The sequence below is a fragment of the Anomaloglossus baeobatrachus genome, chromosome 5, assembly GCF_048569485.1.
Source record: "Anomaloglossus baeobatrachus isolate aAnoBae1 chromosome 5, aAnoBae1.hap1, whole genome shotgun sequence".
NCBI lineage: Eukaryota > Metazoa > Chordata > Amphibia > Anura > Aromobatidae > Anomaloglossus > Anomaloglossus baeobatrachus.
The window spans coordinates 567,156,510-567,300,688 of NC_134357.1; the positions used below are offsets into that span (position 1 = coordinate 567,156,510).

At 46.0% G+C, this 144,179-nt stretch overlaps 5 protein-coding genes across 5 annotated transcripts in view; all 5 read right to left on the reverse strand.

The window, feature by feature from the left end:
* Positions 1 to 2,907: 2,907 nt before the first annotated feature.
* Positions 2,908 to 32,861, reverse strand: LOC142312370 (uncharacterized). The gene is made up of 4 exons (XM_075351309.1): positions 32,123 to 32,861; positions 31,942 to 32,039; positions 31,657 to 31,747; positions 2,908 to 6,478 (listed from the first exon to the last, which is right to left on the reverse strand). Exons 1-4 carry the CDS (start codon positions 32,253 to 32,255, stop codon positions 5,136 to 5,138), a joined length of 1,665 nt encoding a protein of 554 aa, XP_075207424.1. The 5' UTR covers positions 32,256 to 32,861; the 3' UTR covers positions 2,908 to 5,135.
* Positions 32,862 to 46,996: 14,135 nt separating this feature from the next.
* Positions 46,997 to 87,315, reverse strand: LOC142312401 (uncharacterized). Its single transcript, XM_075351344.1, has 4 exons — positions 87,220 to 87,315; positions 86,932 to 87,022; positions 81,200 to 82,153; positions 46,997 to 48,313 (listed from the first exon to the last, which is right to left on the reverse strand). Exons 3-4 carry the CDS (start codon positions 81,945 to 81,947, stop codon positions 47,163 to 47,165), a joined length of 1,899 nt encoding a protein of 632 aa, XP_075207459.1. The 5' UTR covers positions 81,948 to 82,153; positions 86,932 to 87,022; positions 87,220 to 87,315; the 3' UTR covers positions 46,997 to 47,162.
* On the reverse strand, positions 48,502 to 54,104 carry LOC142310580 (gastrula zinc finger protein XlCGF66.1-like). Its single transcript, XM_075348098.1, has 5 exons — positions 53,974 to 54,104; positions 53,665 to 53,844; positions 53,459 to 53,582; positions 48,623 to 48,685; positions 48,502 to 48,509 (listed from the first exon to the last, which is right to left on the reverse strand). Exons 1-5 carry the CDS (start codon positions 54,049 to 54,051, stop codon positions 48,502 to 48,504), a joined length of 453 nt encoding a protein of 150 aa, XP_075204213.1. The 5' UTR covers positions 54,052 to 54,104.
* Positions 87,316 to 87,383: 68 nt separating the features above from the next.
* On the reverse strand, positions 87,384 to 88,012 carry LOC142313044 (gastrula zinc finger protein XlCGF66.1-like). Its single transcript, XM_075352030.1, has 3 exons — positions 87,915 to 88,012; positions 87,606 to 87,785; positions 87,384 to 87,524 (listed from the first exon to the last, which is right to left on the reverse strand). Exons 1-3 carry the CDS (start codon positions 87,990 to 87,992, stop codon positions 87,384 to 87,386), a joined length of 399 nt encoding a protein of 132 aa, XP_075208145.1. The 5' UTR covers positions 87,993 to 88,012.
* Positions 88,013 to 135,188: 47,176 nt separating this feature from the next.
* LOC142312362 (uncharacterized) overlaps positions 135,189 to 144,179 on the reverse strand; it is a 10,273-nt gene continuing 1,282 nt past the window's right edge. Inside the window, exon 5 of the mRNA XM_075351298.1 lies at positions 135,189 to 137,136. Coding sequence (XP_075207413.1) covers positions 135,689 to 137,136 — 1,448 coding nt within the window. The 3' untranslated portion in view covers positions 135,189 to 135,688. The remainder of the gene's footprint in view (positions 137,137 to 144,179) is intronic.

The window sequence follows — 144,179 nt, forward strand, 5'->3', positions numbered from 1 at the left end:
GGGGTCGTATGCACGAACACCATGTGTTCGGTACGGACCCCGAACTTTACAGTTCGGGTTCGCCCATCTCTACTGAAGACTCACCTCTTCCGACAAGCCTACAACCTGCTGTAACCCTCAGTCCGATATAGCACCGCACGACCTTCTCTACCCTCACCTACTGTATTATCACCCATCCCTTGTAGACTGTGAACCCTCGCGGGCTGGGTCCTATCTCCTCTTGTACCACTCTGTGCCCTGTTTTGTGTATGGGTATTGTACTTGTCCCTACTATGTGTACCCCTTTTCACATGTAAATCGCCATGGAATAAATGACGCTATAATAATGATAAATAATAATAACACAATATACTGATCAGATCATGAAACCCCCTTGTAGCATTTTCATATGAAAATGTTTTAAAAAAAGTTGAAGGAATTATTCAGAACACCACCACCTGCAAAGCTGCACACTAGATATGCCTGCTCTGTGCTTACAAGACCTGTGATGATGTCACATATCATGTGATCAAGAGAGGAGTATATATAGCAGTACCGGCCCTGATAAACCAGCAGATCAGATGTGATCGGAGTCCTGTCACAAACATTCTGGGCAGGTCATTTCTCTACTGTATAGAAATTTGCAAGCGAGGGAACTACATCTCACATCAACCCTCGGGAGCAAGACAGGAAGTGGTAGGAGCTAGAAACTTGAGGAAAAGAGCAGGGAGAATCAGTCGTGGCAGTAAAATTATGAGAGAAGACAGACTCCACTGTTGTCTGATTGAACATTCGACATTTACCAGACAGAAAAATATCTTCTGTTTGTGTGAGGTGAAAAAAAAGAAAGACCATCCTCCATTTATCTGAGGCAGATGGAGACAGAGAATCGTCCATCTTTTACCTCAGTCTGATGGAGATAAAGAGAGAGAATCTTACATTTTCTCAGAGAAAGACTGACAACATTTTTCCATATTTTCTGAGGAAAACCAAGCTCTCTCTCAATGCAAATTTACCTGTTCAGGACCGGACTACTTTCCTTCCTTGTCGATCATTCACTTTTTCAAGCTTTATCGTACATGCGCTTTTAACAGCTCTAAAAAAAATTGTTTTTATGATACTTTTTGCTGTTTTTTTTCGCGACACGGGCTTACTTTTTAACATTTTTTAAAAATGTCTGATATTTTTGCTGATATTGGGGAAAAATGTAAAGAATAATGGCAAATGTGTTGATTTTTTATATTTTATAATTTTTACTTTTTTGTCACAAATGAACGCCAAATTTTAAGGGTAGGTTGGATCCAGCATTAAAAGGGGTTGTACAGTACTTTTACATTCATGGTCTATCTTTAGAATAGCTCATCAGTGTCTGATCGGCCACGGTCTGACATCCAGCGCCCTCGACGATCAGCTGCTCTCGGTGCCGGGGCGGCAGCAGGCAGCCAGAAATCCTCAGTTCCGGAGCTGCCCCATCAACTGATAGTGGCTAAGGCCGAGTGCTGTAACACGCCCAGCTCCAGGGCCAGGGGGTACTCGGTACCAGGCCAGACTAGTCCGGTGATGTCGCGGCAGCGTGGCCCGGTTCCGTGACCCAGGCGGTGTCTTTCAATAATAAAGATGATGGTTATGATGATGGGAGTGGTAGTTAAAAGTAAAGGTTTGTAACGCCACCTGTTGTGCTGCGGCTATGTGGGCCGCCACTGCGCTGTGTATTCCCTGGGGCAGATGACAGCGCAGACAAGGTGATCTTGCTCCCCACATGTGGAGCCGGACCCCAGGGCAACTGTTGGAGAGTCTATTTTTGGGCAACTGGTGGGCTTAAGGGTGCAGGGCCAGGAGTGTAGTCAAGGACTGCAGTTTCGTTATCTTTCACTTTACTTGGTAACCGTTGAGGAAGTTCTGGGAAACTGGTACAAGTGGTGATGATGGTGGTCCGAATAGCCTTAAAGCAGTCAGGAAAACCTCCCTGGCCAGGTGGGTGTGAGGCCTACCCACTACGCTCTTTCCTGGTTTTCAGGTCCCCCGCGGCGTTAGCTAGGCTGAGGCCCTCTCCTCTGTCACTTGTGGTAATTCTCTCACCCGTATGGCAGGCTGCGCGGGCCGTTGCAGGTACCACTTTGCTGACAGCAGCTCCCGGTCCCTAATCTGCGACTTTGCCTTCAGGTAGTCTGCGGCGCCAGGAGACTTGTAATCCTCCTGCCCTCTGGATTTAGGCTGTTTGCAAAGGAAGAATGGGCAAGAATTTCAGTCTCTCGATGTGCAAAACTGATAGACAGAAAGCCCAAGCGACTTGCAGCTGTAATCGCCGCAAAAAGTGGCGCTACAAAGTATTCACTTAAAGGGAACGAATAATATTGTTCACCCCAATTTTCAGTTTATTATTTTTTATAAAAGTTTACAATAAGCAATAAATTTCGTTCAACTTCACAATTGTGTCCCACTTGTTGTTGATTCTTCACCATAAAATTTAAAATTTTGAAGCCTGAAATGTGGGGAAAGGTTGAAAAATTCAAGGGGACCGAATACGTTCGCAAGGCACTGTATGTACTGTATACAGTATACCATTTGTACAGTACAGTATATACCAAATAGCATGTCTATCAATTTGCATTTGTGGATACAGTATTGTACTTTCTTTCTGCTAACCAGTACAGCACATTGCTTATACTGTACCTCTCACACACTAACAATTTTATTGTAAGCTAAAGTGCAGATGAAATTGTTTTATATGCTTTTTACTGTACAGTGTTTTGTATTAGTGAACTGTAATCATTTTATATGAATACAGTATTTTGCATTACTGTAATAAATATGTATAAATACAGTAAATATTTTTGGGTTGTGGAATGAATTATCTGTTTCAATTATTTCCTATGGGAAAATTCGCTTTGATATAAGAGCAACTTGGTTTAAGAGCACACTTCCGGAACCAATTATGCTCGTAATCCAAGGTTCCACTGTACTGTGTTTTGTGAAAGCACAATAATCCCTTAACTAACATTTAGTGTTCTAATTTGCAGTCCATTCAATGATTTTTTTTTTTAATCAGATCAAAAAAAGTCCGTGGTCCGTGGAGTCTCTGTTAGGAGTCTCGACACAGAAACTAGTCAGATATCCCTCCGGGAAGGACCTAGCCAAGTCATATCTTTAAACTTGTCAAAGAGTTGGATATTGACTTAAAGGGCCACTTAATATGGTGGTTATGGTGGTTTCCTAAAAAGAGCCACTCCTTGGCTAAGTGCTTCCCAGAGAAATATCTGGCTAGTTTGTGTCGAGACTCCTAACAGAGGCTCCACAGACTTTTTTGATTTGCATATTTCCCAGGGGGCAATGCACCTAGGATTTCACTGTGTTGAGCGCCTTCGTTGGCTGCCGGCAGTGTTTTCTCTGGCTGGTCTCCCCGAGATCAGTGATTGTTTTGTCTTGTTTTGTTTTTTTTAATCAGACAACTGTATAATCATTCACAAAATTTTCTAGATTTTCACAAACATGCAGAAAAAAAAACACCCCTCCACCCATCCATTTAACCCTCTCAGTAAAAGAGTAAAAAAATGTTGTTGATGACTATACATAATCCAGTTTTATTGAACATTAGCAATTAGGGGTTGGAATTTTTTATTACCTGACACACAAATCTCGATATCTAGAAAATGCAGAATATTGCACAGAAGTCTTAGGATATATCAGATTTTAACTCCTATGTGATATTTGTAAAGGTACCATTGACATGAATTTCTCACCAAATGTTGGTAACAACCCATCCAATTCACACAGGCAAATAAATCAAGCCATAGATGTCCATACATTTAGTGATGTGAAATAATGAGCAATTACATAGGGGAAAAATTACTGAACACATTTACCGAAATGTATTTAATACTTGGTACAAAAGCCTTTCTTGATGCGACACCTTCAAGATGTGTCCTGTATGGAGAAAATGGTCGCATGCATTACTCAGGTTTGATTTTGGCCCATTCTTCCACACAAACAGGCTTCACAGTGCCGTTAGCTCCTTCTATGAACTCTTTCCATAAATTTTTTTATTGAATTCAGATCAGTGACTTTCCGTCAACAGAGTGGAAGAGAAGTGTTGTGTAGACATAACGCCAACAGAAGCATTGCAGGCAGGAGTGTTCTGTGACCAGGTCGTCACAGTGTATAATAGTTAGGTAGCTAGCATCTACCTGCTGGAAAGTTCTTAGCCCCATAGCCAAAAAAACCCCTGAATCTGCCAGTTGCAATAACCAATTTATAAACATAACACAACTTCTGTGCTGCATGAAATGCTCTACACCAAGAAACAATACCCAAAGAAACTAGGATGAAACACAACTTACACAGCTTCAGATGTTCCCTGAAAACACCTATTTAGAGTAGCCTATCAACTTCACTTATCGAAGTCAATTCATATAGAGCCCCTCCACTACATCTCAGAACATAACTCTGTCAGACTCCACCGAACTCAAAACCATCATAAAAATTGGCTAGTGACTGACTCATGCAACCTTTATCTACCCCCCCACTTCTTCGAGATGGCTGGACCGTCGTTGTAAATAAGCACCTATACCTTGTCACCCCCAGCTCACCCCATTGTAGATTGTAAGCTCTTAAAAGCAGGCTTATCATTATTTTTGCTTTAAGTATTGTATTTTCTTTAACTATTACTTATGAAAGTTTGTTTGTATATAAACCTCTGAATTGTAAAGTGCTGCAGAATATGTTGACGCTATAGAAATATAGGATTATTCTATCCCAATCATTAAAAGTGCCATGTTTGTTTCTATGGCGTAAATATATTCTAGGATTTTTAGAATTCGGGTATTTATAGAATTAAATTATGTAGTAAGCCAAAGTTTTATTGGAGCTGTTCATTAAACCTTACAGCCATATTTCTTAAAATAATAATTAAAAAAAAACTCTACCCATTGGCATCTTTTAAGGTTTCAGAAGATGTGATTTGTGTGCAAAACAATTCAAAACATTCTGGACGTGATCAATGTTCTCAGTGCTTGTTAATTCTCTGACGTCTAAGAACCAATTTTTTTGCTAAAACATTTCCCACATTCTTAACAAGAAAATGGCTTCTCCCCTGTGTGATTTTTCTTATCACTGATAAAATATGATTTCTGGTTAAAGCATTTTTCTCATTCTGAACATCAAAATGACTTTACCCTTGTGTGAGTTTTCTGATGTGTAAGAAGACACGATTTCTGCTTAAAACATTTTCCACATTCCGAACACAAATATGGCTTCTCCCCTGTGTGAACTCTCTGATGTGAAACAAGACAGGATTTCTGGATAAATTTTTTTCCACATTCTGAACATGAAAATGGCTTCTCCCCCGTGTGAGTTCTCTGATGTGTAATAAGATTCCATTTCTTTTTAAAACTTTTCCCACATTCTGAACATGAAAATGGCTTTATGCCTCTGTGGCTTTTCTCGTGATTAATAAGATTTTCTTTGCGGTTAAAACACTTTCCGCATTCAGAACATGAAAATGGTTTATCTCCAGTGTGAATTATTTGATGTTTAACAAGAGATGATTTAGCGGTAAAAAGCATCCCACATTCTGAACATGAAAATGGCTTTAATCCTGTGTGAATTTGCTGATGTTGAACAAGATGTGATTTTACTCTAAAACATTTCCCACATTCCGAACATGAAAACGGCTTTGATCCTGTGTGAATCTGCTGATGTTTAACAAGATATGATTTTTCTCTAAAACATTTTCCACAATCTGAACATAAAAACGGTTTCGCTCCTGTGTGGATACTCTGATGTATAAGAAGATTTGATTTCTCTCTAAAAGATTTCCCACATTCTTTACAAGAAAATGGCTTCTCCCCTGTGTGGATTTTCTTATGTTTAACAAGTTTTGATTTCTGGTTAAAACATTTTCCACATTCGGAACATGAAAATTGGTCTACTCCGGTGTGAATATTTAGATGTTGAACAAGAGATGATTTAGCAATAAAAAGCGCCCCACATTCTGAACATGAATATGGCTTCTCCCCTGTGTGAATTCGCTGATGTCTAGCAAGATATGATTTTTCTCTAAAACATTTTACACATTCGGAACATGAAAACGGCTTTGCTCCTATGTGAATCCGCTGATGTCTAACAAGATCCGATTTTTCTCGAAAACATTTTCCACATTCCGAACATGAAAACGGCTTTGCTTCTGTGTGAGTTCTTTGATGTCTAACAAGATAAGCTTTTTCTTGAAAATACTTTCCACATTCTAGACATGAAAAGGCCTTGCTTCCTTTGTGACCGTTTTGATTTAGGAGGCCTTTTTTGTGATATTTATTTTTCTTAAGATTCTGTGATGAATCAGAAGATAAGACCTGATTAGAAGGATCCGATGAAAGATCTTTGCCATGAAGAGATAGATTTGGAATTATTGCATGTTCTTCACACGTATCTTGTGTGATACCACGATCATCTGCTTTACGATCTAAAGATATCCAATGTCTGTCTGAGCTAATAGGACGGTCATCTACAAAGAATAAAAAACATTTTTATTATTTTTGAATAATGTCAAACAAAATTTACCGTATTTTTTGTTTTATAAGACACACCGGATTATAAGAAGCACCCCAAATATAGAGATAAAAAAAAGGGGTCCGTCTTATACTCCGGTGGTGTCTTACCATAGTGGGGGTGACAGCAGTGGTGGAGCGGAGTCACAGGAAGCGGGAGGAGGGGGTGTGCTGGAGTAGGGCAATGATGGCTGCTGTGTGGCCGGCTGTGCCTGCTGCTGTGTGGCCGGCTGTGACGGCTGCTGTGTGGAGCAGGGCGATGTGGTGGGAGAGATGCTCTGTCAACAGGGCAATCTTGAAATAATGCTGCCTGGAATCGGCGCCTGCGCAGATTGAGCTCTTGGCTCAATGACAGCCCTAGTGCGCCATCTGCCCACGCGCCGACTCCTGGCAGCATTAGTTGAATATCTCACCAACAGAGCATCCCACCCGCCACAATGCCCTGCTCCCCACAATGCCCACCACAGCCCTACACAGCCTACAGAGCATCTCACCCACCGCAGCCAGCACTGCTCCGCATCACCTACAGAGCATCTCACCCACTGCAGCCAGCACAGCCCTGCACCACTGACAGAGCATCTCACCAGCCACAGTCAGCACAGCCCTGAACCGCTGACAGAGCATCTCACCCGCCGCAGTCAGCATAGCCTCACACCGATGACAGAGCATCTCCCCCGCCGCACCGCCCTGCTCCACACAGCACCCATTCTCCACCTCACGGTAAGCTACACTCGGATTTTAAGATGCACCCCTCATTTTCTTCCCAAACGTTTGGGAGGAAAAGTACGTCTTATAATCCGAAAAAAATTGTATATTGCTATTATATAACAATACTACCTAAATAGGAAAAACAGATCAGAATCTAACAATGGATTTTAAAAGTAGCATTAGAATATAATGGTAAACCTCCTGCTATTCTATTGCAATTTTTGTTTAATGAAACAAAAATCTTCAAAGATTGCATCTTTCAATAGTTTAGTACTCAGTGCAGAATTCTAAAGGGAGCATAAACAAAATTAGAATTGGATAAAAGAAAAAGCCTTTTATGAAATGTCCTTCCTTTATGATGTAATATTGGCTTTTGATTAAAAAATGGATGTCTAACATATGGTTAGGTGTCAAATTTCTTCCCTGATGGAATTATTGAATAATGCTACGATGTGACTACAGTTGTCACGCCAGGTGCAAGAAGACGCCAGGTGAGTGGCTCAAAACCGAGGGAACACCATGGTAGCAGGTCATCTCACCTGAGACTGATCCCTGTACTCCCTAAAGTATCTAGACGGATCCTTTCCCCCATGCGCCATCACGTGGTTAGGCCATCTCAGGCCTTTAAATTATCCTGACTAGTGAAGGCCAGAGAGACGCTAATCTCGTCACTGCAATAAGACAACAGGAGGTAGAAAAGACAAACAGGTGGGGAAAGACAAAAGAAATACAGATGTGGCGCCCTGGACTAGCCAGGTCATCACAGGTACTGCAACACACCCCCATCCTGAGACAGGCACATCAGCCAGACACAAAATCCTTGTTGCCTCCCTCCAGGGGCTGATGTCCACACCAGGTGGGGTGGAGCCAGGCGGTTGGCCCCACCCACTGAGGAGTACACAGTCCTGGAGGCGGGAGAAGGAAGGCAGTTGACAGTTGACAGTGGAGTGGAGGAGAGTAGAGTGAGAAGTGAGGAGTGGAGTAGTAGAGGAGAAAACTGACCGTGTCCGGGTGTGTGGCCCGGGCACTAAGAGCAAGGTTGGCAGACTGTGGTGGCCGTCTGCAGGAGAGGCGAATCAACGCGGAGCCGTAGGACCGGGGACGGGCGGTGGCCCGCCGGTACCGAACCGGGGAGCGAAGTGAAGCCAGCACACACAGGCAGGGCCTGCGGACCCCGACCAGGCTTGGAGTCGCCATTAGAGGTCAAATCCGTCAGTGACCGGAACCCCAGGGGTTTCCTAACAGCCAAGACCCGATTGAAGGCAACCGTCCGAGCAGTAGAAGGAAATACAGCTACCGCCACAGCTAAAGTGCCAAGGGCCAGAGCCTGCGGGCAAAAGGGCTCCTCCGCCACATATATACGCTGGGGAGCGGGTTACCGGTGGGAATCCATCAGGACCGAACATACACAAAAGGTGCAGGGAAAGGCAGCCACCACCAACGGTACGGGAGAAGCCACAGCAGCCGGCTGCGGGACCCGTCCATCCAGCCGTTTGGTTTACCAGAGACTTTGCGTACATTTGTGGCTGAGTGAGTACAACCGTGCCATGCGGCACAGCGCTGCGCAGTCCAGGCGACCCTGCACCTTGCCAACCCTCCCTTCCCGTCACCTCACCGGGCCCCGGGACCACCAACCCCTACCCACGGAGGGGGAGAACAACATCCCAGCTGCTCCCTGCCATCGCTCCCGGGATCCCCGTCACCAGCAGCGGTGGTGCCCAACCTCACCACGACCCATGGGTGGTGTCACGGACTAAATCCCCCAAACCAACCACCTCTTTCACTCACGGGCGAGGAGCGCCGCTCGAGCCACCGAGCAGCCGTCGCAGCAGCGCCGGACCCGAGCGTTAGCGAGCGCAGCGGCGTCCTCTCCGCCCGCGACACAGACTGACCTCTTCAAGGAAGCATAGGTATGAGCTAGAGCCAGTATAGGGAGAAGTGAGGAGCGGAGATTTGTAGCAGAATGGAGTGGCTGCAGCTGGGGTTACAACTACCCGTTAGATCACTGCAATATATAAATTAACCTTAACCACTTCATTACCGAATGGAATGAAATACACTATAACTCGGGGTAAACGTCGAGATGGTTCTAAAGTGTATCTGCAATCAACAATACATTGCCACCTTCTGATCTCAGATGCCCCCAAGATCACTTCAGGCTGTGACAAACTCTTGATAAATATACTGTGCAGGGCTGCACTGAGCACCATTACTCCTGTCCTGGTTTTGTTTGCTGGATGAGTCAGTTGTGCCAATGCCAAATTAAACTATAATTAGATATAATGGATTCCAGAGCTCTGATTCCACACATATTAATCAAGATCCTTTGTTAGAAGCTAGATTAGAAGATTAAAACTACAATATCTACAGTTAGGGTGAACACTCTTGAGCACTTCTGAGGCTTTCTACAGCCTGAAAACTCAACCTTTTGAGATTATGACCTAGTCTGCCTTACAGAACCTTGTCCTCAATGTTGAACACATGAGATCGTGTATTAACTATTAACACCACCGCATTAAGTAACATCCAATAAACTCCACATAAGGAAGAAGCAGAAAATAAACTTAAACCTTAAACAACATCATTACAAAAAAGTGTGGACCAATCTACACACAGGAAAATAAAATGATAATTTAATTATATAGCACCATCATATTTTGCACAAATTACAGTATTTTTCGGATTATAAGACGCACTTTTCATCCCAAAAATTAATGAGGAAAATGGGGGGCACGTCTTATAAGCCGAATGTAGCTTAGTGGCGAGGGGTCACATGAGGTAGGGTCGACGCTGCGGAAGATGCCGATACTGATGTTGGGCTATGGGCTGCAACGGTGAGGCATGGGCATCCAAAATGTCGGTAGTGCGGGTTTCAAATAATGGCGCCCTGAGTCGGCACGTACACAAACTGAGCTCTCGGCTGAAGATCTCATCTGCACACCTACAGTCCATTGAATAGCCTTAAGGAAAATGGCGCCCGGTAGTGGTACGTGTGCAGATGATCTCGGCTCATCATTCAGTCAATAGCGCAATCTGCACACGTACCAACTCCGAGCGCCATTTTTTTGAAACCCGTACCGGCGACCATTTCAGGGTACTTATGCTTCACAGTTCTCGCAGTGAGAATCTGGGACACCCGCCGCATCGCCTGCAGCACCGCCATACTCCAGCACCGCCCCTGTCTTCTGTGACCTCGCGCCACCACCCCAGTCCCCCCTGTAAAATACCACTGGATTATAAGATGGACCCCATATTATTTTTTTTTTACCTTTTGTTTCTCTAAATTTGGGTGCATCTTATAATCCGGTGTGTCTTATATAACGAAAAATACGGTAAGTGGGGACTTGTACATATGTTAAACACAGTACAATGTTACACAATTCAACAGATATAGGAGGTTCCTGCTTACAAAGGACCAGATTCTAAAGAAAATTTAGAAAAAGGGAACAAGGAAGGATAAAATTAGTGAAGTGAGGCTTGTTTAACCCCTTCACCCCCGGCCACTAAAACACCCTAATGACCGGGCCATTTTTTGCAATTCTGACCAGTGTCACTTTGACAGGTTATAACTCTGGAACGCTTCAACGGATCCTGGCGATTCTGAGATTGTTTTTTCGTGACATATTGTACTTCATGTCAGTGGTAAATTTAGGCCGATATTTTTTGCGTTTATTTGTGAAAATTTAGGAAATTTGGCAAAAATTTTGAAAATTTCGCAATTTTCAAACTTTGAAAATTTATGCCCATAAATCTGAGAAATATGTCACACAAAATAGTTACTAAATAACATTTCCCACTTGTCTACTTTACATCAGCGCAATTTTCGAAACAAATTTTTTTTTCGTTAGGAAGTTAGAAGGGGTCAAAGTTCATCAGCAATTTCTCATTTTTCCAACAAAATTTAGAAAATAATTTTTTTTAGGGACCACATCACATTTGAGGTGACTTTGAGAGACCGAGGTGACAGAAAATACCCAAAAGTGACCCCATTCTAAAAACTGCACCCCTCACTCTGCTCAAAACCACATCCAAAAAGTTTATTAACCCTTTAGGTGCTTCACAGGAACCAAAGCAATGTGGAAGGAAAAAATGAAAATTTTACTTTTTAACACAAAAATGTTACTTTAGCCATAAAATTTTCATTTTCACAAGGGAGAAAAGAGAAAGTGCACCCTACAATTTATTGTGCATTTTCTCCTGAGTACGCCGATACCCCATATGTGGTAAAAATCAATTGTTTGGGTGCACAGCGGAGCTCGGAAGGGAAGGAGCGCCATTTGAATTTTTGAACGCAAAATTAGCTGCACTCATTAGCGGACGCCATGTCGGGTTTGAAGACCCCCTGAGGTGCCTAAACAATGGAGCTCCCCCACAAGTGACCCCATTTTGGAAACTAGAGCCCTCAAATATTTTTTCTAGATGTTTGATGAGCACTTTGAACACCTGGGGGCTTCACAGAAGTTTATAACGTTGAGCCGTGAAAAGAAAAAAAAATTTTTTACCACAAAACGGTTGCTTCAATTAGGTAGCTTTTTTTTTCACAAGGGTAACAGGAAAAAATGCACCATAAAATGTATTGTGCATTTTCTCCTGAGTACGCAGATACATCATATGTGGTGGAAAGTAATTGTTTGGGCGCATGGCGGGGCTCAGAAGAGAAGGAGCGCCATTTGACAGCAAAATTGGTTGGAATCATTAGCGGACGCCATGTCACGTTTGGAGACCCCCTATGGTGCCTAAACAGTGGAGCTCCCCCACAAGTGACACCATTTTGGAAACTAGAGCCCTCAAATAATTTTTCTAGATGTTTGGTGAGCACTTTGAACACCTGGGGGCTTCACAGAAGTTTATAGCGTTGAGCCGTGAAAAGAAAAAATTTTTTTTTACCACAAAACGGTTGCTTAAACTAGGTAGCTTTTTTTTTCACAAGGCTATCAGGAAAAAATGCACCATAAAACGTATTGTGCATTTTCTCCTGAGTACGCAGATACCTCATATGTGGTGGAAAGTAATTGTTTGGGCGCATGGCGGGGCTCAGAAGAGAAGGAGCGCCATTTGACTTTTCAAACGCACAGACGCAGTGCACTGATCGGCCGCTGCAGGACGCACGGTCGGATGCGATAAAAAAAGAGTCGGGGATACGTAAAAAAAAAAGTCACGCCAAAAATTGACCATGGATGCAGATACGTTATGTGCATCCCTGATCAGCGCTCGGCGGGACGCACAGACGGATGCCATACAAAAATTGTCGCGAATACGGAAAAAAGTCACGCCAAAAATTGAGCAGGGATGCCGATCCGTTATCTGCATTCCTGATCAGCGCTCGGCGGGACGCACGGACGGATGCGATACAAAAAGCGTCGCGAATACGGAAAAAAGTCACGCCAAAAATTGAGCAGGGATGCCGATCCGTTATCTGCATCCCTGATCAGCGCTCGGCGGGACGCACGGTCGGACGCGATACAAAAAGCGTCGCGAATACGGAAAAAAGTCACGCCAAAAATTGAGCAGGGATGCCGATCCGTTATCTGCATCCCTGATCAGCGCTCGGCGGGACGCACGGACGGACGCGATACAAAAAGCGTCGCGAATACGGAAAAAAGTCATGCCAAAAACTGACCACGGATGCAGATCCGTTATCTGCATCCCTGATCAGCGCTTGGCGGGACGCACGGACAGATGAAGTGTAAAAATGGACAGGATACAAGAAAAAAAAAAAAAAAAAAAAAGTTATACTCACAGTACCAAGAGGATCACTGACCAGAAGAGTTGCAGAGGAACAAGAAGGCAGTGAGATAGACAGCTTTACACCAGCAGCAGGCAGGACGTTGGACAGATCAGCAGAAGGACCCAGCGATGGAGGCAGATGTGATCGGGCCAGTGAAGACCTCGGACGACCCGTGAAGGCAGGTAAGAGGACGTCGGGGGGGGCAGGGGGGGGATGGGGAGAGGGGGGGGCAGATGGGGGGGGGTTAGAGGGAGAGCAGAGGGGGCGGAGAAGCAAAGGCAGAAGGAAGGAACCTTGGAAGCAGAATAGAGATGACAGAGGAGGCAGGCAGATCGCGTGGGGAGCAGATCGGGATGCCGGGGGGCAGATCGGGGCGTAGGGGGGCAGATCGGGGCGTAGGGGGGCAGATCTGGGGGGGCACGGGCAGGGGCCTTCACGGGAGCGCGCAGGGGCCTTCACGGGAGCGCGCAGGGGCCATCGCCGGAGCGCAATACTTACCTTTGGAGCTGGCGCGGCGACAGCAGAGGCGGCGTCTGCGGCGGCAGCAGCGGTGGCGTGGTACCAAAAGTACCAGCCACTCCACGCTGCAGCCATGTTGGGGGAGGGTCCCCAGAGCAGTACAGGCCTGGGGAGGGCGGCCACCTGCAGATCAGACCGCCCCACTGCACACTGATTGGAGCGATCGTGCTATGACGCGCAATCGCTCCAATCAGTGCTGCAGGGGCTGGGGGCGGCATGTTTGAGGTCCACCTATGATATGCTGCAGCAGCTGCGGCATCTCATAGCTGGATCTCACAGGATCGCACTAATTCGGGCATTATTTTTGCCGAAATTAGTGCGATCGATGTGGTTGGCGGTTCAGATTTGAACAGCCAATCACATCGATCGTCGATAGGGGGTGGCGATGCCACCCCCCCTGGGGTCAAGCAAAGGTCCCCTGCTGTAAGAAACAGCAGGGGACATCATTTGAAAGCCGTTGCTATGGCCACGGCAATCAAATGAAGTTTAGGCAGTAAAATTACGTCCCTGGTCGTTAAGTCACGTTAAAATAGGACGTAATTTTACTGCCCGCGGTCGTGAAGGGGTTAAGGAGATGTGCTTTTACTAGGGTAGAGTATTTTAGAAAAATAGTGCAGCATGTAAAACGTTTTGAAGACAGAAGAATGTTAATCTTAGATCAGTTGCAGAATGGAGTAGCACGAGTAGGGTGATAGACGGAGATGAGGGAGAAGATGTAGGGTGGGGCTTTGTGGGTGAGAAAGATAAGTTAAGGCTATGTGCGCACTAGAAATGTGATTTTTCTCAAGAAAATTTCTTGAGAAACTTCTGGGAGTTGAAGATTACCGCACCTGCGGTAAAAAAAAACGCACCAAAACGGCGGTAAAAACGCATGCGTTTTTGCGTGGTTTTTCCGCAGGTTGGTCCCTCTGGTTTTTTATGCTGTAACTGCAATAAATAATATAGATAATAGATAATCGATAGATAGACAGACAGATAATGGATAGAGGGAAAGATGGATAGATAAATAGCTAGATAGATGAGAAAGACCTATATAATGTCCCACCCCCTGCATATTCTAAACTGGCACCCTTTAATGACTTTCATGTGGCATTAAAGGGTGCTTAGCCTTATATTTAGCCAAAAAATAAATAATTAATAAAAAAAACAAAAACCGACGTGGGGTCCCCCCTATCTTTTGTAGCCAGCTAGGGTAAAGCAGACGACTGCAGCCTGCAGACCACAGCTGGCAGCTTCACCTTGGCTGGTAATCCAAAACATAGGGCACCCCACGCTGTTATTTTACATTAAATAAATAATTGAAAACAAAAAACGTGGGGTCCCCCCCAAATTGGATCACCAGCCAAGTTAAAGCGGACAGCTGTGGTCTGGTATTCTCAAACTAGGGAGGTCCACTGTTATTGGACACTCCGCAGCCTAAAAATAGCAGGCCACAGCTGCCCCAGAAGTGGCGCATCCATTAGATGTGCCAATCCTGGTGCTTCGCCCCAACTCATCCCGTTGCCCTGGTGCGGTGGCAAACGGAGTAATATATGGGGTTGATGCCAAATGTGTAATGTCACCTGGCATCAGGCCCTGGGGTTAGTGATGTCAAGCGTCTATCAGATACCCGACATCACAAACCCAGTCAGTAAGAAATAAAACTTTTTTTGTTGTCTATTTTTTATTTGAAAAAAAACACTCCCCAACACATTTCCTCTTTCACCAATTTATTGAAAAGAACAATCAATTCCAGGTCCGGCGTAATCCAATAATGGGGTCCCACGATGATCTATACCATAGTCACTGTCCCAGTCAATGAAGATCAGAATGTTCCCCATTGCCTGGGAGAGTAATGCAGTGACCTGAGCTAACATCAATAGGTCAGCCCAGGTCACTGCATGGGATGACGAGTGCTGACTTCAGGAGGTTAGATGAGATCATTACCTGCTGTGACGATCTCCTGCACTCCTGACGTCAGCGCTGTCACTGACTTCTATGCCCGCCACGTTCTCAGCAGTATCGCGAGAGCCTGTGGCATCACTGGGACGGGCATAGAAGGCAGTAACAGCGGTGACGTCAGGAGGGCAGGCGATCATCACAGCAGGTAATGACCTCATTTAACATGACAGCAGCGCTCGTCATCCCCGTGGCTGCCAGCACTGCAGGGTGAGAAGCTGCTGATACTGCGGGCAGACACTGACACTGCAGGGCGGGCAGACACTGACACTGCAGGGCGGGCAGACACTGACACTGCAGGGCGGGCAGACACTGACACTGCAGGGCGGGCAGACACTGACACTGCAGGGCGGGCAGACACTGACACTGCAGGGCGGGCAGTCACGGGGCTAGAGCGGGACACAGACTGCATGGGCACCGACCGGAGGTCACAAGGAAGTGCTTCCGTGCGGCGTCCAGGGAGTGTGATGTGTGTGTTTACTCTGCTCCGCTTCTTCTTCCTGTCAAAATGACATCACTTCCCTGCAAAACGCAGGGTAGTGATGAACATTACCGCAGGTAAACCACGGCTATACCGAAGGTATGCCGCACATCATTTGCTACCTGCGATATACCCGTGGTATTTCGCGATTACATTACAGTGAATGGAGTGAAATACCGCAGGTACCTGCGGAAAAGAAGTGACATGCACATTTTCTCAAGAAATTCTGCAGAAAGAATTTTCTTGAGGAAAAAAAATGCAGTGTGCGCACAGCTATTTTTTTCCCAATAGGTTTTGCTGGGAAATGTCTGCAGAAAGATTACAAACATTTCTCAAGAAATTTCTGCAGCAAAACCGCGGGTTAAACCGCAGGTAAAAACAAACACAGTGTGCGCACAGGGCCTAATATTGTATTCTGTAGCGGATGGGTAACCACTGCAATGACTGGCACAAGGTGGAGGCACTGGTGTAGCGGCTGGAAAGAAATACGCCCTTGGCAGCTGTGTTTGGGATTGAATGGAAATGAGAAAGTTTGGCTAGAGGGAGAGCGATCAGTAGAGAGTTGCAGTAGTCCAGTCGAGAATGATTCTGGAGAGGTTTTTAAGATGCAGTTGAAATAATCAAGTGAGTGATTGGATATAGGGAATAAAAGAAAGTTCTGTGTCAAATATGACCCCAAGAGAGCAAGTGTGCTGCGATGGAGTTATGATTGAACCACCCGAGGAAATTGCAATACCATGTATGTTACAGGGTTGACAGCCTAGGAAGAATAGAATATAAAACCTAGGCGCAACCCAGGGTGCACCATGCTACGGATGGTACTCAGCAGCTAAAAGCCGAGAGGAAACAGCAGACAACAACAGTTGCAGGTAATTAGAAATAGACACACAATAGTCTGTTACTTCACATAGACCACACAAGTATGCATTAGAGAAATACTAAGTAAAAGAGTGGATCGACAGACCACAAGCCATGCGGTCGTATATGAAGGAGGAGGAGATACAAAAAAAAATGCAAATTCAAGCAAACTTGCCTAAACTGTGTAAAGCACGCTGGCTCAGTGCACACATCGAAACTAAAAGAAAGGGGAAACTAAAACACTAGCGACTTGCAAATGTGCGGTGTATTGTACACGTAATCTGCATACACACCGATATGTAGACACAAATTCAAGCGGACTATGTGTTTGGGATATATCGCACGCTTACCTAGCGCATGCAGCAGCACTTAGAGGCTAACATGCGACCTGCCTATATGTGGTGTACCTGTACACTTAACCAGCATGCACACTGATACCTAGGACGTGATTCAAGCGAGCTGAGACAGACAGACACACAGAATGAGGATAATAAACGACTGCGCACCGACCGGCGTCGGCAGCGTCCTTATATAACCTAAGAACCACCCCAAACAGCCTCACTTCCAGTCGGTGTGGGCATAGTCCATAGGCCAATCCAGGGATACCACGTCATCAGGACAGCTGACGTCCAATTATGGGATGCCGTGTCATCACGACATCTGACATCCAGCCACCAATCAGAAAGTGCCACATCACGCACATACTCAGGGGCCCGATTTCTAGACTTAGGTTCTGGCAGAGCACATCCAGCCGGAGCATGCTCAGTTGGAATGTCTGCCCTTGACCTCAGACTCAGGATGACTGACATGGACAGACTAGGGCTGGCCACCAAATCGGTAGGATCTCAAGAACTCTGAAATCTTTTCACCCCTGTATAGGGATATGGAATTACACAAGGTCCAGAAGATCGATGTCTATGGAAGGCTGTAATCCAGGAAAGAGTGCTCGTCAGGCACGGTCCAAACCAGGAGGCACAAAAAGAGACAAAATTGGCAGGTAGGAGTGTAGTCAGGAAATCAGGCAGAAGTCAAAACCGGAAATGGCGGTGAGCTACAAACACGGCAGGCAGGAGAGTAGTCAATGAGCAGGCAGAGGTCAAAACACAGGGATCAATACAGAACAGAACAGGAACCAGACACTAGCAGGAATACAAAACTATCTCAGGCAGTGACCAGCAGACAAGAGGGGGAATTAGATGGGTGTGGTGTCTTCCTATTGGCTGTAGCTGAATGGTGGTAACTTCAGCTGGAAGGCACATGTCACCTACAGTTAGCGAGTGGTACTGCTGGTCCCAGGGAAACCCAACTTAGGCTATGTGCGCACTAGAAAAGTGATTTTTCTCAAGAAAATTTCTTGAGAAACATCTGGGAGTTGAAGATTACCGCATCTGCGTTAAAAAAAAAAAACGGACCAGAACCGCGGGAAAAACGCATGCGGTTTTGCTACGTTTTTGCCGCTGTTTTTCCGCAGGTTGGTCCCTGCAGTTTTTTATGCTGTAACTGCAATAATATATAAAAGCATGTTGAAAAAGAAGAAAAAAAAAATAATAGATAAATGGATAGATAGATAAATGGATATAGATAGATAGATAAATGGATAGATAGATAAATGGATAGATAGCGAGATAGAAGGATAGATAGAAGGATAGATAATCAATAGATTGATCTGTCCTCTATCAATCAATAGATAGAGTCCCTGTGAGGACACTGAAGTTCTCACGGTCGGTAGTGTGTTCACATTACCGACCGTGAGAAATGACCTGTAATTACCGCTGCAGGCTCGTTACGACGCTGCATTCTGTACAGTGTCAGTCGCGCCTGGATGCAAGCGTCGTGGATTACGCCGGAGCTGTGTGTTGGGAGGGGTAAATAAAGGGGTGAAAAAGGGGGCTTTTTTGTCTTTTATTTAACCCCTTCCCGACCTTTGACGCACCGTATACATCATGGCGGGTTTCCGTTCCTGCAGCGCTGGTGACCGGGTTTACTGAAATGTCACCAGCTCTGCAGGTACATAAGGACTTGTAGTTGAGCCCAGGGGGGTGGCTTTACCCCCCCGTGGCTACGATCGCTCTGATTGGCTGTTGAAAGTGTCACTTTCACATTCAATCAGAACGATTGTAATATTTCACCAATCAAACTTGGTGAAATATTACAATCCAGCCATGGCTGATGATGCAATATCATCAGCCATTGGCTGGAGCAGGGAGAGCTCAGTGTAATGCCCCCCCCCTCCTCCCCATCTGATTGGAGGTAGCGTCCATGTGACGCTATCCCTCCAGTCAGATGTGGAGGAGCGATGTGACCGGTGGGTGCCCTCCCCCTTCAGTTTCATGCTGACCGTGGACTGCGACGCTGAAGAGGAGGGTCACCTGCTGCCGCCGCGATCTGCCGCCACCGATCACCATCCGGTAAGTTTTTCTCCCCTCTTTGCTGTCTTTCCCTTCGTTTCTGTGCTGTCTTCCCCCTTCCTTCTGTGCTGTTCCGCGCTCCCCTCTGCTGTCTTCCGTCCCACCCCGCTGTCTTCCGTTCCCCCTCCGTTGTCCGATCCCACCCCCACCCCGACCTCCGCTCCCCCCGCCGTCCGATTCTACCCCCCCCAACCCACACTGACCTCCACTGCCTTCCCCGACCTCCGCTTCCTGTGATCACTCTCCGCCGGTGTTCTGCTTCTGACACCCGGCTGGTGTGAGTGACTGCTGCTGCCAGTGATCAATCCCCCGCCCTGGTGATCACTGGGCAGCAGGGGGCTGATCACTGGGCAGCAGGGGGCTGATCACTGGGCAGCAGGGGGCTGATCACTGGGCAGCAGGGGGCTGATCACTGGGCAGCAGGGGGCTGATCACTGGGCAGCAGGGGGGGGCTGATCACTGGGCAGAAGGGGGGGGTGATCACTTGGACCCCCCTGCGCTCCTACGATCTGCGCCCCTGCGATCGCCCCACCTGTGCCCCTGCAATCTGCGCCCCTGCGATCGCCCCACCTGCGCCCCTGTGATCGCCCCTGCGAGCACCCCACCTGCGCCCCTGCGGTCTGCGCCCCTGCGATCGCCCCACCTGCGCTCCTGCGATCGCCCCACCTGTGCCCCTGCAATCTGCGCCCCTGCAATCTGCGCCCCTGCAATCGCCCCACCTGCGCCCCTGCAATCGCCCCACCTGCGCCCCTGCAATCGCCCCACCTGCGCCCCTGCAATCGCCCCACCTGCGCCCCTGCAATCGCCCCACCTGCGCCCCTGCGATTGCGTCCCATCTGCGCCCCTGCGATTGCGTCCCATCTGCGCCCCTGCGATTGCGTCCCCCTGCGCCCCGGTGATTACGCCCCTGTGATTATGCATCCCTGCGACTGCGCCCCTGTGATTATGCGTCCCCCTGCGCCCCGGTAATTACACCCCTGCGATCGCGTCCCTGTGATTGCATCCCCCTGTGATTGTGTCCCCCTGCGCCCCGGTGATTGAGCCCCAGTGATTACGGCTCCTGCATCTCCTCAGCCCTCTCCTGCAGTAGAAAGTTTCACCAAACACTTGCACATACACACGCACACTAAAATAAAGTTTAGGGTTTGGGTTTTTTTTGCACACGCGCACACAAATGTCCTGCTTGTCCCTCCGTAGCTGATAGTGAGGGAGAGGGTCCCACTTTTCTCTATTTCTCCCACTCTTCCTCATCCAGTGACACAGACTTGACGTCGCAGGACAAGAAATCGTCCGCAGGCCGGGAGGAGAAGAGCTGGAGGCCGGGAGGAGAAGAGCTGGAGGCCAGGAGGAGAAGAGCCGGAGGCCGGGAGGAGAAGAAGCCGGAGGCCGGGAGGAGAAGAAGCCGGAGGCCGGGAGGAGAAGAAGCCGGAGGCCGGGAGGAGAAGAAGCCGGAGGCCGGGAGGAGAAGAAGCCGGAGGCCGGGAGGAGAAGAAGCCGGAGGCCGGGAGGAGAAGAAGCCGGAGGCCGGGAGGAGAAGAAGCCGGAGGCCGGGAGGAGAAGAAGCCGGAGGCCGGGAGGAGAAGAAGCCGGAGGCCGGGAGGAGAAGAAGCCGGAGGCCGGGAGGAGAAGAAGCCGGAGGCCGGGAGGAGAAGAAGCCGGAGGCCGGGAGGAGAAGAAGCCGGAGGCCGGGAGGAGAAGAAGCCGAAGGCCATGGAGGAAGACCCACAGTAAAGTTTGAGTAACCCCCAACCTAGCGCTAGTGCACTAAATCACACAGACCAAACTGAAGTACATTACACCACACTAACCTGAAATACACTACGTCAGGTTGGTATGCGGTGTGGTATAGTGTACGTCAGGTTGGTGTGTGTGTTGTAGTGTACATCTGGTAGTGTGTGTGTGTGTGTGTGTGTGTGTGTGTGTGTGGTGTATACTACACCACACATACCAACCTGACGTACACTAAACCACACACACACACACACACACACACACACACACACACACACACACACATCAACCTGACCTACACTACACCACATACCAACTTGACATACACTACGTCAGGTTGGTATGTGGTGTAGTGTAGGTCAGGTTGATGTGTGTGTGGTGTAGTGTACGTCAGGTTGGTATGTGTGGTGTAGTATACACCACACACACCATCCTGACATGCACCACACACCAACCTAACATACACTAAGTCAGGTTGGTGTGTGGTGTGGGGTGTAGTGTATGTCAGGTTGATGTGTGTGTGGTAAACACCACAAACACCAACCTGATGTATACTACACTACACACACACACACACACCAACCTGACGTATACTACACTACACACACCAATTTGACATACACTACATATTCTCCATACGCCACATGGTGTCCATAAATAATTGGAGCTAATTTTCCATTCAAATTGTTAGCAGACACCATGTCACGTATGGAGAGCCCCTGTGTGCCTACACATTGGTGCTCCCCCAAAAGTGACCCCCATTTTGGAAACTAGACCTCCCAAGGAACTTATCTAGATGCATAGTGAGTACTTTGAACCTCCAGGTGTTTCACAAATTGATCCGTAAAAATGAAAAGTACTTTTTTTTTTTTTTTCACAAATTTTCTTTTAGCCTCAATTTTTTTCATTTTCACATGGGCAACAGGATAAAATGGATCCTAAAATTTGTTGGGCAATTTCTCCCGAGTACATAGATACCTCATATGTGGTCATAATCCACTGTTTGGGTGCACGACAGGGCTCGGAAGGCAAGGAGCGCCATCTGACTTTTTGAATGGAAAGTTAGCTCCAAAAGTCAAATAGCGCTCCTTGCCTTCCGAGCCTTGCCGTGCACCCAAACACTTGATTTCCACCACATATGAGGTATCTGTGTACTCAGGAGAAATTGCACAATAAATTTTATGGTGTAATTTTTCCTGATACCCTTGTGAAAAAAAGCTACCTAGTTGAAGTAACAATTTTGTGGTAAAAAAAAAAATAAAAAAAAAAAAATAAATAAATAAATATTTTCATGGCTCAACGTTATAAACTTCTGTGAAGCCCCCAGGGGTTCAAAGGGCTCACTAAACCTCTAAAAAAAAAATTGCATGATGGGTCTAGTTTCCAAAATGGGGTTACTTGTGCAGGAGTTCCATTGTTTAGGTACCTCAGGGGGTCTCCAAATGCAACATGGCGTCCCCTTACGATTCCAGACAATTTTGCGTTTGAATAGTTAAATGGCGCTTCTTGCCTTCCGAGCCCTGCCGTGCACCCAAACATTTGATTTCCACCACATATGAGGTATCTGCGTACTCAGGAGAAATTGCACAATAAATTTTATGGTGTAATTTTTCCTGATACCCTTGTGAAATGCTACATTTTATGGCTAAAGTAACATTTTTGTGTAAAAAAAGTAAATTTTCATTTTTTCCTTTCACATTGCTTTGATTCTTGTGAAGCACCTAAAGGGGCAATAAACTTCTTGGATGTGGTTTTGAGTAGCCTGAGCGGTACAGTTTTTAGAATGGGGTCACTTTTGGGTATTTTCTGTCACCTAGGCCTCGCAAAGTCGCTTCAAATGTGATATGGTCCCTAAAAAAAAGTTTTTTTGTAAATTTTGTTGGAAAAATGAGAAATTGCTGATGAACTTTGACCCCTTCTAACTTACTAACAAAAAAAAATGTTTTGAAAATTGCGCTGGTGTAAAGTAGACACGTGGGAAATTTTATTTAGTAACTATTTTGTGTGACATATTTCTCAGATTTACGGGCATAAAATTTCAAATTTTGAAAATTGCGCAATTTTCAAAAATGAACGCAAAAAATATCGGCCTAAATCTACCACTTTCATGAAGTACAATATGTCACAAAAAAAAAAATGTCAGAATCGCCAGGATCCGTTGAAGCGTTCCAGAGTTATAACCTCATAAAAGGGACACTGGTCAGAATTGCGCAAAATGGCGAGGTCAGTAAAGTCAAAATAAGCTGGGGGCTGAAGGGGTTAAAATAAAGGATTTTTCGGTGTGTGCTTATTCACTTTACTTACGAGTTAATCATGAAAGCTGCCTCATAGACGCTGCCATGATTAAGCCTGGACTTAAATGGCAGCGATCCGCTGCCATTTAACTCCTTATTGCCTGGATTGCCACCGCATCACGGCAATCTGGAAGAGCCGGGGACACTCCGGGACTACCGCATAATGGATTCGACAGTCCCGGGGCAGCTGCAGGCTGATATTCTCGGCAACGGGAGGGGGAGGGGGGCAATTAACCCTGACCCTCTCCCTCCCCAGCCTGAGAATACTGGGCCGCCGCTATGTGTTTACCTCGGCTGGACCGTAAAAATATACAGCGGAGCCCACTTTTTTTTTTTTATAAGTATGTTTGATTTCTATGTGTATTCTATATGCCTGTCTGTGTGTGAGTGCGATGTGTGTTTACTATATGTCTGTGTCTGATATATGTGTGTTTACGCTCTGCACGGCATCCTATTCCTGTCATAATGATATCACTTCCCTGCAAAATGCAGGGTAGTTATGAACATTACCGCAGGTAAACCGCGGCTATAAGGAGGGTATACCACACATCATTTGCTACCTGCGGTATACCCGCGGTATTTCTCGATTACATTACAGTGAATGGAGTGAAATACCGCAGGTACCTGCGGAAAAGAAGTGACATGCACATTTTCTCAAGAAATTCTGCAGAAAGAATGTTCGAGAAAAAAAAAAAAAAACGCAGTGTGCGCACAGCTATTTTTTTTTCCCATAAGTTTTGCTGGGAAATGTCTGCAGAAAGGTTACAAATATTTCTCAAGAAATTTCTGTAGCAAAACATGGGTAAAACCGCGGGTAAAAACGCAGTGTGCGCACAAGGCCTTAGTGGATGAGTGGAACCTGCGCCCACCAGAGCCACTGGCACAGACTCCTCTCCTATCACAGGCACAGTCCATGGCGGGAATACGGCGGTGCCTGGTGACTAAAGCAGAAGTCACAAGAGAAGACTCCGGTGAGGACGTGACATCAGTAGTCCGACTTTTGGACTTAGGCTCTGCAACCGAGCAGCCAGCAGATTGTCACGAGGGTTAACCAGACATTGAGACCGGCGCCTAGGTGATGTAACAATTGCAGGGGGCATCTCAGGCAAGGAGGCAGAAGCAACTGACGGCACCCGGAGTCTGACCCGTGAAGGCGGTCAGCTCTGGTTCATAACAGTGTATAGGTAATTTAGTAGAAGGACGAAACAAGAGAAGTTTAGGGTACCTTCACACTTAGCGATGCAGCAGCGATCCGACCAGCGATCTGACCTGGTCAGGATCGCTGCTGCATCGCTACATGGTCGCTGGTGAGCTGTCAAACAGGCAGATTTCACCAGCGACCAGTGAACAGCCCCCAGCCAGCAGCGACGTGCAAGCGACGCTGCGCTTGCACGGAGCCGCCGTCTGGAAGCTGCGGAGACTGGTAACTAAGGTAAACATCGGGTATGGTTACCCGATGTTTACATTAGTTACCAGCGCACACAGCTTAGCTGTGTGTGCAGGGAGCAGGGAGCCGCGCACACTGAGCGCTGGCTCCTTGCTCTCCTAGCTACAGTACACATCGGGTTAATTAACCCGATGTGTAATGCAGCTACATGTGCAGAGAGCCGGAGCCGGCAGCACAGGCAGCGTGAGAGCTGCGGAGGCTGGTAACTAAGGTAAATATCGGGTAACCACCTTGGTTACCCGATGTTTATCTTGGATACAGCTTACCGCAGCTGCCAGACGCCGGCTCCTGCTCCCTGCTCGCTTCATTTGTCGCTCTCTCGCTGTCACACACAGCGATCTGTGTGTCACAGCGGGAGAGCGCCTTTGAAGAAAACGAACCAGGGCTGTGTGTAACGAGCAGCGATCTCGCAGCAGGGGCCAGATCGCTGCTCAGTGTCACACACAGCGAGATCACTAATGAGGTCACTGCTGCGTCACAAAAAGCGTGACTCAGCAGCGATCTCGGCAGCGAGCTCGCTGTGTGTGAAGCACCCCTTAGTTTGGAGAGATTCAGTTTCAGATAGAGAAAGGACATAAGTTTGAGATGAGACAATCCTTGGTATTTTATTGAAGGTGGGGGTGCTTACGGGAGAACATATGTATAATTGGGTGTCATCAGCATAGATATGGTGCAGGAACACATATCTGCTTCTAGTTTGTTCAATAGGAGTAGTATACTGTATTTTTTGGATTATAAGACGCACTTTTCCTCTCAAAAAATTGGGAGAAAAACTTCAAAAGAAAACCCCTGTTAAAAATTAACTTTTAATAGATAAGTTAAAAAGGCCCAAAGAGGACACACATTTATATTAAAATTGAACGAGGTACCATAATAGGTCAGGGGCCAGTGACAGTCACACGAAAATATCAAAGATGGACTTCCTGTTCCGGCGCTGAGGATGTAGGAGGTGTGGTGAGGCGCTCCTGCACCTGCAAGAGATCATACTAAGAATCAGAGACAGATCTGTGCCCATCCGACACCACAAAGCCACAGCGGCTTGGGGATAGCTACCTCTGCAAGAGACTTCCTAAGAAAAAGCTGTGTGAGACAGATTGAGGGTCTGACAGACGCACTGGGGTAGAGGCCGGAGGATCCCCTGATCCATGACTCCTGCTGTGGAGACCGCCGCTGATATCCCTTGCTCTGGCCAGATTACAGTGAGAAAGACAGAACACAGCAGTGCTGGGCTGGAGCCTGCCATTAAGAGCTGAGGCCAGGGACAGAGACTGGATCAGGGTAGGTCAGGGTGGTCCACGCTCCCCCCCCCCCCCCCTCACCCACCTCGGGTAGCACGGATCACTGAACTGCTGGTTGAGGTCCCCGCTGGTGTCCCTCTGCCCCCCTAGACTATGCTAAGTAGTGCCCTCACCTGTGCTGAAGAGAGAGTCCTGAGTACGGCTGGAGGTCTGGAGGGCAGAGAAAGCTGCATGGTGAGCACTGACACAGGCAGGAGAGAGCTTTCTGGGCGTGAAACGTCCATTTTTTTTTTTCTTTGAAAACTCAGCTTGCCCGACTGCTGGAACCCCGGGAAGCAGAAAGTGAGACATCTAGTGGGTGAAACAATAGTGCATCTCAGACAGAGCCATCTGCAGGACACTGCCTCCCTCTAGTGGCCATCATAGAGAACTGCATCTTGGAAATTGCTGGCTACAGAAGGAGCTGACAGTAAGACTCATATACTAAGACCCTCACACTACAATGTATTGTCTCCCCTCGTTAAAAAGATGGTGCTTTTGCAACTTACAGACCTGTGTTTTATGGAGCGGTACCTCCTACGTAGTGCACAAAAAATTGACTACTTTCGCGTAAGAGACAGGGCCAGCAGCGAAGGGGAGGAAGAAGTGGCACCAAGCCCCCTGGAAGAACAAGTCCCTGTTGATATATCTCAACCGCTACACAATGCCTTTATGAGTGAATCTGCCAAACACTCTAATGACAGCAGCAAAGAAGTTGACAGGCACATGCAAACGGTAGACTTTAAAACAATGGCAACATAGGTTGCAGCTAATATCATGCCAGAGATCCAGAAACCATAGAGAAAGCTATCCAGAATGCCCTCCATAACTTTCAGGGGCAATTAAACAAACATAAAGGACAGATAGAGGAGTTGGAACAGAGAGTGTCATCCCTGGAAGAAGATAACAAGCAACTGTCCTCACAGTTAGAGGAAACGGTCGCAGAAACAAAAAGGCTTAGCGGACAAGGTTGAAGATCTCGAGAATAGGTCCAGGTGGAGCAACCTGAGAATGGTGGGGCTATCTGAAGCGGTTCCCGTAGCCGAACTTCAACGCTTATGTGGCGCCCTGGACAAGCCAGGTCGTCACAGAACAACACCAACACACCCCACACCCCGGTTAGGCACACCAAAGCCAAAACACAAAATCCTTGTTGCCTTCCGCCTTCCTCCAGGGGCTGATGTCCACACCAGGGGGTGGGCCAGGCGGTTGGCCCCACCCACAGAGGAGTTCAGAGTCCTGGAGCCGGGAAAAGGAAGAGGGAGTTGATTTTGATAGTTGAAGTGGAAGGAGGTGAAGTGGTAGTGGAGCAGACAGAAAGCGGTCCGGGTGTGTGGCCCGGACGGTACTGCAAGGTTGGCAGACGGTGGTGACTGTCTGCAGGAGAGGCCGATTGGATTGAGCCGTAAGGACTGTGGACGGGCGGTGGCCCAGCGGTACCGGACCAGTGAACAAAGAAAAGCCAGCACCATCCGGCAGGGCTTACGGACCCCGACAAGGCTAGGAGTCGCCGTTGAATTTGTCAAATCCGTTAGCGAAGGTAACCTCCTGGGTTTCCCCAGCAGTCAAGTCCCGATACAAGGCGACAGCTCAAACCGTGAAAGGGAAATACAGCCACCGCCAAGGCTACAGTTCCCAGGGCCAGAGCCTGCGGGCAAAAGGGGCTCCTTCAGCACCCATCCAAGCTGGGGAGCGGGTTACCAGTGGGAACCCATTGGAACCGTACACACTACACAGGTGCAGGGAAAGGCAGTCACCATCAACCTGCCGGGAGGAGAAACACTGCAGCCGTCTGTGGGACACGTCCATCCAGCCGTTTGTTTTACCGGAGACTGTGTATTCGTTACTGGCTGAGTGAGTACCACCGTGCCGTGCGGCACAGCGCTGCCCCCGCGACCCTGCACCTCACCAGGCCCCGTAGCCCGCCTGCCAAACATCCCTACCTCCCTCATCCGGGCCCCGGGACAACCAATCCCCCTACCCACGGAGGGGAGAAAACAACATCCAAGCTGCCCCCTGTCATCCCTCCCGGGTTCCCCGTCCAGAGCAGTGGTGGTGTCACCAATATCACCACAACCGTGGGTGGCGTCACGGACAATCAATCCCCAAAACCAATCCCCTTTTCACTCACGGGCGAGGAACGCCGCTCGAGTCCCCGGGATCCGGCCCACCGCTCGAGCCACCACCGAGCAGCAGCAGCTGGACCCGAGCAGTGGGTGAGCGCAGCGTCCCCTCCTCCGCCCGCGACACTTATGTGAAAGATCTCCCGGAGCCTCTCGGAATTAATAGAGGCTGTAGAGTCGAAAGGGCTCACAGGGTGGGTCCAGACCTGCGCTCCCATGCCCAAAAATCTGGTGATCAGACATGACCACTCCAAGTGATCATGAAATTTTTGGACTACAACGACAAGTTTGACATAATAAGGGCCTACAGAAAGAGAACCCAACCATTGATCATAAAAGGAATGAAACGTCTTCTGTTCGAGGATTATTCTGCAGATGTGGCCAAGCGAAGAAGAGCTTTCAGCAAAATATGTGTCTCTGCATCAAGCTAGGAAGAGCTTCACACTTCAGTACCCAGCATTACTAAGGATTTTCCAAAAAGATGGTGTCAATATTGTCTACAACTCGGCAAAGGATGCCGAAAGAGACATTGAAAAAATACTGCAAACGGCAAAAACTGCAGAGAGAAGAGGAGACCGAGAGGGGGACAACCGAACAATGTCACCGAAATCCCAGAGGTCAACAGGTCGTAATAGGTGAAGCAACCCAGTGATAACTTGTGAATGGTGATGTAGTAAATGGATGGACTCTTATCCGAGCTGTTTGTGAGAGGATACCAGGATAATTAATGAATTTGGGAGGAGAAGAAGTGGGGGGGTTAGTGGGGGACGGGCCAGGAATGGGTTATGTCATGTCATGTGGGGCCTGCCATGCCAGAGGATGCTTGTTCACATCATCTCTATCGCCATCTGGGGATGTATCCTGTGGTTTGGTGGGGGTTTAGACAAATTGGGAGGGGATAGTTGGGGTATACAGATGTTGTCCTGATTGATATTCCCTACGTTTCATGTGGTGCAGGTTGATTTTCTCTAATATGCTTGTGTAATCAACCACTTTCCCAATCTCAGAAAAGAATGAAGTCCATAGCACTTCTGGTGGTGTGCGCAGTTTGGAACACACCACAGTGCATTTCGAATTTAGAGTTATTGTTGCCCTAAGACAGGCATGGCGAACCTTTTACAGGCCGAGTGCCCAAACTGTAGCCCTAAACCCATTATTTTTCCCGAAGTGCCAACCAATCCTAATATGTAAATAGTTGATTTTAACCTTACCTTTGCCGTCTTCTCTTCTCCTCAGCAGGGGGCATCACGCTCATGCATGCTTACCACACATTGAAGCTAAGTCCCTGCCCTTTCCAGACACAGCAGTTGGATTGATCTTTCTGGAAAAAATTGCAGCATATTAGACAGAGATTTTAGCCTGGAATGCAATCATATTTCACCCTGTAATCCACATCTACATTTCAAAGTCTGAACATCTTGAAATCCCATAAAGACGTACGAGTTGCTCCCACCCCTTTCATTGTGTAGTTCTGTCCCCCTTCCTGGTAAACATGTCCCCCATCCTGATATCTATTTCCTACATTCTGGTATATTTGTCCACATCATGGCCCCATCCTGGTAAATGTACCCCATTCCTGGTAAATGTCCTCCACTCTGGTAAATGTACACCATCCCAGCATATTCCCCCATGCTGTTAAATGACCCCATCCTGGTAAATGTACCTCATCCAGGCACGTTCCCTTATCCTGGTAAACGTCTCCTTTCCTGGTAAATGTACTCCATCCTGGCATTTTTCCTCATCCTGGCATGTTCATGTACCCCCATCCTGGCATGTTTCCCCCCATTCTGGTAAATGTATCCCCTCCTCCTGGTAAATATATCCCCCTTCCTGCTAAATGTACCCCATCCTGGCATGTTTACCCCCATCCTTGCAGTCATGTTTACCCCCCATCCTTGCAGTCATGTTTACCCCCCCATCCTTGCAGCCATGTTTACCCCCCATCCTTGCAGCCATGTTTACCCCCCATCCTTGCAGCCATGTTTACCCCCATCCTTGCAGCCATGTTTACCCCATCTTTGCATGTTTCTCTCCCTCTTTGCACGTTTCCCCCATCCTTTCAGCCATATTTTCCCCGTGCTCTGTATGCCCCGTGCTCTCCATGTTTGCCCCGTGCTCTGTATGCCCCGTGCTCTCCATGTTTGCCCCGTGCTCTCTTTGTATATGCCCCGTGCTGGCTCTGTCCCCCACACCTTGGCACAGCCGCGCACACAGCTTAAAAATAAGAAAAACTCACCTTCTAGCCCCCACTCCTCCGCTGCTGCGTCCTCAGTCACTTCAGTTCCCGCGCAGCCACAAGACGCCGGCGCCGCCTACTGACGCTCCTCCGTCTCCTAGGCAACAGGCCTGCAGCCCAGGAGAGGAGGCGTGTCCGAGCGAGGAGAAATGTCTCCTCTGCTAAACACCACTTTGAACTGCTGGCGCGATTACACCGACAGTACAAAGTGGCTCAGTGTGGCGACAGTGCGCGTGCCAGCACAAAGGGCTCTGCATGCCCAGTCTGGCATGCGTGCCATAGGTTCGCCATCACTGCCCTAGGATATATTTCCTTGTTGTGTATTTCTTGTTCTTTTTTTTTTTAACACCTTTCTTCTTTCGGGAGTCACAGACTCCGCATGCTGTTTAACCCTTCCACAAGTATTAAGTATCTGGTAACAGGTAGTAACCAAAACTAACAGGGACCCCTATGATTGTCATTTCCTGTGACCCTAATGAGCCCTAGAAATCCCTACCTAGCAATGGAGGGTGTGACACCATAACTGTTTTGGGCGCCCCCATTCACCGTCGGGAAGCCCTAGGCCAACCCTACAGTGACCCTGTCCACACTGACACACCTATCACCAAAGGTAAGATTACTTATCTGAATTTTCATATCCAAAAAACGTCCCAACACGTTTCTCCCTAGTTTCCAGTACACCAGGGTTCATCAGGGAAAGAGGCAATTAATACTCAGGCGTCCCAAGTCCAGAGACTCCACTTTTCTGGAGTCTCTGGACTTGGGACTCTGCGCACGAGCCGGTCTGGCCACCATCATTTGAACCGGGACTGCGGACAGACTGGGACACTCACCGCACCAGCCTGCTCCACCACTCACCCGCCGCTGTCACTGACCAGCCACTGCCGCTGCCCCGACGCTGACACCAGTGCCCCGCTGCCACTGCTAACACAGCCTCTGACTCCTGTGACCCCGCTCCACCACCGCCAGTGCCCTCCTCCGGTAAGACAAAACCGGAGTATAAGACGGACCCCATTTTTTTTTTTAATCTGTAAATTTGGGGTGCATCTTATAAAATGAAAAATATGGTACAAAACATATATATCATTATATATATCTATATCTGATAACAAAATATAGTATAGTGAGGAGGAGCTGGTACTACAATGTCAAATGCAGCAGAGAGATCCAGGAGAATCAGAACAGAGCATTGACTATTACATTTAAATCACTCACAAACTGAAAGCGTGGACTTATAATCTTATTACATAAGTCCTTCTTTATTTCTGGTACACAAAATGGTGATCATACGATTGGAATATGGCCGGACTACACCACTGATAAAGTAGCCACAGCCAGAGACTGAGAAGAATCTGTGACTTCTCTGCATTTAGTGGTCACTACTCACCTGGGCGGTTATCTGTAGGAATCTCCTCTTTACTCCGCTCATCACCCCTCACATATGTCTCTGTAGTATTAATATGGGGCAGATCTTCCCCCTGAAACAAATATTGTAAAAGTCACAGACAGATGAAGTCCCATCTATGATCAGCTCTAATCCTGCCATCTCCACCGCTCTCATTACACAAGTATAACACATATAATACTGGAGGATAAAACAAGACTGAGCACAAGACCTTCACAGCCGTCTACACATCATAGGGAGATTTCATGGCACCTTCTCTCCATCTACCTGATGATCCTGAGGAACATCGGGGTCTTCTTGTTTACAGACCTGTGGGAGAAGAGGACGGGGACATCTCTCTGGTGTTGTCCTCTTACTGGATAGACCTGGAGGAGACACATACAGGGACTGAATTCATTCCTTACATACAGATAATTATAGGCCGTGTGTATTTAGTCCTGTCTATTACCTGGTGATGTGAGGGGCTGGGGAACCTCCATCATGACGTCCTTGTACAGATCTTTGTGTCCTTCTAAATACTCCCACTCCTCCATGGAGAAATAGACGGTGACGTCCTGACACCTTATAGGAACCTGACACATACAATGATACCGTCACCCCCGATCCCTTCATAGCGTTACTGTATAATGTCCCAGCATTCCCAGCAGTGTCACCTCTCCAGTCAGCAGCTCAATCATCTTGTAGGTGAGTTCTAGGATCTTCTGGTCATTGATGTCCTCATGTATCGGGGGGTGAGGTGGAGGTCCCGTGATTGGGCTCAGGGGTCTTCCCCATCCCTCAGACACAGGGGCCTGACAGCGCTCACTAGAGGTCTTCTTCACTACTGTGTAATCCTGGTTATGGAGAGACACAGTAAGAAATCTCACTCCAGACATTTCCAGAGTCCTCACCTCTCCAGTTCTGTCCATCTGTTATTCCCATAGATAAGAATGGTGTAATGTGACGTCATCAGAATCTCTCACCTCTCCAGTAAGCCGGAAGAGGATCTCTAGGGTGAGGTGTAATATCCTCTCCGCCATCTTGTCCCTGTCCATATCCATCCTTCACGGGGCAATCAGGAGAATTCTCTTCTATAGAGCGATTGTTCTCCCCAGCATCTAATGTGTATGGAGCCTGAGCCCAGTAATGGGGAATCTCCACACACCTCCTCCTGCAGAGCCGCACACTAGATATATGGCTGCTCTGTGCTTCCAGGACCTGTGATGATGTCACAGTCATGTGATCAGGGGAGGAGTATATATATAGCAGTAGGAACCTGATAAACCAGCTAATCGATTGTGACCAGAGTCCTGTCAAAAACATTCAGTGCAAGGAAAGGTCATTTATCTCTTGTGTATTTTCAGTGCAGGGAACTACATTTCCCATCAACCCTCGGTAGTCAGACATGAAGTGGAAGGATCTAGAAACATGAGGAAAAAAGGAGGGAGAATCAGTTGTGTCAGAAAGATTATGAGACAAGAGCAACTCTGTAGCAGGGTGACCTGTGCCCTGCAGACTCCCCAGAAGACACCGGCTGTTGTATTGAATATGTGCATTTTGTCTGTTTATTGTATTATGGTGTATTATAGAAAGATGTAGGTGGGTTGTGTTGTAGTCCTGCCGGCTACCACCAGATGGCACTGGACTCCCAAATGCTAGCATAGTGTTCAGCTAGAAGGTACAGTGGCAGGACTGCAAGGGTTAATGAAGGAAGCCCAGCCCATAGCTGAGGGGGGATATAGAAGGTTATTACAGAGCGGTCTCCGGGAAATATATCCGCAGCGCCTCCAAGGTCAGCAGGCAGACTGAAGTAGTGTGGGAGATCAGTGCCTTATTCTGACATTGCCAGTTCTGGGGTCTTCAGATGGTAAACTCAGGGTAGCCTATCCTTAGGGGAGAAGTTACTTGCCAAAGGACCCGGAGTGATAGATCTGTATACTCTCGAGAGCCGGTGGGACTTTGTATATAGCTGTTATAGGAAGAGCCGTGTTGAACTGTATAATCATGCCTGTAAAGAATGTGTGCCTTTCCATTTGGAGAACATTGTTGGAGTAAAGTTGAATTGTTTTAAAGCAACCCGGAGTGTGTTTTTGATTCTTACAGACAAAGGGGTACTTTGTATGTTGCGACATCGCTAGCATCGGCTAGCGATGCCGAGCGCGATAGCACCCGCCCCGTCGCACATGCGATAACTTGTGATAGCTGCCGTAGTGAACATTATCGCTACGGCAGCTTCACACGCGCTTACCTGTCCTGCGACGTCGCTCTGGCCGGCGACCCGCCTCCTTCCTAAGGGGGCGGGTCGTGCAGCGTCACAGCGACGCCACACGGCAGGTGGCCAATAGAAGCGGAGGGGCGGAGATGAGCGGGACATAAACATCCCGCCCACTTCCTTCCTTCCGCATAGCCGGTGGAGGCAGGTAAGGAGATGTTCCTTGCTCCTGCAGCTCCACACACAGCGATGTGTGCTGCCGCAGGAACGAGGAACAACATCGTATCTCCTATTGGTGCGACATTATCAAAATGACCGACGCTACACAAATCACCGATTTTCGACGCTTTTGCGATCGTTTATCGGCGCATCTAGGCTTTACATGTTGCGACGTAGTTACCGGCGCCGGATGTGCGTCACTTTCGATTTGACCCCGACGATATCGCAGTAGCGATGTCACAGCGTGCAAAGTACCCCGAAGACTCGCAGCCTGTGTACAAAACCTGCAGCTCTCAGGTAACCACACCACACTAGCTTCACCACACACCCCAACCCTTTTTCATGTTGATATTGCGGGAAAATGTAAAGAAAAATATGAAAAACATCTTTATAATCACATTTTATAATTTTTATTTATTTTTTTAACCACAAAGGAACGCTGAAAGCCTACAATTGTAAGGGTAGGCTAGATTCAACATTAAAAGGGTTGTCCACTACTTTTACATTAATGGCCTATCCTTATGATAGGTTATGAATGTCTGATCGGCTAGCACCCCTGCCCATCAGCTGCTCTAGTTGGCAACGGTGGCCGCAGGCAGCTAGAATTGCTCAGGTCCGGACCTGCCCCGTCAACTGATAGTGGCTGAGGCTGGGTACTGCATATTCGCCTGTTCAGTACTTGGCCGCTGCTGCAATCAGAAAATGGCGCAGCTCTGGAAAGGAGCATTTCCAGGCGCGTGCCGCCAATGCCGAGCACAGCTGATTGTCAGGGTTGCTGGGTGTCGGACACTGGCCGGTCAGACATTAATGGCTTATGCTAAGGATAAGCCATTAATGTAAAAGTAGTGGACAACCTCTTTAATTAAAGGTGCCTTAAGCTGATGGGAGGAGTGCTCAGTCAGAAACGAGTGTACTACAAATATTAAAAAACTTACCAGCACCTCCAAACAGAATAAGGCGGGTGTGAACAGGTTCAAGCTGTCATGACTATTCAATATAACCAAGAAAATACAGCTGCACTCTGATATGGTATGATATACAAACATTGAACATATTAAATAGTTTTAATGTTTTAACATATTTTCTATAGCCCTTACAATTTCATATATTCAATGTTTGCATATCAGAGTACAGATTTCTTGGTAATATTGAATAGTCGTGACAGTTTTCACCTGTTCTCATTTGCCTTATTCAATTTGGAGGTGCTGGTTAGCTTTTTATGTGCTGGATGTGGCAGGACCTAACATCTGTAATTTGGAAGGTTTAGAAGATTAGACCACAGCTTTGCCACAGACTAGGCTGGAGTAAATTTGTAGTTTTTTTCTCTCCGCCATATCCAGAGAGTTGACTTGTATATTGGCAAAACCTTGCTTTTACTCTCCGAATCTCTCATCCTTTCCGTGAGCGCATCCCGCACATTGTGATCTCCATTTTGCCAAACGGCTATCTGGACACTACTATCCTCCAGCCACAGGACTGCCGCTATGGCACATCAGGCTTCTACAGGTGTTGTGTCCTTACACAACACCTTCAGGTGAGCGCTGCAATCACCCTCACACCTATCTTGTTCCTTACAGTAGTGACGTATCTGTGTGCTTTCATTCAATCCATATCTTCACTTGATTTCTGCAGTGCTCAAAAAAAATAAAGAGAACACTTAAACAACACAATGTAACTCCAAGTCAATCACTTCTGTGTAATCATCCTGTCCAGTTATGAAGCAACACTGAATGAGGATCAGTGTCTCCTTCTGTTGTGCACATGTAACAGACAACAGGTATAAATGATCGTCAATTAGCAAGACAACCCCTATAAAGGAGCGGTTCTGCAGGTGGTGACCACAGACCATTTCTCCATTCTCATCCTTTTTGGCTGTTGTTTTGATCACTTTTGCATTTTGTCATCGCTCTCACCCCTGGAGGTGGCATGAGGTGGTGTCTACAGCCCACAGAAGTAGCTCAGATAGTGCAGCTCATCCAGGATGGCACATTAATGAAATCTGTGGCCAGAAGGTTAGCTGTGTCTATCAACACAGTGTCCAGAGCATGGAGCAGATACCAGGAGGTAGCCAGTACACCAGAAGAAATGGAGGGGGCCATAGGAGGACAACAATCCAGCAGGACCACTACCTCCTCCTTTGTGCAAGAAGGAACAGGAGGAGAAGTGCCAGAGCCCTGCAAAATGACCTCCAGCAGGCCACTAATATCCATGGGTCTGCTCAAACTGTCAGAAACAGACTCCATCAGGGTGGTATGAGGGCCCAACATCCACAAGTGAGTTTTGGGCTTACAGCCCAACATCATGCAGGGCGATTGGCATTTGCCAGAGAATAAGATTTTCAGATTCCATGTTGGCATCTTGTGCTCTTCACGGATGAGAGCATGTTCACACTGAGCACGTATGACAGAGTCTGGATACACTGTGGAAAATGTTCTGTTGCCTGCAACATCCTCCAGCATGACCGGTTTGGCAGTGAGACAGTAATGGTGTAGGGAAGCATTTCTTTGGAGGCTTGCACGATCCACCATGTGCCAGAGCAAGGTACCCTGACTGCCAGTAGATACCGGATGAGATCCTCAGACCTATTGTGAGATCATATGCAGGTGTAGTAGGTCCTGGGTTCCTTCTGATGCATGAAAATTCTAGAACTCATGTGGCTCAAGTGTATCAGCAGTTCCTGCATGATGAAGGCATTGAGGCTATGGACTGGCCTGCCCATTCCCCAGACCTGAATCAAATCAAGCACATCTGGGACATTATGTCTTGTTCTATCTACCAATTCCACGTTGCACCCATACTGTCCAGGAGTTGATTGATGCTTTAATCCAGGTCTAGGAGGAAATCCCTCCGGAGAACATCTTAAGGGGGTGTTACATGCAGCGATATCGCTGATGAAAGCACCAGCCCCCGTCGTTTGTGCGTCACGGGCAAATCGATGCCCATGGCGCACAATATTGTTAGGAGCCGTCACACGGACTTACCTGCCTAGCGACGTCGCTGACTTGCTGTGTCCGGCAAACCGCCTCCTTTCTAAGGGGGAGGTTCGTGCGGCGTCACAGCGTAGGGCCGGAGATGACGTAACATCCCGCCCACCTCCTTCCTTACGCATTGCCGGCGGCCGCAGGTCAGCTGCAGTTCGTCGTTCCCGTGGTGTCACACGTAGCGATGTGTGCTGCCTCGGGAACGACAAACAACCTGCGTGCTCAACAATCAACGATTTTTTGAAAAGGAACGACGTGTCAACGATGGACGATAAGGTGAGTATTTTCCATCGTTAGAGGTCGTTCCTTGCAGTCACACGCAACGACGTCGCTAACGATGCCGGATGTGCGTCACGGAATCCGTGACCCCGGCGATATATCGTTAGATACGTCGTTGCATGTAACCGGGCCTTAAGAATACTATGCCTTTAAAAAAACATTATGCAACAGCCATATGATGATGTCATGTCTTTGGAAGCTTCTCTTTATTGGCAACATCTGAGTTAATTAGAGACACACCTGTGGATGTATTTAATGCACACCTGAAACACACTGCTTCTTTGTGTAGCATCATGTGAAAGTCAAAACAAATCAACCAGGACCTCAGGAAGAGAATTGTGGAAATGCACATGTCTGATTCATCCTTGGGTACAATTTCCAGATATCTGAAGGTGCCACGTTCATCTGTCCAAACAATTATATGCAAGTACAAACAAGATGGGAATGTCCAGCCATCATACCGCTCAGGAAGGAGATGGGTTCTGTGTACCAGAGATGAACGTGCATTGGTCAGACATGTGTGTATCAACCCAAGAATAAAAGCTGCTGGTGGAAGCTGGTAAGATTGTGTCATTATCCATAGTGAAATGAGTACTGTATCAACATGGGTGAAAGGCCACTCTGCCAGGAAGCCATTAGTCCAAAAGAACATAAAAGAGCCAGATTAATGTTTGCAAATGCACACAGGAACACAGACCTTAATATTTGGAAACGTCCTGTGATCTGAGGAAATTAAAATTGAACTGTTTGGCCATAATGACCATCGTTATATTTAGAAGAAAAAGGGTAAAGCTTTGAAGCCTAAGATCACCATGTCAACGTGAAACACAGGGGCGGAGGGACTGGTGCACTTCACAAAATAGATGGCATCATGAGGAAAGAAGAATATGTGGCAATACTGAGGCAACATCTGAAGACATCAGCCAGGAACTTAAAGCTTTGGCTGAAATGGGTCTTCCAAAAAGGACAATGACCCAAAATACCACTAAATAACACTAAAATACCACTTTGTAACCCAAGCTGGTTAAAAAAATGGTATTTTAGTGTTCCCTTTATTTTTTTAAGCAGTGTATATTGGCACTTCAATTTTAAATTCAAACTCAATTTGTATAATTTGACCACCATAAAGAAGTTGCACTGAAAATTTTGCTCCAGAGGCCTCAGTCATCTTTTGGTTCCAAAAAGAGTTTTCACAAAGTACTCAAGAGGGTCCAATAAAGTAAATGGGTAAATTGGGTACTTAAAGTACATTGCCTAATTACCAAAAGAACTGAACTTATTTCTGAGACAGTTCGTCCTTCACTATCCATTAGTTCTTGGGTTTGCCTATTTGATCACACTTGCGTTGAGCGAGGCTAAGCCCATCTTTTCGGATTCTGGCCCGGACTATGCATATTGCATACTCACAATCACGTGACCGCCATTCCTGGCTCTGACATTGGCAAATCTTGATAGCGCACAGTGCGTGCGAAGTGAGAATTTTCAATACTTGTGATTTTAGACGAGACTCTCCCTTTAAAAGGGAATCTCTCAACAGCTATTTGCTGCCTAATTTAAGAGCAGTATAATGTTGGGGCAACTTACTAGTCTGCTTAGTGTAGTTTTAATAAAATCGCTTTTTTTATCAAGAAAAAATGATCAATAGAGAACTATCAAACCTGCTGCCAGATAGTCCAACCATGCACCCACCAGAGGGAAGGGGTTCTTAGAGCTCATGATTCAAAGAACTTGGAGATCTGCTGCCAATAAAATAGTTTTCAATCAAAACTGGAGCACCCAGTTACATGGCTGGAATCAGGGTCTCTACCCCAATATTATGCTGTTCTAAGATGGGGTAGGAAAAACCTGGTGACTGATTCCCTTTAATGTAAAAAAAAACAAAACAAAAAAAAATGTCTAAACAGGTATAAAATTCAACTAAAATAAATTCCAAACAGAAGAATTTAAGTTTGAAAATCATTATTAATGATTGGTAAAAGAATGGAGACACCCCTCATGTTACATCTGAGTGGAGTCGTTTGAGTGATCTTCCTGCGCCCTGAAGCGTGCAGCCGGAGCAGCAGAGATCCCAACTGTGTTTGCACCACGTCGAGGAAGGATCATTGGGGTTAGGAGGAGATTGATCAGACTTGGTAACTCACCGTGTATGGGATCGTCAAACCAGTCGCAGCGGGAGACCCTTATCCACTGCAAGCCGAAACAGTCTGTAACAGGCTGGGGAGCCCATAATCGGTGAGGCCGCAAACCACACAAAGGCACGCGCGGACGATCAACTACGGACCATAGTGACCTTGTGACTGGTGAATGCTAACATCAGAGTTTTGCCTGGAGCACAACCGAAGTAGGAGAATGAACTCACTGTGTGTACTCTATTCGGTCTAATAAATTGATGCACACAGCAAGTGCTCCTTGTCTAATTTTGTCTTGCTTCTATTTTTTTTTTGTCATACTTTTAATATTTCAGATCCATTTATTTGGCCAGCCTAACAAAATTTCACCAAAAATCAGATACACAACTTAGTCAAGAGGGCACAAACGATCATAAAGAATTAGCTATAGAACAGGCCACAGTTTCCTCCGCTATAGACCCGCAACACACATCCGTTTAATTTGTACATGTGCGGTACATATTTGTACGTACCAGAGACACGTACACACGGAGACCCATGTTGTTCTATGGTAGATGGCACACACACGTAAAATCACATGGAACGTGTGTCTGTGTGATAAGTACGTGTGTGCGCTTTTCTACACGGACAACATGTCCGTTTTTGGCCGGCATCACGCAGGCACGGACCCGCTAAAGTCTATGGGTCCGTGCCTGCACGGACCGCACACGGAGTATGTCCGTGTTCAGCACGTTTCGTGTGTGTGCGTGTTTACACTAGCGATCTTATTTTTTGTTTTTTTAAATTAAATTCAGTATACTTACCTTTTTTTCTGCTGTTCTCAGTCATACTTACATTGGCGCTCGGTTTTTTTCTTCCCCCGGCTCATACCGCTCCCCGATCACCAGTGCGGCGAGGAACAGCTGTGCAGAGAATACGCGGCAACAATTACTTTGAAAATGCCGGCTCATTAATCAATCTCGTATTCCCTGCTTTCCCCACCCACCGGCGCCTATGATTGGTTGCAGTCACGACATGCCCCTCACGCTGAGTGACAGCTGTCTCACTGCACCCAATCACAGCAGCCGGTGGGCGTGTCTATACTGTGCAGTAAAATAAGTAAATAATTAAAAAAAACTGGCGTACGGTCCCCCCCCCCCATTTTAATACCAGCCAGATAAAGCCATACGGCTGAAGGCTGGTATTCTCAGTATGGGGAGCCCCACGTTATGGGGAGCCCCCCAGCCTAACAATATCAGTCAGCAGCCGCCCAGAATTGCCGCATACATTATATGCGACAGTTCTGGGACTGTACCCGGCTCTTCCCGATTTGCCCTGGTGCGTTGGCAAATCGGGGTAATAAGGAGTTATTGGCAGCCCATAGCTGCCAATAAGTCCTAGATTAATCATGTCAGGCGTCTCCCCGAGATACCTTCCATGATTAATCTGTAAGTGACAGTAAATAAACACACACACACACACACCCGAAAAAATCCTTTATTAGAAATAAAAAACACAAACATATACCCTGGTTCACCACTTTAATAAGCCCGAAAAAGCCCTCCATGTCCGGCGGAATCCAGGATGCTCCAGCATCGCATCCAGCTCTGCTGCATGGAGGTGACCGGAGCTGCAGAAGACACCGCCGCTCCTGTCACCTCTACGCAGCTAATGAAGGCAATAGCGCGATCAGCTGAGCTGTCACTGAGGTTACTCGCGGCCAACGCTGAATACAGCAAGACATTTTTACGTTATAACTGTGTTAAAGTCCAACCACTCAGAACTTCGATCATTACTGATCCATTTCCTCCTGTCTCGGTCTTCTTCTTGGTTCTCTGCGCCGTTGAGGTTGCGGGCGATTTGGACCATTTTCCTGTAGTCCTGATGGTAGCTACGGCCACTCTGTTATCTGGACCTGCGGAAGATTCAATGCTGCTGTAAAGTCCTGGAGGCCTCTGGGATGAGTAAGCATGTGCATCCGGCCTTCTCGATGTACTCTCAGACGAAAGGGGAAGCCCCATGTGTAGGGTATGTTACGCTCTCTTGGGATATCTAGTAAGGGCCTCAGGGCTTTTCTTTTCTGTAGGGTCCATCTCGACAAATCCGGGAGAATCTGCAAGCGGGATCCCTGGAAGCAAATATCTCCCACCGCCCGGGCTTGTGTCACTATGGAATCTTTCACTTGGTATCTGTGGACTCTACAGCTTACATCCCGTGTGTAGTTTGGGTCCACAGGTTTAGGGCCCAAGGCTCTGTAGGCTCTATCCAGCTCCTGATGGGAATCTCTGGGGGAGCCGAGCAAGGTGTTAAATATTTCTTGACGTGTTGTATGCAGCTCGCCTGGGGACACAGATTCTGGGAGCCCACTGATTCTTATATTGTTTTTTCTTCCTCTGTTCTCGGCATCATCTGTCATATCTGCCAGGTAGTGAAGTTGAAAAGTGATCGGACATTTCCTCTTTTTGTGTTGTGATTTGGGCAATGTGGATGTGGTTGCCTCGACTGCTGTTACTCTTTCACCTCAGTGCTGAACCTCATCTTTCAACACTGTCAATTCAGCCTTATAGGATTTTTCTAGCCTTTCCACATACTGCTCCATATTGTGATTGGTTGGAATGTTCCTAATATGAGCAGCAAGGCTTTGAATATCCATGGCCAGCGTGAGTCCCCCTTGAGCCCCCCGGTTGTTGTCTGTCTCAGCCTCTGTGCTTTGGAACTGTGATGTGAGCTCACTTCTCGGTGCTGTACTGATGTTTAGCATTGTTGTGCCTGCAGACCTCTGCCCCACGTCGTAGTGGGCTTCTGTGTTAGGTAATTTGAGATGTGAGAGGGAACTTTGCTAGAAGGAGCTATGTGAGAGGGAACTTTGCTGGAAGGAGCTGTGTGTTCTGATAGCTGCTCCACCATTCCCCCCCTACCCCATCAGGAACGCGCTCCCAGCGGTTATCTCCTGTGAACTGATCCCTGCCTCGCATGCACGTGCCTGCTGCACTGTTATTTAGAGCCAGTGCTTGTGGCTGCTCTGTCTGCCCCATGCTGCCGCTGCACAGCTCGGTTGGCTCCTGTATCTCCCCTGACAGGGACTCATATTCACTTGGTGACCATGACGCCATCTGCTGTACCGTTCCTGAACTCACAGCGCCATCTTGCTTCCACGTGGACGCTGACTCACCGCCCGCTGGGGTTTCCTGCGTCTCTGGAGTCACTCGGTCAGAGGTATGTGGAGTTGTGCTGGGTGTCACTTCTGCCGCCTGTCGGTTCGCAGCACTCCTCAGAGTTATGCGCTGGTGGATGGTCGCTGTGTCCACTGCTCTGTCCTCCATGACTGCTTGCTTGGGACCTGTCAGGTACCGGGTTATGCCTTCAGTTACTGTTGCAGACTGTCCCACAAGCGCTGCCTTCGGTCCCAGTTTCTTCTTGATTCCCATGGGCCGGTTTTGGGCTGGTTTGCTGCACTATTTCGCTGTTAGTTCTTGGCTCGGACCAGGACCTGTGCTTACACGAGTCTTGTCTCCTCCATGGCAAGGCCACGCCCCTGCAACTTTTTTTTCTTTAATCAACTTTTATTAACCATTTACAAAATTTTCTAGATTTTCACAAACATACAGAAAAAAACAAAGCACATCTCCTCCCTCTCCCCTCCATCCATTTCACCCTCTCAGGAAAAGAGTAAGGGCTAGGACACATGGCGAGTCAAACAGACCGAGTGGAAAGCGATAAAAAATTCAATTCCACTCGGAGCCATGTTACTCTATGGGGCCGTTCCCATATGTAATTTTTTTCTCAGCCCTACTTGGACTGAGAAAACAATCTCAGCATACTGCGGGTGGAATACGATCTATTTTCACTCGCACCCATACAAGTCTATGGGGGCATAAGAAACATTGCACTGCACTCGCATTACACAGGAGTGCAGTGCACTAATCGCAACAGCTGAAAATGGAGGAGGTGATGAGATAAGTCCCCTCCCTCTCCTCCGAGCTGTGATCTGATCGCAGGATCGCATCACAGAATAATCTCACTCGGTTTATATTCGCAGCAGAATGGGAGTCGGGGGTCATTAGCATAACGCACCCGATGCTCTCCCATTGGACGCTAAATGCTCGTCTTGCCGTAGCCTAAAAAATGTTGTTGATGAATATACATAATCCAGATTCACTGAACATTAGCAATTAGGGGTTCAAAGTTTTTATTAACTGACACACATCTCTCAATAATATCTAGAAAATGTAGAATATTACATAGTTTAGAATATATAAGTTTTTAACAGAACATAAAATATGCTTTTCTAATCTGATTATTTCAATTAGCCTTCTCTGTTACTTAAGGTGATGCACACCGGCAAAAAAATCAAGCCATAATTGTCCATAAATTTATTGATATGTAATAATGAGCAATTACACATGGAATAAGTATTGAACATGTTTACTGAAATGTATTTAATACTTGGTACTAAAGCCGTTGTTGGTGCGACACCTTCAAGACGCCTCCTGTATGGCGATAATAGTCACCTGCATTACTCAGGTATGATTTTGACCCATTCCTCTCACAAACACTCTTCACATCCTAAAAGTGCCATCAACTCCTTCAATGAATTCTGAGCTTTAGCTCTTTCCGTAAATTTTCTATTGGATTCAGGTCAGTGACTTTCCATCAACAGAGCGGAAGAGAGGTGTTCTGTCAACATAACAGAAGCATTGAAGCAGGAGTGTTCTATGACCAGATCGTCACAGTGTAGAATAGCTTATTTGATTTCTTGGCCTTTTTTCAAAGAATACGAATGTAACACAAAAATTTTTCCCACTCATGGTTAGTGGTTGGGTGAAGCCATTTGTTGTCAAACCAAGCCATTTGTTGTTTTCTCTTTTTAAATCATAATGACAACCAAATACATTCAAATGACCCTGATCAAAAGTTTAAATACCCTGGTGATTTGGGCCTGATAACATGCACAGAAGTTGACACAAATGGGCTTGAATGGCTAATAAAGGTAACATCCTCACCTGTGACCTGTTTGCTTGTAATCAGTGTATGTGCATAAAAGCTGAGTGAGTTTCTGGGATCCAACCAGACTCTTGCATCTTTCATCCAGCCACTGACGTTTCTGGAGAGTCATGGGAAAAACAAAAGAATTGTCAACAGATCTATGGGAAAAGATTATTGAACTGTATAAAACAGGAAAGGGATACAAAAAGATATCCAAGGAATTGATCATGCCAGCCAGCAATGTTCCAAATGTGATTAACAAATGGAAAATCAGGGACTCTGTAAAAACCAAACCATGATCAGGTAGACCAACAAAAATTTAGGCCACAACTGAAAGGAAAATTGTTTGGGATGCAAAGAAAAACCCACAAATAGCTGAAATATAGAACTCACTGAAAACTGGTGGTGTGGCTGTTTCAAGATGCACAATAAGGAGGCACTTGAAGAAAAATGGGCTGCATGGTCGAGTCGCCAGAAGAAAGCCATTACTGCGCAAATGCCACAAAGTATCTCGCCTATAAGGGTATGTGCGCACGTTGCTTTTTACCTGCTTTTTTGCTGCTTTTTCTTCTGCGCTGTTTAATGCCAAAATGGATGTGTTCTTCTATTCAAGCAAAGTCTATGGGAATTTGGGTTTCTTGTTCACACTATGTTGTTCAAAATGCTGCCTTTTTGTGGCAGAACTTTGGTCAAAAACTCAGCTTTTCAAAGAAGCAACATGTCAATTGTTTTTGCCATTTGGGTTTTGCACTGCAAAGCTGAGTTTTTGACCAAAGTTCTGCCACAAAAAGGCAGCATTTTGAACAACATAGTGTGAACAAGAAACCCAAATTCCCATAGACTTTGCTTGAATAGAAGAACACATCCATTTTGGCATTAAACAGCGCAGAAGAAAAAGCAGCAAAAAAGCAGGTAAAAAGCAGGTAAAAAGCAACGTGCGCACATACCCTAATACAAACAGCACAAAGACAAACCTCCAAACTTCTGGAACAAGGTAATTGGGAGTGATGAGACCAAAATCGAACTGTTTGGCCACCACCATAAACGTTACATTTGGAGAGGTATTAACAAGGCCTATAATAATAGGAACACCATTCCTAACGTAAAGCAGGGAAGTGGATAGCTGATGATGTGGGGATGTGTGAACTACAAAAGGCACAGGAAACTTGGTCAAGGTTGAAGGAAAGATGAATGCAGCACGTTATCAGCAAATACTGGAGGCAAATTTGCACTCATTAGCCAGAAGCTGTGCATGGGATGTATTTGGACGTTCCCAACATGACTACGATCAAAAACAAAAGGCCAAGTCAACCTGTCATTGGCTACAGCAGAACAAAGTGAAGGTTCTGGAGTGGCCATTTCAGTCTACTGACCTCAATATCATTAAGCCATTCTGGGGAGAACTCAAGAGTGCAGTTCATTCAAGAAAGCCCAGGAATTTACAGGAACTGGAGGCTTTCTGCCAAGAAGAATGGGCTGCTTTACCATTCTGAGAAAATAAAGAGCCCCATCCACAACTACCATAAAAGACTTCAAGCTGTGATTGATGTTAGAGGAGGCAATACACGGTATTAAGAACTGGGGTATGTGAACTTTTGATCAGGGTTATTTGGATGTTTTTGGTTGTCCTCATGACTTAAAAAGAGAAAACACAGTAGTTTGACAATAAATAACTTACAAAATCTAATAAAAATCATTTGAATAGACAATAAATAACTTGACCCAACCACTAACCATGAGTGGAAAAAAAGATTGTGTGTTATCATTCATATTCTCTGAAAAAAGGCCAAGAAGGCGAAAACTCTGCCAGGGTATGTAAACTTTTGAGCACAACTGTAGCTAGCATCTATCTGCTGGTAAGTTCTTAGCACCATAGCAAAAAAAAAAATGAATCTGCCAATTTATAAACAGACCAATCATTAAAGGTGCCATATTTGTTTATATGGTGTAAACATAATTTAGAATTTTTAGAATTCAGGTATTTATAGAAATCATTATGTTGTAAGCCAAAGTTTTATTACAGCTGTTCAAAGCTTTTGTTGACTGCTCTACAACCATATTTCTAAAAATAATAATAAAAAAAAAATGCCACCTGTGGGTGTCCTTTTGAGGTTTCAGAAGATGTGATTTGTGTACAAAACAATTCAAACATTCTGGACATGTAAGGCACCTTTCACATTGCGTTTTTCCCTACGTCCACAGGTCCCGTCGGAGCATCCGTCCGAACCACCACTCCCCCACTCTGCAAATCGTGTTTCGGACACATGCGCCCGGCAGGGCCATTCACTGTAATGGAGCACACTGCGTTAGCATGTGCTCCGTTTTGTGCCATTTTTGCACACATACGTTTTCTGCAGACGGACACCCAAAATCCACTACGTTTGGGTGTCCGTCTGCAGAAAACGTATATATGTGCAAATATGGCACAAAACAGAGCACACGCTAACGCAGTGTGCTCTATTACAGTGAATGGCCCTGCCGGGCGCATGTGTCCGAAACACGCTTTGCAGGGTGGGGAGGAGCGGTTCGGACGGATGCTCCGACGGGACCTGTGGACGTAGGGAAAAACGCAACGTGAAAGGAGCCTAAACGTTTTCATCGCTTGTGAATTCTCTGATGTTTAAGAAAAAAACATTTCCCACATTCTTCACAAGAAAATGGCTTCTCCCCTGTGTGATTTTTCTTATCATTAATAACATATGATTTCTTGTTAAAACATTTTTCTCATTCTGAACATGAAAATGGCTTTACCCCTGTGTGTGTTTTCTGATGTGTAAGAAGACACGATTTTTGCTTAAAACATTTTCCACATTCTGTACACAAGTACGGCTTCTCCCCCGTGTGAACTCTCTGGTGTGAAACAAGACACGATTTCTGGTTAAAATTTTTCCCACATTCTGAACATGAAAACGGCTTCACTCCTGTGTGAAGTCTCTGATGTGTAATAAGATTCCATTTCTTCTTAAAACATTTCCCACATTCTGAACATGAAAATGGCTTTAGCTCTGTGTGAGTGCTTTGATGTGTAAGAAGACATGATTTTTGCTTAAAACATTTTCCACATTCTGAACAGAAATATGGCTTCTCTCCTGTGTGAACTCTCTGATGTGAGACAAGACACGATTTCTGGTTAAAGTGTTTCCCACATTCTGAACATGAAAATGGCTTCTCCCCTGTGTGAAGTCTCTGATGTATGATAAGATTTGATTTCTGTCTAAAATATTTCCCACATTCCTTACAAGAAAATGGCTTTATCCCTCTGTGACTTTTCTCATGTTTAATAAGATTTTCTTTGCGGTTAAAACACTTTCCGCATTCAGAACATGAAAATGGCTTATCTCCAGTGTGAATTATTTGATGTTTAACAAGAGATGATTTGGCGGTAAAAAGCATCCCACATTCTGAACATGAAAATGGCTTCTCCCCTGTGTGAATCTGCTGATGTTTAACAAGATATGATTTTTCTCTAAAACATTTCCCACAAGCTGAACATGAAAATGGCTTTGCTCCTGTGTGGATTCTCTGATGTATAAAAAGATTTGATTTCTCTCTAAAAGATTTCCCACATTCTTTACAAGAAAATGGCTTCTCCCCTGTGTGGATTTTCTTATGTTTAACAAGTTTTGATTTCTGGTTAAAACATTTTCCACATTCTGAACATGAAAATGGGTCCACTCCAGTGTGAATATTTAGATGTTTAACAAGAGATGATTTGGCAGTAAAAAGCGCCCCACATTCTGAACATGAATATGGCTTCTCCCCTGTGTGAATTCGCTGATGTCTATCAAGATCTGATTTCTCTCGAAAACATTTTCCACATTCCAAACATGAAAATGGCTTTGCTCCTGTGTGAATCCGCTGATGTCTAACAAGATCTGATTTCTCTCGAAAACATTTTCCACATTCCACACATGAAAACGGCTTTGCTTCTGTGTGAGTCCGCTGATGTCTAACAAGATATGCTTTTTCTTGAAAACATTTTCCACATTCTAGACATGAAAATGCCTTGTTTCCTTTGTGACCTCTTTGATTTAGGATACCTTTTTTGTGAGATTTATTTTTCTTAAGATTCTGTGATGAATCAGAAGATAAGACCTGATTAGAAGGATCAGATAACAGATCTTTGCTGTGAAGAGGTATATTTGGAATTATCGCATGTTCTTCACACGCATATTGTGTGATACCACAATCATCTGCTTTACAATCTAAGGATATCCAAGGTCTCTCTGAGCTCCTGGGACGATCATCTACCAAGAATAAAACATATATTTTTAATTATTTTTGAATAATGTCAACTAAAATGTAACATAGATAGATACAAAATACAAGGCTTGCAGCAAAATGTTCTTTTTAACTAAGGCAGTGATAAAAACAGATCAGAATCTTACAGTGGATCTTTAAGGGAACCTGTCACCAGCTCGCTCACAGTCTTGTGTCTGCACAGAGAGCTCATGGGCTCGTGCAAGCGCATCGGTTTTCGGCTCTCCCCACAATGGGGCAGAGCGAAGTGGAAATGACTGCGCAGATTCAGCCCAGCTACGTGAATGAGGACAGCATCAAAGGAGGACAGCAAACAACGGCAGAAGAGGGGGCAAGAGCCGAAAAAGAGCACACCCATCTGCCAGGAACAGGTAATTTGCATACGTGGTGGTCAGATTTTATAAAGTTAATTCTGGGTTTTGCAAAGGAAGTTAGGAACAAGGTGCACCTTCATAGAATGTAGCCCAGGAGCTGCACAAAGTGATACTTTTAAGTCAATACTGAAAAAAATGGTAACACTATTAAAACTAGCATAAGAATATAATTGTAAGGCTCCTGCTTTTCTATTGCAGTTTTTTTTTAATCTTCATAGATTTCATCTTTCAATAGTTTAGTACTCAGTGCAGAATCGTAAAGGGAGTTAAAACAAAATTGTTCGATAAAAGAAAAAGCCTTTTATGAATTGTCCTTCCTTTTGTCATGTAATATTGGCTTTTGATTAAAAAATGGATTTGCAACATACGGTTAGAGGTGTCTATTTTCTTCCCTGTAATAATTATTGAATAATGTCACTGTGACTTCAGATGTGAAGAATGTGGCATGTGACTTCAGATGCCACGCCAGGTACAAGAGGACTCCAGGTGAGTGGCTGAAAACACAGGGAACACCAGAGTAGCAATACAATGAAAGGTCCTTGCACTAAGGAGAGAGAAGCGGGGTCACCTCCTAACCCTCACCTCAGGCTAATATTTGCAATCACTAAAGTCTCTAGAAGGGTCCTTTGCCATCATGTGCCTAGGCCCTCGCTGGACCTGTACTTATCCTGATTAGTGAAGGCCAGAGAGACACTAGTTTCGCCAGTGCAATAAGGAAACCTGAGGCAGAAAAGACAAACAGGTGGAGATAGACACAAGTAATAGAGACTGGCTCCTTCACAGTGGACAGCATAGGTATGAGCTACAGGTACAAGAGGACTCCAGGTAAGCGGCTGAAAACAGAGGGATCACCAGGGTAATAATACAACGGAAGGCCCTGACACTAGGGAGAGGGGAGCAGGGTCACCTCCTATCCCTCACCAGAGGCTATTCCCTGCACTACCTAAAGTCTCCAGACAGGATCTTTCCCTACGTGTGCCGTCACGTGCCTGCACCCTCGCTGGCCCTGAAGTTATCCTGACTAGTGAAGGCCAGAGAGATGCTAGTCTTGCCACTGCAATAAAACAACATGAGGGAGAAAAGACAAACATATGGGGAAAGACTCATCAAACAGAGACTATCTCATTCAAACTGAACAGCATAGGTATGAGCTATAGCTGGCATCGGGTGAAGTGAGGAGCGGAAATTTGAAGCAGAAGGGAGTGACTGCAGCTGAGTTTGCAACTACTTGTTAGATCACAGTAAGATAGAAATGAAACTTAAACCCTTCAGTACCGGATGGAATAAAATACAATATAACTTGGATAAAAGACAAGAGGACACTAAAGCGGATCTGCGAACAACAATACGTTGTGAACTTCTGATCTTAGATTGCCCAAAGATCACATCAGGTCCTGACAGACTCATGACAAATAAACTGTACAAGGCCGCATTGAGCACCACCTTTGTGCAGAAAGCTTATTCCTGTCCTGGTTTTGTTTGCTGGATGAGTCAGTTGTGTCAGTGGCAAATTAAACTATAATTGGATGTAATGGATTCCAGAGCTCTGAGTCCACACATCTTAATAGCAAGATCTATCCTTTGTTTAAAGCAAGCTTAGAAGGTTTAAACGCTAATATCTACACTTGGGGTAAACACTCTTGAGCACTTACGAGGATTTCTACAGCCTGAAAACTAGTTATAATCTATAAGGAAATAGGAAGTACACAATGGATAACAGAGCTGGTTATGTATAGTCCAAGCATCATATAAAGCTGTATAATCCGGTCATCAGCCAAGATCTGGCTAAGTACAGTTACCGAGTGCTATCAGGTGCATGAAGGATGTGAGACAGTTATATAGGAGGGACCAGATTCTGAGTAAAAGGGGTACAGAGTAAAATTAGATTAGTGAAATGAGGTGATAGGCCTGTCTAAGGAGACGCTACTGCACACTTAAAATGTGGGGAGCCAAGTATTAATCAGATAGTCTAGGGTAGTGAATTCCAGAAAACTGGTGCAGCACGTAAAACATTTTTTGAAGACAGAATGATGTTAATCTTAGATCAGTTACAAAATGGAAAGCACAAATCCGGTGTTAGACCTCGATCGAGGAGTAGATGTAGAAGAACTGTAGAAAGCTTTGTGGGTGAGATAGAAGTTTATATTGTACTCTGTAGCGCATGGGTTACCAGTGCAATGACTGGTACAAAGTGGAGGCATCGGTGTAGAGGCTGGACAGAAATACGCCCTTGGCTGCCAAATTTGGGTATGAATGGAAATGAGAAAGTTTAGCTAGAGGGAGACCAATCAATAGAGAGTTGCAGTAGTCCATAAGAAAGAATAAGAGCAAGAGTAAGAGGTTTTTAGTAGAAGGGGATAACATGAGGAGTTCAGTTTTGGACAGATTCAGTATCAGATAGAGAGAGGACATAATGTTTGAGAGACAGCAGACAGACAATCCTTGGAATTTTATTGAAGGTGGGAGTGATTACGGGAGAAGATATGTATAATTGGGTGTCATCAGCATAAATATGGTACTGGAATTCATACATGCTGATGGTTTTTTCAATAGGAGTATTATATATGGAGACAAGGAGCGGGCTTATTGCTGAGCCCTGAATAACTCCGATAATAAAAGGAGAATAAGATAAGCTGACAAATGATAAAGTAAAGGAGCGGTCAAAGAGGTAGGAGGAGAACCAAAAGAGAATGGTGTTTTGAAGATTGATAGAGGAGCATAGTGAGGAGGAGCTGGTACTACAGTGTTGAATGCAGCAGAGAGATCCAGGAGAATGAGCACGGAGCAGTGACTATTAGATTTAACTCACTGACAAACTGAAAGTGTGGACTTATAATCTTATTACACAAGTCCTTCTTGTATTTCTGGTACACTAAGGGTGGTGTCCCACACAGCGACGACGACAACGTCGCTGCTACGTCACCATTTTCTGTGACGTTGCAGCGATGTCCCGTCGCTGTCGCTGTGTGTGACATCCAGCAACGACCTGGCCCCTGCTGTGAGGTCGCCGGTCGTTGCTGAATGTCCAGCTTCATTTTTTGGTCGTCGCTCTCCCGCTGTGAAGCACACATCGCTGTGTGTGACAGCGAGAGAGCGACGAAATGAAGCGAGCAGTGAGCAGGAGCCGGCTGTGGTAAGCTGTAACCAGGGTAAACATCGGGTAACCAAGGGAAGACCTTTCCCTGGTTACCCGATATTTACCTTCGTTACCAGAGTCCGCCGCTCTAGCTGTCAGTGCACATGCTCTCTGCACATGTAGCTGCAGTACACATCAGGTAATTAACCCGATGTGTACTGTAGCTGGGAGTGCACGGAGCCAGCGCTAAGCAGTGTGCGCGGCTCCCTGCTCTCTGCACATGTAGCTGCAGTACACATCGGGTAATTAACCCGATGTGTACTGTAGCTGGGAGTGCAGGGAGCCAGCGCTAAGCAGTGTGCGCGGCTCCCTGCACATGTAGCTGCAGTACACATCGGGTAATTAACCCGATGTGTACTGTAGCTAGGAGTGCAGGGAGCCAGAGCTAAGCAGTGTGCGCGGCTCCCTGCTCTCTGCACATGTAGCTGCAGTACACATCGGGTAATTAACCCGATGTGTACTGTAGCTAGGAGTGCAGGGAGCCAGCGCTAAGCAGTGTGCGTGGCTCCCTGCTCTCTGCACATGTAGCACAGCGACGCGTGTCGTTATGAACGCTGCTGCGTCTGCTGTGTTTGACAGCTAAGCAGCGATCATAACAGCGACTTACAAGGTCGCTGTTGCGTCACAGAAAATGGTGACGTAACAGCGACGTCGTTGTCGCTATGTGTGAACCCAGCTTAAGTGGTGATCATATGATTAGGATATGGTAGCCCTACACCACTGATAAAGCAGCCACAGCCAGAGACTGAGAAAAATCTGTGACTTCTCTGCATTTAGTGGTCACTGCTCACCTGGGCGGTTATCTGTAGGAATCTCCTCTTTACTCCGCTCATCACCCCTCACATATGTCTCTGTAGTATTAATATGGGGCAGATCTTCCCCCTGAAACAAATATTGTAAAAGTCAGACAGATGAAGAAGTCACACCTATGATCAGTTCTAATCTCCACCGCTCTCATTACACAAGTATAAAACATATAATACTGGTGGATAAAACAAGACTGAGCACAAGACCTTCACAGCCGTCTACACATCATAGGGGGATTTCATGGCACCTTCTCTCCATCTACCTGATGATCCTGAGGAACATCGGGATCTTCTTGTTTACAGTCCTGTGGGAGAAGAGGACGGGGACATCTCTCTGGTGTTGTCCTCTTACTGGATAGAACTGGAGGAAACACATACAGGGACTGAATTCATTCCTTACATACAGATAATTATAGGCAGTGTGTATTTAGTCCTGTCTATTACCTGGTGATGTGAGGGGCTGGGGAACCTCCATCATGACGTCCTTGTACAGATCTTTGTGTCCTTCTAAATACTCCCACTCCTCCATGGAGAAATAGACGGTGACGTCCTGACACCTTATAGGAACCTGACACATACAATGATACTGTCACCCCCCGATCCCTTCATAGCGTTACTGTATAATGTCCCACCATTCCCAGCAGTGTCACCTCTCCAGTCAGCAGCTCAATCATCTTGTAGGTGAGTTCCAGGATCTTCTGGTCATTGATGTCCTCATGTATCGGGGGGTGAGGTGGAGGGCCCGTGATTGGGCTCAGGGGTCTTCCCCATCCCTCAGACACAGGGGCCTGACAGCGCTCACTAGAGGTCTTCTTCACTACTGTGTAATCCTGGTTATGGAGAGACACAGTAATAAATCTCACTCCAGACATTTCCAGAGTCCTCACCTCTCCAGTTCTGTCCATCTGTTATTCCCATAGATAAGAATGATGTAATGTGACGTCATCAGAATCTCTCACCTCTCCAGTAAGCCGGAAGAGGATCTCTAGGGTGAGGTGTAATATCCTCTCCGCCATCTTGACCCTGTCCTTATCCATCCTTGACAGATCAAGAAAATTATATAGATCAGTTATTAGTATCCAATATTTGAGGAATCTAAAATAGAAAGAAGAAGAGCCAGTGTAAAGAGACAAATAATACCATGTAAAATACATAATCATTACAGAGGTTATGTTATGCTGGTATATAGCAATAATGTGATAGATCACCGCACACATATATATATATATATATATATATATATATATATATATATAAAAAATATGTATATATATATATATATATATATATATATATATGTATGTATATAACAACCACATATAGTATACCTATGTGCTATAAGTTGGAATCATAAGAGTCACAAATAATTCAAATTCAATTACAAAATTGGCTTGGTCAGAAATGTGAAAACAGGCCTCAGGAAGGAGGTGTTAATAGTTGTCTGAAGAATGTTCTGCCACACTGAATGCACTGATAGACCAATGGTTTATATATCTACTGTGGTGCAGAGAGCCTGTGGATCTCTATTCTGCAATAAATTTAAACTGTTGATGAGGATGCACATTCAACTGAAAATAGCACAGGCATCATTACGACGCTCACCATGGCCTACCTGGGGATTTTCCAGTCTAATGGTTGGTCAGTTTGAGCCTATTGACCCTTCAGCAGCTCTGCAAATGGTGCTCACAAATTATTCCAGTAAATGCTGCACTCTAAAAGCCAAAAAGCAATTCTCTTCCAAGCCCATCCTTGTGCCCCAAAGTACTTTTGGACCAATCCAAAGCCATAGAGATAGGAAATTTAGACTGGAACCCCAATGAGGACAGTGAAATATAATGGCCATATATAAGCAAAGTAGTTAGAAAAACCACATAGAACTATCAAAAAAACTCACCAAAAAGGAGCCAAGACAGATGATGTATGTGTGCACACACAGAATGTGGTGAGCCTTCCTCATAAAGATGTCTGCAGCCCAGGTGCATGATACAGCCACACAACCGCCACACTAGAGGGGAGGGGCGGCTGCTTAGCATAAGACATGCGCACTCATAAGGCTTGCACTGGGAGCCCATCATATAATGAGTGAAAAGCACAGTGTCTGAACTGTAACCCACAAATGACGCCAAAAACCTAGGTCAGGCGGGCTAAACAGCACTATATATAAGTGCATCTCACACAAATACGCGAGATGCACAGCGTCTGAACTATAGCCTATAAGTGACACACAATACCAGGTCAGGTGGGTCAGTAAGCACTCTATGAGTGCATAACACATGACAGGCTCACCATTTAACCACCTGAATTCAAAAGGTCCACACACATCCTGCAAAAATCGATAAAATGTGCCATACCTCAAATAGTGAGATATTAGTTTATATTTTGGCCCAAAATATGTAAGCTCGCAATCCGTTCGTCAAGGATTCTCACACTTGCGAGTCCTTACACTAAATTAGTTAGAAAAACCACATAGAACTATCAAAAAAAAAATCACCAAAAAGGAGCCAAAACATGTGTTATGCACTCATATGGTACTAACTGACCCGCCTGACCTGGTGTTGTGCGTCATTTATAGGCTACAGTTCAGACACTGTGCATCTCGCGTATCCGTGTGAGATGCACTTATATATAGGTTTTTGGCGTCATTTGTAGGTTACAGTTCAGACACTGTGTATTTCACTCATTATATGATGGGCTCCAGTGCAACCCTTAGGAGTGTGCATGTCTTATGCTAAGCAGCCGCTCCCCTCCCCCCTAGTGTGGAGGTTGAGTGGCTGTGACATCAGCATCTTGCACCTTGGCTGCAGCCACCTTAACCCCTTCAGCCCCAAGCCTATTTTGACCCTAAAGACCCGGCCATTTTTTGCAATTCTGACCAGTGTCACTTTATGAGGTTATAACTCTGGAACGCTTCAGCGGATCCCGGTGATTCTGAGATTGTTTTTTCGTGACATATTGGGCTTCATGTTAGTGGTAAATTTAGGCCGATATTTTTTGCATTTCTTTGTGAAAAAAACGGAAATTTCGCGAAAATTTTGTAATTTTCAAACTTTGAATTTTTATGCTCTAAAACCAACGAGACATATGACACAAAATAATTAATAAATAACATTTCCCACATGTCTATTTTACATCAGAACAATTTTGGGAAAAAAAAATAAAAATTTAAGGAAGTTATAGGGGTTCAAAGTTTATGAGCAATTTCTCATTTTTACAACAAAATTTACAAAGCCACTTTTTTTAGGGACCACATCACATTTGAAGCAATTTTGAAAGGTCTACATGACAGAGAACACCCAAAAGTGACACCATTCCAAAAACGGCACCCCTCAGGCTACTCAAAACCACATTCAAGAAGGTTATTAACCCTTCAGGTGCTTCACAGTAACTAAAGCAATGTGGAAGGAAAAAATGAACATTTTACTTTTTGCAACAAAAATGTTAATTTAGCCTCAAATATTGCATATTCACAAGGGTAGAAGGATTAAATGAACCCCCAAAATTTGTTGGGCAATTTCTACTGAACACGCAGATACCTCATGTGGCGAAAAACCACTGTTTGGGCGCACGGCAGGACTCGGAAGGGAAGGAGCGCCATTTGACTTTTTTGAACAGAAAATTAGCTGGAATCGTTAGCCGCACCATGTTGCGTTTGGAGAGCCCCTGAGGTGCCGAAACAGTGGAGCTCCCCCACATGTGACCCCATTTTGGAAACTAGACCCCTCATGGAATTTATCTAGATGTTTATTGAGCACTTTGAGCCTCTGGGGGCTTCACAAAAGTTAATAGAGTTGAGCCGTGAAAATAAAAAAAAACTTTTTTACCACAAAATTGTTACTTCAACCAGGTAGCTTTTTTTTCACAAGGGTATCAGGAAAAATTGCACCATAAAATGTATTGTGCAATTTCTCCTGAGTACGCAGATACCTCATATGTGGTGGAACTCAAATGTTTGGGCGCACAGCAGGGCTCGGAAGGCAAGAAGCGTCATTTGACGTTTCAAACGCAAAATTGTCTGGGATAATTAGCGTATTCCATGCTGTTTGGAGACCCCCTGAGGTGCCGAAACAGTGGAGCTCCCCCACATGTGACCCCATTTTGGAAACTAGACCCCCATGGCATAGAAAAAAAAAACCAGCGGAAGATGGCGGGGGAGGGGACGGCAGATGGGGCGGCAGCAGATGGGGGGGCAGCGGCATCTAAAGGGAGCATCTGTGATTGTGAGACGGCGGCTGGGATAGGGTGGGGGCGGATGGGAGAGGGCGCAGTGGATGCAGTAGCGGCAGAGGATGGGGGGAGGGAGCGGGTTGGGAGGGATGGGTGGGAAGGGGAGTGGGAGGTGAGATTGGGGATAGTTACCCTACAGGATGGATCTAGGCAGCTGGATCACAGGAGATGAAGGAGGCAGCAGATCGGGGAGGGTGAGAGGTGGGGGAGGGAGCGCAGCGCAGATCACGGAGGAGACAGGTGAGCAGAGCACAGATCACGGAGGAGACAGGTGAGCAGAGCACAGATCACGGGGGTGAGAGGTGAGGGAGAGCGGACAGCAGATCACTGGGGTGACAGGTGAGGGAGCACAGATCACGGGGTGACAGCTGAGGGAGCACAGATCACGGGGGTGAGAGGTGAGAGCGCGCAGATCACGGGGGAGACAGGTGAGCAGAGCGCAGATCACGGGGGTGAGAGGTGGAGGGAGAGTGGACAGCAGATCACGGGGGTGACAGGGGAGGGAGCACAGATCACGGGGGTGACAGGTGAGGGAGCACAGATCACGGGGGTGACAGGGGAGGGAGCACAGATCACGGCGGTGACAGGGGAGGGAGCGCACATCATGGCGGTGACAGGGGAGGGAGCGCACATCACGGCGGTGACGGGAGGGAGCGCACATCACGGCGGTGACAGGGGAGGGAGCGCACATCACGGCGGTGACAGGGGAGGGAGCGCACATCACGGCGGTGACAGGGGAGGGAGCGCACATCACGGCGGTGACAGGGGAGGGAGCGCACATCACGGCGGTGACAGGGGAGGGAGCGCACATCACGGCGGTGACAGGGGAGGGAGCGCACATCACGGCGGTGACAGCGGAGGGAGCGCACATCACGGCGGTGACAGGGGAGGGAGCGCACATCACGGCGGTGACAGGGGAGGGAGCGCACATCACGGCGGTGACAGGGGAGGGAGCGCACATCACGGCGGTGACAGGGGAGGGAGCGCACATCACGGCGGTGACAGGGGAGGGAGCGCACATCACGGCGGTGACAGGGGAGGGAGCGCACATCACGGCGGTGACAGGGGAGGGAGCGCACATCACGGCGGTGACAGGGGAGGGAGCGCACATCACGGCGGTGACAGGGGAGGGAGCGCACATCACGGCGGTGACAGGGGAGGGAGCGCACATCACGGCGGTGACAGGGGAGGGAGCGCACATCACGGCGGTGACAGGGGAGGGAGCGCACATCACGGCGGTGACAGGGGAGGGAGCGCACATCACGGCGGTGACAGGGGAGGGAGCGCACATCACGGCGGTGACAGGGGAGGGAGCGCACATCACGGCGGTGACAGGGGAGGGAGCGCACATCACGGCGGTGACAGGGGAGGGAGCGCACATCACGGCGGTGACAGGGGAGGGAGCGCACATCACGGCGGTGACAGGGGAGGGAGCGCACATCACGGCGGTGACAGGGGAGGGAGCGCACATCACGGCGGTGACAGGGGAGGGGGCGGGTAGCTGACCACGGGGGTGAGAGGTGGGGGGAGCGTGCAGCACATCACGTAGGGGAGGGGGCGAGCAGCACATCACGGAGGGGAGGGGGCGAGCAGCACATCACGGAGGGGAGGGGGCGAGCAGCACATCACGGAGGGGAGGGGGCGAGCAGCACATCACGGAGGGGAGGGGGCGAGCAGCACATCACGGAGGGGAGGGGAGGGGGCGAGCAGCACATCACGGAGGGGAGGGGAGGGGGCGAGCAGCACATCACGGAGGGGAGGGGAGGGGGCGAGCAGCACATCACGGAGGGGAGGGAAGGGGGCGAGCAGCACATCACGGAGGGGAGGGGAGGGGGCGAGCAGCACATCACGGAGGGGAGGGGGCGAGCAGCACATCACGGAGGGGAGGGGGCGAGCAGCACATCACGGAGGGGAGGGGGCGAGCAGCACATCACGGAGGGGAGGGGAGGGGGCGAGCAGCACATCACGGAGGGGAGGGGAGGGGGCGAGCAGCACATCACGGAGGGGAGGGGGCGAGCAGCACATCACGGAGGGGAGGGGAGGGGGCGAGCAGCACATCACGGAGGGGAGGGGGCGGGCACCGATCACGAGGGGGAGGGGCCGGGCAGCAGATCGGAGGGAGCGGTGGCACTGACAGATGGAGGAGGACAGGGTGCACGATCCCTGTCCTCCTCCATCTGTCATAGTGCCACCGCTCCCTCCGATCTGCTGCACGGAGGTGAGGGGCCGGGCAGCAGATTGGGGGGAGCGGTGGCACTGTGGCAGATGGAGGGCGGCGGAGGCAGCGGATCGGGAGGTGTGGGGGTGAGGGTGCGGGCAGGAGATCGGGGAGACAGGTGGCAGATCGCAGAGGGCAGCGGCAGCGGCGGATCGGGACGCTTTTCGTACAGTGCAATGGCAGCGCGGCAACTTCCGGGTCCCATGCTCCGGTCCATAACAGCATGGGACCGGAGCTTGTCGCCCTGCCATTGCACTGTGTACACTCACTGTGCTCAGTGTGCTGGCGTGCTGCAGCGACAAGTGAAGCTGATGGGGGCGGTCACCGGCAACAGCTCCACTGTGATTGGAGAAATCGGTCACAAGGCCGATCTCTCCAATCAGAGCATTGGAGCTGGGGGAGGGTGATCCAGTGAGGTCACCCAGCTCCAGCCAATGTCCAGTGCTACAGCTGGATTTCAATGTTTCAGTCATTTTAAATGGCTGGAACATTACAGTGGCTGTGATTGGTTGAGCGGCGTTTGTCAGCCAATCACAGCCTCCGTAGGTCCGGGGAGGAGGCACCACCCCTCCTAAGGTCAGGAACAGGTCCCCTCCTCCCCGAATCTGCGGTTTTTGTTAACATATTGCAGTCACCGGAGGCTCCGGTGCCGCGATTCCGCCATGACGGAAAGATCCGTCCTTGGTCGTTAAGGCCCAGGGCAGAAGGACGGATCTTTCCATCCATGGTCGTGAAGGGGTTAATGAGGAAGGCTCACCACATTCTGTGTGTGCGCATACATCATATGTCTTGGCTACTTTTTGGTGAGTTTCTTTATATAAGCAAAGCATAATAAAAAAATAATATAACTATCTGGTATGGGAGAAATTGCATAACCCATTTTGGGATCAATTTCCCTTACTATCCCTTTGTGAATATGAAGATATTTGGGGCTAAAACATCTTAGTGGAGAAAATGTAATTTTTTGTTTTTGTTACCCAATGTTATAAAATTCTGTGATGAAACACCTGTGGAGTCGAATTGCTAAACACACTTCTTGATAAACTCATCAAAGGATGAAGTTTCTGATATCAGGTCATTTTGGGGGGAGTGGAGAAAGAGTCTGTCATGGGAATGATTGGTAACTGAACGTAGACTGGCCCTCAGACTGGGGACCCTGCACTGTCCCTTATCCCAGAGGTATGCTCAATAGTAGTAAGGTCTGGACTGCCAGCGTGACCCTAACTTCTGTTTGTACCCTAGTCTAACACCCCCTCTTCCCCACCCCTTGGGAGGGCCATGACCAAAGTAACAAACCCCATAAATAATGCAAACCGGCGGAGAACCAAAACACATACACACTGCAACCACACACAGGGGAGAGACAACATGTGCACAGGAAGAAATAACATACAGATAGGAAATAAACTGACAACAGAGATATTTCCACACCAGATATCATACAACAGATCAACAGTAACTGAATCACATGCCAAGACTGGAATCGCTGGAGCTATTATCGGCGATGAGGAAGCGGAATCAGCACCTTATAAAGGGTGGAAGCAGCTGTGCGTGATCATTAGCAACTTGAGCTCCTAGCAGCAGTTCACAAGCCAGCAGGGGATAACTCCTGATAACCAGTGAGCAAAAAACAGCCGACGCCGACTCTGGCTGAACAACTAAGAGACATCAGGTTGCCTGTCAGACTCTGCAGTGTGCACAGAGTCTAACACCGCCATGACACCCAGCAAGTGCACAGCAGAACATCGCATGACAGATCAAGTCTGCTATTTGTATATGTAAGGAGCTCATCAAATGCGACATGGAGTCTGCAATCTATTCAGTTCTTCCTTTGCAAACCTTGCTGAATGTCCAAACAATAGTTTTAGACCACATCTGGAGTATTGTAGTATTCGAGAGAAATTGCAACAAATTATGGTGTCCATATACGCTTATCAAAATTAAAACTTTGGTTTGAAGTCAACATTTTAGTGGAAAAATAAAGTTGAGTTAATTCCTGTGTAGCTAATGAAAGATTAACAAAGTTCCTGATTGTTGTTTTGTATACTTTTATGGGTGCGGTTTTTAAGCTGTCACTTTTGGGTTTGTTCCAGAACATAGGGCCCTTAAATAGGTTAATAGGTCTCTGTCATAAATGGAGTTAGACTTGTACACTGTGTGCAGAATTATTAGGCAAATGAGTATTTTGATCACATGATACTTTTTCTACATGTTGTCCTACTCCATAGGCTTGAGAGCCAACTACCAATTAAGTAAATCAGGTAATGTGCATCTGTGTAATAAGGAGGGGTGTGATGTAATGACATCAACACCCTATATAAGGTGTGCTTAATTATTAGGCAGCTTCCTTTCCTTTGGCAAAAATGGGTCAGAAGAGAGATTTGACGGGCTCTGAAAAGTCCAAAATTGTGAGATGTCTTGCAGAGGGATGCAGCAGTCTTGAAATTACCAAACTTTTAAAGCGTGGTCACCGAACAATCAAACGTTTCATGGCAAATAGCCAACAGGGTCGCAAGAAGTGTGTTGGGCAAAAAAGGCGTAAAATAACTGCCCATGAATTGAGGAAAATCAAGAGTGAAGCTGCCAAGATGCCATTTGCCACCAGTTTGGCCATATTTCAGAGCTGCAACGTTACTGGAGTATCAAAAATCACAAGGTGTGCCATACTCAGGGACATAGCCAAGGTAAGGAAGGCTGAAAAACGACCACCTTTGAACAAGAAACATAAGAAAAATCGTCAAGACTGTGCCAAGAAATATCTTAAGACTGATTTTTCAAAGGTTTTATGGACTGATGAAATGAGAGTGACTCTTAATGGCCCAGATGGATGGGCCAATGGCTGATCAGTAAAGGGCAGAGAGCTTCAGTCCAACTTAGATGCCAGAAAAGTGGAGGTGGGGTACTGATATGGGCTGGTATCATCAAAGATGAACTTGTGGAACCTTTTTGGGTTGAGGATGGAGTGAAGCTCAACTCCCAGACCTACTGCCAGTTTCTGGAAGACAACTTCTTTAAGCAGTGGTACAGGAAGAAGTAGGTATCGTTCAAGAAAAACATGATTTTCATGCAGGACAATGCTCCATCCCATGCATCCAACTACTCCACAGCGTGGCTGGCCAGTAAATGTCTAAAAGATGAAAAAATAATGACATGGCCCTATTGTTCACCTGATCTGAACCCCATAGAGAACCTGTGGTCCCTCATAAAATGTGAGATCTACAGGGAGGGAAAACTGTACACCTCTCGGAACAGTGTCTGGGAGGCTGTGGTGGCTGCTGCACAGAATGTTGATCGTAAACAGATCAAGCAACTGACAGAATCTATGGTTGGTAGCCTGTTGAGCATCATCATAAAGAAAAGTGGCAATATTAGTCACTAATTTTTGGGGGTTTTGTTTTTGCATGTCATAAATGTTTATTTCTAAATTTTGTGCAGTTATATTGGTTTACCTGGTGAAAATAAACAAGTGAGATGGGAATATATTTGGTTTTTATTAAGTTGCCTAATAATTCTGCACAGTAATAGTTACCTGCAAAAACAGATATCCTCCTAAGATAGCCAAATCTAAAAAAAACTTCACTCCAACTTCCAAAAATATTAAGCTTTGATTGAGTCTTTGGGGTTGATTGAAAACATAGTTGTTGATCAATAATAAAAAAAATCCTCTAAAATACAACTTGCCTAATAATTCTGCACACGGTGTTCATATCAAAGAATGGGGGTCTAGGATCTATGAGATACTCGATTGGTGACCGAGAGTTGTTGGCAATTAAGATGGCTTTGGAGGATTGGCAGTACCTATTTAGAGGGGCTGTGCATCCTATTGTCATCTACACCTACCACAAGAACTTGGCCTACCTGCAGTCAACACAAAGGCTGCACCCTCGCCAAGCTCATTGGATGCTATTCTTTGCCTGCTTCGACTTTGTTCTTCACTTCAAGCCAGCAGAAAAGAATGTCAAGGCAACACGCACTCTATGTCCTTTTTGTCTGCCAACCAAGAGGAGGAGCCTCAACCAATCATCGAGCCCTCCAAAATACTCACAGTAGCTCCAATAAGCCTGTCTTCAGTACATTGGGAAAGACCTTTATCGCAGAAACTGACAGGAAGTTAGTTGTACAGTGCGGTCACTCATCTAAGTTGGCCTGCTATGCCAGACGAAAACTGCTCTTCTCATCGCACAACATTACTGGTGGCCATTCCTGCGTAAAGGCATTGTGGACTTGGTTTCTGCCTGATCTTTGTGTACCTGGAATGAGACTCCCAAACAGCTGCCATCAGGTTGGTTACTACCATTTCCCATGCCTTCTGCTCCCTAGCAGCACATCGCTATGGACTTTATCACAGACCTTCCGGTGTCCTCAGGGTGCTCCATCATGTGGGTTGTAGTATACCGATTCTCCAAAATGGCCCACTTCACTCCTTTGTCTGCCCTTCCTTTTGTTCCCGTGCTCGCTGAGCAGTTCATTCAGCATCTCTTCCACCTTCACAGTCTACCCCACCATATAGTTTCTGATAGAGGTGTTCATTTGACATTAACATTCTGGAGGGCAATTGCAAGTTGTTCTTCAGCCTATCATCCTCAGTCCAACGGCCAAGTGGAGCGGGTCAATCAAATTTTGACAAATTTTCTGTACCACTTTGCCACAGCGATTGCATCAAACTTTTGGGCTGAGTTATCCTATAACAATCATGTAAGTCCTCTGCGAATTCTCTATTTTACATCGTATATGTACAGCAGCCCATTATTCCTTTCCCTGTGGCTACCACCTCTGGCAATTCTGCGACCGATGCTCTCACCAAGAATTTCTCCAAAATCTGGGCGGATACCAAAGCCACTCTGGAGTGGTTCTCAGTACGGATGAAAAAGAATGTGGATAAGAGACATCTGGCTCCTCCCTCGTTCCGGCCTGGAAACAAGGAATGGCCCACTTCCAGATATGTTCTCTTCATGAAGTCTTCCTACAAGTTGGGGCCCCTCTTTATTGGTTTGTTCGACATCTTCAAATTAATGCCATATCCTAAAAGCTTAAGCTTCTGGTCTCCTTATCCCCAATTCCTTTCACATGGCTCTCCTCAAGTATCCTGTCCTGAGCCACTACTTCAAGAATCCTGGTACCCTGCCCTTACTAGTCACCTCAGAGCACATCTCTGAGGTAAAAAAATATACTAGCCATAAAAAAAGATTAGAGGTAAAACCCTTGTCCTAGTGGATTGGAAGGGTTTCTTTGTCTTGACGATAGGTCGTGGGAGCCTAAAGAAAATATTAATGCCCCTAATCTCCTGAAAAGATTCCTGTCAGGCTTGGAAAAGAGGAAGTTTAAGGGGGGTACTGTAACACTGGCCCTGGCATCCCGGTGTTGTCCCTCTTTTCTCCTTCCAGCAGGGATGCCGACGGACTCACCTTCTCAGCCACTCAGTGGTGGCTGCTACTCATTACTGCTGTCAGCTTAAGGGGCCTGCACACGCAGCACAAGTCTCCTGGGAGAGCGCTTAGGGCACGCGTTCCTCCAACTCTTAACGGGCCAGCATGCCCTAACCTGGCAGCCTGTGGCTGAGAGGCACTAGGTATTTAAGGCATCTGCCCCCTATGGAAGGTTCCTGAGCAATGTGTTCCATCAGATGCGTGTTTGTTAGTTGTCAAGTCCGTATCTGGTGCCCTTAAAGGAAACCTGTCACCAGATTTGGCGACTATAAGCTGCGGCCACCATCAGTGGGATCTTATATACAGCATTCTAACATGCTGTATATAAGAGCACCAGCCGCTATGTAGAACGTAAAAATCACTTTTATAATACTCACCTAAGGGCCATTGCGGTGCAGACTGGTTGGATGGATGTCTCCGTTCTTTGGTACCGGCTCCTCCTCTTTCGGCCATCTTTGTCCTCCTTCTTCTGAAGTCTGAGTGCATGAAGCGTCCTACGTCATCCACACTAGCCGGCATTGAGGTCCTGTGCAGGTGAACTACAATACTTTGATCTGCCCTGCTCAGAGCAGATCAAAGTACGCTTGCGCAGGACCTCAATGCCGGCTAGTGTGGATGACGTAGGACGCGTCATGCACCCAGGCTTCAGAAGAAAAAGGACAAAGATAGCCGAAAGAGGAGAACGTAGACTCCCATCCAACCAGTCTGCACCGCAACGCCCTTTGGGCGAGCATTATAAAGGGAATTTTACGTTCTACACAGTGGCCAATGCTTTTATATACAGTATTCTAGAATGCTGTATACAAGAGCCCACTGGTGGTGGCCGCAGCTTATAGTCGCCAAATCTGGTGACAGGTTCCCTTTAACCTGTAGCTGTATTCCAGCACCTATCTGGTGTACCAGCCTGCCTGCCAGTACCAGCCGTCCAGTCTGCACCTCATTGCTGTTGTGCCTACCTAATCCCCTGGGGTCAGCTGCTACTCTACTGAGAGATTGCCTGGAGTACTTGGTGGCTTCCGCAGAAGTCTGTAGAAGCTATTCTTCGGATTGCGCTCAGTGCGCCTTTCTGAAGCCAGGACGCATACATCCGACTTCAGAAGCACAGTGCCGCTATCGAAATGAGCTGCGCACATGCACGAGAGATCCAGTAGCTGATAATAGCACCGGCTCGTTGAAATCATGACACCCATAGGAGCGTGATAACATGGAAAGGGTAGCTGAATGGTGTGGGGAATGACTGCACCATCGACTAGTCTAGGCCCAACCTAGCATAGGAAAACCAGATCTTATAAATACATTTTTATACATTCAGTTCAGTGAATAACATTATACAGGGCTTGATAGGGAGGTAATTTAGTCGTACAGATGTGAATGCTGCTGGGTTATAGCATTCAAGCACCGGGATTCCCTTTCCCATTTCATGTGTCTTATCCCTATTATCTGAGCACTTTACTTATCAGGGATATTCGTTGTTGTGTTTTCCAGTCCCTCTGGGGTGATATACCTAGTATCACATACACACAGGTGACATTGTACGTCAATACTGCGGGCCTAGGTACAATCCTCCGCAGCCTTCCTCACTGGTAAAGGACCAGGTGGAAAATAGACCTAAAACTGATAAATAACTATGGGGAATCGCCACATGGCAGCGATGGCTCATTGGTTAGCAGTATACGGTGGCTCAGTGGTTAGCACTGCAGTCTATACTGGGGTCCTGGGTTCAAACCCCACCAAGGAGAACATCTGCAAGGACTTTGTATGTTTTCCCTGTGTCTGCCTGGGTTTCCTCTGGGATCCTCCCACACTCCAAAGATATGCGGATAGGGAATTTATATTGTGAGCCCCAATGCGAACAATGACGTCTGTAACATGATGTGGAATTAATAGCGCTATATAAGAAAGATAAAACAACAAATACCTCCACCTCAGAGCCGCACACCAGATATATGGTGCTCTGTGCTTACAGGACCTGTGATGATGTCACATGGAGGGGAGGAGTCAGGGGTCACATGATCAGCTCCTCAGTGTATGCAGGACTCTGCTGTGCTGGGTGTCATGGTGCTGGATGAGGGCAAGTTTATGTGTGGGGTCAGGAGGGGTTTACAGTGTGGATGGAGCGGAGCCGTGTGTGTACAACATGTACAAAGCAGAGCCGTGTGTGTACGGAGCGGAGCCGTGTGTGTACGAGGTGTACGGAGCAGAGCCATGTGTGTACGAGGTGTACGGAGCAGAGCCGTGTGTGTACGAGGTGTACGGAGCGGAGCCGTGTGTGTACGAGGTGTACGGAGCGGAGCCGTGTGTGTACGAGGTGTACGGAGCGGAGCCGTGTGTGTACGAGGTGTACGGAGCGGAGCCGTGTGTGTACGAGGTGTACGGAGCGGAGCCGTGTGTGTACAGAGCGGAGCTGTGAGTGTACAAGGTGTACGGAGCGGAGCCGAGTATGTACGAAGTGTACGGAGCGGAGCAGTGTGAGTACGAGGTGTACGGAGCGGAGCAGTGTGTGTACAAGGTGTACGGAGCGGAGCCGTGTGTGTACGAGGTGTACGGAGCGGACCCGTGTGTATACGAGGTGTACGGAGCAGAGCCACGTGTGTACGAGGTGTACGGAGCGGAGCCGTGTGTGTACGAGGTGTACGGAGCGGAGCCGTATGTGTACGAGGTACGGAGCGGAGCCGTGTGTGTACGAGGTGTACGGAGTAGAGCCGTGTGTGTACGAGGTGCGCAGAGCAGTGTGTGTACAAGGTGTACGGAGCAGAGCCGTGTGTGTACGAGGTGTACGGAGCGGAGCCGTGTGTGTACGAGGTGTACGGAGCAGAGCCGTGTGTGTACGAGGTGTACGGAGCAGAGCCGTGTGTGTACGAGGTGTACGGAGCAGAGCCGTGTGTGTACGAGGTGTACGGAGCGGAGCCGTGTGTGTACGAGGTGTACGGAGCGGAGCCGTATGTGTACGAGGTACGGAGCGGAGCCGTGTGTGTACGAGGTGTACGGAGCAGAGCCGTGTGTGTACGAGGTGCGCAGAGCAGTGTGTGTACAAGGTGTACGGAGCAGAGCCGTGTGTGTACGAGGTGTACGGAGGAGAGCCGTGTGTGTACGAGGTGTACAGAGCGGAGCCGTGTGTGTACGAGGTGTACGGAGCGGAGCCGTGTGTGTACGAGGTGTACGGAGCGGAGCCGTGTGTGTACAAGGTGTACGGAGCGGAGCCGTGTGTGTACGAGGTGTACGGAGCGGAGCAGTGTGTGTACGAGGTGTACGGAGCGGAGCCGTGTGTGTACGAGGTGTACGGAGGAGAGCCGTGTGTGTACGAGGTGTACGGAGCGGAGCCGTGTGTGTACGAGGTGTACGGAGCGGAGCCGTGTGTGTACGAGGTGTACGGAGCGGAGCAGTGTGTGTACGAGGTGTACGGAGCGGAGCCGTGTGTGTACGAGGTGTACGGAGCGGAGCCGTGTGTGTACGAGGTGTACGGAGCGGAGCCGTGTGTGTACGAGGTGTACGGAGCGGAGCCGTGTGTGTACGAGGTGTACGGAGCGGAGCCGTGTGTGTACGAGGTGTACGGAGCGGAGCCGGTGTGTGTACGAGGTGTACGGAGCGGAGCAGTGTGTGTACGAGGTGTACGGAGCAGAGCCGTGTGTGTACGAGGTGTACGGAGCAGAGCCGTGTGTACGACATGTAGGGAGTAGTCTCATGAGTAGCTCTATAACATATCTTTATAAATGTATATATACAGTACTTCAAAAAGTATTCACCTAATGATCCCTCTTTTCTTTTTACCTATTTTGTTACATTACAACCTCTGTTTAAATATTTTTGTAATCTGATTTGTGTGTGATGCATCAGCACTAAATAGTTTAAGTTGGGAAAGTGAAGTAAGAAAAATATAAGGAAAAATTAAATTTATAGGACTAAATAAAAATTGCCATGTGCATATGTATTCACCCCTTTTGCTATGAAGCCCGGAAAAATTTCTGGAGCAATTAATTACATTCATAAGTTACATGGCCTGTCAGTATATACCCACACGTGTCCCTAAAGGCCACAGAGGCTGCAACACCATTAAGCAAGAGCCACCACTAACCAAACAACACCAAGAAGATCTGATAGGCGCCTATTCATTACTGACCCCTGGGCTTGATGCCAGCTGTCAATTCATAGCTGACATTAACCCCACAAGTATTACCCTGATTGCGATCGCACTGGGGCAATTGGGAAGAGCTGGGTGAAATGCCAGAATTGGTTCATCTAATGGATGTGTCATTTCTAAAGCGGCCGTGGACTGATATTTTTAGGCTGGGAGGGGGTCAAATAACCATGGGCCTTCCCAGACTGATAATACCAGCTCTCAGCTGTCTTCTTTACCTTGTCTGGTTATCAAAAATATGGGGAAGCCCATGCTGTTTATTTATTCCATATCCACATGTTTACAGAGCAATTGCTCCTATTTTGCTTCCTTCTGCAGTCCCCTAGCCTTTACTATGACCATTTTACAGCCATTTTATGGTACAGAAGTTTGGGTCTCCATTGACTTATATGGGATTTGGTGTCTGGGCTCAAGTTCGAGTCAAGTCCATGTCTGCTCACCTCTAATTAAAAGTTATATTTTATTGACCTACCATGCTCCAAAACAGTTTAACTTTGTTCCTTTGTTTAACTTGACTGACTCTCAAAACTAAAGTTATTTGTCAAAAACATTCTGGCCCCGAGACAACACATCAATGGCCCAGAAAACGTGTAAAAAAAAAACCTCTGAAAAGTTGCAAAATTTTTGACAAGTTCATAACGAATGGTGGTTATTATACCTTATGCCACCAATCATACTCCGGTACCTGGAGTAGTGGATAAGGAGTGGGCTGAGGATCCAATTACTTCTGCGATATATGCCTATCAGATCTTGCTGAGAAGCAATTACATCATATTAGTATATATTGTTAGAGAGGAATTTTCCAAGTATGCAAAACTATAGTAAGGAGATGGACACTCCGTAGCCTGACTCCGTGATCTAACATGGCTACTAAAATGATTTCCTATGGAAGAATAATTATAAAAAATTAATGTTTTGAAAGTTTTTTTTAATGATTGGTAACATTTTAAGGTATTGAGATGCCGCTCACATAGTTTCTTCTATTTTTTGCATATTTGTCACAATTGAATATTTTAGATCACAAGCTCCTGGATATCTTGCGCATGCGCGCAGTTCATTTCAGTGAGTGCGCCTTTGAAGCCGGGTGTACGCTTCCTGGCTTCATTAGGCACACTGCCGATGACCGGAAATTCAGAAGACGTGTACGGGAGCTGATGTTACTTTACTCCAAAGGGCCAATATCATCTTTTCTTGGATCACACAGTTGTTGGTGCCTCCATTACATTGCCTATTGCTACTGGCGCTGGTACTTGTCTCTTCTCGATGATCCGATCATGAAGTCAGACTTACAGAATTCTCTGGCCACATACTTCACTGCTAACTCTATCGAGGAAACAGACTCTTGTATTGTGTGGGAGGCACGTTTGCCCAGGTTCGCCTGGTGCACCAGTTGCGCCCTTATTTGGATCGTGAGGCTCTACGCATAGTTGCCCATGCCCTTATTACTTCGAGGATCGACTACTGCAACGCTCTCTACATGGGGCTACCCTTGAAAAGTAATCAGAGACTGCAGGTAGTCCATAATGTAGCCACAAGAGCCATTGTGGGACTTCATAGACGTTGCCACATCTTGCCAACACTCTGCGAGCTGCACTGGCTACCAATTAGCCTCCGAATATAATTCAGAGTGTTGGTGATCACCTATAAAGCCCTACATGCCATAGGACCAGCATACCTCAGAGATCGTCTCTTACCTCATGTGTCTCAGCGACCAGTCCAAGCCCATAAGGAAGGCATCCTCCAAGTCCCGCCGATAACTCGTTGTCGACTGGTGACTCCCAGGGTTAGCCTTCTCCATAGTAGCTCCAACCCTCTGGAATAATCTCCCCCCAAGAGCTTCGTAATGCCACTACCTTATTGGCCTTCCGTAAAGATCTCAAGACTTACCTATGCCAGCAGGCCTGGGACCGTTAGTGTCGGATACATCTAATAAAGTTGTGTCGGATACGGCTAATAATTTATAACTGCATTAATAATTGGTATGAATGGGGTATGTCTGTCGGGAGGTTTATAATTTTTAAGGTAAAATTTTGATTTTATGTTAACTGTTTTTATTTGTTAAAGGCCTTGTAATTTGCATTTACATGTTGTGAGCCGCTCCGAGTCTTTGGAGAAAGGCGGCATACAAGTTTGACAAATAAGTAAATAAGTGCATGGTCAGGGGGACTTTCATTAAACATGAGGCCCTTATAAAATGTGAACATGCTCATGAGATAACTTGTCTGTTGGGGCAGATTGGTGATTTGGAAAGATCACAAACGTTCCCCCTATGATAATATAAGAATGTCCCTACTAAATAAACGTGAATCTCTTAGTTCTTCACTCTTACATGACCCGAAAGCCGATTTTTCGAAACATCGTCACCATTATAATGAACTGGTAATAAAAGTGGCAAGCCATTAGCTAGGGCTTCAAGGGTAAAAAGGACAAACACCCATGTTCCATCCATCGGATACTAGTCACAACGATGTAAATACCTACTGCCCGATAATGCCAACACGTTTAAAATCTTCTACTCCTCTCTATATTCAGTGGATTCAACAAATTCTACAACGCTAAATGCCAACTTTAAGTTCCACATCCGGAAGTATATACAAGAGTCTGGTTTGCCCACTTTATTGTAATTTGCCATAGAATCACTTGAATTGCCCTTCACTGAAGGGAAACTACGGGCAGACATAAAGGATTCTTAACCAGGGAGGGTTCCAGGACCAGGTGGGTTGTCCTTGCCTTACTATAAACATTTCTTAAGGGCACTTTACACGCTGCGATATTGCTATCGATATCGCTAGCGAGCATACCCACCCCCGTCGGTTGTGCGTCACGGGCAAATCGCCGCCCATGGCGCACAACATCGCTTACACCCGTCACACGGACTTACCTTCCCTGTGACGTCGCTGTGGCCGGCCAACCGCCTCCTTTCTTTTTTTTTCACACGGCAGCTGTCCAATAGAAGCGGAGGGGCGGAGATGAGCGGGCGGAATATCCCGCCCACCCTCTTCTTTCCTCATTGCCGGTGGACGCAGGTAAGGAGATGTTCGTCGTTCCTGCGGTGTCACACATAGCGATGTGTGATGCTGCAGGAACGACAAACAACCAGCGGCATGCACCACCAACGATATTATGAAAAGGAGCGACGTGTCAACGATCAATGATTTTTTATGCTTTTGCGATCGTTGATCGTAGCTCCTAGCTGTCACACGCTGCGATGTCGCTAACGACGCCAGATGTGCGTCACTAACGACGTGACCCTAACGATATATCGTTAGCGAAGTCGCAGCGTGTAAAGCACCCTTTAGAGTCTCTCTCCTCATCTTGTCTCCAATTTCAACGCAATCTCTTAGGGATTTTCTTTCTCAGGGGACTTCTTATGCGCTTATATATCAGTTATTGATCCCAATGTGTAAACTCTAGACTTTTCTCACTCCAAAATGTAAATATTACATTGTTTGTGAAAATGATTCCATCCAGATTAGCCCTCTTTCAATGAATATTATCTACCCAGACCAGATGGGCTTCATGAGAGGTACAATTGAAACCAGATGTTTAAATACACTATCTAGAAAAGACACATCTGCAGGTTTTTTACTCACAATATGACATGAAGTCAGAATTTGTGGAAAAAGGGACACACTGTGTGGCACCTGGTGGTAATGGTGGATTTGAAGCTCACCTATTTGGGTTGGGCACCCTTGCACAACCCCGGTCAAGGACACTCTGCGAGAGTTGGTGATGTCCTATGCTGGCTGGACAAACCTGGAGACCGCCGTGGAAATTCTTACTTCTGGATAGATGACGTGACCGCAAGGAACCAGAAGTGCGTCACCACAGGTCCTGTCGCACAGCTGACAAGGGCCCGGTAACTGAGCAACCGCAGGTATTGTTACTGAATAAGCCTCTATGCTCCCAGAGCTGCTCCTCCTGTTAATCCCTTGGCTGGGATAAAACATAAGAAGAAAGCAAGGTAGCGGTCAAATGGAGCGCTAGGAAACAAGAGGGGATTTACTAAAGGGGTTTAAACAAACAAACCTTTTATTGTTAATAGCCCTCTACCGGCCACTACGTGTTTCAACAGCTTATGCACCTGATGAAGACAGCATAAGCTGTTGAAACACGTAGTGGCCGTTAGAGGGCTATTAACAATAAAAGGTTTGTTTGTTTAAACCCCTTTAGTAAATCCCTTATTGTTTCCTAGCGCTCCATTTGACCGCTACCTTGCTTTTTTCTCATGAAATCAGAATAAACCTTTTTGGTTTTAGGTCAATTAGGAACCAAAATTACTTATATTTGCAAACGCTAAAATAATGGAAGAGAGAGAATGTTTGAAAGCGCACCAATCACCATAATTTCTGTATATAACTTAAAACCAGGCAGATTCTATCCATACCTGTAGCTGTCAGCTCGGATGCTTAGGTTTTAAAACCCAAGAAAGTCAAGTTTATAAAATCTGCAGCTTCTTGAGTGACAGCAGCAGAGGATCATATATCTGTGGGGGGTATTCAGACTTATGCTAATTCTAACAGGGGGCGAGGCATAAGTATTATAAAAACGATTCACGGATTAAGAGGGAGAGAGCCCAAACCATTCTGTCTCTACTTCAGAATATTTCAGACCTAGAGATGATCCATAAGCAGACATTATCCCCGGTGACACTGACAGAGCTAGTTAAAAACAGAGAGGAACTTAAATCCATTTTGGACCGACAATACGAGCGCCACAGGAATAGACTAAAAAGATTTATGTATGAATATGCGGACAAATGTGGCAGACCACAAGCTAGGTTATTACATCCGAGGGGGGACCCCAGTCACATCCCTACGATCAAAAAATCGGACGGCCTTTTGACTCAGAACCCAATCCACATAGCGGAGCAGTTTCAAAAATATTATAGTGACCTTTACGACATAAGGGGCAAATTTGGGGATATGCCACAAGAAGCTTTGGAGACTAAAATAAATGATTACATACTTAAAACAGCCCTGCCGACCATACCCAATACTGAGGTTGAAAACCTAGAAGCAGACTTTACAGAGACAGAAGTAGCATCTATTATCAGGGATTCTCCCTCAGGCAAAAGCCCAGGTCCGGACGGGTTTACCTCTAAGTTCTATAAAATTTTTCAGACTCGGTTATCCCCCAGTTATCCCCGTTCATGACAAAAGTATTTAACTCCATATCTGAAAACTCCCAGTGGGTAGCACAGTCTCTTGAAGCACACATATGTGTTATCCCCAAACCGGGAAAGGACCACTTGCTAGTTACGAATTACAGACCCATCTCACTGATTAATTTAGATTTGAAATTTTTCTCTAAAGCACTTGCCAACAGACTTGCCCCGTCCCTACCTGGGATAATACATACGGACCAGGTGGGATTCGTAAAAGGCCGGGAGGCACGGGACAACACCAACAAATTGTTCCTCCTGATGGCTCGGTCGAAGGCTCAGTCTCTCCCCATGTGTTTACTTTCAGTGGACGCGGAGAAGGCCTTCGACCGGGTCAGTTGGAGCTTTGTGATGGCAGCCTTGAGACAGGTGGGTTTGGGTCAGAAATTTTTGGGTAGAATTGCGTCCCTGTATACGAGACCCTCAGTAAAAGTCAGGACAAATGGGTTTCTATCATCATCCTTTCTGGTCCACAATGGAACGAGACAGGGATGTCCACTGTCGCCCATCTTATACGTCATAGTCATGGAGAACCTTGCGGTCGCCCTGAGAAACAACACAAGCATCCACAGGATAGAGGCGGGGGGGAAACCGTAAGCTGGCACTATTCGCAGATGACCTTCTCATGTTCATTTCCCAACCACACATATCCTTCCCGTCCTTGCTCAAGGAGTTCGAAGAGTTTGGCAACTTAAGCAACTTCAAAGTAAATTTTTCCAAATCAGAGGCCATGAACGTGACTTTAATCGGCAGAACACCATGCGAGAGTATCACAAAACTTCCCTTTTAAGTGGCAACTGTCAGTTTCAAAATATCTGGGAGTTATGGTACCTAGGGATCCAGCAAAAATTGTACATCACAATTTTTTCTCCTTATTAGAAAGGACAATCAGGGACTTAAAGAAATATGACAAAAAGAGATTGACGTGGTTCGGGTGTATAAATGCGATAAAAATGGATGTGTTACCGAGGTTCCTGTTCCTGTTTCAGACAATACCCATACAGATACCGCTAAGTTACTTCTCCAAGATCTGGACAGCCTTGTCTGGGTTTGTCTGGGGGAACAGGAGACCGCGAACAGGAATTAAAACTCTGACCAGACACAAAAGTGACGGGGGGCGGGGCTCCCAAATTTTCAGTTATATTACAAGGCAGCTATCCTAACGAGATTACTGGACTGGCATTTTCATAGAAATTCGAAACAATGGGTGGTGATCGAACAGGATATACTGGGAACTCCCTTACATTTACTCCCATGGTTAGAGAAAGAAAGTATGATCCAGATAGCGAAGGGAATGGAGTTCACACACAGCGATGGAGATGTGGGATGGAGAGATGAAAAAGGGATCTCTCTCTCAGGAGCAGGGCCCACTTACCCCCGTATTCGGTAATAAGAAGTTCCCCCAAGGACTCCACTTCCATAGATTCGGGGGATTTACCCGGGCGGATGATTCTCGTTTTGGTCACGTACTCCAGGGACACGCCCTACCAACTTATACTTCCATGCAGGCCACAGGGAGAGAGATTTCCTGGATGGAATATATGCAGTTGAAATCTTTCCTCTCGTACCAGGACAGGGAGAGAAGGATGAGGACACCCCCCACTCCTTTTGAAAAAAGTATTTTTACAGGGGTCATCACCTGGACATGGCATCTCGTTTATTTATAAAATGCTGAACCAGAGAAATAGGGTGGATAAACCGCACTTTGTCTGTAGGTGGGGAGAGTACCTGGGAGAGGATATTCCAGAGGACGATTGGAGCAGCGCGTACCTGTGGACCCTCAAGCTTTCCTTGGCGTGCGCCGCTCAAGAGAAAAGTTATAAAATTCTCACAAGGTGGTACCATTACCCGACTAAATTACATGCTATATTTCCCTCTGTGTCTGATGTGTGCTGGAGGTGTGGCACAGACACAGGTACAATGCTACACATATGGTGGAGCTGTACTAAGCTGCAACCCTTTTGGGACTCAGTGTTCTACCTGTACAAAAAGATGAGCGGAGGTGAAATAGAAAAGTCCCCCCAGGTTGCCCTTCTTTCTATGCTCCCAGGAGCTATTAAAACACAAAAAAGGGACATGTTGCGATTTTGCCTGGCGGCTGCCCGTATGATTGTCCCACAATTATGGAAACAGACTAGATGCCCTACGGTGCTGGATTGGTTGGAGGAGACGACAAACCTCCAGAGAATGGAGGAGCTGACAGCAGAACTAAATGGGAACACAGAAAAATGTACTACAGTTTGGGGACCATGGATTATGTTCATGGAGTCCCCAGAGTTTGTGGAGAGTTTGGCGAGCTTTTTGAACTGAGAAACGGTGGAAATTCTCATTCCTTCCACCCCCCCCCTTTTTTTTCTTTTCTTTTCTTGCTCTCCCCCCTCTCGCCCTTCTCTCTAATTTCCTCTTCTTTATGCTTGTATCTTTCCTCTTCTTTCTTTCTTTTCTTAACATTAATCTGCATTTTTCTAGTTTCATTTTTTATATGAACAGATTTATCAACAATTCAAAAGACAATAGACATACAATGAGAATGAGTATATTAGGATACGGGAAGTCAAAAGAAGTGGGAATTCTGAAAAGAAGTGGGAATTCTGAACTATAATTTATCATTATTATTATGGTAATAGCACAAAGATAATTTGAAGAATTCCAAGAAATTTAGTAATGTAATAATTTCTGGATGTTATCCCGGCATTGAGAAAATGATGTTTATGTATTGTAATTGCACAAATGATATGTTTGTATGTTGACAACAGTTTCATCAATAAAACAATTTGAAATAAAAACGATTCACTATTTCACTTGCAGGACATGTGTGATGTCATACCCATGTGACCAGAAGAGGTGGGGCCTCAGCCAATAGAAAAAAATGTTGATTCATGGTATCAGATTTGTTGGCTGAGGCCCCGCCCCTTCTGGTCACATGGGTATGACCTCACACAGGTCCTGCAAGTGAAATAGTGAATCGTTTGTATAATACTTATGCTAATTCTAATAGGAGGGGGGCATAAGTCTGAATAACCCCCCAGATATCTGATCCTCAGCTGCTGTCACTCAAGAAGCTGCCGTTTTTTTAAACTTTACTTTCTTGGGTTTCAAAACCTAAACATCTGAGCTGACCCCTAAAGGTATGTAGAGAATTTGCCTGATAGTGCCAGAACAGCACTGGCTTTGGGTTATATACGAAAATCCTGATGATTGGTTCCCTTTAAGGCATTTTTATTACTTTCTGCAAAGTCAAAAGTTTACATACACTAAGAGTACTATGCCTTTAAACAATATAGGAAAGCCCATATGGTAATGTCATGTCTTTGGAAGCTTCTGATAGGTTTATTGGCAAAATCTGAGTTAATTAGAGACACACCTATGGATTTATTGTAATGCACACCTGAAACACACTGCTTCTTTATGTAGCATCATGTGAAAGTCAAAAGAAATCAGCCAGGATCTCAGGAAGAGAATTTTGGACTTGCACAAGTCTGGTTCATCATTGGGTGCAATTTTCAGATACCTGGAGGTGGCTCGTTCATTTGTACAAACAATTATACGCAAGTACAAACAAGATGTGAATGTCCAGCCGTCATACCGCTCAGGAAGGAGGTAGTTTCTGTGTACCAGAGATGAACGTGCTTTAGTCAGTCATGTGCATATCAACCCAACAACAATAGCAAAAGACCTTGTGAAGATGCTGGCAAAAGCTGGTAAGATTGTGTCATAATCCACAGTGAAACGAGGACTGTATCAACAGAAGGCATTACTCCAAAACAAACATAAAATAGCCAAATGTTTGCAAATGCACAGGGGAACATAGACCTTAATTTTTGGAGACGTCCTGTGGTCCGAATAAACAAAAATTGAACTGTTTGGCTATAATGACCATTGTTACATTTGGTGGAAAAAGGGAGCCTAAAAACACCATCCCAACTGTGAAACAAGGGGGTGACCGCATCATATGGTGGGATTGTTTTGCTGCAGTAGGGACTGGTGCAGTTCATAAAATAGATGGCATCATGAGGAAAAAAGATTATGTGGCAATACTGAAGTAACATCTCAAGACATCAGCCAGAACTTTAAGCTTGGCGGAAATGGGTCTTCCAAATGGATTATGATGAGAAGCTACTGCCAAACTGGTTACAAAGTGGCTTTAAGGAGAACAAAGTCAATGTTTTGGAGTGGCCATCAGAAAGCCGCCCGTGAGCTCAATCCTGTTCAAAAAGGTAAAGGCAAAGCTGAAAAGGCCGGTGCGAGCAAGGCGACCTACAAACATAGCTCAGTTACAACCAGAAAAATGCCTTAAAACACTCTCTGGGTGGCACGGTGGGTCCTGGGTTCAAATCCCACCAAGGACACCATCTGCAAAAAGTTTGTATGTTCTCCCCGTGTTTGCGTTGGTTTCCTCCGGGTCCTCCGGGTACTCCGGTTTCCTCCAAAGCCATACAGATAGGGACTTTAGATTGTGAGCCCCAATGGGGACAGTGTTCCTGATGTATGTAAAGCGCTGCGGAATATGTCAGCGCTATATATCTCTCATTATTCTGGTATTTGGCAAATATAAATAATTTTGGTTCCTAATTGACCTAAAATGGGAAAGGTTTATTCTGACTTCATGTCAGATAGGGAGAAAAACCTACAATGTGTCTTTATAGAGAGTGGATGGAAACTTCTGGTTCCAACTGTAGGTAGGCTAGGGACAATACTACCAAGCCATTGAACCTTATTCGTAAAGCCAGAATTAAGTATCAGCCCCTCATGCTCTTATCTACTGATGCAGAAAAGGCCTTTGATAGGGTAAATTGGTCTTTCACGAATTAGATACACTGTGGCTTAGGTCTGGGGCCTAAGATGCTGAGCTGGATCTCTACTTTATACATAAAGCCAACCTGCAAGGTGAAGGTAAATGGAGTTTTATCAAAGGAGTTTGCACTTCAAGGGTGCCCACTATGTCCTATAATTTTTATACCTACACTGGAGCCTTTCCTCAGGAGAATCAGGTCTAATACTAACATTATGGGCCCTTGTATTTGGACCTATCATTAAGAGATTGCGGCATCTGCAGATGATTGGCTTTTCTTCATTCTAACGACCCAGTCAGCTCACTTCCAAACTTGATGGCAAGAATTTCAATTATACAATAGCCTATCTAACTTTCAAATTAACGTGTCTAAGTAAGAGGCCCTGCATATTAATACGTCCTCCTCCATTTTAATGCCCCTTGAAAGCTGCTTTTACTTTTAAATAGGCTACAAGGTTGAACTCGTTGGACTTAGGTTGAGCAAAGCTTTACAAATATCCCTCTTACGGTGACTCCATGGTTGGACCCATCTCGGGTTAAACCACTTAAAAACACATCCTACAAATCGGGGCTACCCCTGCTTGTTGTACCAATCCTGCATAGTCCACTCACATATCAGAATGCAATCTTCCTGCATGTATCCAATCTTGGGTTTTTTGCCATGGGGTATGGTTTTCTCACCTGGGTAAACAGTGGCTGCTTCAGAGTATTGCTTGAAAATCCTCCAATGTGGCAGAATTAAAACAATTCTGTATAGAAAATTGGACAAAATTCCTCCACAGTGATGTAAAACACTTATCAAAAGTTATCACAAAGTTTTTATTTGCATTTGTAACTGCCAAGGGTGGCACATCAACCTATTTGGTTTAGGGAAGCAATTTATTTTTTTCCTTGAAAAAGTTTCATTTTGTATTTACCTCTATTTTTTGTTTTGTAAGACGCACTGGATTATAAGACGCACCCTAAATTTAGAGGAGGAAAATAGGAAAAAAATAATATTTAATGTTAAAACGATCCTAATGCTCACCAGGGAAAAGTAGCGGTGGTGGAGCAGCTCAGGAAAGTCACAGGAAGCAGGGTAGGCGATGTTGCAGGCTCAGAGGAGGGGGTGTTGTGGCTCAGGAGGGTCAGCGATACTGCAGGCTCGGGGGTGTACCGATGGGCGCAATTGAATCCCCCAGGTATGGCTTACCAGGGCAACGGTGGTGGAGTGGGAGTTATAGGAAGCAGGTCACAGGACGCGCTCAGGGATGTCGCGGCGGGCACCATTAATCTGCGGGCAGGTAGTCTGTGGAGGTGTCACAACACGGGGTGTCTCGGCGGCGAGTGCGTTGATTTGGTGGCGGGCTGCGAGGGTGTCTCGGCGGCTGGTGCATTGAGCTGACTGCCGGCTCCATTGAATAACCCGCGGTTGACGGTTCAAGAAAATGGCCACGGAGGCGGCACTTGCACAGAGTGGACTCCACAGCCATTTTCTTGAAGTTCACTGCGGGCGATTCAATGGAGCCAGCAGTCAGCACAATGCACCTGCCGCCAAGACAACCTTGCAGTCTGCCCGCCAATCGACGCACCCATCGCCAAAACACCCTCGCAGCCCGCCCACGGATCAATGCACCCGCTGCAGACACCCCCGAGCGCATCTGTGAGCCTGTCTCCTATGACCCTGCTCGACCCACGCTGCCCCGATAAGACATATCCATTGACATGTGACAAATTAGTGAAAAATAGAAGAAACTGTACAAAAGGACAGACAATTTCACAGCTCTGTACATTCTGAAGTTCTTAACCAACATTTAGTGCTCAAAATTCTCATCAATGAAGCATGACTGTATTTTATCTATAACTGTCGTATGTTTTTTAGCAGCAAAAAAAGTCTGTCTCCCTATATGAGTCCTTTGATGTTTAAGCAAATTTGATTTGTGCGTACATTTCAAACATACAGGACATGGAAATGTTTTTTTCCTGTGTAAGATTTTTGATGGCAATTCAAAAACTTTCCATATATACTACATTAAAGTGGCTTTTGCTCTGTGTGAATTTTTTGATGGTTATTAAGATATAATTTTTTCGTAAAACATTTATTACATTCTGGACATGAAAATGGCTTCTCCCCTGTGTGAACTTTTTTATGTCTAAGAAGATCTGAACTCTGGGCAAAACATTTCTCACATTCTAAACATGAATATGGCTTCACTCCTGAGTGTACCCACTTATGTTTTACAAGACTTGACTGAGAGACATAACATTTTCCACATTCTGAACATTCAAATGGCTTTGCTCCTGAATGAATTCTCTGATGTGTAACAAGACACGATTTCTGGCTGAAACATTTCCCACATTCTGAACATAAAAATGGTTTTGCTCCTGTGTGAATGCTCTGATGTCTATAAAGAACTGATTTCTCTCTAAAACATTTCCCACATTTTTCACAACAATGTGGCTTAATTCCTGTGTGACTTTTCTTATGTCTAATAAGAATTTCTTTCCGGTTAAAACATTTTCCACATTCTGAACATGAAAACGGCTTTGCTCCTGTGTGAATATTTTGATGTGTAGCAAGCGATGATTTATCGGTAAAAAATGTCCCACATTCTGAACATGAAAATGGTTTCACCCCTGTGTGGACCCACTGATGTCTAACAAGGTTTGCTTTCTCATTAAAAGATTTCCCACATTCTGAACATGAATATGGCTTGGCTCCTGTGTGAATTCTCTGATGTCTAAAAAGATCTGATTTCTCTGTAAAACATTTCCCACAGTCTGAACATGAAAATGGCTTCAATCCTGTGTGAATTCTTTGATGTCTAAAAAGGTCTGATTTCTCTGTAAAACATTTCCCACATTCTTCACAAGAAAATGGCTTCTCCCCTGTGTGACTTTTCTTATGCTTCATAAGATTTGATTTCCAGTCAAAACATTTTCCACATTCTGAACATGAAAATGCCTTCTTCCCTTTGTGACCTCTTTGATTCATGACACCTTTTCTGTGACATTTATTTTTCTTAACAGTCTGTGATGAATGCGAAGATAAGACCTGTTCAAAAGGATATATATCTTGACTGTGATGACCTATTTTTGTAATTATTATATGTTCTTCACATGTATCTTGTGTGATATCACAATCATCCACTTTACAATCTAAAGTTATCCAATGTCCCTCTGAGCTCCTGGGACAGTCATCTGGTAAGAAAAAAACAGAGTATTATTTTTGAATAATGTCAACTAAAATTTATTCTGATATTTTTATATTTAAATATATCTATACAAATTACAAGACAATTAATTACTAAAGACCGTGATGCAAAACAGGTCGCAATCTAACAGACCTCAACACAAGCACAAGACGATGATGCTAGGCCACTTACTACTTTCTTGCAGTTTTATTGTTTATGAAGCCAACATCTTCATGAAATTATGTTTAAAGTGGTTGTCCAGTACTGAGACAACCCCTTCTGCTTCAACATTTTGACAGGTAAAATAAAAACACCTATATTCACCTCCCGTATTGGCGCCCTTCTGACGATGTCCAAGCTCGGGGTGCCTTGGTTCACATGGTGTTGTGACGTTACGCGATACCCACGTTCAATCAGCGCTGACGTCTTCTCCTCGCCTTCGCACCAAACGAGCAATCAACAGGAAGAGAGCTCAGCTGCAGCGCTCACTTCCTGTTGATTAGTTTGGTCCAAAGGTGAGAAAAAGGAATCCAGCACTGATTGGAAGCAAGGCTAGCGTGATGTCACAACCCCACGTGAGCCCCGACACTGCTGGAAGGGCAGCAGTACAAGAAGTGAATATAGGCTTTATTATTTTACCTAGGGAAAATATGGGAAGCAGACGTTGTTGTCATAGTAGTGGGCAACCCCTTTCATTGTTGAATGTCATCAGTCAATGCTCAGAGGAGAATTGTAAAGAAATTGTAAACAAAGCCAGGAGTGAATGCTAAGAGGACAAATAATTGTATATACTTTTCCTAACTTTAAAATCTACTCCTCACTTCTGATTAAAAAAAAAATGATTTTCCAAGTTCGGGAAGGGTTGTGGATTTTCTTTTCTGACGGAATTTTATTTACTTTAATTGGGCAGATAGAGTTAATGTGCTCTTTTTTGGCAGTGTTCATCTAACAAAAGTGGGCACAAAAGCGTAGTTGACCACACACTCAACCATGCTTTTGTGCCTATCGGGAATTGCTCCTGAAGACAATGGCCCAGTAAGGAATTACTCCTGAATCGCACTTTTGAGGTCTTCACTTGAAAACCCCACTGAGCCAATGACATGCAAAAACTGCAATATGGGATAGTATGATATGTACACTGATGCTCGGTTTACAGTTATTGCTCATATGCTTGTGAGACATATCTATGCATTCATGTACTTTTTCCGTGTCTGTTTTAAAAAATTTCATAAAAGATTCAGTTATAAAAAAAACAAACAAACTGCAATATGAACATATCCCAAGCGTTCACTTAAAAAGGAACTTCTATTTAAGACTGGAACATAAAGCTTTGGTAGCAGGGACGCTATGAGGTGCAGGAAATAGTGAGAGAGGTCAACTATAAAATACACCAGTAAGGGAAAAGGAAACCCTTCCAGAGATATCATATCAATCTACTAATATCAATTTAGTAAAACCCTGATAAGATAGAGAACCACTCAAATCCCCTTGCTTGTTGGCCTAGTCAATAGCTAACATTGAGTGTGCCAAAGTGGCAGAAACTTTGTCGCTTTAACAAAAACAGCAGTGCATGAAATTGATACACTAAATAGAGACATGACCTCAGTTGCCAGGTCGCCCTCATGTTATTAAGAATGGGATGCTCACTGAGCCTCATGCTCCGGTCAACTTAAAGCCTAATAAGATTTATGACGCCCGCAAGGAGATAATTTCAAAGGAGGTGATATAGAGATGGCCTTGCCCCTTCAGAAAAAAACAGGTCAGGGCATTCCTTGGAATGTAGGCTGTGACGGGGTCTTTCTCCCATATCACACAATCAACAGCGAGAGATGGATGAAGAATCCAAAAAACATTTATTCCAAGCAAATCAAACGGTCCATAACATAATCCACCATACAGAGGGTAAAAAAAAAAAAAATAGTCCAGAAACACGAATATAGTCCAATAAACCATAAGTGTCCAGGTCTCTCTGGGGAGCCGCAGCTTTTCCCTCAGAGGTTCAATCCTGATTTTTCTCTCTTGTAAATCTCACTCAGAATGACTAATCCCCCAGGTAAACAGAGAGTTTGGGTGGATTCCATTCCCCCTCCCCGAGACCTAGGGATAATAGCACTGCAAGGGGTAATAACCTTGCAGACAGAGCAAACAATACATCGAACAGACAGACCACCACGTCCAAAACATGAACCCACACAAAATGGTACATAACCCACAATAGCACATTGTCAGATAGGCTATCACACGACGTTTGTCCCTAATTTTGCCTTAATAGTACCACTTCTAACTGATCTCATAAAAGGCACCAAATCAGTTGGGAAAGTGGACTCCAGAGGCTGAGAGGGCATTTCAGGAGCTTAAATTTGCCCTCTGTAGGCATCCAGTGGTGGTAGTGCCAAATTCCTCCAAAACATTCCTAGTCCAGACAGATTCCGTCTAATGTCAGGCTAGGACTTGTCATATCCAAAGAGATCAATGGGGAGGAACACCAATAGTTTGCTTGGGTAGCAAACTTTCCCCATGTGAGAAAGATTACTCAATTACAGAGCACGAACCCAGTAAGTGTGGCGCCCTGGACAAGCCAGGTCGTCACAGAACAACACCTACACACCCCACACTCCCGGTCAGGCACACCGAAGTCAGACAAAAACCCTTGTTGCCTTCCTCCAGGGGCTGATGTCCACACCAGGGGGTGGGGCCGGCGGTTGGCCCCGCCCACCGAGGAGTTTACAGTCCTGGAGGCGGGAAAAGCAGGCAGTTCAGTTTGAGAGTGGAAAGTGGAAGGAAGGAAAGTGGTAAAGGAGCAGACTGAAGTTGGTCCGGGTGTGTGGCCCGGACGGATCAGCAAGGTTGGCAGACGGTGGTGACCGTCTGCAGGAGTGGCCTATTGGAGCTAACCGTAAGGACCGTGGACGGGCGGTGGCCCAGCGGTACCGGACCGGTACGCAAAGAGAAGCCAGCACCATCCGGCAGGGGCTTACGGACCCCGGCAAGGCTAGGAGTCGCCGTGAATTTGCCAAATTCGTTAGTGAAGGGAACCTCCTGGGTTTCCCAGCAGCCAAGTCCCGTCAGAAGGCAACAGTCCAACCGAGAGAGGGAAACACAGTCACCGCCAAGGCTAAAGTTCCCAGGGCCAGAGCCTGCGGGCAAAAGGGGCTCCTTCAGCACCCATCCAAGCTGGGGAGCGGGTTAACGGTGGGAACCCATTGGAACCGTACACGTTACACAGGTGCAGGGAAAGGCAGTCACCATCACCCTGCCGGGAGGAGAAACACCGCAGCCGTCTGTGGGACCCGTCCATCCAGCAGTGTGTTTTACCGAGAACTGTGTCCTCATCATTGGCTGAGTGAGTACCACCGTGCCGTCCGGCACAGCGCTGCCCCCGCGACCCTGCACCTCGCCAGGCCCCATAACTCACCTGCCAAACATCCCTACCCCATCACCGGGCCCCGGGACAACCAACCCCCTACCCACGGAGGGGAGAACTAACATCCAGGCTGCTCCCTGTCATCGCTCCCGGGATCCCCGTCCAGAGCAGCGGTGGTGTCACCAATATCACCACAACCGTGGGTGGCGTCACGGACAATATCCAATCCCCACAATCAAATCCCCTTTTCACTCACGGGCGAGGAACGCCGCTCGAGTCCCCGGGATCCGGCCCACCGCTCGAGCCACCACCGAGCAGTAGCCGCAGCAGCAGCGGCCGGACCCGAGCAGTGGGAGAGTGCAGCGTCCCCTCCTCCGCCCGCGACATAAGCAACATGGAAATGTGGATACTCTGTTTATTGGCAGATCGTGCCAAGCCCTCCAGCTTTGGGCAGTAGGGGTTTGTATGAAAGAAAGAAGGATGTAAAGTCCTGGATGGCAGGTATTTGCTATTGAGGCGGCTGGCCTCGGTAATGTAAATCTGTACCAGTAATACTAGATTACTGAGAGAGTTTTTACATGACTGGATTTTTGATCCGAGATTTAGGAGCAACCAAAACAGCTTGCCTGAAAAAGGTCGCTCCTTTACTGCAATCTTCTTCATACTGGCTGAATAAAACGCCCCTGGTTTAGTTCCGTAAGTAGTGATGTGTCATACTGGAACTGGAGAAAGACCGTGCCTGGGGGATGTCTATGTTAGAGACTGAGAAGTGCCTGTAATCCCAAATTGGTGAGACTTTGATTTTGTTTACCCATAAAAAGAACGGTGTTATTATTACTTTGTGCTGAAAAAAAGATGGTTTGTTCTTTGTGCTGAAGAAAGGGTGTTTTCATTTTTGGAGCTGTAAATTTTATGAAGTAAAATATACCTTATGCTATTTTGATATGAAACCTGTGCTGTGCAGCTACCAGAGAGCCCAAATTTTATATATACAGGGTAGTCCAAAAGTAGGTTGACAGTATGTGTAATAGGGTTATCAAACATGGTGTAAAGTGAAACTCACTCAGTTGTCCTTAGCAACCAAACAGATTCCACTCTTCATTCTTCACGGACTCTTTGTAAAATGAAAGGTTGAATCTGATTGGCTGCTAAGGTAAACTGAGTCAGTTTCACTTTCCACCATGTGTGATAACCTTATTACACATACTGTCCACCTACTTTTGGACCACCCTGTATATATATACACGCGTGCGTGCGCGTGTATATATTATATATATATATATATATATATATATATATATATATATATATATATATATATATATATACATATACATATACATATACATACACACACACACACACACATTTTCCGATTAGAAGAATCTGTGACTTCTCTGCATGTAGTGGTCACTACTCACCTGTGCGGCTAGCTGTAGGAATCTCTTCTTTACTCCGCTCATCACCCCTCACATATGTCTCTGTAGTATTAATATGGGGCAGATCTTCCCCCTGAAACAAATATTGTAAAAGTCACAGACAGATGGAGAAGTCCCATCTATGATCAGCTCTAATCCTGCCATCTCCACCGCTCTCATTACACAAGTATAACACATATAACACTGGAGGATAACACAAGACTGAGCACAAGACCTTCACAGCCGTCTACACCTCATAGGGAGATTTCATGGCACCTTCTCTCCATCTACCTGATGATCCTGAGGAACATCGGGGTCTTCTTGTTTACAGTCCTGTGGGAGAAGAGGACGGGGACATCTCTCTGGTGTTGTCCTCTTACTGGATAGACCTGGAGGAGACACATACAGGGACTGAATTCATTCCTTACATACAGATAATTATAGGCCGTGTGTATTTAGTCCTGTCTATTACCTGGTGATGTGAGGGGCTGGGGAACCTTCATCATGACGTCCTTGTACAGATCTTTGTGTCCTTCTAAATACTCCCACTCCTCCATGGAGAAATACACGGTGACGTCCTGACACCTTATAAGAACCTGAGACATATAATGATACCGTCACCCCCGATCCCTTCATAGCGTTACTGTATAATGTCCCAGCATTCCCAGCAGTGTCACCTCTCCAGTCAGCAGCTCAATCATCTTGTAGGTGAGTTCTAGGATCTTCTGGTCATTGATGTCCTCATGTATCGGGGGGTGAGGTGGAGGCCCCGTGATTGGGCTCAGGGGTCTTCCCCATCCCTCAGACACAGGGGCCTGACAGCGCTCACTAGAGGTCTTCTTCACTACTGTGTAATCCTGGTTATGGAGAGACACAGTAAGAAATCTCACTCCAGACATTTCCAGAGTCCTCACCTCTCCAGTTCTGTCCATCTGTTATTCCCATAGATAAGAATGGTGTAATGTGACGTCATCAGAATCTCTCACCTCTCCAGTAAGCCGGAAGAGGATCTCTAGGGTGAGGTGTAATATCCTCTCCACCATCTTGTCCCTGTCCCTATCCATCCTTAACGGGTCAGGAAAATATTAATCAATCAATCAGTATCTTATATTGTAGGAACCTAAAAGGGAAAGAAGATGAACTGATGTAAAAACATACAAAATACAATTACTAGAGTAGTGATGCTGATATAAAGCAAAAATGTGGTAGAGCACATCATACTGTCACAATGTGACTGGGATAGCAAGGGACAAAGGGATCCTATACTGTCCCTCATGCTAGGGGACCCTAGGCTATCCCTAACCTCTGGATTAACCCCGATAGTGGAGATGTCGGAGTTATCCCCAGTGTGAGCCATTCAAACACTGCAAGCAGCTTGCACAAGGCTGAGCACCGATGCACAGTGATGCTCAAGCTAGTGGTTAGCATTAGTGATGAGCGAGTACTAAAAAGCTCGGGTGCTCGAAGCTCGGGCCGAGCCTCCCAAGATACTCGTGTACTCGGGCCGAGCAACGAGCCCAATGTTATCCTATGGGAGACCCGAGTATTTTTGTGAAATGACCCCCCGGCAGCATGGAGAAACCCTAAAAATGGCACAAAAGTCTCAGAAGAGTGCTCAAATGACATGGCAACAGCATGGGGAAGACCCCTTGAAGCATTTATCACTGAAAAGTCACAGCTGTGAACAATTTTGTCCGCGTTTTACGCCATTTTTACGGACTCACCAGAAAACCTTCCAAAATGACCCCAAAATGATTTTTCATGGCAGAAATGTTAAGGGCACATACCCAATAGTGAGATAGAGCTGGTGTATGTTACTTTTTGAGATTAATAATACATGAAAGATTTTACGTGAAAACATTGTGTGGCACTCCGATGTCCCTGAGAAGAGACGTACATGAAGGCCTCTTGAGTCTAATGTGCCCATTTTGAGGAAGTGAGTCTTTGTAGTATTTTCCTTTGCCAGGGCAGTCCAAAATTGTGAGGTTCACCAATGCCCCTGCATACAGACGTGCATGAGGGCCTGTAAACCTGAAGTGCCCATTGTAAGGAAGTGGGTCTATTTCAGTATAGCCCTTTGCCAGGGCAGCCAAAAATTGGGAGGCTCCACATTGTCCCTGGATAGAGACGTGCATGAGGGCCTGTAAACCTGAAGTGCCCATTGTAAGGAAGTGGGTCTATTTCAGTATAGCCCTTTGCCAGGGCAGCCAAAAATTGGGAGGCTCCACATTGTCCCTGGATAGAGACGTGCATGATGGCCTGTAAACCTGAAGTGCCCATTGTAAGGAAGTGGGTCTATTTCAGTATAGCCCTTTGCCAGGGCAGCCAAAAATTGGGAGGCTCCACATTGTCCCTGGATAGAGACGTGCATGAGGGCCTGTAAACCTGAAGTGCCCATTGTAAGGAAGTGGGTCTATTTCAGTATAGCCCTTTGCCAGGGCAGCCAAAAATTGGGAGGCTCCACGTTGTCCCTGGGTAGAGACGTGCATGAGGGCCTCAAAACATTAAGTGTCCATTTTAAGGAAGTGGGTGTATTATAGTATAGCCCTTAGGCAGGGCAGCCAAAAATTGGGAGGCTCCATGTTGTCCCTGGGTAGAGACGTGCATGAGGGCCTCAAAACATTGTTCCCATTGCAAAGGAGCAGGTCTCCTGTCGTTGTAATGTCCATTCTGCAAAGAATGGGCGAAAAAATTTACCACTGGGGGTATACCTGAAACAAAGGCCTAAGTATTGCAATTTGTAACGGTCATCATCATGGTGGCGCATGAGGAGAAGGAGGAGCAGTCCAGCGATTATCCAAAGTCCAGAAGTGTGTACCCATGGGTGAGTGGAGGTACATGGCAAACTTTAAATTCCGCTCTCATTTGCTGGTGGTGTAGTGAAGTCTGGCCCAATCCAACCCTTGTTCATGTTGATCAGAGTCAGCCTGTCAGCATTTTCAGTTGACAGGCGGGTGCGTTTATCTGTAATGATTCCACCTGCGGCACTAAAAACACGCTCTGACAAAACGCTAGCAGCAGGGCAGGCCAGGACTTCCAAGGCGTAGAGAGCCAATTCATGCCACGTGTCCAGCTTGGATACCCAATAATTGTAAGGCACAGAGGAATGTCGGAGTACAGTTGTTCGATCTGCAAGGTACTCCTTCAGCATCTGGGCAAACTTAGGATTTCTTGTGGCACTACCCCGCACCTCAGGGGCTGTGGTACGTGAGGGGCTGAGAAAACTGTCCCACATCTTAAAGACTGTTCCCCTACCTCTGGCGGATTGGACTTGTGCCTCTCTCGGCTGAACGCCTCGGTTGTCCACTGATTCCTGACCTATGCCGCTAGCGTTTTGTGAGGGGAATGCTTTGCCTACTTCCGTGAGTATGGCCTTCCGGAACTGCTGCATTTTGGTTGACCTCTCCTCCACGGGAATAAGAGACAAAAAGTTCTCCTTGTAGCGTGGGTCTAACAGTGTTACCAACCAGTAATGATTGTCGGCCAAGATGTTCTTAACGCGAGGGTCACGAGACAGGCAGCTTACCATAAAGTCAGCCATGTGCGCCAGACTCTTAACAGCCAGGACTTCAGTAGCCTGACCAACAAGATGACTGAACATGCTGTCCTCCTCCTCCTCCTCCTCCTCCTCCTCCTCATCTACCCTGTCCTCTGGCCAGCCACGCTGAACCGAGGATATGACTGGTGTGCATGTCATATCCTCAATTTGGCCGGAGAGTTGCTCCATGTCTTCATCCTCCTCCTCGTCATAGTCCTCCACTGCACGTTGTGATGAGACGAGGTTGGGCTGTGCGTTATCACCCACACCCACTACTGTTTCTTGCTGCAACTCATCGCGCTCCGCCTGCAATGCATCATATTTGTTTTTCAGCAGAGACCGTTTTAGAAGGCAGAGTAGCGGTATGGTGACGCTAATAATGGCGTCATCACCACTCACCATCTTGGTGGAGTCCTCAAAGTTTTGGAGGATGGTACATAGGTCTGACATCCATCTCCACTCCTCAGGTGTTATGTGTGGAGTTTGACCCATTTCCCGACGGCTTAGGTGATGCAGGTACTCAACAACTGCCCTCTTCTGCTCACATATCCTGACCAACATGTGCAGAGTTGAATTCCAACGCGTGGGGACATGACACACCAGTCTGAGCCGGAAGATGCAAACGGCGCTGAAAGCCGGCAAGGCCGGCTGAAGCAGTAGGTGACTTTTGAAAATGTGCAGACAGGCGGCGAACTTTTACCAGCAGATCAGACAGCTCTGGGTATGACTTTATAAACCGCTGAACCACGAGGTTGAGCACATGGGCCACGCATGGAACATGTGTCAGCTGGCCTCGCCTCAAAGCCGCCACCAGGTTCCGGCCATTGTCACACACGACCTTTCCTGGCTTTCGGTTCAGAGGTGTGAGCCAGTGATCTGCCTGCTGTTTCAGAGCTGTCCACGGCTCTTCTGCATTGTGGGGTTTGTCACCTATGCAGATTAGCTTCAGCACAGCCTGTTGCCGCTTCGCCGAGGCAGTGCTGCAGTGCTTCCAGCTTGTGACTGGTGTGGAGGGCACAGTGGATGAGGATGCGCAGGAGGAGGAGGAGGCTGAAGAGCATGACATTCCGGAGCTGTAGAGTGTGGGTGAAACACTGACTGAGGTAGGGCCTGCAAACCTTGGTGTGGGAAGGACGTGTTCCGTCCCTCGCTCAGACTGGGTCCCAGCTTCCACAATATTAACCCAGTGTGCCGTCAACGAGATGTAGCGGCCTTGCCCACAAGCACTTGTCCAAGTGTCTGTGGTTAGGTGGACCTTGGGTGAAACAGCGTTGTTCAGGGCACGTGTGATGTTTTGTGACACGTGGTTATGCAACGCGGGGACGGCACACCGGGAGAAATAGTGGCGGCTGGGGACCGAGTAACGTGGGACAGCTGCCGCCATCAGGTCACGGAATGCTTCTGTCTCCACCAGCCTAAAAGGCAACATTTCCAGCGCAAGCAGTCGCGAAATGTTAGCATTTAGAACTGTGGCATGTGGGGTGTTGGCAGTGTATTTGCGCCTGCGTTCAAAGGTTTGCTGAATGGATAACTGAACGCTGCGCTGGGACAAGGACGTGCTTGATGATGGTGTTCTTTCTGCGTAGGCAACTGCAGGTGCAGGAGTGGAGGAGGCTTGTTCGCAGGCAGCATGGACAGAGGATTGGCTCGCATGCACAACCAGCGAAGACGTAGCAGTGACATCAGCAAGCACTGCTCCTCGACTCTGTTGTACTTCCCACAAAGTCGGGTGCTTGGCTGACATGTGCCTGATCATGCTGGTGGTGGTCAGGCTGCTAGTTTTGGTACCCCTGCTGATGCTGGCACGGCAGGTGTTGCAAATGGCCTTTTTTGAATCATCTGGATCCAACTTAAAAAACTGCCAGACTCGGGAAGACCTAACATTTGTACAGTCACCTTGTGTCGTCGTGTTGTTCCGGGGAACGGTTGCCTGACTTCTGCCTGGGGCCACCACCCTGCTTCTTACTGCCTGTTGTGATGCTACGCCTCCCTCCCCCTGTGCACTGCTGTCCTCGCTCTGCATATCCTCCTGCCAGGTTGGGTCAGTTACTGGATCATCCACCACGTCATCTTCCTCTTCCGCACCCTGCTCCTCCTCCTGACTTCCTGACAATTGTGTCTCATCATCGTCCACCACTTGTTGGGACACGTTGCCAACTTCGTGAGAACGTGGCTGCGCAAATATTTGGCTATCTGTACAGACGATCTCCTCATGACCCACTTCAATATGAGCTGGCGAGAGGCCAGAATGTGTGAATGGAAACGTGAACAGCTCTTCCGAGTGTCCAAGTGTGGGATCATTAATGTCCGAGGAGGACGTGTACTCAGCCTGGTGGTAGGAAGGAGGATCAGGTTCAGAAATGTGCGGTGCAGTATCACGGCTACTGACACTTGACCGTGTGGAAGACAGAGTGTTTGTGGTGGTGCCAATCTGACTGGAAGCATTATCTGCTATCCAACTAACAACCTGTTGACACTGGTCTTGGTTCAAGAGCGGTGTACTGCTGCGGTCCCCAAGAATTTGGGACAGGACGTGCGACCGACTAGATGTGGCCCTTTGTTGTGGCGAAATTAGAGCTTGCCCACGACCTCGGCCTCTGCCTGCACCACCATCACGTCCACTTCCTTGTTCCTTGCCAATGCCCTTGCGCATTTTGCAATGCTGTGCACTGCTGACGTGTATATTCACTACTTGTGCGTTATATCAAAGTTTCTGGAAATTGCACACAAGTGCACCTGTACGCTGCCACCAACAGGCACACACGTGCGGTTTTAAAAACCAAGCACGGACGCAATAAGAACCTAACAGGTTTTTTTGGGGAGCGACAATTACAGACAAGTCAGACACTATCTGGACTGTTTTACACTGTGTACACCAGCCCCAGATATGATGAAGGCTGGTATACGGTCACCACTACCCTGCCTGCCTGCCTGCCTGCCTGTATACTGGTACAATAGTCCTGACAAGGACTCTTTTGGTCACTAGCCTGTATTCAGACCTGGCTATACCCTGCCTGTATATAGCAACAATAGTCCTGAGAAGGACTCTGCTACTGTACTCCGACCTAGCTATACCCTGCCTGCCTGTATACAACTAGAATAGTCCTGAGAAGGACTTTTGGTCACACTGTTTGCAGCCCTGCAACTGAAAAAGCTATAAAGGGCCGCAAAGCTTTCCCTGAATCAGCGACACTCTCCCTGCACTGACAGTCTGGATAGCTGTGAGCACAGCACAGCGCGCCGGCCGATATAAAGGCTCGGTCACGCTGTGCAGGCCGGCCAATCACTGCAATTCCACAACTAACAGGGCTGTGGCATTGCAGTGGTCTGCCAGCCAATCCCTGCATGAGGGCTGGCTCTCAAAAGAGCGCCAACATGCAGAAATGAAGACCACGAGTACAGCACGAGTATCGCGAGATTACTCGGTCCCCGCCGAGCAGCCCGAGTACAGCGATACTCGTGCGAGTACCGAGTAGTGACAAGCATGCTCGCTCATCACTAGTTAGCATATATAAAGCATCTGGACTCAAACACTTTCTTTTTGTAAAGCTCGTGTTTAGTACGAACAGCGAACTTAACTATTCAGGTTCGCTCATCTCTACTCCTGAGTAAACCTGATCTGTTCCCCCTAAACAGGGAAGAAATGGGCAGGGATCTCCAAATAAGACAGGCAGGGATAACAGAAAATCAGTCACACTGCACACTCTCAGGAATAAACAGTACGAAACTAAGGCTAGGTTCACACACTGCATTTTTTTGACGCTGCATTTTTGTGCGTTTTTTTGCGGCAAAAAACGCACAAAAACGCACCCGCGTCAAAAAAAATGCGGCAAAAACACGTTTTTGCTGCGATTTGGTGCGTTTTTTGCTGCGTTTTTGCTCACTGCGTCTTTATGCGTTTTTTATCAGTGAACGAAAAAAAAAAAAGGTCTGATGTAATTTCCTTCTTCAATATGTTCTTCATTCTCCACTAGTGTATGCAGGAGAGCCGACAGCTGCATAACTACAAGGCTCAGCATACTCCATCCAATAGTGTATGCAGGAGAGCAGACAGCAGCTGCAGAACTACAAGGCTCAGCATGCTCCATCCAGGACTGTATGCTGGAGGGAGAGTCAGGGGGAGCAGACCTACAAGGCTCAGCATACTCCATCCAATAGTAGGAAGATATTGAGGAATTTCACCAGCACAAAAATCCAGGCATCTTGTTCTTTAAAATGAAAATTCTTTATTTACTCATCGTTAAAAAGTCCATGCTATGGTAGTCAAGCCCATGTTAGAGAGGACGCGTTTCGAACATCCAGTTCTTATTCAGTCTCTAAACCATCTAGTCACAGACTGTTTAAAAAGGGCTGAACCCAAACATGTGGTCAAATGGATGGAGAGAGCAAGATGATTGCAAAAAACATTAACCCATTAAGTTGAACCACTTCATATGGTGCTATAACATCTATATACATATATAATAATGAACAAGATTAATATGCAAACATCAATTCATTTCTTTTGTTTAAACCCTTAGGAAATCTTGTGCCCATTAAAAAAATCCATTTTATTTCCCTTTGAAAAAGGATATCCTTCAAATTTCCACCTCTTCTAGGTAGTTTAATTTTTTCAATGGCATTGACTTTCATGCCTTTCAAATCACCTGCATGTGCGTCGCGAAAATGCTGAGACGCTCCTGATAATTTTCTAGTGGTGGCATTATTCACATCATAGATGTGTTCTGATATCCTTTTTCTAAGTGGGCGACAAGTGCTGCCTACATATTGCAACTGACAAATAGTACAAGATATTAGATAAACTAACTGCTCTTTCCCATCTACAAGAACCTATGGTTCAAAATTTGTCTAAAACTGAGAAGGATGCAGTCATCTCCTTACAAAAAAATCTGAACATCATTATAAAAAATTCTGACAAGGGGGGAGCAGTCGTAGTTTTGGATACAGGACTTTACGAGAGGGAGGTGTTGACCATGTTACAGGATTGCGATACCTACAGGAGAGTCGAGTACGACCCCTCTGCAGGTATCAAAAAAATCCTTGGAGAGGATTTTGGAGGAAGGCTTGCATTTAGGTTTAATAGATGAAAAATTGAAAGATTATCTTAATCCCTCCTCTTGTTTAATACCGTTATTGCATGCCTTACCCAAATCACATAAAGACCATTTTCCCCCAAAAATGAGACCAATTGTTTCAGGTATTGATTCTTATACCGAACATCTGTCAGAGTGGTTGGACAACCACTTACAGTTTCTTCCTAAAATGTCCCCTGGATATGTATTGGATAGCAAACATGTGTTGAATATTGTCTCTCAAATGAAATGGCAGGACAATTATAGTTGGTTAACCTGCGATGTTCAATCGCTATATACATCCATTCCACATTCTCTTGCCATTTTAGCTTTGAGAGATTTACTCAACAAATATTCTGACTACTCACTTGAACTTCAAAACTATCTGTTGGATGTTACTGATTTCTTACTTAAGAATAATTATTTCACCTTTCTGAACAAAGGATATGTCCAGCTGCAGGGATGTTCAATGGGCGCACGATTTTCCCCCTCACTAGCGGGCATATTTATGTTTTGGTGGGAGGAACAATTTATCTTCAACCAATGTAACCCCTTTTTCTCGGACATAGCATTATATCTGAGATTTATAGATGATGTACTTATTGTATGGCAAAATCCAAATAAAAAAAATCGAGGATTTCATTTTTTACATCAATAATAATGCCCATAATCTTTCTTTTACTTTTTTTCATGATACATCAAAAATTAATTTTTTGGATATACAATTTCATGGAAATAGTGATAGTGGGGAAATTAATTGCAGCCTTTATAGAAAATCCATATCAGGCAACTCCCTACTACATGCGGGAAGTTGCCATCCAAAACATGTCATAGACAACATCCCTACAGGTGAATATGTCCGTGCCAGGAGGTGTTGCACCACTCAAAAAAACTTTGAGATGGAATGCGATATTATTGAAAAAAGGTTTTTGGCTAGAGGTTACAAACTGAAAAATCTTCAAAAAGCCAAAAATAAAGCAAGTAAAAAGAGTAGATCACAGTATTTAGACATGAATAAAAACAAAAATAATTCCCAGAAGGAATTGTCGGTTGTTTTTTCCACAATGTATAGTAAAAACTATTATGATGTAATTAAAATCATTAAAAAATATTTACCCATTTTATCCACAGATGATACATTATATCAAATCTTAAAAAATGGGGTTAAATTTGTTTCAAAAAGGAACATTACATTGGGATCTATGTTATCACCAAGTGACCACATGAATAGATGCGGTTTTATTAATGGGGAAAAAAAACACCGGCAATTGGTTACCTAGTATAGGTTCGTTTAAATGTGGCCACAGAACTTGTGGACTTTGTGGCTATATGTTAAATGCAAAGGATTTTTCTTCATATACAGACAAAAAAACTTATAAAATAATGTCACTAATAAACTGCAGTTCAGACCATGTAGTTTATCTAATATATTGTACTATTTGTCAGTTGCAATATATAGGCAGCACTTGTCACCCACTTAGAAAAAGGATATCAGAACACATCTATGATGTGAATAATGCCACCACTAGAAAATTATCAGGAGCATCTCAGCATTTTCGCGACGCACATGCAGGTGATTTGAAAGGCATGAAAGTCAATGCCATTGAAAAAATTAAACTACCTAGAAGAGGTGGAAATTTGAAGGATATCCTTTTTCAAAGGGAAATAAAATGGATTTTTTTTAATAGGCACAAGATTTCCTAAGGGTTTAAACAAAAGAAATGACTTGATGTTTGCATATTAATCTTGTTCATTATTATATATGTATATAGGTGTTATAGCACCATATGAAGTGGTTCAACTTAATGGGTTAATGTTTTTTGCAATCATCTTGCTCTCTCCATCCATTTGACCACATGTTTGGGTTCAGCCCTTTTTAAACAGTCTGTGACTAGATGGTTTAGAGACTGAATAAGAACTGGATGTTCGAAACGCGTCCTCTCTAACATGGGCTTGACTACCATAGCATGGACTTTTTAACGATGAGTAAATAAAGAATTTTCATTTTAAAGAACAAGATGCCTGGATTTTTGTGCTGGTGAAATTCCTCAATCTCTTCCTACTTATGTGGATTGGCTCTCCAATTTTTCCTCCGTGCACAGTCCAGGACTTTTGGCTTCCATCACATAGGTGAGCTGGGCAAATCTTTTACCTTGTCCATCCAATAGTGTATGCAGGAGAGCAGACAGCAGCTGTCGAACTACAAGGCTCAGCATCCTCCTTCCAGGACTGTATGCAGGATTTCTTTGCCCCCCCAAACAAAAAAAATGACGTGGGCTTCGCCATATTTTTGTATGCTAGCCAGGTACAGCAGGCAGGAACCCCCAGAGGCCTATTTGTACCCGGCTAAGAACTAAAAATATAGAGAAGCCCTTTTTTTTTTTTTTAATTATTTCATGAAATATATATATATATATATATATATATATATATATATATATATATATATATATATATATATATATATATATATATATATATAAAAAAAAAAAATGACGTGAGCTTCGCCTAATTTTTGTGTCCAGCCGGGTACAACTAGGCAGCTGGGGATTGGAATCCACAGTGCAGGGTGCCCATGCTTTCTGGGCACCCCCGCTGCGAATTGCAGTCCGCAGCCACCCCAGAAAATGGCGCTTTCATAGAAGCGCCATCTTCTGGCGCTGTATCCAACTCTTCCAGCTGCCCTTATGCCGGGTGGCTCACTGGGTAATAATGGGGTTAGGGCTAGCTATATATTATTAGCTGGCCCTAAGCCCGAAATTCATGGTGTCACGCCAATATTAGGCATGGCCACCATGAATTTCTAGTAAAGATAAAAAAAACCACAACACACAGAAAAATATTTTTATTAGAAATAAAACACAACACAATTAGTGACTCCATCTTTATTGAAATAAAGCACCCCCCTCCGCAGTAATCCTGGGTCAAGGGTCCCGCGCCGTCCAAGCCGGATCCAATATCATCTGATCGGTTTGCTGGAAGGCAAAGCGATCAGATGATGTGTCAGGTTCAAGGCCTGAATCACATCACACATCAGCTGATTGTATAAAAGCCGTTTATACAATCAGATGATGCATCGGTGTAAAAAAAAAAAACTCACTTATGTGCTGATTACTGGCAGCTCCTGGAGCGGAGTCTGATCCCGTCCGATCGCTGCAGGAGCTGCCGGTAATCAGGGATGAAGTCTCCTGACGCATCCGCTGATAGGTTAAACCGGCCGGGAGCTGGCGTCAGCCCGAGACTGCATCAGGTGATCCATCGCCAGGTCCTGCATCCTGCAGGTATATGTACCCAGGGAGACTGCACACACCCGGAGCGGCGGTACCGGGAGGAGATGGGAGCGGGCATGGCACTGTTACTGTTCACTTTTGATTTCGCAGCCGCTTCCACCTCCTGCCCGTACATGACGCCGCACGGCAGCATACATGCACAGGACTGGAGGTGGAAGCGGCGGTGACGGTACTGGGAGGATTCACGCTTCTGTGTTTACCAACAGAAGGAATCCTCTTCCTGTACATGTCACTTTACTACCCACCTCCTGCGTTTATAGCTGCGTTTTTGGTCTTAGAAACGCACCAAAATGCACCAAAACGCACCTATTTGCGTTTCTCATTGCGTCTTTCAACATCCCATTGCACTCAATGGATGAAAAGCGCAGTGAAAAACGCAGGAATAATTGACATGCTGCGTTTTTGTGGCACCACAAAAACGCAGCTGAAAAGAAAACGCTGTGTGCAGACAGCAAAAATGAAAACTCATAGACTTTGCTGGGGAAACAAAGTCATGCAGTTTTCTAAGCAAAAACGCACCCGAAAACTGCGCAAAAACGCCGCGAAAAAACGCACTGTGTGAATTTACCCTAAAGGGAAAAGCATGAGAAGGCAGCAACAAAAAGGCCAACAAGCATTAACACCACAACTGAACACACAACAATAATTTTACAACCTTTAAACCTGGATAAATCCATCTCTTCAGGCAAGGTATAGTCAAGCTATAACTGGCACCATAAGCATAGTGCACGTAGCATATATAGGAGGAAAGTGAACGTGGCTGGCTCTCCCATAGCTTGTGACCAAGTAGACTAACAAGCAGTCAAGCAGAGGTTAACTCTTGCTAGTCTGTCCATGAATCACAGGTCTGTGAGTCAATGCCCTAGTTACCCTGTGCTGATCACAGATATCAGAGACGTTAGCAGGCAGAGTGTAGTAATCTGAAGTCTCCCCAGATCCTGAGGCCGCCATGACAGTCGTCTATGCCTACAAAAGCTTCCTTGTGACAAAAGATCAAACAAAGCATATTTGTCCTCACAATAGGAGTCATGGGAGTTATTAATAAATTCAGGTAATTTTTGATATATTTAACAATATAAAGAACTCAACACAAAGTCTTTATTTAGCCAATAAAATATACTAGGTTCATTGGTTCAAGGTTCATCTCATCACTACACATGAGTTCTGTAAAGACGAGGTCTTAGAGCTGCAGCTTTTACTCTACGTTTGGACATGTTCAGATGAGAACAACATAGAACTTTTTTGTATCAATGCCACTCGCCATGTTTGGAGGAAGAAGAAGGATGAGTACAACCCTAAGAACACTGTTCCAACCATGAAGCATAGGGTTGGAAACTTCATACCTTTGGGAGTGCTTTTCTGCAAAGGGGACAGGACGACTGCACCGTATTGAAGGGAAGATGGATGTGGTCATGTATTGGAAGATTTTGGCCAACATCCTCCTTCCCTCAGTAAGAACATCGAAGATGGGTCATGGCTGTGTCTTCCAGCATTACAATGACCCAAAACACACAGCCGGGGCAACTAAGGAGCGGCTCCGTAAGAAGCATTGCAAGGTCCTGGAGAGGCCTAGCTAGTTTCCAGATCTGAACCCAATAGAAAATAATTGTAGGAGCTGAAACTCAATGTTGCCAAAATACAGCTCTGAAACCTGAAAGATCTGGACAAGATCTGTATGGAGTAGTGACCTGAAGGATCTGGAGAAGATCTGCATGGAGGAGTGACCTGAAACAACTAGAAAAGAACTGTATGGCGGAGTGACCTGAAAGATCTGGAGAAGATCTGCATGGAGGAGTAACCTGAAAGATCTGGAGAAGATCTGTATGGAGGAGTGTCCTGAAACATCTAGAAAAGAACTCTATGGAGGAGTGACCTGAAAGATTTGGAGAAGATCTGTATGGAGGAGTGATCTGAAAGATCTAGAAAAGAACTGTATGGAGGAGTGACCTGAAAGATCTGGAGAAGATTTGTATGTAGGAGTCGCCAAAATCCCTGCTGCAGTGTGTGCAAACCTGGTTAAGAACTACCGGAAACGTCTGACCTCTGTAACTGCAAACAAAGGTTTCACCAAATATTAAGTTCTGTTTTTCTATTGTATCACATACTTATTTCATGGAATAAAATGCAAATTAATTATTTAAAAATCATACAATGTGATTTTCTGGAATTTGTTTTTATTCTGTCACAGTTGAAGTTACCTACATTAAAAATTACCGACTCTCGGGGGGCGTGGCTTGAGCTTGATGGCAGGCAGACGTGCTCTGTAGGAGCTCTTGCAAGCTGAGGTGGCAAATAACATAGAAAAACCCACCTGGCACTCTCTAACATGCTGGGGAAGAGAGGCACAGCACCACAGACCGGACCACCAGCCCTGAGAAGCAGCAGTGGATCGTCTGTTCAAAGGGGGGAAGCTCTCTCCGGTCTCCAGGCCTGCTCCAGTAATGGCACCTGCCTCCATGAGGCAGGGGCCTGCAGCAACAGCAGCCGTCAGTGGTGGCAGCGGGACAGAAGTGGCGGTGGCGATACATAGCGTGCAGGTACAGGGCGGTACCGTCAGAGATCAGCTGGGACCGAGATCTCTGCTTTCGTCACAGAGACCAGTGGTGCAGGGGTATACAGGAGGTGAGGCTGCTGCACAGAATACTCAGAAGGAGGGGGGCGGTGGAGTTCAGGCCCCACAGCAGAGCTTGATGAGCCAGGCTGGTGAAGAGAGCAGGAGTCTGGGAACTGATGGAGATATGCATGGGGGTAATGAATGCAGGGCCTCCCAGGCATGTCAGGAGTTGTCAGGCTCCAAAAGCAGTCAATCCCCACACAGTCAGGGGAACCAAAATGGAGGTCAGCTCACACAAGGAGTTAACCCAGGAAGCTCCACTGTGGATACAGAGTGCATCCTGCAGCTGCTGGCTGTTCTCCCCACCAAACATGACCTGGACAATCTAGTTACTAAAATGGAGGCGGCACATGAGAGGGCTCTGTCCATTGTGAAAGGGGACATTGATGCTCTGGATACACGCACCACTGCAGTGGAGAATGATGTGTTTACACTATTTGAAAGAGTTAACACACTGGAGCAAACTCTATCCAAAGCCAGTACACACCTGCAAAATGTCGCCATCCTGTTAGATGATCAAGAAAACAGGGGGAGGCGAAATAATATTCGTTTAAAAGGCATCCCAGAAGAGATAGCAGCAGCTGCCCTCCTTAAAGGGAACCTGTCATCAGAAATTTCGCCCAAAAGCTAAAAGCTTCCCCCTCTGCAGCTCCTGGGCTGCATTCTAGGAAGGTCCCTGTTATTATTGTGCCCCATGTGAGACCAAAATAAAGCCTTTATAAAGTGCTACCTTTTTGTATGCAGCTTCTGTAAATCTGTCACGGGGGCGGGCTCTCTGCCGTCCGTTATTCTGCCTCCTGGTCCTGTATGCCTCCCCCATCGCTCCTTTCCATATCTGATGCACCGCCCACTGCTCCAGCCATCCCCACGCATGCCCAGTGCCAGTCTCACAGGACTGAGCAGTGTGACCGCTGGTGACGTGTGCGCAGGCAAGTGATTATGGACGGGACTGTGACTGTTATCAGCAAGTACCCGGCCATAATCTCGTGAGCGCGCAAACCTCTCCAGCATTCACACTGAGCTCAGTGTAGATGCTAGACTGTATGGGCTGCTTCCAGGGATGACGTCCCTTTGTCATGTGATAGTATTTCGAACACGCCCCTATCACATGACAAAGGGACGTCATCCCTGGAAGCAGCCCATACAGTCTAGCATCTACTCTGAGCACAGTGTGACCGCTGGTGAGGTTTGCACGCTCACGAGATTATGGCCGGGTACTTGCTGATAACAGTCACAGTCCCGCCCATAATCACTTGCCTGCGCACACGTCACCAGCGGTCACACTGCTCAGTCCTGTGAGACTGGCACTGGGCATGCGTGGGGATGGTTGGAGCAGTGGGCGGTGCATCAGATATGGAAAGGAGCGATGGGGGCGGCATACAGGACCAGGAGGCAGAATAACGGACGGCAGAGAGCCCGCCCCCGTGACAGATTTACAGAAGCTGCATACAAAAAGGTAGAACTTTATAAAGGCTTTATTTTGGTCTCACATGGGGCACAATAATAACAGGGACCTTCCTAGAATGCAGCCCAGGAGCTGCAGAGGGGGAATCTTTTAGCTTTTGGGCGAAATTTCTGATGACAGGTTCCCTTTAAGTCTGTAACTTTAATTTTCAACAAAGTGATGGGAGCTGCAGAGGACTCCACTTATGTGATCGACAGAGTCCACAGAGTGTTCCGCCAGGGGCCGGGTGACACAGCACAGCCGAGAGATGTTCTGTGCAGACTGCATTACTACACGGATAAAGAAGCCATACTGAGGAAGGCATGGGTCCATGGAACCGTCTCTTACAAAGGGTCTGAAATCAAGCTTTTTCCTGACATATCAGCCAGAACCCTGTATATGAGGCGTCAGCTCCTCCCTATTCTACAAAAAATTAAAGAGAAAGGAGCATCTTACAGATGGGGACATCCATTTCACCTAATAGTACGCCACAATGGAGACCAATATCTGCTGAAGCGGCCGGAGGAGGTGGAGGGTCTCTTCCAATTTCTTGATACACCGGCAGTAGAGATCCCTAACTGGCTACATATGGACAGACCCACCGGGTTACCCCAAAGAAGAAGAGAAGGTGGACGCCGCCGTGCAAGACCTCAGAAGAGTTCCAGGGATCCCAAGCCGGACGGAGAATCTTCCCAGGAGGAGCCAGATTGAAGACTTGGGTCTGATTGCGGTTTTCTATCTTGTGGTGGGGGGAGCGGGAGATGTGGGAGGATGGCCCCTTATAGGCCGGACGCGAACTTAAATATTGGGTTAATTGCTACTTGAAATGTATTTGTCTCTCTTTTCTTGGGTGGCAGGGAGAGAGGTGGAGAGATTATTATTCCCCCTCTATGCTCTCTTTTATCCGTTTGTGTTCCTCCCTTTTCTCTCTTTTTCTCTCCCTCTTCTCTCTCTCTCTTCCCTCTCTTCTCCTCTCTCTTCTTGCTCCTCCTTTTTTCTCTCGTCCCTTTCTCTCTTTCTTCTCTCTCTCTCTGCTCCGTCGTTTCTCTTTCGCCCCTTTTTCTCTCTTCCTCCACTCTCTCTCTTCTTTATCTTTTTCTCCCCTTTCTTCCCCTTTTCTATCTTTCGCTCTCCCTTTCACACCCCCTCTCTTTGTCTCTCTCTCCCCCTAAGGGGGTCTCACATGGACCCTTCAATTGATAATGTTGATGGATAGTCTGATAAACGTGTTGTTCTTCTAAGAAATGTGCCTCTCACCGCCCTGTCGTGTAACGGGGTGGGGGGGGGGGGGGGGGTGAGACGTGGGTTTTCAGTTCACTATAATATTGTCATTTCTGCCTCGAGCTTGTTTAGCTTTTGCCCTTGGTCTTCCACGCACCCCAAGGGTGGATCTCCCATCTGGAGAGCACCAGGTCTCTAAGTTCTTCAGAGACTGCATAGTTTTATTGTGTGAAACTTACTGACCATTCCTTTAGGCCAGCTGTTACTGTTCATATTTTCTGTCTGCTAAAACTTATCGCTTTTTTTTTTTTTTCTCTCTCTCTGCTCTTTCTTCTCTGCTGCTAGTTCTTTTTTCTACCTGATTCTTGATCCCCCCCCCACCCAATCCTTACCCCACTTTCCCGTATCCGGTCAGTGTGTTGTAGGGGGTTCAACACTGTTCCTGACCCAACATGCATAAACCAGGGAACTCTGAGGTGAAATGTGGGACATTGAATGTGAAAGGTTTACATAGCCCAGGTAAGAGGTCTATCCTGGCAAATACGTTAAAAAAAAATGGGGGTCCAAATTGCTTTCTTGCAAGAAACGCATCTGTGCAAACATAAACCGTTTAAATTGACATCACGCTGGTTCCCTGAGGCGTATCATAGCTTCTCGCCGGACCCGAAGTCCCGAGGTACTAGTATTCTTGTCTCGCGCTCCATCCCTTGGGAATTCATGGACTCTCGCAGTGATGACAGGGGACGGCTATTGTTGGTGAAGGGCAGGATCGCTACGCATATTTACACATTAGCTTCTATATATCTCCCCAATGTGGGGCAAATTGATACCCTGGCCGGATTTGTTGAAACTATGGAGGATTTCGTGGAGGGGACACTCATTATGGGGGGGATTTCAATATCGCTCTAAACCCAGCTCAGGACACCTCCTCGGGGGCCTCTGCACATCCTACATCAGCCCTCCGCAGGCTGCGGTACTTATTACATGAGCAGCAGCTCGTGGACACATGGAGATTGTTACACCCGTCTGACAGGGACTACTCATTCTATTCAAATGCACATGGTGTATACTCCAGATTGGACTACTTTTTTGTAAAACATAAAGACCTCGAAAGGATCTCCAAAGCCCAGATAGATAGCATAACATTCTCTGACCATGCACTTTGCACTGTGTCTATGGTGCTACAGTCTCCGTTTCCACAGCAGTGGCAATGGAGACTGAACACTTCCCTACTGGAGGACCCTGAAAGCCTTCAGTCAGTACAGAACTCCCTGACTGAATACTTTACGTTGAACGCGGGTGGGGATACATCACCAACGACGGTCTGGGAGGCCCACAAATGTGTTATTCGAGGGGTTCTCATACAGCAAGGGGCAAGAAGAAAGAGGGAAAGGGAACTAGAGGTCAACAGACTGCTAACACAGCTGAGAGATCTGGAGACACAACATAAGCAAATGCCCTCGGCGGAGGTGGGGGGAACCTTATTCAAAGTCCGGGACGAGCTACGGAAACTACTCAACAGCAAGGCAAAAGGAGTCCTCAATAGATGCCGTAGACATTTTTATGAATACGGGAACAAGTGTAGCAAGACATTAGCGAGAGCACTCAGACAACAACAGGCGACAACCTTTATATCAAAAATTTCCCCTACACACCCTCAGGGATCAATATTACATTCTTCGGCAGAAATTGCGGAGACGTTCCAAAAATTCTATGCATCCTTATACAATTTAGAGACACATGACCCCACTTTGTCAAAATCATCTATTAAAAGAAAAATTTCAGAGTACATCAGATAAGCAAAAATGCCGCGGTTGACAGACTCCGAGATAGCCGCATTGGAAACTCCAATTTCAAATCAAGAGCTGGTGGACGCAATAGGGTCATCCAAATCGGGAAAGGCACCTGGGCCTGATGGACTCCCCCTCGTATACTACAAAAAACTTAAGGAGATTATATCCCCACACCTCCTGTCAGCCTTTAATTCTAGGGCTTCAGAGGGCTCAACTCCCAATGCAGATTCATTGAGAGCACACATCACCGTAATACCTAAGATGGGGAAAAACCCAACACAATGTGCTAGCTATCGCCCGATATTCCTGTTGAATGTGGATACAAAATTATTTGCTAAAATCCTTGCAAGCAGGCTGGCACCTCTGATCTCTCAAATAATCCACCCAGATCAGGCAGGGTTTATGGTGGGTCGTGAGGCACGTGATAACACAGTTAAGGCCATTAATTTGATATATAAAGCTAAAAGTGGGGGTCTACCCTCTATCCTGCTGTCAACTGATGCCGAAAAGGCTTTTGATAGAGTGGATTGGACCTTTATGGAAGCCACGCTCGGGTGTCTGGGGTTGGGAAGTGGAATGATGGGTTGGATCATGTCTTTATACTCGGTACCCTCGGCGAAAGTCCGAGTGAATGGGATTCTGTCGGACCCATTTAAAATATCTAATGGCACCCGTCAGGGATGTCCGCTGTCTCCCTTAATCTTCATCTTGACGCTAGAACCCTTCCTCAGACACGTACGAGCCAACTCAGATATTGCGGGTATTGGGGTGGGCCATGTTACGCACAAAGTAGCTGCATATGCGGACGATCTCCTGTTTTTCGTTTCAGCCCCCAAGATCTCCCTGCCCAACTTAATGAGGGAATTCCGGAGATACTCCAGTTTATCAAATTTCAAGATAAATTTCACGAAATCTGAGGCCCTTAACATAAATCTCTCATCCAAAGAGGTGGAAGAGTTGAAGGGATCGTTTAATTTCCGATGGGCATCCCAATCTCTAAATTACCTGGGGATACGGCTGACTGGGGATCTCGGTCTGCTCTACTCTCAGAATTTCCCGTCTCTGCTGTCTTCCATTAGGCGAGACTGTGACAGATGGGGGAAATCATTATTCTCTTGGTTTGGCAGAAGCCAGATTTACAAAATGAATATCTTACCTAGAATTCTATATCTACTGAAAGCGCTCCCAATCAAAATACCCTCAGGATTTTTCAAATCTCTGGAGTCCATTCAGTCCTCCTTCATTTGGGCAGGTAAATCGGTACGAATAAAAAGAGCTATTTTGCGCAGGACCAAGTGTAGCGGGGGGATTGGGCTGCCAGACATGAGAAGGTATCATTTAGCAGGTCATCTAACTAGAATGATTGATTGGTGCAGGAACGGGTCTCAAAAGGCTTGGATACAAATTGAACAGTCCTTTTCCCCAATTCCCCTCAACAAATTGCCATGGGTGCTCTCGGAGGTCCCTGCAAGCTTGAAAACACATCCAACTATCGGGTCAACTGTGAAATACTGTAATACGGGGAAGGTGCAATCAGAAATGTTACCCAGGCAATCGAGCTTGACGCCAATCCTGAGCCATCCTGCCTTTGAGCCAGGCAGAGCGGATCCAGTTTTTCAGTCTTGGGTTCGGGGCGGGGTGGATCGGGTAGAGGACTTTGGAAACCGGGACATCTGGCCGTCGGTAGAGGGATTGGCAGCTAAACAGGATCCCAGCTCACTTGGTCATTGGAGATGCTTGCAACTGGCACACTTTTTCAGTAGCCTTCCAGCCAGATCCCTCTTTCAGCGACCCAAGACACAGTTTGAACAAATATGTATGGGACCAGGCACGATACGGCATTCTCTTTCGGCAGTATATTCGCTCTTATCTTCGCCCCCGGACCAACAAATCCCCCCTTTTGCTTCACAGTGGGAACGGGATCTGGGAATCCAGCTGACACCAACACAGTGGGAAAGGGTCTTCAGATTGGCGCACACATCCTCCATCAGCTCCAGGTTTCAAGAGGCTAGCTACAAGCTGCTAACCAGATGGTACAGAGTACCTTCGAGGTTACATGCGATGTTCCCAACGGTTGATCCCATGTGCTGGCGGTGTGGCACAGCAGAGGGCAACATTCTACACGTGTTCTGGGAATGTGATGCGATCCGGCCCTTCTGGAGGGGAGTGTCTGATATCATTTCACGGGTGACGGGTGGAGAGGAGGAATTGGGACCTGCTGCCGCCCTGTTACATCACTGCGGGACTTCTGAAAAAATATACAAAAAATCTCTGAGGAAATTCCTCATCATGGCGGCGAGAGTGTGCATCCCAGAGAGATGGAGGAGCACGGCACCCCCCTCACTGGTTCAATGGATCAATAAGGTCAATGACCTCATGTATATGGAGGATCTAACTTCATCATTACACAACTCATACGAGAAATTTTGGGCCACGTGGAGGGAGTGGATGGAATTCCAGCACTCGGAGGACTATGGTGCTCTGGTGGGCAGTGTTGAGGCGGCTGAGGGAACCACAGAAGGTAGTACATAAGCGGATCCCCAGACCCCCCCCACCCCTTGTTACCCTCACCTGGCCCCTCCACCTCCCAGCCCCCCCACCACCCCTTCTTACCCTCACCTGGCCCCTTCACCTCCCAGCCCCCCCCACCCCTTCTTACCCTCACCTGGCCCCTCCACCTCCCAGCCCTCCCCCCCCACCACCCTCCTCCTTTTCCCCAGTTTCTCACTCTTTTCTATTCTTTGTTTTATTTCTCTTGCTTTCTTTCTGGTCTTTTCCTCTTTCGCTTCTTACTATTCTTGGTGAGTTACGTATGTTACCTGTTAAATGTGAATTTATTCTTTGAAAAAGCTAGATGGAACCTTGAATGTCTATACACCTGAAAGGGGGCATTTGCGGGAACATTTTCTGTCACAATGTAAAAATGTAAAGTGTGCCTTATGTCCTATTTTTTGGTGTGTTGAATGTATCTTACAAAGGTCCATTTGATCTTAAGAACTGTTACGTGTACTGTTAAAGGATTACATTTATAAATAAAAGAATTTTAAAAAAAAAAAAATTACCGACTCTCCATTCTTTGTAGGTAAGAAAACTTACAAAATCGGTGTAGCGCCGTTAAGCCCCTCAGGGCATTACAAGGAACTGCATCCTCTTGGGGATGCAGGACCTACACCCTGGGACCTGGAGTACCAGTGGTGCCGATTCCACCAACACACATCTAAATGCTAGTTTTCCTCTCCACACTGGGCATAAAGGGTTAACCATGTAAGGGGATGGTCGCCATGGGAACGAGTCCCTGGATATAGACAGCCTGGTGGGGGGGGGGTCAGTCAGTGTGAGAGCAGTGGAGAAGAGGGGAGCACAAAGGAGAGGTGTGCGGACGTGCTTGAGCTGGGTCCGTGTAATGGTGACCCCGGGGGCACAGGAGAGAGGTCGCCAGGACGGGTACCGGGATACCACTGGGACCGGAGCACGCACGGGGCACAGGGCCCTAGTTCAAATGTCAAGTTTCAAACGGTTTAGCAAATTACTGGACGGTGAGGATACCTTCACGGACTTCATCGAACCAAACAATCCGGGGGCATCAGCAGTAAACTAGGATCGGGGTTCGGACACTTACCTCCATGCAGGGTCCGCACTGCCCACTGTACGGAGGAGACTGTACCCCAAAATGGACAGTCGGAGTTCCCAAACGCTCCACACTACGCAGGGCTGTGGAGTCGGAGTTGGAGTCGTGGAGTCTGAGTCGGAGCTCATTTTTGTGGAGTCGGAGTCGGTATAAAATGCACCGACTCCGACTCCTAAAATATATAATAAATTGGGTACAGTAGTGCAATGCAGAATGTGATGAATATTTTTTCATAGGAATTTGGGAAACTTATGAAATGTTATATAAATGTCTGTTCTATTCCTGATCTAAGTACCTGTGCTACGGTGGCCTTCACTTCTCCCATACTCCTCGCCCTGGCAATAGACAAGGTGGAGGAGTGGGCCTCCTTCTTTCTAACAACTGCAGCTTTAATCCAATCCCACCCTTACCCTCCCTTGTCCTGCCTTCCTTTGAAGTGCACTCTGTCCGCATCTATTCTCCTTCCAACCTCCAAGTGGCCATCATATACAGACCCCCAGGCCCTACCACTTCCTTTATCGACCAGTTCTCTGCCTGGCTTCTACACTTTCTCTCTGCTGACATTCCCACTATTATCATGGGTGACTTCAACATCCCCACTGACACCCGCCAGTCAGCAGCCTCCAAACTACTCTCCCTTGCTTCATCTTTTGGTCTATCTCAGTGGTCCACCTCTGCCACCCATAAAGATGGACACACATTAGACCTTATCTTCACCCGTCTCTGCTCTCTATCTAACCTCACTACCTCCCCTCTCCCCTTATCTGACCACCATCTATTGACCTTCTCTGCCCTGTCCTCCTCACCTGCCCCTCCTGTCCAGCACGTATCACACCCTCGCAGAAACCTCGCACACGTCAACATACATACCCTTTCTGACTCTATCCTACCACTGTCCTCCATATCTTCAGTGCACGACACAAACAGTGCCACCACTTTCTACAACGCCACTCTCACATCAGCTATTGATTCAGTTGCTCCTCTTGTGCATGGCAGAGTGAGACAAATCAATAGACAACCCTGGCACAACAGCCTCACTAAAAAACTGCGGCAAGTGTCTAGGGCTGCAGAGCGGCGCTGGAAGAAAACGCACTCCCAGGAAGACTTCACCACATTCAAAAATGCAATTCACACATTTCGCTTGGCCCTTACCTCGGCTAAACAGGAATACTTCAGAAACCTCATATCCTCTTTAACACACAACCCCAAACAGCTCTTCAATACTTTCAACTCCCTCCTTCGCCCACCACTGCCCCCTCCAACCTCCCTCATTTCCGCAGAAGAATTTGCCACATATTTCAAAGAAAAGATCGACCAAACCAGACAAGTCTTTTCTGCTCAACCACCACAACCCCTTCATATAACAGACCACTGCTCCTCCCCCATAAACTTCCTCTCCACTATCACCGAAGAAGAGCTTGCACATCTTCTCTCAAAAGCGCACCTCACCACCTGCGCACGTGATCCCATCCCAACCCACCTCCTCCCCAACCTCACCACTATCCTAATTCCAGCCTTAACCCATCTCTTCAACCTATCTTTATCAACTGGTACCTTCCCTTCTGCCTTTAAACATGCAACAGTCACACCCATCCTAAAGAAACCTTCCCTCGACCCAACCTCTGCTGCCAGCTATCGCCCCATATCGCTACTCCCATTCGCCTCAAAACTCCTGGAACAGCACGTCCATGCTGAACTTTCCTCCCACCTCTCCTCTAACTCTCACTTTGACAACCTACAGTCCGGCTTCCGTCCACATCATTCCACTGAAACTGCCCTGACAAAAATCACAAATGACTTACTTACTGCCAAAGCTAACAACCACTTCTCTATACTCCTACTTCTAGACCTATCCTCAGCTTTTGACACTGTTGACCACTCCCTCCTACTACAGATCCTCTCTTCCCTTGGTGTCAGAGACCTCGCCCTCTCTTGGATCTCTTCATACCTCTCCAACCGCACTTTTACTGTCTCCCACTCCCACACAACCTCTTCATCCCGTCCTCTCTCTGTTGGTGTCCCTCAAGGCTCTGTCCTGGGACCATTATTTTTTTCTATCTATACATTTGGCCTGGGACAACTCATAAAGTCCCATGGCTTCCAGTACCACCTATATGCCGATGACACTCAGATCTACCTCTCTGGTCCAGATGTCACTTCTCTGCTGTCCAGAATCCCAGAGTGCCTATCTGCTATATCTTCCTTCTTCTCCTCTCGCTTCCTAAAGCTCAATGTGGCCAAAACTGAGCTGATCATCTTTCCTCCATCTCCCCTACACTCTCTACCTGATCTATCTATTACAATAAATAACATCACGCTCTCCCCAGCACCCAAAGTTCGGTGCCTCGGAGTGACCTTTGACTCTGCCTTGTCCTTCATACCACACATTCAATCCCTCACCACCTCCTGTCGTCTTCAACTCAAAAATATTTCCAGAATCCGTCCCTTCATCAATTCTCAATCTACAAAAATGCTAGTGCATGCTCTCATAATCTCCCGCCTCGACTACTGCAACATCCTCCTATGTGGTCTCCCTGCTAACACGCTCGCCCCTCTCCAGTCCATCCTTAATGCTGCTGCCCGACTGATCCACCTCTCGCCTCACTACCACCCCGCTTCTCCTCTCTGCATGTCCCTTCACTGGCTCCCAATCTTCCATCGTATCCAATTCAAACTACTAATACTGACTTACAAAGCCATCCACAAATTGTCTCCTCCATATATCTCTGAACTAATCTCTCGCTACACTCCAAAACGTAATCTCCGGTCCTCCCAAGATCTCCTTCTATCCTCCTCTCTCATTCGCTCCTCATGCAACCGTCTCCAAGACTTCTCCCGAACATCCCCAGTCTTCTGGAACTCACTGCCTCAACACGTCAGATTATCTACTACACTTGCAAACTTCAAACGGAACCTAAAGACTCATCTGTTCAGAAATGCCTATAACCTTGAATGACCTCACTGCCCCACCACCGTGCGGAGCTGCCGCCCCACCACCGTGCGGAGCTGCCGCCCCACCACCGTGCGGAGCTGCCGCCCCACCACCGTGCGGAGCTGCCGCCCCACCACCGTGCGGAGCTGCCGCCCCACCACCGTGCGGAGCTGCCGCCCCACCTACACCCCACCTACTGTCTCCTCCCCATAATCCTATAGAATGTAAGCCCGCAAGGGCAGGGCCCTCTTCCCTCTGTACTAGTCTGTCTACTGTAACTTGTACATGTATTTTGTATGTAACCCCCTTCTCATGTACAGCACCATGGAATCAATGGTGCTCTATAAATAAATAATAATAATAATAATAATAAGGCTACATTCACACACAGCATTTTTGCTGCGTTTTTTGAAGATACGTTTTTCAGCTGCAAAAGCAGATCAGCTTTTTAAAAAAACGCACCTGAAAGGTTTTTGAGCTCATTAACAATGGTTTCAGTAGCAAAAGCAGATTAGAAAATGGCCACACAAACTGACATGCTCAACCTGACATGCTCATTCTTTGTGAGGATCCTCCGAAAGCGATGTGTCTGAATGTCCTATCTTGAAACCCATTGCCTTTGCTGGGATGTCCAGAGTCACTGCATTTCACTGAATTATTTTGCCATCAATGTTCGATATGTTTGTAACAAGAAAGAAATTGTCAGCAAGGCACTGTCAGTAAAAGATACTAAAGCTCATCACACCGACCAGTTTCTCCAGGCCTTAGTGGAAAAAGTTCTGCAAGATTACGAACTCAAAAAAGAGCAGGATTTTGCTATTGTAAAGGACAATGCTTCAAACTTTATAAGTACAATTAAACAGATGAATGAGAGTAATGGACAACATCTAGAAGAAAATTTAGGATTTAGTATGTTTGAGATGGAGCCACAGTGCTGTTCATGTAACTGAGGAACAAACAGAAATGGTACTTTAGGATTAGATGATCTTGTTGAAGCTGCTTCAAAACACTTTCATATTCATCACATGCGCTGTATTGTGCACACGCTGCAGCTGGCAATAAGAGAGAGTCTGCAAGAGGGACCCCGGTTTCACACATCCGGCTTATCGCCGGTTTGGCGGATGCGGCGCACTCCAGTACAGTGTATACAGTACAGTGGCAGTGCGACAAACGCCGGTCACATGCTTTCATGTGACCGGAGCATGTGACCCGGAAGTTTCGGCGCTGCCACTGTACTGTATAGTACTGTACTACCGTGCGCCGCATCCGCCAAACCGGCGAAAAGCCGGATGTGTGAATCTGGGCGGACATACTGGAAATCTAATTGGAAAAATGAGGAAGTTGATTATTGCTGCCAGAACCCCTAAAATTGATTTCATCTTGAAGAGACGTGCTGGGAAAGGGGCAATTATTCATCAAGCCACTCAGTGAGGCAGCACTTATTTAATGACTGAGCGATTGCTTGAACTAAAATCGTTTCTTATAGATATGGTGAACCCTCAAGTAACATTAAATGAAGGTCAATGGACACAGGTGGCTGAATTGAAGGAATTGCTTAATCACCCATTTACCATGACTAAAAAATTACAAGCTGAGGATTTAACTCCTGGCATTTTCATAAGGGAGTGGAAGAACTTGCTATTTTGCCTGTCCCAAAGAGGAGGTTTAATCGCAGATGGCATTTCTGCTTCAATGAAACGGAGAGAGACACAGCTATTGGAAAATAAAATTCTTCTGGCAGCTGTTTATGTGAACCCAAGTCATCGTATACTGCTTGATGATCAACAGCTTACTAAAGGAAAAGAAGCTTTGAGTGAGGTAGCAGTTAGGATGAGCAGCTAAAGGACTGCCAGGCGCAAGAGGACTTGGGGCCTGACAGCGCTACTGCTGCCATATTTTCATCCTCATCAGATGAGGAGTTTAACTTTGACAAGTATTTGGATGACATGGAGCAAGCAAAGCGTTGCCGCAAGGAAAAAGATTTCACTCCGTCTCCTATAGCAAACAGATTGACCAGATTTCAGTAACATTTTTCACATGCTCTCAAAGAAATAGAAAAATTCAACCGTTCATCAAAACTGACTGTGCATGAGGCAATTCCTTTACACCCGGAAATTGTTAGAGATGTTGCCCATGTGGTTACGGCTTTGCCTCCAACCCAAGTAACTGTAGAGAGGTTGTTCTCAAGCCTTAAAATTATTAGGTCAGGAGGATCTGATGGAGGCAATTCTATTTCTTACAACAAATTCATGGACTGCACAAATGTTACTTACTATGTTTTTGTTGAAAACTATTCTTTGCCACTTACAGTGTATTACATAGTGTTATATATAACACTATGTTATTAATATATATATTATATATATATATATATATATATATATATATATATATATATATATAAAACAAACACTATATAATAAACTATGTAAGTGGCAAAAGACAGTTTTCAACAAAAACATACTAAATAATAACATTTAGTTAATGCTTATATTTAAGTGAAAAATGTATAGTACAATGTGAACATCAGACAGTTAATCATTTTTATGATACAATAATCAAGATATTTAGATAAAATATATTTATTGGAATACACCTTTAGAACACAAAAAACTAATAAATTGTAAATATGTAATACAATATGTTTTTATATATATATATATATATATATATATATATATATATATATATATACACACACAGGATATATATGTAATCTACTGTATATTACATAGTGTATTACATATTTACAATTTATTACAGTTTTTTGTGTTCTAAAGTTGTATTCCAATAAATATATTTTATGTTCTATCCAAATATCTTGATTATTGTATCATAAAAATTATTAAATGTCTGATGTTCACATACACATGTTCATGTACTACAATAAATTTTTCACTTAACTATAAGCAATATACGTAGGAGTCGGAGTCGTGGAGTCGGAGTCGGAGCAAGAGAAATTGAGGAGTCGAAGGTTTGGCTTACCGACTCCACAGCTCACTACGGGGACTCAATCTACAGAGAGTGCCGGGGATAGAGCAACCTGGGTCACGACATTGGCACTGATACTCCTGGGTCCGGAACCAGAAAGCCGAGGGTCCATGTGAGTAGAGACTGTTAAAGTTAACCTGGTGTGGTCTCCATCATTATACACCATACATCTCCCAGGCACAGCCCTACCTGCGGAGGGCCTACCACCATAACTGCCACTATCACCATCCCTGGGAGTACCCACATTGAGCACAGGCGGTTCTCCATTCTTAACCGCAACCCGCAGGTGGCGTCACGAACATTAACTCTATTATCCCCTGTAAATGCCCCCCTTTTATTAAGCGTCCTCAGGGCATGGGACCGGGCAATGGCCAACTGAAGTGACATTCCCATTTGCAACCGCCTGGGACCGAGTACCCCCTCACCTGGGCGGCACATCGGCAGAGGATCAAATACTTATTTTCCTCACTGTTTATATCTGAGTGACGATGAGGTAATAAAAGCACTTTTTTTTTTTTTTAGACAAAGAGGGAGCTTCTTTGATACATGACTTTCTCAGTGTGGCTTTCACCATACACTACAGTTCAAAAGTTTGGGGTCACCCAGACAATTTTGACTTTTCCATGAAAAATCATACTTTTATTTATCAAATGAGTTGCATAATTGTCTTGCTAAATTCTACTAAAAAGGGGGGCTGAAAGCCTGTACTTACGAAGCGCTCACTGATATCCTAATCAGGCACGAATACTAAGATTTTTTATAGCAAGATACTATTTATTTTAATAGCACATGAATAGTCAATGGTACATAGGCATTAGAACTACTTTTTTAGTCATAGAATCTTATACAATAACAGAAATATGTCGAGTTTCACATGAAAGTTCTCATTTTCTGGATATTTTGAGAGATTAATGGAACCAACAAATGTAATGCTCCAGATTCTCAACTAGCTCAAAGGAAGGTCAGTTTTATAGCTTCTCTAATCAGCAAAACTGTTTTCAGCTATAACATACTGTACTTGCACAAGGGTTTTCAAGAGATTTCTAAACATCCATTAGCCTTCTAACACAGTTAGAAAACACAATGTACCATTAGAACACTGGAGTGGTGGTTGCTGGAAATTGGCCTCTAGACACCTATGTAGATATTGCATTAAAATCCAAACGTTTGAAGCTAGAATACTCATTTACCACATTAACAATGTATAGAGTGTATTTATGTTTAATTTAATGTTAGTTTCATTGAAAAAAAATGTGCTTTGCTTTCTAAAATAAGGAAATATCTAAGTGACCCTAAACTTCTGAATTGTAGTGTACGTACATAGTCTCTGTGATTTAATCTGGAGCAGGCATAAAGTCCCATACGTCCCACACTGAGTGGCAAAACAAAGGCAATGGGAGTGGGCGGTTAGAGAATGGCGCCAGCAGTACAACACAGGTGGTACCCGCAGGGCTGCCACTAGGAATTTCAGGGCCCCATACTGTTACTTACAGCATAGATGGAACTGCAGCTGTACACTACCTAGGCCAAAAACTACTATTCCAGCAGGATACAGCTAAACCCCCACTAGGTGAAGTCATCACAGGTGCAGGAGGAGCAAATCACACACACGCTTCCAAAACATGGAGGGGGCGATTGCTGGATGGTAAAACTGCACACTGATGGCTTGCATAGAGCGCTGTTCACACTTGCAGATGCAGTCACAAACCTGCAGCCTATTAGGCGACGCCCATACTATTAGATCAGGCCATAAGACGGAAGCCTACAACCCACGAGGGTTGTAGGCTTCAGTCTTATGGCCATAACACCAACTAAAAACCTCATATTTTTTAGTGCAGGATACAGCCGGGCCCCTTTTTGTTAGGCCTTGCATATTAGAGTTCCTGTCCCTGTATGATGCACAGGTGGTGTACTGTTATGATTCAGGGACAGAGGAGGATAAAAAAAATGCGGAAACCCAAAAAGTAACCAGAGTGGCTGGAACTTTGACGGACTGCAGACCTAATACTGACACACAACTAGAAGTAGCCGTGGGATGTGCCTACAATGACTTAGTCGTCTCGACACAGCCGGAGATCTAAATAGTCTTAAAGATAAAAATATAAGAAAAGCTAATCTGCCTCGGAGCAATCCCCAAAGATATAGGAAAAATGTGAATAACAGGGTTTTAGACAAACAATGGCACCAGATCAAATGGATATAAATAGACTACACCTTAAGGAGAATACTTTTTACATACAATCAAAAATAACTCCTTGCAAAAATGGAAAACATTTATTAAATAGTAATCAAAAACAAGAAGTGACATAAAGGTTTATCAACAATCAGTTTATAAAAATCAGGCTTTTAAAGGGTATCCCTGAGGTCAGATCACAAGGGCCATAATAACAAACATGGTAATGGGATGAGCAGATGTTAGCAGATTCATCAAGAACCACTTGCTCTAAAATGTATAAAGACAGTAAAGATACATGTATGTTTATTAACAAGTGAGACCATCATAAGACAACCCTCTTGTTCCACAAACGGGTGCAGGTCAAAGCATATATAAATCAATGATATGCTCCCAAGTACTCCTGCTGCAATGTACCAAGGTATACAGATATAGCTATAAGGAGAGTTTGCAAGGGGAAATATCCTACTAAATGTCACTGGCAGCAAATAGCAAAGCTTATGACTGGCACCCCTATAGAGCAGTGATCACTCACCCATGAATGTTATAATACCCAAGAAAAACGTGCCACGACGCGCATGTTTCAATGTCTTCTTCGGGGGCCGTGGAAAAAGTATTCCCCAAAGATATAGATAGCCCCCCACATGTAAAGACAACGGTGATATAGGAAAACACAATACAAAGCTAGAAAACAGATTCAGCAAAGATGAGGCCCAAAACTATCTTTATAGGAAAGGATAGGAAAGAGCACTGTCTGCAGGCGTAAAAACCCTAATAAATCTCAGCACGCCTGACATGGAAAAACCTTGAGCCCATACGGCCTCTCCCCCACTATATCAGTACTCTGATGTTACTGGGATCCAAAAACACTAATATAGATGAGGGACTGAATTTCATACCAAGCATGACAAAACACAATACATTGCAGAATCATCGAGCTAAATATACAGACACTCCCAGCAGGGAATGATCCAATTCCACCAGGAACTCCACACAGGCAAAATAGGAATCAAGCAATAGTATCAAAACAGAAAAAAACAACAAGAAAGTGGAAACAATAAGCAGAGGTACAAAGACCAACTTATCTTGAGAGGAGTTCTGGTAGAGAGCAGGGCTGGTTTCAGAATGTCCTTAACACACAGGAAATCAATTGAGCACCGGCAAGTAACAGGAGAAAACTACTCAGTTATACAGTCCCAATCTGAAAGGCCTGATTGCCAGTCCTCCACAGGTGTGTGGCTTTCATTCCGCAAGTCAACTGCACCAACAGCACTGACCACAAGAGAGAGCCCCGAACTGGAAAATGTATTCACAACAGAGTACGGCTTGGCAGCCCGCCTGATCTAATAGTATAGGTGTCGCCTAATAGGCTGCGGGTTTGTGACTGTGCATTTACCTACTAGCCAGTCCCTGTACAGGTTCCGCACCTGTCGCCGAGCAGGATACCTGAATCCCTAGGAAGCCCTGTGATAACCCTAGCTAGTGAGCTGGCAGGTGAGGATCGCTAGGCCCACAATTGCAGTAATACAGCAAGGGGAGGTAAGACAGACAGAGGAAACAACAAAAAGATAAAGCCCAACTTCACGGCTGCAGTCAGACACCAGGACTGCAGCCTAAACCGATTAACTACAACAAGGGCTCCAGCAGCTCCTTCCACCTTGAGGCCTAGCTACAGAATGAATCAGAATAACCGATGCCCTGTACTGGGAGATGTGACCATATGTAGGGGAACGGAGTGGCCACCAACCGAAAGCACCTGAGGCCAGGAGTCAGAAGCTGTTGCAAAGTAAAACTTACATTAACCCTTTCAGCACAAAGGAAAGGGAATATGTTTAAAGTGAGAAGTATGAGATGGCAAAAAGAGACTCCGGCCCAGATCCTGTCACAAGTCTCTAGTAACAGAGAGATGGCCGTGACACAGACATTGCTCTCATCGGTAATGGCAACCATATACTTCGGCAAGCCAAAAATTGCAATTGCACCAACTGGAGGAAGAAAGAAAACCTTTGCACAGGTGATTTGAGAGGGGTAAGTTTTTAATTGCCACAAAAAGAGAATGCAAACACATAATTATTACATAAAGGCACAAAAGGGGAAATGTTAATATATGAAGTCACTTCTGCAGTGGGGCCTGTGTATTTAACCAAGAAGGTGTAGAGGGTCCAGGTCGCAAAATTACCCAGGCGCCCATAACAATCGACAATCTACGTCATCAACATTAAAAATTGCAACGCTAATAAGGAAAAGTGATGGAAATATGGAAATCACCGGCTGGATGGACATGTCCCTGATCTGCCGATGGTGGAACGGGAACAGCATTTTCAAAACCTCTCGATTTATTCAGTATGAAACATGTGCGCCCTATGTCAATCATATAGAATATATAGATACCTATATATAGATACCTATATCTATATACATATAGAGAAGGAGTAAGCGGCCTGGAATCAGCCCAGTGTGGGCGCCACCTATAGTCCCCGGATCCTTGACGTACATCATCTCGGAAACACCGGATCATTGAAGAGAAAATATATGACTGTAATCGTGCTACCGAGCCTCAGAGTCAGGAATCGACAGCTTCCATTTAATTTAATGTGTCCGAAATGTTATCCTAAGGGATCCTATGATTTCTAGTAAAAGTCTAGTAAAAACAGAGAATGATCCCACAATCTACAGCCGCTAACAGGGGTACAGCACAAAATACACGCGAAATAGTGACCACCCCTAATACTCATACAGAATAATACCCTGCACCTACCTCCACCTGCAGAGCCGCACACTAGATATATAATACCCTGCACCTACCTCCACCTGCAGAGCCGCACACTAGATATATAATACCCTGCACCTACCTCCACCTGCAGAGCCGCACACTAGATATATAATACCCTGCACCTACCTCCACCTGCAGAGCCGCACACTAGATATATAATACCCTGCACCTACCTCCACCTGCAGAGCCGCACACTAGATATATAATACCCTGCACCTACCTCCACCTGCAGAGCCGCACACTAGATATATAATACCCTGCACCTACCTCCACCTGCAGAGCCGCACACTAGATATATAATACCCTGCACCTACCTCCACCTGCAGAGCCGCACACTAGATATATAATACCCTGCACCTACCTCCACCTGCAGAGCCGCACACTAGATATATAATACCCTGCACCTACCTCCACCTGCAGAGCCGCACACTAGATATATAATACCCTGCACCTACCTCCACCTGCAGAGCCGCACACTAGATATATAATACCCTGCACCTACCTCCACCTGCAGAGCCACACACTAGATATATAATAACCTGCACCTACCTCCACCTGCAGAGCCGCACACTAGATATATAATACCCTGCACCTACCTCCACCTGCAGAGCCGCACACTAGATATATAATACCCTGCACCTACCTCCACCTGCAGAGCCGCACACTAGATATATAATACCCTGCACCTACCTCCACCTGCAGAGCCGCACACTAGATATATAATACCCTGCACCTACCTCCACCTGCAGAGCCGCACACTAGATATATAACACCCTGCACCTACCTCCACCTGCAGAGCCGCACACTAGATATATAACACCCTGCACCTACCTCCACCTGCAGAGCCGCACACTAGATATATAACACCCTGCACCTACCTCCACCTGCAGAGCCGCACACTAGATATATAATACCCTGCACCTACCTCCACCTGCAGAGCCGCACACTAGATATATAATACCCTGCACCTACCTCCACCTGCAGAGCCGCACACTAGATATATAATACCCTGCACCTACCTCCACCTGCAGAGCCGCACACTAGATATATAATACCCTGCACCTACCTCCACCTGCAGAGCCGCACACTAGATATATAATACCCTGCACCTACCTCCACCTGCAGAGCCGCACACTAGATATATAATACCCTGCACCTACCTCCTCCTGCAGAGCCGCACACTAGATATATAATACCCTGCACCTACCTCCTCCTGCAGAGCCGCACACTAGATATATAATACCGTGCACCTACCTCCACCTGCAGAGCCGCACACTAGATATATAATACCCTGCACCTACCTCCACCTGCAGAGCCGCACACTAGATATATAATACCCTGCACCTACCTCCACCTGCAGAGCCACACACTAGATATATAACACCCTGCACCTACCTCCACCTGCAGAGCCGCACACTAGATATATAACACCCTGCACCTACCTCCACCTGCAGAGCCGCACACTAGATATATAATACCCTGCACCTACCTCCACCTGCAGAGCCGCACACTAGATATATAATACCCTGCACCTACCTCCACCTGCAGAGCCGCACACTAGATATATAATACCCTGCACCTACCTCCACCTGCAGAGCCGCACACTAGATATATAATACCCTGCACCTACCTCCACCTGCAGAGCCGCACACTAGATATATAATACCCTGCACCTACCTCCTCCTGCAGAGCCGCACACTAGATATATAATACCGTGCACCTACCTCCACCTGCAGAGCCGCACACTAGATATATAATACCCTGCACCTACCTCCACCTGCAGAGCCGCACACTAGATATATAATAACCTGCACCTACCTCCACCTGCAGAGCCGCACACTAGATATATAATACCCTGCACCTACCTCCACCTGCAGAGCCGCACACTAGATATATAATACCCTGCACCTACCTCCTCCTGCAGAGCCGCACACTAGATATATAATACCCTGCACCTACCTCCTCCTGCAGAGCCGCACACTAGATATATAATACCCTGCACCTACCTCCACCTGCAGAGCCGCACACTAGATATATAATACCCTGCACCTACCTCCACCTGCAGAGCCGCACACTAGATATATAATACCCTGCACCTACCTCCACCTGCAGAGCCGCGCACTAGATATATAATACCCTGCACCTACCTCCACCTGCAGAGCCACACACTAGATATATAATAACCTGCACCTACCTCCACCTGCAGAGCCACACACTAGATATATAATACCCTGCACCTACCTCCACCTGCAGAGCCACACACTAGATATATAATACCCTGCACCTACCTCCACCTGCAGAGCCGCACACTAGATATATAATACCCTGCACCTACCTCCTCCTGCAGAGCCGCACACTAGATATATAATACCCTGCACCTACCTCCACCTGCAGAGCCGCACACTAGATATATAATACCCTGCACCTACCTCCACCTGCAGAGCCGCACACTAGATATATAATACCCTGCACCTGCCTCCACCTGCAGAGCCGCACACTGGATATATAATACCCTGCACCTACCTCCACCTGCAGAGCCGCACACTAGATATATAATACCCTGCACCTACCTCCACCTGCAGAGCCGCACACTAGATATATAATACCCTGCACCTACCTCCACCTGCAGAGCCGCACACTAGATATATAATACCCTGCACCTACCTCCACCTGCAGAGCCGCACACTAGATATATAATACCCTGCACCTACCTCCACCTGCAGAACCGCACACTAGATATATAATACCCTGCACCTACCTCCACCTGCAGAGCCGCACACTAGATATATAATACCCTGCACCTACCTCCACCTGCAGAGCCGCACACTAGATATATGGCTGCTCTGTGCTTCCAGGACCTGTGATGATGTCACATGGAGGGGAGGAGTCAGGGTCACATGATCAGCTCCTCAGTGTATGCAGGACTCTGCTGTGCTGGGTGTCATGGTGCTGGATGAGGGGAAGTTTATGTGTGGGGTCAGGAGGGGTTTACAGTGTGGATGTAGCAGAGCCGTGTGTGTATGAGGTGTACGGAGCGGAGCCGTGTGTGTACGAGGTGTACGGAGCAGAGACGTGTGTGTACGAGGTGTACGGAGCAGAGCCGTGTGTGTACGAGGTGTACGGAGCGGAGCCGTGTGTGTACGAGGTGTACGGAGCGGAGCCGTGTGTGTACGAGGTGTACGGAGCAGAGCCGTGTGTGTACGAGGTGTACAGAGCGGAGCCGTGTGTGTACGAGGTGTACGGAGCAGAGCCGTGTGTGTACGAGGTGTACGGAGCATAGCCGTGTGTGTACGAGGTGTACGGAGCGGAGCCGTGTGTGTACGAGGTGTACGGAGCGGAGCCGTGTGTGTACGAGGTGTACGGAGCGGAGCCGTGTGTGTACGAGGTGTACGGAGCGGAGCCGTGTGTGTACGAGGTGTACGGAGCAGAGCCGTGTGTGTACGAGGTGTACGGAGCGGAGCAGTGTGTGTACGAGGTGTACGGAGCAGAGCCGTGTGTGTACGAGGTGTACGGAGCAGAGCAGTGTGTGTACGAGGTGTACGGAGCAGAGCCGTGTGTGTACGAGGTGTACGGAGCAGAGCAGTGTGTGTACGAGGTGTATGGAGCTGAGCGGTGTGTGTACGAGGTGTACAGATAAGAGCCGTGTGTGTACGAGGTGTACGGAGCAGAGCCGTGTGTGTACGAGGTGTACGGAGCAGAGCAGTGTGTGTACGAGGTGTACGGAGCGGAGCCGTGTGTGTACGAGGTGTATGGAGCAGAGCCGTGTGTGTACGAGGTGTACGGAGCGGAGCCGTGTGTGTACGAGGTGTACGGAGCGGAGCCGTGTGTGTACGAGGTGTACGGAGCAGAGCCGTGTGTGTACGAGGTGTACGGAGCGGAGCCGTGTGTGTACGATGTGTACGGAGCGGAGCCGTGTGTGTACGAGGTGTACAGAGCGGAGCCGTGTGTGTACAAAGTGGAACCATGTGTGTACGGAGCTGAGCCGTTTGTGTATAATATGAACAGAACAGAGTTGTGTGTATACGACGTCTACAGAGCGGAGCTGTGTGGGTATGGATCAGATCCATAGGTTTACATTGAATATATAGCAGATGAATGTGTGTACGAACAGAGCCGTGTGTACGAATGGTAGCAAGGAGCAGATTTGTGGGTGTACAATTAATACAGAGCGGACCCTTGTGTATACCACATGCACAGAGCAGAGCCATGTGGAGCTAGATCACATTTTTCTAAACATATAAATAGAGTACAGAGTATATAGACTACAGAGCAGTCTACTGTGTCTACAACCCCAATCACAAAAGAAACTGTTATATAATGTAAGAATAAGATTGCAATGATTTGTGAATCTCTTATAGCAGTAGAACATAGATCAGAAGTTGAACATTTTTCTATTTAATTAAAAAAATTAACTCTTTTAGGGATTAATGGCAGCGACATGTCAAAACACTAGGGATGGGGTTAACAAAAGGCTGGAAAGGTAAGTGGCCATAATGAGAAACAGCTGAAGGGTCAATTTTCATCTAAGGCTAGCTTCACATCAGCGGTATTCTGCCGGTCAGCAGAAAAACGCAAATTGCATGTTGCCGGATCCGTTGTCTGCTCAATGCATTGTCAATGGACTCGCGGCAACATGCGTTTGCATCCGTTTGCATGTGGCATATTCAGGATCCTGTGAGTTGCTGTTTTTAACCATCTTTCAAAAACGCTACATGCAGCATTTTTTGTCTCAGACCAAAAACCGGATCCTGTACATTGCAGCAGTAGCTGCAATGTATTTCAATGGGCGCCAGATTGTGTTTTCACAATATCGGTTGTATGCGGCAAAAAGGATCGTTTTTCCCTTGACAAACAAAATCAGAAGAACATAGTTTTGTTTTAAAGTCTTCAAAATCTTTATTTAGCCCTATAAATCTACATACATTTATATAGTTTTATTTTAAAATATATATAGTAATAAAATGGAATTTAAATGTACATTAAATATATTTTTATTTTTCTTTATATCTATCAATATTCATCTAACTTCACAAATCTATCTATAGCAATCTCTCAATATTTTTTTTTTTAAATTTTAATATAATTTATATTCCAAATTATACTATCTATCTATGTTTAGTTCCTTAATGTGGCTTACTTCCTATACATGTCTAGATATATGTATATATTTCAATGCATCTATCTATCTATCTATCTTTATCTTTCTATAAATCTATATATCAATTTCTAATTTTTTATTTTTTTAAATTAAACGGCTCTATTCTCTCTCTGTCGGTCGGTCGGTACCTCTTTGTCGGTGTGTCTCTATCTCAGTCTCTCTCTCTCTCTCTCTGTCCATGTCGGTCTCTCCCTCCCACCCCCTCTCTCATACTCACCGATCCCCGATCACCGGCGCGGCGCTGCACGGCGTTCACACTGCTCTGGCGGCTTCTTCACTTTTGAAAAAGCCGGCCGCTGATTATTCAATCTCGTATTCCCTGCTTTCCCCGCCCACCGGTGCCTATGATTGGTTGCAGTCAGACACGCCTCCACGATGATTTACAGCTGTCTCACTGCAACCAATCACAGCTGCCGGTGGTCGGGTCTATATCATGAAGTAAAATAAATAAATAAATACAGTTAGGTCCAGAAATATTTGGACAGTGACACAATTTTTGCGAGTTGGGCTCTGCATGCCACCACATTGGATTTGAAATGAAACCTCTACAACAGAATTCAAGTGCAGATTGTAACGTTTAATTTGAAGGTTTGAACAAAAATATCTGATAGAAATTGTAGGAATTGTACACATTTCTTTACAAACACTCCACATTTTAGGAGGTCAAAAGTAATTGGACAAATAAACCAAACCCAAACAAAATATTTTTATTTTCAATATTTTGTTGCGAATCCTTTGGAGGCAATCACTGCCTTAAGTCTGGAACCCATGGACATCACCAAACGCTGGGTTTCCTCCTTCTTAATGCTTTGCCAGGCCTTTACAGCCGCAGCCTTCAGGTCTTGCTTGTTTGTGGGTCTTTCCATCTTAAGTCTGGATTTGAGCAAGTGAAATGCATGCTCAATTGGGTTAAGATCTGGTGATTGACTTGGCCATTGCAGAATGTTCCACTTTTTTGCACTCATGAACTCCTGGGTAGCTTTGGCTGTATGATTGGGGTCATTGTCCATCTGTACTATGAAGCGCCGTCCGATCAACTTTGCGGCATTTGGCTGAATCTGGGCTGAAAGTATATCCCGGTACACTTCAGAATTCATCCGGCTACTCTTGTCTGCTGTTATGTCATCAATAAACACAAGTGACCCAGTGCCATTGAAAGCCATGCATGCCCATGCCATCACGTTGCCTCCACCATGTTTTACAGTGGATGTGGTGTGCCTTGGATCATGTGCCGTTCCCTTTCTTCTCCAAACTTTTTTCTTCCCATCATTCTGGTACAGGTTGATCTTTGTCTCATCTGTCCATAGAATACTTTTCCAGAACTGAGCTGGCTTCATGAGGTGTTTTTCAGCAAATTTAACTCTGGCCTGTCTATTTTTGGAATTGATGAATGGTTTGCATCTAGATGTGAACCCTTTGTATTTACTTTCATGGAGTCTTCTCTTTACTGTTGACTTAGAGACAGATACACCTACTTCACTGAGAGTGTTCTGGACTTCAGGTGATGTTGTGAACGGGTTCTTCTTCACCAAAGAAAGTATGCGGCGATCATCCACCACTGTTGTCATCCGTGGACGCCCAGGCCTTTTTGAGTTCCCAAGCTCACCAGTCAATTCCTTTTTTCTCAGAATGTACCCGACTGTTGATTTTGCTACTCCAAGCATGTCTGCTATCTCTCTGATGGATATTTTCTTTTTTTTCAGCCTCAGGATGTTCTGCTTCACCTCAATTGAGAGTTCCTTAGACCGCATGTTGTCTGGTCACAGCAACAGCTTCCAAATGCAAAACCACACACCTGTAATCAACCCCAGACCTTTTAACTACTTCATTGATTACAGGTTAACGAGGGAGACGCCTTCAGAGTTAATTGCAGCCCTTAGAGTCCCTTGTCCAATTACTTTTGGACCCTTTAAAAAGAGGAGGCTATGCATTACAGAGCTATGATTCCTAAACCCTTTCTCCGATTTGGATGTGAAAACTCTCATATTGCAGCTGGGAGTGTGCACTTTCAGCACATATTATATATATAATTGTATTTCTGAATATGGTTTTGTAAACAGCTAAAATAACAAAACTTGTGTCACTGTCCAAATATTTCTGGACCTAACTGTAGTTGCGGAACCTAACTAGGATGGTGAGGGAACCCAGGGCCCAGCGGTAGGCTTGGTCAGAGGTCACCATCTCCCCCTTCACTCGACACAGAGTCTCCCTTCACTTTCACAGTTTGCTTGGTACTTCACCATACCTAGTGTGCTCAACACATTACAAGTTGCTTGCAGTGTTTGAATGGCTTTCACAGGGGGGGGGGGGGGGGCGGGGGTGTTAAAACATTGTTATACCATGTATTGTGCACAAGACAAAAAACCACCCTCCCTACCCTGGAAATGCTGTTTATGGCCATTTGCATATGGGTGGAGATCCGAACTGCCCAATCAGTGACTTCCAATGAGGTTCAGGTCGAGTCTGGTTCCGGAACTGAACTTCATCTAAAGTCCGACTGAAAAAAGGCAAACCTGAACTTCAGCGGGTCCTCTCATCTCTATTTGTTGGTAGCCCCACAATAAAATAATCCCTCGGCTATCAGACATAACATTAGTTACTTTTTTTATTATAACAACTATTCTTTGTAAAGGGATCATTTTTATAACATAAAGGGCCCAAATTATGCGGGGGCTCTTTTTAGTAAATAAAGCAGTGGACAACCTGAGATTAGTGAATTATCTAAATATAATCCAGTATCAAAACCTTTCACAAATGTTCCTAAAGGCTCTCGAAATGCCCAATTTTCTAGCAAAGTTGAGCCCGAATTTCCATTTTCTGGGATCTCCGTATGCAGAGCGGGATCCCACAAATTTCCGCAGCTGCTCTAAGCACGAGACACTGCTCTCTCAACTAATCCAAGAGAAAGGAGAACAAAGCGATCAAAGAGCCCAAACATGCAAAAATAAGGTTGTATCAAAAATTGATTTTATCACACATATTTATTACAATGAATACAAGTGTTTTTTAAGTGTTTTTAGGGACAACTACAATTATAATTAGATCCTACATCATAATTAGATCCATAAAAACGGAACTGTAGATATTATTCACAATTGTGTACACATTGACTTGCTTTAAATGTATCTATATTGCTGTGCTAGTAAACACTGTGTATTTCAATTTATATTAGAGCACACGTGGCAGACCAGATTAGCAAAACATGTTTTTTCCAATGTCAGTCATACGATAGGTACAAGAGAAGGAGCAGAGGGCGTAATTGCCATATTCCACCATTGCATGACCGACACAAAACAGTTACTTATAACATAGACCACTAGGGGTCACTGTTGCGCTTTTAAAGAAATAAAATGTCCCGCCTGCCACATGGATCTAAATCACACTATGCGTTTTTGGAGAGGGAATCAATCAATACAGGTACAAAATTGAATGCCCGGTGCTGTCAGCCTCCCACATATAACAGCACGATTAGAAAGATGTGCAGAACACAGCATTCCCACATATAGCAGCACAATAGCTAATTACTGTTTAGGAAGGACCGCACCCGGGTGTTATTCACAATTGTGTACATATTGATTTGCTATAAATATATCTCTATTGCTATATCAGTAACCGCTATGTCTTTCAATTTATATTAGAGCACACGTGGCAGCCCAAATTAGCAAGACATGCTTTTTCCAAAGTCAGTCATGCGATTGATGCAAAGGAAGGGGGAGGGGGCGTCATTGCCATATTCCACCATTGCATGACCGACACAAACAGTTACTTATAACATGGACCACTAGGGGTCACTGTTGCGCTTAAGAACAAATATAGCGTCCTGCCTGCCACATGGATCCAAACCACACACATGCACATTGAAAAGGGGAATCAATCAATATAGGTACACAATTGAATACCTGGTGCTGTCACTTTCCCACATATACTAGCGCGATTAGATAACTGTGTAATACATAGCATTCCCACATATAGCAGCACAATAGCCAGTTACCGTTTAGACAGTTTCACACCCCAAAAAAAATGTGTAGTAAGGGGGGGTTGTCTCATAGTCCGAATGCTCCTGACTGTGGCTGGAGGGGTGGCAGTGGAGGAGTGGGTCTCAGGAGGCAGGAACCAGCGCCAGGGATAACAGTGTGCCCGCTAATAACAAAAGTGAATATTCACTGCTGCTCACTCCCATAATCCCGTCTACCTCTAGGCACTGAAGCTGATATGGAGGGGAGGGCGGAATTATGGGCATGTGGAGCAGTGACTCTTCATTCTCTTTAATAGAGGGCACATATGATCACCCAGCCGCCAACTTAATGCTGCGCCTGGGTGATCATGTGTGTCTGCTATTAGAGAATGAATATTCACTGCTCCCCAAGACCATAATCCCGGGTGTGGGAAGCAGTGAATATTCCAGTAGCTGAGGGTCCGCGTGTAACTGCAGGTGCATGGCAGTGATGTCATGTGATGCGCTGCTTACACACTGAATTCACTTGTCGACATCAGAGCAGAGGGATGGTGTGTATAAAGATATTTTTTATGTTTGCAGCATGATGAGGGACATATATACCAGGATGACAGCAGAACCAGACATATCATTGGTGCAATCTGCAGTCAAGAGGTAAGGGGTCCCATTTTCACCTGTAAATACCAAGATGGGGATAATATATACGAGTATAAAAAACATATTCCAGAATGGGCCCAGGATGGGGATCATATATACCAGGATGAGAGCCATGCATACCAGGATGAGGATGATGTATACAAGCATGAGGGCCATGTATACCAGTATGAGGGCTTTATATACCAGGATAGGGATGATAAATACCAGGATGATCCCAGGATAATAGCCATATATACCAGGATGGGGATCATCTTTTAATTGTGCTCTATGGAATCCATGGTCTGTATGTAACAAGCTTCCTTACATCCACAACCTCTTTCTCAATAACTCTCTTAACTTACTAGGCCTAACTGAAACCTGGATTCAGGATTCTGATACTACTTCCCCTGCTGCCATCTCTCATGGTGGTTTACACTTTACCCATTCACCAAGACCTGGAAACAGACATGGTGGTGGAGTAGGCTTACTACTGTCCCCACAGTGCACTTTCCAGGTCATCCCCCAGCTCCATCACTCTCATTCCCATCCTTTGAGGTTCACACCATTAGGCTCTTCCATCCCCTTCCCCTCAGAGTAGCTGTCATATACCGTCCCCCAGGTTCACCCACCCAGTTCCTTGACCACTTTTCAGCCTGGCTGCCACACTTCATGTCCTCTGAATTGCCAACCCTGATCCTAGGAGACTTTAACATCCCCATGAACAGCCCCTCCTCCCCTTCTGCATCCCAGCTTCTCTCACCACCTCCCTTGGCCTCTCACAACTCTCATCCTCAGAGACACATGAAGATGGTAACACCCTTGACCTGGTCCTTTTCCGCCTCTGCTCAATCTCTCACTTTGACAACTCACCTCTTCCCCTCTCTGACCACAACATCCTCTCCTTCAAGCTCACAAACCCTCGTCCGCCCCAGCACACTCCCACCTATCACACATTCAGAAACCTACAGGCCATTGACTCTCAAACACTTACAGACTCTCTACACTTATCACTATCCCCTATCACCTCACTTTCATGCCCTAATCTGGCTGTAAAGCACTACAATGACACACTCAGAAGCACCCTGGACCAAGTAGCACCCCTCACCCTCAGAACCTCCAAACACCGAGTAAAACAACCTTGGCTCACATCACAAACTCGATTTCTCCAGCGATGCTCTAGGAGTGCAGAGTGCCTATGGAGGAAATCCCGCACACCAGAAAACTTCATCCACTACAAGTTCATGTTAAGGACCTACAACTCTTCCCTTCACCTCGCCAAACAGACCTACTTCACCACCCTTATCTCCTCACTAGCCAACAATCCAAAAAAGCTCTTTCACACCTTTCACTCCCTCCTCAGTCCCAAAGCACAGACCCCTATCACAGACCTTCATGCTGATGACCTGGCCTCGTCTTTCACAGAGAGAAAATAGAAAACATCCGCCAAGAGATCAGCTCCCAGTCACCAAGCTTTGTGAATCCCATCCCTCGCCACATCCCATCCAGCTCACTTTCCACATTTGACCCAGTCACAGAGGAGGAAGTCTCCAGGCTCCTCTCTTCTTCTCGTCCTACCACTTGCTCTACTGATCCCTTCCCCTCACATCTTCTCCAGACACTCTCTCCGGTTCTCACCACTCACCTAACTAAAATCTTCAATCTCTCTCTCTCTTCTGGTATCTTCCCTTCCTCCCTCAAACACTCTATTATTACTCCATTATTAAAAAAACCTTCCCTTGATCCGTCCTGCACAAGCAACTACAGACCAGTCTCCAATCTCTCCTTCATCTCTAAACTCTTGGAGCGCCTGGTCTACTCTCGTCTCACCCGCTACCTCTCCTCTCACTCTCTTCTAGATCCTTTACAGTCTGGCTTCCGCCCTTTACACTCAACAGAAACTGCCCTTGTCAAAGTGACCAATGACCTATTGACAGCAAAACGTAACGGTGACCACTCTCTGCTTATTCTTCTTGACCTTTCTGCAGCCTTCGACACTGTTGACCACCATCTCCTTCTCTCTATGCTCCATTCTATTGGCCTAAAGGACACTGTTCTTTCCTGGTTCTCTTCCTATCTTTCTGGCCGCTCGTTCAGTGTATCATTTGCTGGCTCCACATCTTCTCCTCTCCCTCTCACTGTTGGGGTCCCTCAAGGTTCAGTCCTTGGCCCTCTTCTGTTCTCCCAATACACTGCCCCAATTGGACAGACCATCAGCAGATTTGGCTTTCAGTACCATCTTTATGCTGATGACACACAGCTATACACCTCATCCCCTGAGCTCACCCCCGCTGTACTACAGAACACAAGTGACTGCCTGACTGCAGTTTGCAACACCATGTCTGCTCTCTATCTGAAACTTAACCTTTCCAAAACTGAACTTCTGCTTTTCCCTCCATCTCCCAACCTTCCTAAACCTGGCATCTCCCTCTCTGTGTGTGGCACAACGATAAGTCTTAGGCCGCAAGCCCGCTGCCTGGGGGTTATACTTGACACTGATCTCTCCTTCACCTCCTATATACAATCTCTTGCACGCACCTGCCGCTTGCACCTCAAGAACATCGCTAGAATCCGCCCCTTTCTCACAATGGAAACGACAAAAACCCTCACCGTGGCCCTGATCCACTCTCGCCTTGACTACTGTAACTCTCTATTAATTGGTGTCCCCCTAACTAGACTCTCCCCTCTACAGTCCATCCTTAATGCAGCAGCCAGGGTCACCTACCTGGCCAACCGCTACTCGGATGCCTGTGCTCTGTGCCAGTCATTGCACTGGCTGCCCATATATCACAGGATCCAATTCAAACTGCTTGTTCTCACCCACAAAGCTCTCCACAGTGCAGCACCCTCCTACATCTCCACCCTCCTCTCTGTCTATCATCCCACCCGTTCTCTACGGTCTGCAAATGACTTTCGACTAACATCCACACTAATTCGAACCTCCCACTCCCGAATCCAAGACTTCTTCCGAGCTGCACCAAACCTCTGGAACACTCTACCCCAAGAAGTTAGGACAAATCACAACTTACTCAGCTTCAGACGCTCCCTAAAAACGCATCTTTTTAGGGTGGCCTATCACACTCCCTAGCCAAACTAATTTCACCTAATCCCTCTACAACTTCTCAGAACATAACCCCATGTCAAACTCCATGGCACCCAAATGCATCTCAAGGCTCTGGCCAACTGGTCCAGGAAGCCATCATCTATCCCCCATGAGCTGGCTGGATTGTCATTTTAAATAAACACTTGTACCTTGCCCCTCCCCCCATCTCATTGTAGATTATAAGCTCTCACAAGCAGGGTTGCCATTGTTCCTTTTAAATATTGTATCCTCTATAATTGTTACTTGTTTGTATATGTTTATGTATATGATATGTATATGTTCCTCCTGAATTGTAAAGCGCTGCGGAATATGTTGGCGCTATAGAAATAAAGATTATTATTATTATTATGTATACCATGATGGGACAAAGATGGGGAACATATACAGTGCCTTGTGAAAGTATTCAGCCCTCTTGAACTTTTCAACCTTTTCCCACATTTCAGGCTTCAAACATAAAGATAAACATTTTAATGTTATGGTGAAGAATCAACAACAAGTGGGACACATTTGTGAAGTTGAATGAAATTTATTGCTTATGTTAAACTTTTGTAAAAAATAAAAAACTGAAAAGTAGGGCGTGAAATATTATTCGTCCCCTTTATTTTCAGTGCAGTAAACTCACTCCAGAAGTTCATTGAGGATCTCTGAATGATCTAATGTTGTCCTAAATCACTGATGATAATAAATATAATCAACCTGTGTGTAATCAAGTCTCCACATAAATGTACCTGCTCTGTGATAGTCTCAGTGTTCTGTTTAAAGCGCAGAGAGCATCATGAAGACAAAGGAACACAACAGGCAGGCCCGTGATACTGTTGTAGAGAAGTTTAAAGCCGTATTTGGATACAAAAAGATTTCCAAAACTTTAAACATCCCAAGGAGCACTGTGCAAGCAATCATATTGAAATGGAAGGAGTATCATACCACTGCAAATCTACCAAGACCCGGCCGTCCCTCTAAACGTTCATCTCAAACAAGGAGAAGACTGATCATAGATACAGCCAAGAGGCCCATGATCACTCTGGATAAACAGCACTACAGCTGAGGTGGGAGAGTCTGTCCATAGGACAACAATCAGTTGTACACTCTACAAATCTGGCCTTTATGGGAGAGTGGCAAGAAGAAAGCCATTTCTCAAAGATATCCATAAAAAGTGTTGTTTAAAGTTTGCCACAAGCCACCTGGGAGACACACCAAACATGTGGACGAAGGTGCTCTGGCCAGATGAAACCAAAAATCGAACTTTTTGGGCACAATGCCAAATGATATGTTTAGGTAAAAGCAACACAGCTCATCGCCCTGAACACACCATCCCCACTGTCAAACATGGTGGTGGCAATCATGGCTTGGGCCTGCTTTTCGTCAGCAGGGACAGGGAAGATGTTTAAAAATGATGGGAAGATGGATGGAGCCAAATACAGGACCATTCTTAAAGAAAACCTGTTGGAGTCTGCAGTAAGACCTGAGACTGGGACGGAGATTTTTCTTCCAACAAGACCATGATCCAAAACATAAAGCAAAATCTACAATGGAATGGTTCACAAATAAACGTATCCAGGTGTTAGAATGGCCAAGTCAAAGTCCAGACCTGAATCCAATTGAGAATCTGTGGAAAGAGCAGAAAACTGCTGTTCACACATGCTCTCCATCCAACCTCAGGCAGCTCGAGCTATTTGCAAAGGAAGAATGGGCAAGAATTTCAGTCTCTCGATGTGCAAAACTAATAGAGACATACCCCAAGCGACTTGCAGCTGTAATTGCAGCAAAAGGTGGCGCTACAAAGTATTAACTTAAGGGAGCTGAATAATATTGCATGCCCCAATTTTCAGTTTTTTAGTTTTTACAAAAGTTTAACATAAGCAATACATTTTGTTTACTTCACAATTGTGTCCCACTTGTTGTTGATTCTTCACCAAAAAATTAAAAAAAATTATCTTTATGTTTTAAGCCTGCATTGTGGGAAAAGGTTGAAAAATTCAAGGGCCGAATACTTTCGCAAGGCACTGTATACCAGGAAGAATGACATATACACCAGAATGATCAACACATATTACTGGAAGGGGCCCAGGATGGGTGACTTTAGTACAGAATTGGGAGATATTACCCCCATAACAGTGTCAGCAGCAGATTTCTCCCATAACAGTGTGTCATGACTACATTTTTTGCTTCAATTTTTTTCATATTTTCCTCCTCTAAAACTTAGGTGCGTCTTATGGTCATAATAATACAGTAAGTTTAAGAATAAAGAAAATGGTGCTTTCCCTCACCAATTCTTTGACTCAAAGTACATCATGATGGCTTCTCCCATGTGACTCATCTGACAACTAGAACTAATTCATGATAAAAACATTTGCCAAATTCCGAATGCAAGAATGCCTCCTTTACTGTGTTGTTTTTCTCATGGTCAACAAGAATTGATTTACCAGTTAAAATTTCAATTATTCACAACATGAAAAAGGTTCTTTCTTTGTGTGACTTCTTCAGATGTTTAACGAGATCCGATTTCTTAGAATAACATTTTCCACATTCTGAACATAAAAATGGTTTATCCCCTAGGTGAAACTTCCCATGGTCAACAAGACTTGATTTCCTAGTAAAACATTTACCACATTCTGGGCATGAAAACGGCTTCTCCCCTGTATGAGATCTTTGATGATTAACAAGATGTGATTTCTGAATAAAACATTTCCCACATTCTGAACATGAAAATGGCTTCTCCCCTGTGTGAATTTTCTGATGTCTAATAAATTCTGATTTCTGAACAAAACATTTCCCACACTCTGAACATGAAAATGGCTTCTCCCCTGTATGAGATCTTTGATGCACAACAAGTTTTGATTTCCACTGAAAACTTTTCCCACACTCTAAACATGAAAATGCATTCTCCCCTGTGTGAGATTTTTTATGCCAAACAAGTTCTGATTTCCAAATAAAACATTTCCCACACTCTGAACATGAAAATGGCTTCTCCCCTTTGTGAATTTTTTGATGCGTAACAAGACGTGATTTCTGACTAAAACATTTCCCACATTCGGAACATGAAAATGGCTTTTCCCCTGTATGAGATCTTTGATGCAAAACTAGTTGTGATTTGCACTGACAACATTTCCCACACTCTGAACATGAAAATGCCTTCTCCCCTGTGTGAGATCTTTGATGCCAAACAAGTTCTGATTTCCGAATAAAACATTTCCCACACTCTGAACATGAAAATGGCTTCTCCCCTTTGTGATTTTTTTGATGCGTAACAAGACTTGATTTCTTGCTAAAACATTTCCCACATTCGGAACATGAAAATGGCTTCTCTCCTGTATGAGATCTTTGATGCAAAACAAGTTCTGATTTCCACCGAAAACATTTCTCACACTCTGAACATGAAAATGCCTTCTCCCCTGTGTGAGATTTTTGATGCAAAACAAGATTTGATTTCCGAAAAAAACATTTCCCACACTGTGAACATGAAAATGGCTTCACCCCTGTGTGATTTTTCTGATGCCTCACAAGATCTGATTTCTGAATAAAACATTTCCCACACTCTTGACATAAAAACTGCTTCTTCCCAGTGTGATATTTTTGATGGTCAACAAGATTTGATTTCCTGGTAAAACATTTCCCACATTTTGAACATGAAAATGGTTTCTCCCTTGTAGGAGCCGTTGTTTCATGTTCCACATCCCTTCTGTAACTTATATTTTGCTTACAATTCTGTGTAAAATCGGAATTTTGGACTTGTTTGAAAAGATCAGATGATAGAGCTTTCTGAGGAAGGACTGGAGGTATATCTGGGCCAACAGCATGCTCTTCATATGTATTATGTGTGATACTTTCATCATATCTTATAAATTCTGAAGATATTAGAGGCCCATCTGAACTTCCAATACAGTCATCTGCTAAAAAAAACCAAAAGATTGTTATTAGTTCTCAATGATATTATCTTGAAAGTACATTTATTTTTTTAAACCATATCAGAAATTAAATTAAGGAAAAAAATATTCTCAATCTGTTTTCCAATTTTGAGATCTGCACACACACAGAGATAAATCTGCAGCAGATCTGTGGTTGCAGTGAAATTGTGGACAATCAGTGCCAGGTTTGTGGCTGTGTACAAATGGAACAATATGTCCATGATTTCACTGCAACCACAGATCTGCCAAAGATTTATCTCTGCGTGTGACAGGGCCTTAAGAGTTAGGGTACCTTCACACTTAGCGATGCAGCAGCGATCCGACCAGCGATCTGACCTGGTCAGGATCGCTGCTGCATCGCTACATGGTCGCTGGTGAGCTGTCAAACAGGCAGATCTCACCAGCGACCAGTGAACAGCCCCCAGCCAGCAGCGACGTGCAAGCGACGCTGCGCTTGCACGGAGCCGCCGTCTGGAAGCTGCGGAGACTGGTAACTAAGGTAAACATTGGGTATGGTTACCCGATGTTTACATTAGTTACCAGCGCACACCGCTGTGTGTGCAGGGAGCAGGGAGCCGCGCACACTGAGCGCTGGCTCCTTGCTCTCCTAGCTACAGTACACATCGGGTTAATTAACCCGATGTGTAATGCAGCTACATGTGCAGGGAGCCGCGCACACTGCTTAGCGCTGGCTCCTTGCTCTCCTAGCTGCTGTACACATCGGGTTAATTAACCCGATGTGTACAGCAGCTACATGTGCAGCGAGCCGGAGCCGGCAGCACAGGCAGCGTGAGAGCTGCAGAGGCTGGTAACTAAGGTAAATATCGGGTAACCACCTTGGTTACCCGATGTTTATCTTGGTTACAAGCTTACCTCAGCTGTCAGACGCCGGCTCCTGCTCCCTGCTCGCTTCATTTGTCGCTCTCTCGCTGTCACACACAGCGATCTGTGTGTCACAGCGGGAGAGCGCCTTTGAAGAAAACGAACCAGGGCTGTGTGTAACGAGCAGCGATCTCGCAGCAGGGGCCAGATCGCTGCTCATTGTCACACACAGCGAGATCGCTAATGAGGTCACTGCTGCGTCACAAAAAGCGTGACTCAGCAGCGATCTCGGCAGTGAGCTCGCTGTGTGTGAAGCACCCCTTACATTTTTGCTAATTCAGATCTCTCATTGCTGTCTCCAAGATATCTGTCCAGTAGCACCAGTTCTCTGGAATGTGCTACAGTAAATAATCTGATTGATTGTCACAATGTGACTGCACGATAACAAGGGACAGTGGGCTCCTATACTGTCCCTCACGCTTGAAGACACTAGGCTATCCCTAATCTCTAGATTACTCCTGAAGGTGGGGATGCCCTTATCCCATACCTTACTATTCTCCTGACTAGATCTAATCTCTGATCCCCCAGGGAAGGAAAGTGAAGGAGTATGATGGAAATACAGATTAAGGCTATGTGCGCACGTTGCGTCGTAGTACCTGCAGTTTATTCTGCACGTTTTCCTGCCCTTGGTTTTTGACCAAATGGCTTTTGCCCTTTTTTTAGCGCTAAAAACGCATGCGTATTTACCGCGTTTTTAGTGCGTTTTCAGCGCTTTTTACCTGCTTTTTCACCTGCGTTTCAGCAGATGCGTTTTGTTGATCAAGACACTGAGAAATAAAGTTAGAATAGTCAAAAAGAATGAAAAAGAGAAAAAAAAAATTATATTCACTTTTAATATAACTATATGTAAAATCAACAATTATAATGAAATTATAGTGGTTATTCACATTTTAACCGAAAAATTGGTGAAATTTATTATTTTATAACATTTAAATTTTCGGTTATTGTGTATGTGTAAAGGAACATTAGAACCCTTTAATTTTTTGCCAGAAAAGCATGCGTTTTTGGAGCCAAAAACGCAGTGGAAAAGCAGGTAAAAAGCATGAAAAACGCAGGAATTGTGCTTTTGGTTGCATTTTGCCATTTCTCATTGACTCCAATGTTAAGGAAACGCTGCAGAAATGGCAAAAACAACTGACATGCTGCTTCTTTTTCAGCATGGTTTTTGACCCAAAATATGCAAATTAAACGCTGCAGAAAAAAAAGCAAAGTGCAGACAGGATTTCATCTTTTCCCATAGACTTTGCTGGAAAACAAAAACGCATGCGTTTTAGCACAAAAACGCTGCCGCTAAAAACGCTGCGGAAACGCGGGAAAAAACGCAACGTGCGCACATAACCTAAGACAGATGGAAAAACTAAAACTCAGGCACAGTGCAAACTCACAGAAATAAACAGTGAGAGACTAAGAAGAAAAGCAAGAGGAGGAAGGCAGAAAGAAAAGGACAACAAGAGTTAACACCACAAAATTCACAGCAATAATGCACAACAACCACTCGTTAGTCTGTATCACAACACCTCAACAGACCAGTATTGGTAAACTATAGCTGGCATAAATGGAATAGTCCAGCCAGCATATACAGGAGGGAAGAGAATGATACTGGCTTCGCGCACCATGTGATCAAAGACACTAAAAAGCAGCCCAGCAGAAATTAAAGTTGTCCAGTTACCAAAACTGATTTTTTTTCTCTCATAAATCTTGCTAATAATTGCCTCTCCACACATCTATTATGTTTTTTCAGCAATATTACCTTCTTTCGTGCTCTAGTAGCACATCCTCATTGCTGGCTCCAGCTCTGATGGGGTTAATCTCGCTTCTGACTTCCTGGGTTCAGTTACTACAACTCCCATAATTCTTTGCAGCTCTAGGACTGTATCTAATACACCCACTCAGTTCTCCTCTCCACCCAAAGACTCCTCCCTGCCTCTTCCCAGTGTGGATGCACTGAGAGAAATCACAGCAGAGACAGCCAAAGCTCCCAGCTCTGCACAACCAGGGGAAGAAAGCGGCTATCTTCTGCTTGTTCTCATATTGTTCATAGTCTGTGTATGTGTACAGAAATTGATTATTAGCCGGCGTAACATGTGAAAACAATAATTGGGGGGAAAAAAATTAAGGGGTCATGAGATTGCTTTTTTTCCGTCTCGCCTAGTCTGTGTGGCATCCGTATCATTCGTGTGGCATGCATTTTGCAGGCTACTTTCACATCAACTTTTTTTTGCCTGTGGCAAAAAAACACAAACCGCATATGACCTGTGGATTAAACGTGCATTGCATGCAACCGTTATTTTACTGGATCCTTCTGCAGCGGGACACAAAATTTATCGGCCGGCACTGGAGTCAGCTGACTTTTGATCTCACAGCCCGCACACACTGCAATGGCTGCAGGTTAACCTCAGTCACTGCCTGCTGCCAATCACATGTGACCGTGTGCGGGCTGTGTGGTCAGGAGTTCAGCTGAGTTCAGATCAGCTGACTCCAGTGTCAGCCAATTAGGCTGGGGCCACACGGGGATTACTGTGATCCCTTCGCATGACACTCAGCTCACGCTGGCAGTACAGCAGAGCCGAGTGTCATGCGTGTGTCCCTGCGACTGAAATCCGACTGTGCGAGCGGACCTCAGCTGCGGGGGGTGGTCCGGCACTGAGAAGGGGCGGGCCAGCACTGAGGAGGGGTGGGAGGGATTTCTCTCCCTCTCTCCTCCGTAGTCAGTTATTGCGATTCTTGCTCGGCACTCGCGGTACACCGATGTACCGCGAGTGCAGTGCGATTTTTCTCTCACACCATACAATTGAATGGGTGCGAGAGAAAGAGTCTTGCATTACAATTACAGCATGCTGCTATTGTTTTCTCGGTTCGATTAGAGCTGATAAAATAATTGCTCATGTGCGCTGATACACAGGCTAGAATTGGTCCGAATGGAATGCGATGTTTTATCGCACTCCACTCACACCGTTTTTCTCGCCGTGTGGCTTAGGCCTTACTTGTTTTGTGTCCCGCTGCATTCATCGCAGCGTGTGCGGGCTGGAGTTCAGCTGAGTTCAGATCAGCTGACTCCAGTGCTGGACTGAACTCAGGTGACCTCACAGCCTGCACATGCTGCAATGGATGCAGGGGGACACAGAACAAGTAATCGTTCGACACTGGAGTCATCGCTGTGGTCATGAGTAGGAATGAGTGAGCAGTAAAATGATCTGGTGCTCCATGGGCTAAGCCCATGTCGATTTTTTTTTTTTTTTAAAAAAAATTCATTAAAAATAAAAAAAAACAAACAAAAAAAACAACAAACAGGGTTAGGGGTAAAAAAAAAAAAAAAGTGTCGGCTCCTGCTGCATTTTCTATTGCTAAGGGTAACCAAAGCAGCTACTGGCTGCTAACCCCCGCTGCTTGGTGTTACCTTCACTGGCAATGGAAAATCCAGGGCAGCCTTTTTTTTTTAAAGGTTTTTGCCTAAAAACTTTTAAAAAAGAAATGACGTGGGTGTCGCCATGTTTTTGAATGCTAGCCAGGTACAGCAGGCAGGTACGAGCTGCCCCCAACCCCCAGCTGCCTATTTGTAGCCGGCTGGGAACCAAAAATATAGGGAAGCCCCTTTTTTTTTTTTTTAATTATTTCATGAATTTCATGAAATAATTTACAAAAAAAAAATAAATAAATGACGCGGGCTTAGGTCATTTTTTTATGTCCAGCCAGGTACAACTTGGCAGCTGGGGATTGGAATCCGCAGTGCAGGGTGGCCCAAGCTTTCTGCCCCCCCCCCCCGCTGCGAATTGCAATCTACAGCCACCCCAGAAAATGGCGCTTTCATAGAAGCGCCATCTTCTGGCGCTGTATCCGACTCCTCCAGTGGCCCTCGTGCCAGGTGGCATGCTGGGTAATAAGGGGTTAATACCAGCTATGTTTTACTAGCTGGTATAAAGCCCGAGATTCTTAATGTTAGGCCAAGTTTGACCCGGCCATTAAGAATCTCCAATAAAGGGTTAAAAAAAAAAAAAAAAAACACAGAGAAAAATACTTTAATAGAGATAAATACACAGACACATTAGGGACTCCATGTTTATTACTCTCTATCACCCCTCCACGATCGAGAGATTTCTGTACTGACCATGCCAGGAGAGAGCGAGGGAGAAGAGAGAGAGCGCGAGGGAAAAGAGAGAGGGAAAAGAGAGAGGAAAAAGAGAGGGAAAAGAGAGAGAAGAGGGGGGAGAGAGCGAGGGAAGAGAAAGAGAGGGAAGAGAGAGAGTGAAAAGAGAGGGAAGAGAGAGAGAGGGAAGCAAGAGAGAGGGGGAAGAGAGAGAGGGAAGAGAAAGATTGGAGGGAGAGAGAGGGAAAAGAGAGAGAGAAAAGAGAGAGGGGGAAAAGAGAGAGAAGAGAGAGAGGGGGAAAAAGAGAGAGAGGGGGGAAAAGAGGGGGAAATGAGAGAGAGAGAGAGAGGGGGAAAAGAGAGGGGGAAAAGAGAGAGGGGAGAAAGAGAGAGAGGGGGGAAAGAGAGAGAGAGGGAAAAGAGGAGAAAAAGAGAGGGAAGAGAGAGAGAGAAAAGAGAGGGAGAGAGAAAAGAGAGAGAGGGGTAAAAGAGAGAGAGAGAGAAAGAGACTGAAAAGATAGAGGGGGGAAATAGAGAGGGGAAAGAGGGAGAAGGAGAAAAGAGTGAGAGGAGGAAAAGAAAGAGGGGGGAAAAGAGAGAGAAGGGGAAAAGAATGAGAGGGGGAAAAGAGGGGGTGAGAGAAGAGGGGGAGAGGGGAGGGGCAGAAGAGAGTGGGGGGAGAGAAGAGAGTGGGGGGAGAGAAGAGAGGGGGGGAGTGAGGGGGAGAGAGGTACTCTGTCACCAACTTGCTCCACTCTGTGACTTGTTGTGCAGGTGACAGAGTGGAGACAGTTGGTCCCATGCAGCATGACAGGTGACGGAGCAGAGCGGTGACATGCTCTGCTCTGACACATGCGGTGTTGCATGTCACCACCTTGTCAGTGTCTTGCTGCGTCGTGTAGTGCTGGTGGGAGGAGCACATGATCACACCGCCCGTTCTCCTGACATCGGAGCAGAACGGGCGGGTGGATAGTGAGATCAGCTACTTACATGACAGGGGGGGTTTCAGCTGAAGAAACCTCCCCCTGTACTCCACACTGGCGCCCCATGCCTCACACATCTGCCGGATGCTCAGCCCTCTTCACCGCTCCACACTCGCGCCCTCCGGATCCTCCCCTCGATGCTGGGCTGTGACGTGCGGTAGTCACCGCCCACAGCACAGTCAATCAATGTGAGTGGCGCCAGAATCCCCTGACGTAACGTCTAGTTTCAGAGCTCGGAACTTGACGGGACGTAAGAGGATACTAGCAGCCGCAGCACCAGGGGGTCATGTGATCGGCACTGAGCGTGCAGGATAGCGCCGCTCAGTGCCAGAGCTGCAAATAGAAGCCAATAAAGAAAACACTTAAAATGGCAAGTTACACTCGTATAGAAAATTTAAAAAAATGGGTGAACCACCCCTTTAACTCTTGCTAGCCTGCCTAAGTCTGTGGTTCGATGCCTGAGTCTCCCTGCACTGCTCACAGACATCAGAGAAGTTAACAGGAAAAGTGTAGGTTCTATAGATCCTGACACCGCCTTGACAGTTTAATAACCTGAAAACATCTCTGTGACATTGATCCACAACATTGACAATTCAAAGAGATTTTTTCCAAGATGAAAATAAAATAAAGACAGATGCTGGAAATGTAAAGAGAATGTCCGGGACAATAACGTTGATGGCCTATCCTTTAGGCTTTGGAATCAAAGCAGGTAGCAGGGTCTTGCTGTCTGTGCAGATAAACATTTGGGCTCTAATTCTTCAAGACCAGCGATGTACACTGAAAAATGACGTCAGGGACTGGAGTGAGATTTCTGGCATAGGGAACGCTGCAGTTTGTTACGAATTAAAGAATTCACACCCTTGTTCTGACCAAGCTTTGCCCATTTTGGCAAAGCTGGATAACATTGGCATGAACACACACACACAACAGTCTGTCTCCTCTTCAGCTTTAGACTCCTGCAACTGAGACATTTAGTCACATGTCGTGATGTCAAAAAGGTCCTTAAGCAGCCCTTTAATTGGCACATAAACACTGGGGCCCCTAGGAGAATGGGAGCCCTGTGAAATTGCCCAGTTTGC

What these genes read in the sequence shown, in the direction of transcription:
- LOC142312370 (XM_075351309.1), bottom strand. Translation starts at nt 32,255, where the DNA reads ATGTGTCAGGTTCCTATAAGGTGTCAGGACGTCACCGTCTATTTCTCC. An exon ending in CCAGCCCCTCACATCACCAG is followed by an intron (nt 32,040 to 32,122) that starts GTAATAGACAGG and finishes TGTCTCCTCCAG; the next exon opens with GTCTATCCAGTAAGAGGACA. An exon ending in TCCTACAGATAACCGCCCAG is followed by an intron (nt 6,479 to 31,656) that starts GTGAGTAGTGAC and finishes TATTCTTTGTAG; the next exon opens with ATGACCGTCCTATTAGCTCA.
- LOC142310580 (XM_075348098.1), bottom strand. Translation starts at nt 54,051, where the DNA reads ATGGATAAGGACAGGGTCAAGATGGCGGAGAGGATATTACACCTCACC. An exon ending in TCTTCCGGCTTACTGGAGAG is followed by an intron (nt 53,845 to 53,973) that starts GTGAGAGATTCT and finishes CTCCATAACCAG; the next exon opens with GATTACACAGTAGTGAAGAA. An exon ending in CCAGCCCCTCACATCACCAG is followed by an intron (nt 48,686 to 53,458) that starts GTAATAGACAGG and finishes TATTCTTGGTAG; the next exon opens with ATGATCGTCCCAGGAGCTCA.
- LOC142312401 (XM_075351344.1), bottom strand. Translation starts at nt 81,947, where the DNA reads ATGAATCAAAGAGGTCACAAAGGGAAGAAGGCATTTTCATGTTCAGAA. An exon ending in ATGTTATGTCTCTCAGTCAA is followed by an intron (nt 48,314 to 81,199) that starts GTCTTGTAAAAC and finishes GAGAGAAATCAG; the next exon opens with ATCTTGTTAGACATCAGCGG.
- LOC142313044 (XM_075352030.1), bottom strand. Translation starts at nt 87,992, where the DNA reads ATGGATAGGGACAGGGACAAGATGGTGGAGAGGATATTACACCTCACC. An exon ending in TCTTCCGGCTTACTGGAGAG is followed by an intron (nt 87,786 to 87,914) that starts GTGAGAGATTCT and finishes CTCCATAACCAG; the next exon opens with GATTACACAGTAGTGAAGAA. An exon ending in TTGAGCTGCTGACTGGAGAG is followed by an intron (nt 87,525 to 87,605) that starts GTGACACTGCTG and finishes TATATGTCTCAG; the next exon opens with GTTCTTATAAGGTGTCAGGA.